This window comes from Bos javanicus, chromosome 7 (genome assembly GCF_032452875.1).
Source record: "Bos javanicus breed banteng chromosome 7, ARS-OSU_banteng_1.0, whole genome shotgun sequence".
NCBI classification, from domain to species: Eukaryota; Metazoa; Chordata; class Mammalia; order Artiodactyla; family Bovidae; genus Bos; species Bos javanicus.
Window position 1 is genome coordinate 29,969,186 of NC_083874.1, and position 144,179 is coordinate 30,113,364.

The 144,179-nt window shown below is 38.1% G+C and overlaps 2 protein-coding genes across 6 annotated transcripts; one reads left to right on the forward strand and one right to left on the reverse strand.

Annotated features, from left to right (window-relative positions):
- Nucleotides 1–22,836: 22,836 nt before the first annotated feature.
- On the forward strand, nucleotides 22,837–109,934 carry CEP120 (centrosomal protein 120). Of its 5 annotated transcripts, none has more exons than XM_061422934.1 (21): nucleotides 22,837–23,159; nucleotides 23,601–23,682; nucleotides 30,909–31,065; nucleotides 32,605–32,719; nucleotides 37,623–37,764; nucleotides 61,807–61,955; nucleotides 68,158–68,355; nucleotides 70,134–70,361; nucleotides 71,341–71,557; nucleotides 72,988–73,165; nucleotides 76,478–76,627; nucleotides 77,373–77,555; nucleotides 79,291–79,387; nucleotides 79,492–79,644; nucleotides 80,407–80,496; nucleotides 84,618–84,710; nucleotides 85,831–85,992; nucleotides 89,551–89,673; nucleotides 96,099–96,197; nucleotides 105,177–105,322; nucleotides 108,181–109,934. In XM_061422934.1, exons 2-21 carry the CDS (start codon nucleotides 23,634–23,636, stop codon nucleotides 108,413–108,415), a joined length of 2,964 nt encoding a protein of 987 aa, XP_061278918.1. In that variant the 5' UTR covers nucleotides 22,837–23,159; nucleotides 23,601–23,633; the 3' UTR covers nucleotides 108,416–109,934. The 5 variants fall into 5 exon arrangements, with proteins under 5 accessions (XP_061278918.1, XP_061278916.1, XP_061278917.1 ...); XM_061422932.1 differs by lacking the exon at nucleotides 22,837–23,159 and adding an exon at nucleotides 23,207–23,359 and having other exon boundaries at nucleotides 23,604–23,682; XM_061422933.1 differs by lacking the exon at nucleotides 22,837–23,159 and adding an exon at nucleotides 23,215–23,359.
- LOC133251007 (ER membrane protein complex subunit 5-like) lies at nucleotides 92,239–95,871 on the reverse strand. Its single transcript, XM_061422948.1, has one exon. The coding sequence runs from the start codon at nucleotides 93,559–93,561 to the stop codon at nucleotides 93,166–93,168; it is 396 nt and encodes a 131-aa protein (XP_061278932.1). The 5' UTR covers nucleotides 93,562–95,871; the 3' UTR covers nucleotides 92,239–93,165.
- Nucleotides 109,935–144,179: the final 34,245 nt, after the last annotated feature.

The following is a 144,179-nucleotide window of genomic DNA, read 5'->3' on the forward strand; positions in this document are numbered from 1 at the left end:
TGTGATAAAAACCACTGCAGATTTCAATACCTGGAAATAATCACTATTAATATTTTGGGTAACATACTTTCAGGTATCTTTCAACATATAGGCTTATAAAGTAAGGATATATGGCAAAACCAATACAATATTGTAAAGTTAAAAAATAAAATTAAATTAAAAAAAATAAAGTAAGGATAACATTATATATTATGCTTAATAATCTATTTTTTAAAATCTGTATTATGTACTATACTTCTTTCCAGGTAGATACAAATATAATTAATCATTGTTGTTTTTGAGGGCTGCTTAGTATTCCATTACATGGTTATATTGTTTATTTTATAGCTCTCTTATTGACTAACAATTAGCTTATTCTAATCTCTTGTTTTTATGTGCAAATATTATATACCTATAAAATATTTTTGAGGATTTATTATCTTCTTCCAATAAATTATTAGTACTGAAATTATCAGGTTAAACTTGTTTGTATGTTTTTTAATTAAGAAATTAATTTTGGCTGTGCTAGGTGTTCATTCCTGAGCGCAGACCTTCTCTAGTTGCAGTGAGCAGAGGCTGCTGTCTAGCTTGTGCCGGCTGCTCATTGTGATGGTTCTCTTGTTGAGGAGCACAGACTCGGGGCATGGGTTTCAGTACCGCTTGTGTCTGGGCTTACTTGCTCCACAGCACATGCAGTCTTCCTGGACCAGGTATTGAATGCATGTCCTCTGCACTGGCTGGTGGATTCTTAACCACAGAACCACCAGGGAAATCCTCTAAACTTGTATACTACTTTGAAGTTACTACATTTTGCCAAACTTCCCTCCAAAAGATTTGTACCCACCTAACTCTTACCCTACTCCAGTACTTTTGCCTGGAGAATCCCATGGATGGAAGAGCCTGGTGGGCTGCAGTCCATGGGGTCACTAGAGTCAGACACGACTGAGCGACTTCACTTTCACTTTTCAGTTTCATGCATTGAAGAAGGAAATGGCAACCCACTCCAGTGTTCTTGCCTGGAGAATCCCAGGGACGGGGGAGCCTGGTGGGCTGCCGTCTCTGGGGTCACACAGAGTCGGACACGACTAAAGCGACGCAGCAGCAGCAGCAGCAACTCTTACCAACATGAAAGAGTGGGCATTTTCTCACCAACTTAACCATGGGTATTTGATAAGTTAAAAAAGTACTTACAGGTAAAAAATTATATTTCAATGATATGCCTACTTATATTTGAAGCTGAACATATTTTCATTTGCCTGTTGATTATTTAATTTTGTCCTTTGCCCATATTTCTTCTATTAGATAATATTTTTCTGGTTGGCTGAAGATCTCAGCCTATATTAAACTAAGCAAAATGAGTTTACTGAATTTTTAGAGGAGCTGCTTTTCTTACGTTTTGGATTGGAAGCCTTAAATTTTAGATTTTATCCGTAATTATACAGGGAAATTACTTAAATTCTTCAAAGAAAAAAAATGCATATTGCTAGGATAAAATGATTTAAATGACTTTCATTTCTACTGCCTAAAGAGAGTCCAAATGACAGTTGTAAAAATATAATTTCTAATAGTCACTTTCTGATGGTTGTTCACTAGCAATAAAAATCAAGGCAAACCAAAGAACACAGAACTAATCTGTGTATGCGTGTGCACCACTTGTAGTGGATGGCCCTGTGAATTCTTTTTTGCCCTCTGAAATGATAGTATGTAAGGTCTACTCATTGTATCGCTTGCAGAAAAAAACCTGAACTCAGAAAGTAAATTAGCATAAAAGCATGCCCCCATTGTGAAAATCACAGAACCACGTGTATCCCCGATTGTTTTTAATTAGGCACTCCATGTCACCCCAGAGAGAAGCTATCCTAAATTAGTGTTTCTACACTGTTTCCTAAGGAACATGGTAAATTCAGACATTTACTCAACTAAGTCTCCAGGTTCTGCCTTATTCCAGGGTCCCTTAAGAATGGGATTTACTGGCAGATAAAAGCTTTTCTTTTTATCTCTGAGCCTAGAAAATAAATGGGTGTCTTCCTCTGAGGTCTCTAGAGAAGGGTCAGAAACAGACAGCAGAAGTATAACATGTGGGTTTGTTGCCACTGGATTGATTTTTTGGGGGAGTTAGTTTTTCAGCTCATCAAGGATATACTAAAATATATGTGGGTTTCCTGTGTAGAAATGTTGAGTAGAGACTTAGGCTTATAATCTAGGTCATCAAGAAACAGATCTACAACAAAATTTCTTAGTCTTTCTTAATTGTAAAAGAACACTTCTCAAAAGACAGCATCATATTTAATCGAGTTCTCTCTTTCATCCCTTTCTGTGGAAAGCATGAGCTCTTTACTCTGTGTGCAAGTCTATGACACAATATTCTGCTCTTGAAAAGCATAGGATGATTCATCTTGTTCAAGCCATAAGTAATACGAGATGAGAAAGAAAAGTGTGAGTTTCTTCTTCCTCTAGTTGTCTTTTAGAGAAAAGATATGTGGGAGAAGTGTCCAGTGTTTGTATAAAATCAGAAAAAGTGACTTTTGTGTTCATGTAAAAGCCTGTCTTATTCATATGTTCTCTATTGGTTTTATGAGAATATCTTAGTTCCTAATTAGATTGAAGACTAGTAATTTTCTTGTGTTCTCTCACAGTGTATGCAGTGAGTATTTACTTATATAATAGATTGCTTTGCATGCCTTTGGGAAAATGAGCTAAACATATCTACAATTATGTGACACAATTTATTTATAATAAAATAGTGCCTTGAAGATGATATGAATAACTCAAAGAATTCTGCAAAACAGGGTGTATCTCAAAATAATTTAAGAAGACATATTTAGTAGTTTTCATGGACTATAGTGAATCTCTTCTGAAAACAGGCCATTACTATATACTCTTTGTGTATGTGTGTGTGTGTGTGTTTGTCTGCACGCATTCTCTACCATGGTGTAAAATCAATTTTAATCCAAGATATGATAAATAATTTAGGATAGAAGCACACAGCATTTTATAAGTTTGATTCCTAGGTAAAAAAAATACATTATTAAAAGCTGTTATTTTATGCAAAAATAGCAATCAAATAGAAAACTGACCACTGGCTATTTGTTCTTGCATAAAAGACTGTCATTAGACATATTTCTAAAGCTAAACTGGAACTTCAGTTTTCATTAGCCTCTCTCTTTAACTACACCATCTATATTCAGAGGAGCAAAGAGCATTTATGTTCCTAAAATACACACCCACACTTGCTTCTAGATAACAGGTGATTAGATGATGTCTTACTACATGCATTTTTTAAAATAGAAGAGTTTCATTTAGATGCTTCTATAAATCAGTCAAAGGAAAGCAGAGACATTACTTAGCCAACAAAGGTCTGTCTAGTCAAAGCTATGGTTTTTCCAGTTGTCATGTATGGATGTGAGAGTTGGACTATAAAAAAGCTGAGCACCAAAGAATTGATGCTTTAGAACTGTGGTGTTGGAAAAGACTCTTGAGAGTCCCTTGGACTGCAAGGAGATCCAACCAGTCCATCCTAAAGGAAATTAGTCCTGAATATTCATTGGAAGGACTGATGCTGAAGTTGAAACTCCAATACTTTGGCCACCAGATGCAAAGAACTGACTTATTGGAAAAGACCCTGATGCTGGGAAAGAATGAAGGCGGGAGGAGAAGGGGAAGACAGAGGATGAGATGGTTGGATGGCATCACCAACTCAATGGACATGGGCTTGAATATACTCTGGGAGTTGGTGATGGACAGGGAAACCTGGCATGCTGCAGTCCACGGGGGCTCAAAGAGTTGGACATGACTGAGCAACTGAACTGAAATGATAAGTCAGTCATAATCTGGAGCTTTCATAATGATTTGCATTAATGTCAGTATCCTATATAGACAATTAATAATGGACAAAGATGTGGAATGCTCTGTTAAAAACATAATTTAAAAATATTTTAATACATTTTATGGTATAATCGACTATTTTTAGTAAATGTCTTCATTACCCTACATAATAAATTAATAGTTAATTTTGCATAAAATAGGTTAAGTAGATTTGAACACCAACATTCTAGAATAAAAATAATAGACTCTAACTCTTATAACTACTACAGTATAGTATCATGAGTGTTTCCAAAGACATGTTTTGGTAGTTAGGGTTTTTTAAATTGAAGTTTACAAGGCACACAGGAAAAAAATGTAGCAATGAGATCAATGATTTCCATGATCTACTTTTGCCGAAACAACCCATTCTTTGTCAATTACACAGATTCCATTTTTCTGTTATAATAATTATAATGATATTAATATTTACTTGGCACTTATGTGCCAGGTACTATGCTAGCTCTGCATAAGCTTAGTTGCTTAGTCACGTCCAACTCTTTGTGATCCTATGAATTATAGCCTTCCTCCTCTGTCCATGGGATTTTCCAGGCAAGAATACTGGAGTGGGTTGCCATTTCTCCTCCAGGGGATCTTCCTGACCCAGGGATCAAACCTGAATCTCCTGCATCTCCTGCATTGGCAGGCAGATTCTTTACCACTGAGCAACCTTGGAAGCCCTTATGCTAGCTCATTGAATACTTAACACTATGAAGTAGGTATTACTATAACCACAGGTGAAGAAATTAAGGCTTAGGAAAGTTAAATAACTTTCCCAAGGTCACAAGGGGACACCTAAGTATGAAGCCTATGCCCTTAGCTCTCATTTATTACTTCAAAAAATGCTTCTTGGGCATATACTATGTGTCAGGCACCCTACTGTATAATGAGGATAAGGTAATCAACCAGGAAATTCCTGATCTCAATGAAGCTAAGCAGGAGAGACAAAGAAAAAAATCTAAAAGACAAATGACTAAAATAACTACAGTTGTGAGAAGCAGTGTAGCACAAACATATATCTCCTGGGAACGGGGCATTGCTGAGTTAGGCCGTTCTCCCTGGCGGAACTGGGTCATCTGGTTCATGCAGTAACATCTGTTCGATATTCTGTGGTCCTGCACTGTTTTCATTCTCAAGGAAGCTGAAATAGAAAACAGAAAAGTCTTAGATGTGTGTTACAGACAAATCTGGGCTTCTCTGGTGGCTCAGTGGTAAATAATCTGCCTGTCAATGCAGGTGATGCAGGAGATGTGGGTTTGATCCCTGGGTCGGGAAGATTCTCCGGAGGAGGGCATGGCAACCCACTCCAGTATTCTTGCCTGGAAAATCCCAAGGACAGAGGAGCCTGGCGCACTACAGTTCAGGAGGTCGTAGAGAGTTGAACATAACTGAACTGACTTAGAACACACGCACGCAGGCACACTGAAAAATCTATCAGTGGGACTATTCCTCTAACCATAAAGGAAACTAGAGAGCTATATGCCTGGATGGATGATCCCATTCCATATCAGAAGCTTGCTGCCAGAGTCTATAGAGTCATGACACTCCTCAAAGTGGCCAGACTGGGTCTCAGATCTACCTGGTGGACAGAGTCAGACTTTTAAAATGTGTATACCAGAACAGATGGCTACTACCCAATGGAAACAACCCAATTACCATCCCATTTATGGCTTATTTTATGATTTTATGGGCTTCCCACATGGCACTAGTGGTAAAGCCAATGCAGGAGACATAAGAGATGCAGGTTGGGAAGATCCCTTGGAGTAAGGAAATGGCAACACATTCCAAGATTCTTGTCTAGAAAATCCCACTGACAGAGAGGCTCGGCAGGCTACAGTCCATGGGGTCACAGAGAGTCGGACACGACCGTGTGCACACACATGATTTTATGGGGCCTTATATTTCAATAAATTCCAGTTGCATCTTGAGGCAAGGGTTGCACCTCAAAAAATACTGTCAATCAGACTCACGGCTCCATTTTTACCTAAGACTGTTTCCTCATTTGAGGTACACATCTGATGACATAACAGTATACAGGCTTGCTTTTAATCTCGTGACTTGAACAGGTCCCTTATATATATTAGTGGAAGTCTCCTTATACTTACATTTCATCAATAACCTTAAAAATACCCATTACCACCCAAGGAAGCAAATCCAAACAGCTTCCACAGGAGGTCTGGACCTTATTACCTTTCTGATAGTCCAGGAAACAAGTCAAAGCAGTTGTACACCTGCTTGTGAATTTTGTACTGCTAGGAGAAGGCAATGGCACCCCACTCCAGTACTCTTGCCTGGAAAATCCCATGGATGGAGGAGCCTGGTAGGCTGCAGTCCACGGGGTCGCTAAGAGTTGGACACGACTGAGCAACTTCGCTTTCACTTTTCACTTTCATGCATTGGAGAAGGAAATGGCAACCCACTCCAGTGTTCTTGCCTGGAGAATCCCAGGGACGGGGGAGCCTGGTGGCTGCCGTCTATGGGGTCACACAGAGTCGGACACGACTGAAGTGACTTAGCATAGCATAGGAAGGTGTATTAATTTTCTAGGGCTGCCATAGCAAAGTACCATAGACCGGGTATGACGGAAATTTGTTTCCTCATAGTTCTGAGGCTAGAAATCTGAGATGAAGGAGTCGGCACAGTCGGTTCCTTCTGAGGCCTGTTTCCTGGTTTGTTGCTGGCTGTAATGCTTCCATGTCTTCCCATGGTTTTCCATGTATGCATGTATGGGTGTGTGTGTTGTTCAGTCACTGTCTTGTCTGCCTCTTTGAGACCCCACAGACTGCAGCACACCAGGCTCCTCTGTCCACTCTATCCCAGAGTTTGCTCAAACTCATGTCCGTTGAGTCAGCGATGTTATGTTTGTGTGTGTCCTAATCTCCTCTTCTTATAAAAACACCAGTTATACTGGATTAGGGGCCACCCTAATGACCTCATGGTAATTTAACTGCCTCTTTAAAGGCCCTGTTTCCAAATATAGGCACATTCTGAGGTACTGGGAGTTAGGATTTCAACATGTGAACTTGAGGGTGGAGAGGTGCACAATAGAGCTTGTAACAGGAGAGTTTATAAGAAATGAGAGGTACCCAGCCAAGGCTTTTCTTCACTTGCAGAGTATAGGGGTTTATGGTAACTCCTCAATTCCTGATAGCTCCTAAATATGGCCTAAGGGTGACACGGGGGTCTCCCCCCCACCCCTTTACAGACGGTGGCTTCCCCTGGCACAGTGCTTGCTACAGAGGTGTGTGCACCACTGGAAAGGAAGCTGGTGTGTATAGTGTTAGTTGTTCAGTCATGTCTGACTCTTTGCTACCCCATGAACTGTAGCCCTCGGGGCTCCTCCGTCCATGGATTCTCTAGGCAGGAATACTGGAGTGGGTTGCCACGCTCTCCTCCAGGTGATCTTCTCAACCCAGGGACTGAACCCAGGTCTCCCACATTGCAGGCAGATTCTTTACCGTCTGAGCCACCAGGAGGCTGAATCATTTCATGAAAGTGATGCCATTCCCTTGCAGTTCTTCTGAAGAAATCCATGGGCTGTCTGGGTATGCTGGCCATTTTTTTGTTTTTTGAATACTTGTTAATTCCTCCATACCCACTCCCTACCTTTTTTCCCCTAAACAAACAGAAATCAGGGCTTAGGCTCAAGAGCCTTTGTCAAGCACCAGCATCCAGCCCTAGGCATCTTGCCTATTTGTTTTCCTTGAATTCATGAGGTCACCCACATTTGCATTGGTGGCAAATGATTCTGTTTTCCATTTCAAATTGTTGACATGTGTTTTATTTAACATGAAGTATTTAAGTTAAAAAAGTGGATCAATTCAAAGAAAAATATTCATGATGGCACAGGTAGGAGGCAGATGTGAAAACATCGGGAAGGTGATCTGCAAGAGATCTGAAGTCTTAGAAATGCAGCTCTAACATGTAAATTGGACCATAAAGTTGAATCATAAAGAAGGCTAAGCACCAAAATATTGATGCTTTGGAATTGTGGTGCTGGAGAAGACTCTTGAGAGTCCCTTGGACAGCAAGGAGATCAAACCAGTCAATCCTAAAGGAAGTCAACCCTGAATATTCATTGTAAGGACTGATGCTGAAGCTCTAATACTTTGACCACCTGATGCGAAGAGCTGAATCATTGGAAAAGACTCTGATGCTGGGAAAGATTGAGGGCAGGAGGAGAAGGGGGTGACAGAGGATGAGATGGTTGGACAGCATCACTGACTCAATGGACGTGAGTTTGAGCAAACTCTGGGAGATAGTGAAAGACAGGGAAGTCTGGCAGCTACAGTCCATGGGGTCACAGAGAGACAGAACTTAGTAACTGAACAACAACAACAAGTAAGATAAGTAGAGACACTGGTCTTACTGACCCTTGAGTTGTTCACTAAGGGACACTCCTTAGAAAAATGGCACTTCTGTTTCCACCCTGAGCCTCCACTGCCAGAATTGTCATCAACCTTGGGGCCAAGGGCCTGGTTCACTTCCCAGAGTGATGTCTCTTCTCCACCAGCACCCAAGAGGAGATAGAGCGGGGCAGAGATGCCAGTCCCTTTTTTTTTCTGTTGACAACTGCTGTATCTAGTATCTAAACAGTCTCTATACCCAGGACAAAGGTTTACTCTCTAGATCCTCCCTCTTTTACTTTAGCTCCAACCTTGACATTTGTAAGGCCCTCATCTCAGTTAAGGAGCAGCTACTAAGAGAAGTTTAGTGCAGACACACGTAGACCAAGTATTTTTGACTTGAATCTGAGAACTTCCAGGAAATTCCAGTATGTATCTGATTCATAATTCTTTCCTATGCTTGTTTCCTCTGTCACGCTTTTGTTTTACAATTTGGAGTTTCATTCCTAGCTTCCGTTCTCGATTTCTGGTTTAATACTAACTTTGAGAGTCAGGTAGTTCAAATAGGAGGCCAGGCTTATGTTTGTGTTGGACATTTGAGCTTTGTAAACACTTGTAAAATGTTTTATTTGCAAGAATAAGCTATCTGCTCACTAGAGATTGGCTTAATAATGGTTTCAAAAGAGTTATTAATACATGGAGGAAGTGCTTATGGTATAATAAAGATTACAAATACAGATTACAAAACAGCATTTCTGGTAAAGCACTACTTTGAAAAGCATTACACACACACATGCACACACACACACACACACACACACACACATTACAGTTTATTCATATGTAATTGAAAGACTGCTGTAATGTTATCAAGGGTTCTTTAACTAGAGGGATTATGAGGATTTTAAATTTATTCTTCTTACTTTTCCATATGTTCTTGTTTTTTGTTTTTGTTTTGGACTATATCTTTTATTTGCAGTTTTAAAAATTGAGGAAGAGTTGATAGAATTATGCAAGTTTTAGGTGTGTAACAGTGATCCACAGTTTTTAAAGGTTATACTCCATTTACAGTTTTAATAAAATACCAGCTGTGCTCCCCATGTTATACAAGCTATCCTTGTAGCTTATTTATTTTGCACATAGTAGTTTGAACTCTTAATCCCCTACCCTATCTTGCCCATCCCTTCTTCCCTCTCCCTACTGGTAACCACTAGTTTGTTCTCTGAATCTATGAGTCTGATTCTTTTTTGTTATAATCACTGTTTTTATTTTTTGGATTCCACATGTAAGTGATCCTATACAGGATTTGTCTTTCTCTGACTTATTTCACTTAACTTAATACACTCCAAGTTCATCCTTGTAGCAAATAGTAAAATTTTATTCTTTTTTATGACTGAGTAGTAATCCATTTTGTGTGTGTGTATATCAGTATGTATTGATCCATCCATCTGTTGATCGACACTTGGCAATTGTAAATAATGCTGCTATAAACATTGGGATACCTGTATCTTTTCAAATTAGTGTTTTCGTTTTTTTCAGATATATACCCAGAGTAGGATTGTTGGATTATATGATGGTTCTGTTTTTAGTTTTTTGAGAAACCTCCATAATGTTTTACACAGTCGCTATACCAATTTCCATTCCCACAAGTGTATGAAGGTATCTTAATTTTCTGCACTGAATTTTTATTTTGTTTAAAATTTGAAGAAGAAACCATTAAATTAGCTTATGTAAAAAAAATTCTTTTATTCAATTGTTTCAAAGGTGAGTCTATACCGTGTAAAAATGTGACTACTGCTGGCCAGGATTTTTTAAGAAATCATGTCTGCATTTTTTTTTTTTTTTGAGAAAATGATAAAAGGATGGCAATGCTTAGTTTTGAACCTCTACCAAAGAGACATAGTCTTAGATGAGATACAGGGTCAATGAAACAATACAAGTTAGGCTGCTTTCCTTATAATCACTGCTGCTGCTGCTAAGTCGCTTCAGTGTCCAACTCTGTGCGACCCCATAGACGGCAGCCCACCAGGCTCCTGGGTCCCTGGGATTCTCCAGGCAAGAACACTAGAGTGGGTTGCCATTTCCTTCTCCAATGCATGAAAGTGAAAAGTGAAAGTTAAGTCTCTCAGTTGTGTCCGACTTATAGCGACCCCATGGACTGCAGCCTACCAGGCTCCTCTGCCCATGGGATTTTCCAGGCAAGAGTACTGGAGTGGGTTGCCATTGCCTTCTCCATATTATCACTTGGCTAGGTGAAATCTGTTTGTTTTTTTTTTTAAACAAAAACAAAAACAAACAGTCTTTATCACAGGACTTGTGGACTTGTGAAACCAAAACAGCAAGTGAAAAGAGGCTGACATCAGGATGAAATATGAATAACCAACTATATTATTTTATGCCTTTTCAAACATTTATTTTTGGCCCCTCACATTAAAAAGCTTTTTCTACAGCCATGTTTCTCAGTAATTTTGATGTGTTCATCCTTCAGATCCAACAAGGCTCCCAACAGTAACTAATTTTCAGTGTGACAAGTAAAAGCGCCTCATACAGGTACAGATCAGAATAGGGAGGGGAATGTAACTTTGATAAAAAAATATTTTTAGATGCTTCTGATATCCCCCACTTGGGTAATGACTGCTTTATGTTATTTTGTTATCTTTTATTGAATATTTAGTTCAACATCACAGGCAACTACCTGTTAAAAAAAAAAAAAAAGCTTTATTCTGCTAAACATTGTTGGTTTTATTGTTGTTTAGTTACTAAGTCATGTCCAATTCTTTTACGACCCCATGGACTCTAGCCCGCCAGGCTCCTCTGCCCATGGGATTTCCCAGGCAAGAATACTGGAATGGGCTGCCATTTCCTTCTCCAGGAGATCTTCCCTACTGAAGGATTGAACCACATCTGCTGCATTGGCAGGCAGATTCTTTACCACTAAGCTACCAGGGAAGTCCACGAACTTTGTTAATGCTAGTCCATTCTCCCTTCTCCTTTCCTAACTGTATCCTATCTTGCTGTCCTTTCTCCGCAGTTCGTGTGCTTCAGGGAAATGTGACTTCATCTCCAGCCTCAGGGTTAAGCCTGGCTGGTGTAAAGTGAATCTGAAACTCTTGCAACAGTGTCTGGTTTAGGCAAGTCAGCTGTGACATTCCCCTGGCCATAAGATTGTTCAGAAATGAGCCTGAGGGACAGTGTGAGACAATGGGACTCCAGCTGCTTAAAAAGGAATTTCCTCAGTGTTAGGAGAAAGCCCCTCTGATAGGTGCTGTTTCTCTGGAAATCATTCTGGGTTATTACAGTCTCTTCCCACTGAGTGATGCTGATTGAGGATGAAATAACTCAAAACAAAGGGCGCAAATGGCAGACCAGAAGGGACTGCATGAACCCTGAAGCTCTCCCTGCTTCCAAAGTACCAGGTACAAACATTATCTTATGCTATAAGCCAGTTGGGGTCAAGTTTTCCACCTCTTGAAGCTGAAAGCATACTGATACAATATATGTAATATAGAAGAATTCCTCAAAATATACTTTTATAATTTTAGTGTGAAGTGAGTTTCACTTCCCAGGCTGGAATAATAGGGAAAGAGAAGCTGCTTGACTCTCTGTAATTATTGATTTAAGTTAATCACTTTAAACAGCATCTTAAATATTCATTCTAAAAGTTTCCATTAAATACAGCATAAAATATGGTTGATTATAAGAGGTTTTTAGCAATCACAAAATGCCAAAGATCTTAAAGCAAATCTCAATAATAGGATTTGTGCTTAAACTATGTTTTACCTGTAACGTCCTTGAGATCTAATCTTAAAATATGAGTGCTGATAAGTGATTAAGATAAATTTTTTCTGAATAATTTATGTATCCCGTCATCAAGTTGAAGAATTACACTGAAGAGCATTCAATAACTATTTATAAAAATAATCCTTACATTTTTTTAGTGGTCCTTTTTCAAATAATTCATTCCTTTAAATTTATTGAAATGTTTAAAAATAACTAAGAACAAAAAAATAGAGGCAGGTAATTTTTTAAAAAATGAACTCAACTTTTTCTTTCTTTGGTGAAATTTCATATTTTGTTCCATAGCTTGTATGTCTAAGAAATCAGTACCTTTTAGGGGCATGAGAAGAGGAGGAGGTGATAAAAAACAAACGCAAGGTGACTCAAATGATTGTTTTCTAGCAGAAAGGTAACTGCACTAAAAGCATATGTTTTGAAAATTACTTAGATGCCAAAATAATTGTGGAAAACTTGTGTTATATTTTGATAGAAAATCTTCTTCCCTTCAAAGATGCTTATTTTGGGCATTTCCATTTTCCATTAAACTCAGCAGTAATTATTCTGCAGACTACAGATCCATAAGTACTTTGGCATCTATCCTTCATTATTACTTGCATTTAATCTGCTAGATTCATAATTCCTACATATTATAATAGCATGTAGCCACAGAAGAAATAAAGTATACAAGCTGGCTGAATATTGATCATCTAGATTTAAACTGACTTCTCTTTTGCTGACATAAGAAAGTAGGAAAAAGAGCTTCACTGAAAGAGAAAGTTCTTTAATTCAGGGAAATGTATTAAATTAACTCTATTTTTTGTGTTTTTGATTCACATATGAGATTTTTACAGAGAAAACAGTAGCTGATAAAGTCCAAATAACTAATATAAGTTGATTTATAGGTTCTGTTTCCAAAATTTTAATCCAATGAAACTTTGTTTTAGGGGGAAGATTTATAAACAAAATACTCCAATGAGTGAAGTTTTGACTAACATAAATAATGTATCTGGATATGTTACTATCTTTTAATATAACCATGGTTGATTTAGGGAGAAGGAGAGAGAAAAAAAAATGCACGGAATAGTTGCCTCATTATTGGATACCAGATTAAATTGTTTGATTTAAATGGATGTAAAGTTAATGAATACAGGGAACTGCTATGAGGTTCCACCTTTTCTTATCAAAATGATAACAGTAGGCACCCATACTCATGAGAACCAGGCTAGGTGGGGAGAAAGTTAATTGATCTAGGCAGAAACCCTTCAGGGGAAAGGACAAGAAGAAAAGAAACCTGGCCCCATGTGTAAAATGAGCGCTCCCTCAGCTCTAGTCTGAGAAGTGGTAAATTAACCATTTGGATGGACTGATAGTTGGGTTCCATTGCAATGCATTTGTTATACCATTTAATACTTTTTAAATGGAAACCAATTCAAGCTCTGGAATGTCTGCTCAGTTTTCCTAAAACTTAGAAGCTTACATTAATTAAAAAAAAAAAACAAAACACAGTTAACTTGATGGAACAGAGATATATGATAAATTTATATAATTGCCCTGATTAATTTCAGAGGTAAATTTTCCAGGATAGATAGCAGTGTGAAGTTGGGTATTTGAAATCTGAAGAAACTCTTGGGAATCTTATGGTTCTAATTTGGTCCACTTAAGAAATAAGAGAAAGTCCTTGAAAACTTAATTTCTACATTAAAAAAAAAATGAAGTGTAAAAGTTTGACAAAAGTAAGCTACTAGCCAAATATAACAAAATAGTATTATAGCATTTGATTTTGAAGAAGTAAATATTCCAAGAAAATGTTTAATATTTTGATGAATTTACTTTATAATGGAGGATATTAGTCAAATATGTCATATCATGTTAAGCTTAGAGTCCATCTGCTGGCTAAAATCCATTCTAGTTTTGTCAGTTCATTCAACAGATATTTATTAAATGCCTATTGTGTGCCAAACACTATTCTAGACCCTGGAGATAGAAAGTAAAACAAATAAGATCCTGTCCCATGGAACTTAATTTATAGATTGTCTTTTATTGGCACTTGTTCAACTAATATAATGACTTGTTAACTTAAAGATTTGGAATGAACTGTACCAAAGCTGTTACCATTTCCAATAAGAAAACAGTAACAAGTTATAAAATGTCCTTTTAACTTCACTCTGCTGATGTCTATTACATCATTTTGGTGTGTTCATATTGGTTAATAGACTTGATGGAAACCAGTTTGTTAATAAATACTGCTGGATGGTGGACAAAACTATAAAGAAGAAATATGCAGAAGTCTATTAAAATATTTCTTTTTCCTTATTTTAACTGTCCTTCTAACTCCCTGATGAAGTATTCCTTTTTCCTTCTCAGACCTCTTATGGCACTGTCAGTGAGGACACTAATGAAACACATTAGTTTAATATCTCCTTTTCCTTTTCTTCAATTTTTCTTTTTTTCTCTTTCTAACACATGTAGAATAATTATCCTTTTCAAGGGTAATTCACTCACTCTCATCTCTGACATCCTCGCAAAATCATTTCATTATTGTCATCTTAACCATTGAGACTTTCCCAAAGTACTACAGTAAATGCTTCCCAGGTGGCCCTGTGGTAAAGGATTCGCCCACCAATGCAGGGGACAGAAGAGATGTGGTTTCGATCCTTGGGTTGGGAAGATCCCCTGGAAGGAGGAAATGGCAACCCACTCCAGTGTTCTTGCCTGGAGAATCCCCACAGACAGAGGAGCCTGGTGGGCTATAGTCCATGGGGTTGAAGAGTCTGATATGACTGAGTGGGCATGTGTGCGCGCATGTGCTTGTGCACACACACACACACACACAGTTCAGTTCAATAAATTATTTCTTTTCATATTGTTAAAAGTTCCTGAGACCAAGTGGATTACAAAGTGTTTTTAATGTATTGGAGAATGGCTGTTGCAATCTGATCAGGAAAATTTCAAGACTACATTTCTTGAGCTGTACCAAATTATGTATTCACTTTAGTGCTCTACACTTGGATGAAGTACATCTCCATTACTCTCTATCACTGGTGTAGATATAATTCTATGATTGCTGTAAATTTGGCTTTATTTATTTAACAAGAATCTATTGAGCCTCTATTACAAATTGACTTGACACTCTTCCAAGCACTAGCAATAGGATAATGAACAAAATAGACATGCTTTCTAACCTACTGGGATTTACATTCACTGATATTTGGAAGATTATATATTTCTGGTTAATGTTAGGATAAGTCAATCAATGTTGACATTGCAGGTTTTAGCCACAAACTAAAAAAAAAAAAACACCCACTGATTTTTACCTTGTATTCAACTTTTATCTGGAACATTAGTCATTTGTATGATAAAAAACCAATTCACAATTGTAAAAATTTGCAGAGTACACTAACATTCTGTTATTACATTCAACAGTCCTAAGAGTACCTCTCAGCTAAATGTCCAACCATTTAAATCTAGCATGACTAGAATATCAAAGTCAACCATCCTCAGAACTTCATTTACTACATTGAAATAATAATGATTTCAATATATAATTAGTCTTTAATATTCTCTAACTTCCACTGGAGAAGGGATAGGCTATCCACTCCAGTATTCTTTCCTGGAGAATTCCATGGACAGAGGAGCTGGGTGGGTTATAGTCCATGGGATCACAAAGAGTTGGACACGACTGAGTGACTATCACTTTCACTTTTCAGGGCATTTGAATATCACTGGCTTAACAGAAGCACTAAGACACCCTGACATCTGATTGTTACCAAATTGTTCAAGTAATCCAACCTCAGATTTTCTCAGCTGTTAAAAAGTAGTAAAAACCCCTGGTTTACTCTCCAACCCCTGCTTTACTCTGTTGCTGGAAAGATCAGAAGAGTCAGTAGAATATTATTATTATTAAATAACTGATTTCTTCAACAATCAGTGCTTAGGTCAGTGTAGAAATATGAAATGGTTCCATTTTTCTCCAATTATTGCTTTCAACTATGCAACATTGAGTTTCCTTCTCCCATCCCTTCAAGACAGCTTAGTCAGACCCCACAGCTTTCTGATCATTCAGCTATTAAAATATCAGTTTAGTTCAACTTATTCCAGTTTAAAATTTCACCTTACACATATGTTTGAAATCTCATTGGCTTCCAACCTCCCCATTCCAGTGAAGCTTGCATTTAAGTAATTTAGACTGGGAAAGGAATGGGATCAGCTGTCTTACACCCTCACCTCTCTTTCTTTTGGGACCCCTTCTCCTCCAAAGAATTGGGATCAAAGATGGAGAAAGACTGCAAGTGTCAGATGTCAGTCTTCCCTTACCTGTCGTTCTTTTTCAGTTCAAGATCCATCTATCTCTGAGGCCTTCTGAGTAGCTCCCAGCTAAATGCTGAGTCTCTCCTGGGATATGTATGTGAGTTTTCCAGGGGCGATGTTGGTGGGAGTGATGTGGGGGGCTTTCCAGTGCACTATATTCTCTTCTGGGAGATCAGCCTGACTTGGTCACTTTTGACTCCTGCTCAAACGCTTCTGAGATTCTAGACCCCACAGCCTCTGGCGGTTGCAGTCTCTTCACCTTATGGCCTCTCTTCGTGGACACCAGATAGCCCCATCAAAGTGACCTACCACCATATTCAACTCAACCATGGGAATCTCCCTCTACATTGTTGCCACGACAAAATCTGAATCTGTCTTCCCTTTTTCTATCTCTCTCTCTCATAAACACACACAGTCTCTCTTTCTCCTTCCAACTCAAGTATCCGCAATGAGCTTTGACCAGCAAATCTGTCCAGGTCTCTGAGAAGTTCCTGTGGATTCACCACCTTTTACTTGTCTTGGGATGAGGCGGGCAGGGCTGTGTGTGTGTGGGTATTTCCACTCTCTACAATGGGAAGGATGTCAGGCTTATCACTCATTCCTCCTCAGCCCACCATCTTGAATATAGTGTCAGCTGGGAGCTGGACTGATGGTAGTGGGTAGCAAAGCTATTGTAGTCTCTTACAAAACCTGAGAGAGGGGTGTGGACCTGAGTTGTCCAAGGTGCTCTTCAGAAAGACGGACACATGACACCTCTTTGCCATCCTTTGGTTCATGGGTGTCAACTCCATGGCAACAAGTGAAATCCCCACGCGACATCCTGTTACCTTGTTATGCTCATTACTGCTTGAGAAAAATACTCATTTATGCACATACAAAGTATTACATCGGCAGCAGGAACACACGCAAAAATTCAGGAGGGACAGTACTGTGATTTATGTGGAATCACATGGGATAACAGTCTTGTTGTACCATTTGTGGTATGACAAAGTTTGCTAGGTGCTGGCTGGGGAAGCTGCTTGTGTTATGGGTTAGGGATGCATGTGAGAAGGAGGCTTCTGTTTTCTCTGAATCCAGGCCATGTGTTTAGAAACTTTCTCTTAATTCAAGGATGGGGGGCTGTAATTGGTATGTAATTTGTTGTTGGCTCACTATAACACAGTGAGGTCGAGAACAGTTTTATCCCCTTTAGGTATACTTGTAATAGCACCAAAAAATAGAACTCTTGTGCTGGGAATTTCTTGTAGCACAGAAGACTCTGTGTTACTATTTAGTGGAGTCAGACTTCTATGGGCCAATCACCCAGAAGCCTGGGGAATTTTGCCACCAGACAGCTGAGTAGGCTGGCACAAGCTCCTCCTCCAGTATTGGCTTCAGCGTTTCAAAAGGGAGCTTTTTAGAAGGAAAAAAATATCAGCACACATCAGACATTACATAATAGGTGAAGCAAAGTCCCAAAATGTCACGTACTGTTTCTCGATGTCACAGTGTTCCCGTGGCAGGCCTTTCATCCCAGTGTCTACCATCTGTTCTGTGCTCCAGTGTTAAAGGGACCCCTTAAAGTCAGCTGCCCCTAGTACGTGGGCACTCTACAGATAGCGTAGTCTTTCCCAAGCAAGACAGCAGCATTTTTGTTGGCCTGCAGCCCTTCCCCAGAGTTCCAGAAGTGTCTCCAACTCTTCTGGTCTCTCTGGAGTAGGGGGAAGGTTCCCACCCTTTACGCTTTGCTCCACAGAGAGCCGCTGTGACAACATACCATGACTCAGTGGCTCAAAGCTCATCCCAGCCTAAAGTAACCCCATGAAACTTACTCCACATAGGAGGGAGTTTCAGAAATATTCCCAGCTGGGGCTAGTGGTTAAGAACCCACCTGCCAATGCAGGAGATGCTAGAGATGAGGGTTCCACCCTGGGGTTGGAAAGATCCCCTGGAGGAGGGCATGGTAACCCACTCTAGTATTCTTGCCCGGAGAATCCCCTGGACAAAGGAACCTGGCGGGCTATGGTCCATGGGGTCACAAAATTGGACATGACTGGGGCAACTTAGCAAGCACGTACACAGGCCAGAAATATTGCTTTTCTTTAGACTCTTAACTTCAGTTCGAAGTTCCTTCCAACAGGCAGAAATTCAGTCTCAGTTATCATTGTAGCTCCCCTCACAGAGTGTTGTGCAGAGGTTCTAGGGTGCTAACACTGAGCAAAGACTGGCCTTGGAAGTTTTTGCCCTTGCTGGTCTCTGTTCAGCTGTCTATCAGCCCAACCTCCATGGTTCCTTGAATTCTAGTGAGTTTGCTGATTCTGTGTCAAATTAGGGGCATGAGAACCGGTGGCAAGTGTGATAAATTGGGGACTAAGTTCTCAGTCCCCTCCTGAAGGTTCTGTCATGAAATGGAATTTGGGTTCCTACCACACTCCCCTTCATCTTCTCCTTCCCAGTTGAAGGCAATCTCTTCTCCTTCCCTTACTACCTTCTTTCCTCTGCCCTTCAGGGGCAGCTATGATAACCACTTTAATGAATTTAGAACAGGGGGAGGGAGTAAGTGTGGGAGTGGGAGGGTGGGTGTTGTGTGTGCTCAGTCGCTCAGTCGTGTCCAACTCTTTTAAGACCCCATGAACTGTATCCCACCCCAGGCTCTTCTGTCCATGGAATTTCCCAGGCAAGAATACTGGAGTAGGTTGCCATTTCCTCCTCCAGTGAATCTTCCCAACCCAGGGATCGAACTCACATCTCTTGCATTGGCAGGCAGATTCTTTACCATTGTGCCTAGCATTTAAAAATGGAACGAGTTCACATAAATGTTAGCTGCTTATGGAAATTTGGAAACTCTGGCTTTTATTGCATGAAATACCCAGCAGGGGAAGAGAAGGGCTCTCCTTTCTTCTGCTCAGGCCAAGCCCAGCCCATTGCACTAGTTAACAGCACCTGCCGGACCTGAGGACTATCTGACTGTGGAAGCTTCTGCTGTGATCTTTCACAAAAGCCAAGCAGAAGGGCTAGAACATAAATACAGGCATAAGTGAGGGGGTATAGAAGATCTGGTTATCTTTAAAACACCAGAAGAGGAACAAACTACAAAATAATAGCAGAACAAATTATCCCTCCACATTCATAATAAAAATGGCAATCATATTCAGAGATTGCATCACATCCTAGGCCCTTAAAAGAGGCAATACCATTTAATCCTCACAAAAATCATGTGAGCTGAGGACTACTTAACCCGGGTTTACTGGTGGGAAAACCGAGTTTCAGGGCAAAATGATTTGGCTAAGCCACAAAGCTGCTAGGTTGAGAAACTTGGAATGAAGCCACGTGTGTCTCTCTACTGTGGGGCTATATTGTCTCCTGTCCTATAGACATTAGTGGTCCTTCTTTAAGGGATTAAAGGCAGGGACATTAGTTGCCAAGTTTAATGAGGTCAGACCCTAGATTGGAAGTCATCTTGACACTGAGTACTAGTTACTAAGTCTACTCCCGTTTCCTCTTCTAGAAGGAGGCTATTTCTAAGCACCACTTGAAGATCAGAGTGCCACCAGGCTCTTACTAATAGCAGTTACCAATAGATATGTTAATTTTATTAGTCCTTGACGCTTGCTTTAAATTTTACTAAGTGGGCATGTGTATGTGGGGAGGGGATCAGAAGTGGTAAGGGGCTGATGAAGGGGAACACAATTTATGATGCCTCCTGTGGTGGCCACAAAAGTGTTGAAAAGATAAAAAAAAATATATAGAGAGATATACTACCAGGAAAGTGGTTTGCCAAAATGTTAAGTAGCTACAGAAATGGAAAGGCTTGAAATGAGTCAAAATGCGTTGTTTCTGGGAAATCCCTAGAAATAGAAAGCTGCCTAACATAAACTTTTAGGTTGACAAACATGATTTTAGAATCAAGCATTTAATCACACTGGTTAGTTTGAATTTGCATGTTTAGAGTGTAATGAATCTCACAGTATGTAATGGACACAAATTTTACATTTTATTAGCATTTACTGATGTATTTTGAAACAGTAATTGATACTTTATAAACTTATAACAAGTTTTTTTCTCATGAATTTAAGTTGAAATATGATTTATGCAAGAACTGAAGTTGTTACTGCTAAATATCACATATGAGAGGAAATTAGATTGTAGAATAACAGATAAGGAGGAGGCTCTAGATGCTGATAGAATTATAATTCCATTTCTAGGTGGGATAAATGGGAAATTTTATGTCATTAGTTTTGTAGTTATAAAAAACAAACAAACAAAAACCAAATCATGCCAACTAAGTTGATGACTTTTCAGTAGCTATGAGGAGGTGATTTTAGAAGTAATAGTGTCATTTGGGGTAAAAATTTAGAGAAAGAGAATTTTGTGAAAATTTTACTATGTGAAAAAGTTTCTTAGTTAATTTCAATGATTTGTCAGATTTTTTTTCTGACCTGAGATTATTCTTTGGCATTCAGTGATGGTTTACAGTCCAGGTTTTCAGCCCTGGTAGATATACTAAAGCAAAACAATGAGGTATATTGATGGCAGTTCCTGGTTCTTTTGCAGTTATTAGGTAAGGTCTGAGATCGTTCATATAAAAAGGTAATAACTGAATGGCATTTACTACATTTAAGTTTGAACTAAGGAACCATTTGTGCTACCCTTGTACAGCTGAAACAGAGGCTAAAAGAAGTAAAATGACTTGTTTAAGGTCACCGGCATGCAAATGGCAGAGGCAGGTACCCAAACTCTTATCTCCTGGGTATTCTTTCCATTGGAGACCCTTAGTTTCAGTGCTTTGACTTCCCTTTTCCTAGAGTTTAATGCTAAGTAGTGTTTTACACTCTGATCACCTTGTATTTTGCTTGTTGTTGTTGATCTGTTTTGCTAATATTCTTTGAGTACTGTCAGTATGGACATATTTGTTAGACTGCTCAACAGAGGATATGTTAAATAACAACACTGGCATCATATCAAAAAATTTAGATTGTGGTAAAATCTGTAAAATTATGTGACCAGTTTCTTCAACAAAGAGTTTCAAGGGAAAAAAAAAAAATAAGTGGACATGAGTACCTACAGATTAAAAAAGGCAAGAGACAGATGAACCAAATACATTGTGTTTTGGGTCCTAATTTGAACAGACCAGCTGAAAAAAGTTATTAGACAACCAGGGAATTTGAACAGTGTATATTTAATTGTATTAGTGAATTATTGTTAAATTTAAGGTGTAACAGTACAATTGTGGTTAAGTATCTAATATTTTGTTGTTGTTGAGTTGCTCAGTCGTGTCTGACTCTTTGCGACCCCATGGACTGCAGTATACCAGGTTTCTCTGTCTTTCACCATCTCCCAGAGCTTGCTCAAACTCATGTCCATTAAGTCATTGATAGCATCCAACCATCTTGTCATCTTTAGTCCCCTTCTCCTCCTGCTTTCAATCTTTCCCATCATCAGGGTCTTTTCCAATGAGTTTTCTCTTCACATCAGGTGGCCAGAGTATTGGAGCTTCAGCATCAGTCCTTCAAATGAAATCTAATATTTAAGATATTTAAAAAACTTTATCTTTTAGAGGTACTTAGTGAAAGAGAGGAATGATATGACATTAGGAAAGTGAAGTGAAAGTGAAACTCCCCTCTGACTCTGTGCGACCCGGTGGACTATACAGTCCATGGAATTCTCCAGGCCAGAATACTGGAGTGGGTAGCCTTTCTCTTCTCCAGGGCATCTTCCCGACCCAGAGATCCAACCCCAGTCTCTCACTTTGCAGGTAGATTCTTTACCAGCTGAGCCACAGGGTAAGCCCAAGAACACTAAAGTGGGTAGCCTATTCCTTCTCCAGGGGATCTTCCCGACCCAGGAATTGAACTGGAGTCTCCTGCATTACAGGTGGATTCTTTACCAACTGAGTTATCAGGCATTTCCTTCAAATACCTGTTCCTCTGCAACGGATGAGGATGACTGGTCTTCAGTTATCAGTCAGATATTATTAGTCAGATAATTTCCCAAGCTGCGTTCTGGGTACCTGGGGGTTCTTATATGATTCGATCCACTTTTGAGTCTGACATTTTCTGCAGAAGAATGTATTGAACCCAAAGTAGATCATTACTTTGGTATTATTTTGCATAATGCCTTATTTCAGGGAGGCCTCTAAAGGGGCCTGAAAATGTTTTAGAAGTAGTCTAGTCCGGTCTCCACATCCTCCTTTTCTTTGGGGCACAAAGCGGAGATGGGGTGGTGGGGCGGAGTGAAGGAGTAGAAATTGTTCTCTCTTCCTCCTCCTCCCACCGATCCATCCCAAGAACTAGGTGCTTTCCAAAAGACTTCTAATCTTTCCTAAAATAAAGCCTGAAGTGTGTGGGGGAGAAGGCATGGAAAGGGGGAAATGTCATCTAAAATGAAGCTTTTAGATGCTTTTTAATTTCTGGTTTTGATTTCGCTAATTACTTTGTCGTTAGGGGGTAGAAGAACCTATACCTTTAATTTTCCTGCCCACGTGACAATGTTTTTGTTTTAGGGTAGTTTTTACTGTACAGGAAATTCTCAGCGAGCTTACGTCACTGCCAGCAGTTACAGCAGTTACCGTAATGACACTACTTTAGTTTACAAAGCGTGAAACCTGAGCTGCCGCCAGGACAATTTTAGTTGATTTTAGAGTTCAGACTTAAATCATTATTTTTCCAGGATTTAACTTTTAAGCAGTATTGACACTGGTGGCCTGAACAGAGCTAGGTTTTTTGGTTTTCTAAATCTATATTGATGTATTTCCCAGGTTTTGTCTAGGACGAAAAGCAGAGAATACAATACATTCACGTTCCATACTGGGGAAGTTCGGGAAGGGGTTACTGCAGTAGTGCGCCTGCGCAGTTGGTCTCCTCCAAGTCGCCCGCTTTCTCCGGTCCGGCTAGCAGGGGGCGCTGTGAGGTAACGGCTAGTCTTTTCTTCAGGGCTCTGGAACGTAGCGTAAAAGCGTAGGAGGTGAGGAGGGCTGAGGGGCGTTCTATCCTCGACAGCCCTGATCTCTATCACCCTTTGTCCTCCAGCCTTCCCGGGGCTCTAGGCCTGCGGGCCTGGTTGCTAGGCGGAAGCGGGGAACTGCGGCGGCCGCGGCGGCAGCAGTCCGGGTGTGTGAAAGGTTTTACCCAGGCGGCAAAAGGTCCTCTGGCGGCGGGCTCCTGTCTGCCTGCAGACAGGCCGGGCCGGGTGGACTGGCGGCCCCGGGCCGGGGAGCCTGGCGCGCTGCAGGCCGACCGCCGAGCGGGATCCTGGTGTCCGGGGCTGTGGGAGGGCGGCGGGAGCTTCGCCGGGAGTTCGGGCAGGGGTCGCCGGCTGCCCACCACTCACCCGGGCCCCTCTTCCTCCCAGCAGACCCCCGCCTACCGGCCGCCGACCGCGACCATGGTGTCCAAGTCCGACCAACTGCTCATCGTCGTGTCCATCCTAGAAGGTGAGCTACCGGGGACTTGGCGTTTGCAGCTGCTGCTGCTTAAATGTTAACGGAGTAGTGTGGGACCGAGGCTTTGTTAACCTGAAGAACCCTGTCATCGTCGCTGGTGCGGTCCCCAGAGACTTGTTTGAAGTTGTATGCCGTAAGGTCTGTTGGGCAGATGATTTAAAAGTCCCCCGAGGGAGTGGGAGTATGAGAGCTATTAAAGTGAAAGTGAAGTCGCTCAGTCGTGTCCGACTCATAGCGACCCCATGGACTGCAGCCTACCAGGCTCTTCCGTCCATGGGATTTTCCAGGCAAGAGTACTGGAGTGGGTGCCATTGCTATTAAGGGAGGTGATACTTATCGTGATTAGCCGTAGACCCAGTGAATGTTGGAGAAAGTTTCCATCAGAAGCAGCATATCGATGCTGCTTATAATAGCTGAAAAGCACCTGGAAAGCACGTTCTGTTCAGTGACCTCCTGGTATCAGTGTTGAGAACTTTGCTTTGACTCAAATACATATTTCTTGCATTTTTCAGAAGTGTTTATGTGTTCTTGCATTTTCAGATGTCTTTGTGGGGGGCCCTTCCATATATAGCACTCTACCGGGTGCTTAGAGGACTGCAGTTGTCAAGAGGGTCTGTTGCACATGCCCAGAAGTTGGGTTTGTTTGGAGACTCGCTGAGTGTCAGGCACTGTGCTGGGAATAAAAACACAACAGACCTGGTTCCAAAAGCTACTGGTGTAGCCTGAACAATAAATACTTATCAAGGTGTGGAAGAAAGAATGACCACCTCTGTCTGGGAAGCTGGGAACGTTTTTCCCAAAGGAGATGACTTTTTTTTTTTTTTTTGGTCATAAAGAATGATTAAAAATTTGTCAGGGGGAGAAAAAAGAAAGGAAGGGCATTCCAGGCAAAGGGAAGAGCCAGTGGTGTTTAAGGGATAGTAAAGCTAGACATGTTCTTTGATTGCTTGGATTCAGTGTGGTTGGAGAACAGGGAAGTGGAGGATATAGAAGTTGATGGCTAAATTGAGGTTAGGTTTTGAATAATATGACAAAAAGGAGTCATCTTGAATGGTGAGAGGAATGGCTGGGGACCCCTGCCCTTCAGGGGAGATACTTCACGGAGGCCTGGCACTCTTTGGGAGGTGAGAGGAAAGAAAACATTTGAAGGAGAAGATGGGCCGGAATCCATAGTGTTGGGGAAGATTTAACTGTTAGGTTACTGACTGTTTAAAGACATAGGACTAAAATCCCCTTGTAATTTGGTGAACAAAAAGCTTTTGGACTGTGGCCCATGCTATGAGGTAATAGAAATGTAAGGCACTCTCTTTCCCTTCAAGGTTGTAGGTTCTGTCTCCTTAGGGAGGTCAAATTAATGTGCAGGACATAATATGTTGGGATGTAATGTAAATAAATTAAAAATAAATGATACAGTCTGTAAACACAGGTTTGGGAGGTGGATTAGGTTGATGGCCGAAGTGCCTTGGTTGGTAGGTAATCAAGGATAGAAGAGTCCTTCTAGGTGATTAGACAACTCAGACCACTGTGGGATTGAGTGTGGTGGTTTCCAGAGAGCCTGGAATTGGGAAGGTCAGTTAGGTGTTGCTATAAACATATGCAGACCTCCAAGCCGTTCCTCCTTTTGTGTTTGTATTTCTATTCATTGTAACCACACTGTTGCTTCAAGCCAAGACGCTGGGAGTCAACGTCTTCCTGGGTTCCCTCTCCATCCCCAACATCCAGATGGTCACCAAGTGTTGATTTTATTTTAAAAATAATAGTAGGTACTTTATATAACTTTTTAAAAAATGTAAACTTTTAAATGAACGAGTTTCCATTATGGGTGCCTTGCTGTGGGGCTGTCATGATCCCCCTAATCTACTGTAGTAATCTCAGTGGTCTGTTTCATAAATGTTTTCAGAAAACACTGTCCGCCTTACTGTCAGGGGTAACTTCTGAAATGCCAATCTAATTTTCTTAAAGTCCTTTGATGTGCTGAGGGATAAGGTCCTGCTTAGAGTGGCATACATGGCCCTTTAGGGTAGACTTGTGACCTCCCTTTTCAGCCTTCTCTCTCCTGCTGTGTGTATTCATATGTTCCCGGTCCTTCAACTATTTGAACTGCTTGCAATTTCTTGGCTATGCTTCTAGAAGTGCTCTTTATTCAAAAGAACATCACTGGGCCTCTACCATGAGCAGACTTTGGGCTAAGTACTAGATTCCACGGATGAGAATGATAAGGGTTTCTGTTTTCAAGATCTTCTTTGTCTTTGGGACGAGGCAGGCACCTGTTGGTCCCATACTTATCCTCTGTTTTCAAGCTAATTGGAAGTTGTAGTTAGGATAGTCTGAAAATATAGGGGTGTTTTTGGACACATATGAAATTCATTTGTGAAGCTTAGTGATCGATTAGAGCAGCCAACAATGATGTCCTGTGAGAGGCCCCTGAGTTCTAATTGGGAGAGCCATGCCCAGTGCGGCAAGACTCTTCATAGGGAGTTTCAGATGAAAACTTTTGGTTGACACTACAGGTTTGCAATCAAGGTCTTTATGACCAGCCTAATTCCTTTTAAGCAGCTTGAACCAGGGTAAGTGGCAGGAGGGATGTACTCATTTAACTGTGGTTAAACGCCCCTCACGGAAACCCCCTCACCAGACCTGCAGACATGCTGGCTGTAAGATGCTTAGTGCTTATTTCTTTTTTAGTGTTGTTTTTTTTTTGCACTGTGTTAAGTCTGTTTCCACTAGACCCTCAACTCTTCAAGAACACATACTCTGTTTTCTTCCTTTTGCATCCCATTTTCTGGCATAAACCTAACCCTGAATATGTCTTCAGCAAACTGAAGGAATGAAGTCAGGCAGTACAGATGAACAGTAATGTGTATATTTTAATATTTCCTGATAGTGTATAGCATTGCCATTGAAAATAACATGAATGAATGAATGTGTTTATTTTCCTTTGGCTAATTTGTAAAGTATCCTTTACTCTGTTAGTTCAGTTCAGTCGCTCAGTTGTGTCCAACTCTTTGCGACCCCATGGACTGCAGCATGCCAGCCCTCCCTGTCCATTGCCAACTCCCAGAGTTGACTCAAACTCATGTTCATTGAGTCATGGATGGATGCCATCCAACCATCTCATCCTCTCTTGTCCCCTTCTCCTTCCGCCTTCAATCTTTCCTAGCATCAGGGTCTTTCAAATGAGTCAGTTCTTCGTATCACATGGACCAAGTACTGGAGTTTCAGCTTCAGCATCAGTCCTTCCAATGAACATTAAGGACTGATCTCCTTTGGGATGGACTGATGGGTCTCCTTGCAGTCCAACACCTTGTGGCTCTCCAGCACCACGGCTCAAAAGCATCAGTTCTTCAGCGCTCAGCTTTCCGTGTAGTCCCACTCTCACATCCATACATGACCACTGGAAGAACCACAGCCTTGACTAGACGGACCTTTGTTGGCAAAGTAAGGTCTCTGCTTTTGAATTTACTGTCTAGGTTGGTCATAACTTTTCTTCCAAGGAGTAAGCATCTTTTAATTTCATGGCTGCAGTCAGTCACCATCTGCAGTGATTTTGGAGCCCCCCAAAATAAAGTCTGACACTGTTTCCACTGTTTCCCCATCTATTTCCCATGAAGTGATGGGACCAGATGCCATGATCTTAGTTTTCTGAATGTTGAATTTTAAGCCAACTTTTTCACTTTCCTTTCACTTTCATCAAGAGGCTCTTTAGTTCTTCTTCGCTTTCTGCCATAAGGGTGGTGTCATCTGCATATCTGAGATAATTAATATTTCTCCCAGCAATCTTGATTCCAGCTTGTGCTTCTTCCAGCCCAGTGTTTCTCATGATGTACTGTGCATAAAAGTTAAATAAGCAGGGTGACAATATGCAGCCTTGACGTACTCCTTTTCCTATTTGGAACCAGTCTGTTGTTCCATGTCCAGTTCTAACTGTTGCTTCTTGACCTGCTTACAAATTTCTCAGGAGGCAGGTCAGGTGGTCTAGTATTCCCATCTCTTTCAGAATTTTCTACTTTTTTTGTGATCCACACAATCAAAGGCTTCGGCATAGTCAATAAAGCTGAAGTAGATGTTTTTCTGGAACACTCTTGCTTTTCTGATGATCCGATGGATGTTGGCAATTTGATCTCTGGTTCTTCTGCCTTTTCTAAATCCAGCTTGAACATCTGGAAGTTCATGGCTCACGTACTGTTGAAGCCTGGCTTGGAGAATTTTGAGCATTACTTTACTAGTGTGTGAGTCGAGTGTAATTGTGCTGTAGTTTGAGCATTCATTGGCATTGCCTTTCTTTGGGATTGGAATGAAAGGTGACCTTTTCCAGTCCTGTAGCCACTGCTGAGTTTTTCAAATTTGCTGGCATATTGAGTGCAGTACTTTCCCAAATTCATCTTTTAGAATTTGAAATAGCTCAACTGGAATTCCATCATCTCCACTAGCTTTGTTCATAGTGATGCTTCCTAAGGCCCACTTGACTTCACATTCCAGGATGTCTGGCTCTAGGTGAGTGATCACACCATCGTGATTATCTGGGTCGTGAAGATCTTTTTTGTATAGTTCTGTGTATTCTTGCCACTTCTTCTTAATATCTTCTGCTTCTGTTAGGTCCTACCATCTCCAGTTTTCTTGAAGAGATCTCTAGACTTTCCCATTCTATTGTTTTCCTCTATTTCTTTGCACTGATAGCTGAGGAAGGCTTTCTTATCTGTTCTTGCTATTCTTTGGAACTCTGCATTCATATGGGTATCTTTCCTTTTCTCCTTTGCCTTTCGCTTCTCTTCTATTCACAGCTATTTGTTAGGCCTCGTCAGACAACCATTTTGCCTTTTTCCATTTCTTTTCCTTGGGGATGGTCTTGATCCCTGCCTTCTGTATAATGCCATGAACCTCCATCCATAGTTCTTCAGGCACTCTGTCAGATCTAAAACCTTGAATCTATTTGTCACTTCCACTGTATAATTGTAAGGGATTTGGTCATAATTAGGTCATACCTGAATGGTCTAGTGGTTTTCCCTACTTTCTTCAATTTAAGTCTGAATTTGGCAATAAGGAGTTCATGGTCTGTGCCACAGTCTTGTTTTTGCTGACTGTATGGAACTTCTCCATCTTTGGCTGTAGAGAATTTAATCAATCTGATTTTGGTATTGAACATCTGGTAATGTCCACGTGTAGAGCCTTCCCTTGTGTTGTTGGAAGAGGGTGTTTGCTATGACCAGTGTGTTCTCTTGGCAAAACTCTGTTAGTCTTTGCCCTGCTTCATTCTGTACTCCAAGGCCAAATTTGCCTGTTACTCCAGATATTTCTTGACTTCCTACTTTTGCATTCCAGTCCCCTATAATGAAAAAGACATCTTTTTTGGGTGTTAGTTGTAGAAGGTCTTGTAGGTCTTCATAGAACTGTTCAGCTTCTTTAGCATTACTGGTCAGGGCATAGACTTGGATTACTGTGATATTGAATGGTTTGCTTTGGAAATGAACAGAGATCATTCTGTCATTTTTGAGATTGTATCCAAGTACTGCATTTCAGACTCTTTCTGACAATGATGGTTACTCCATTTCTTCTAAGGGATTCTTGCCCACAGTAATAGATGTAATTGTCTTCTGAGTTAAATTGTCGTCTGAGTTAAATTCACCCATTCCAGTCCATTTTAATTCTCTTGATTCCTAAAATGTGGATGTTCACTCTTGCCATCTCCTGTTTGACCACCTCCAGTTTGCCTTGATTCATGGACCTAACATTCCAGGTTCCTATGCATTATTGCTCTTTACAGCATCGGACTTTACTTCCATCACCAATCACATCCACAACTGGGTGTTGTTTGTGCTTTGGCTCTGTCTCTTCATTCTTTCTGGAGTTATTTCTCCACTGATCTCCAGTAGCATATTGGGCACCTACTGACCTGGGTAGTTCATCTTTCGGCGTCCTATCTTTTTGCCTTTTCATACTCTTCATGGGGTTCTCAAGGCAAGAATACTGAAATGGTTTACCATTCCCTTCTCCAGTGGACCATGCTTTGTCAGAACTCTCCACCATGACCTGTTTGTCTTGGGTGGCCCTACACAGCATGGCGCTCATGGTTTCACTGAGTTAGACAAGGCTGTGGTCCATGTGGTCACATTGATCCTGTTACTGTGTTAACAGGAAAATTAAGATTCAGGTAAATTTGTTTTTGCTAATTTGATTATTTCTTAACTCTCCAGATAACCTGTTCTATATTAAATACTGGTATTAGTTGTTGTTCAGTTGCTCTGTCCTGTCTGACTCTTTGCGACCCCATGGAGTCAGCATGACAAGCTTCCGTGTCCTTCACTATCTCTCAGAATTTGCTCAAACTCATTACCATTGAGTCAGTGATGCCATCCAACCATCTTGTCCTCTGTTGCCCCCTATGCCTCCTGTCCTCAATCTTTGCCAGCATCAGGGAGTCACCTCTTCGTTTCAGGTGGCAAAGGTATTGGAGCTTCAGCTTCAGCATCAATCCTTCTAATGAATATTTAGGGTTGATTTCCTCTAGGATTGACTGCTTTGATCTCATTGCTATCCAAGGGACTCTCAAGAGTCTTCTCCAGCACCACAGTTTGAAAGCATCAGTTCTTCAGTGCTCAGACTTCTTTATGGTCCAGCTCTCACATCCATACTTGACTACTGGAAAAACCATAGCTTTGACTAGATGGACCTTTGTTGGCAAAGTGATGTTTCTGCTTTTTAATATGCTGTCTAGGTTGGTCATCGGTTTTCTTCCAAGGAATAAGCATCTTTTAATTTTGTGGCTGCAGTCACTGTCTGCAGTGATTTTAGTAATATCTAAAATTGGTATAATTACATTTTTAACACTTTAATTCTGAATGTTATTGAGATCATTGCTGCTCAAAGTGTGAACCAAGAACAACACCGTTGACATCTCCTGGGATCTTGTTAGAAATGCAGAATCCTGGGCCCATCCCAGACCAGTTGAACCAGAATCTACATTTTACAGGACCTTGGCTGATTCATTGCACATTAGTGTTAGAGAAGCACTAATTTATTAATTACAGCTTCCAATTTGACTAATGTTTTTATGAATCATGAATTTGAGTATATATGTGAGTATGTGCTAGTGAGTTAGTTTATGGAATACATGATAAGTTAACCACTGTTAACATGTCAGTTTTTAAAACTTACATGCCAAGGGACCGTATTTGATTTTTGTACACTTCCAGTTAACCTGTACAGTCTTCTTTTTCTAGGTCGCCATTTCCCCAAACGTCCAAAACATATGCTTATAGTAGAAGCAAAGTTTGATGGAGAGCAGTTGGCTACTGATCCTGTGGACCATACAGACCAGCCGGAATTTGCTACTGAGTTAGCCTGGGAAATTGACAGGAAAGCACTTCATCAGCACAGGTGATTGTTATTTTCAATCTGTTCAGCTGTTGTTTCAATTTGTGATGTGTGTGTGTGCACGCACATGTGTGCATGCTTGAAGGTACTGTGCTGTGCTTAGTTGCTCAGTCATGTCCAACTCTTTGTGGTCTATGGACCACCAGGCTCCTCTGCCATGGGGATTCTCCAGGCAAGAATACTGGAGTGGGTTGCCATGCCCTCTAGGGGATCTTCCCAACCCAGGGATTGAACTGGGGTTTCCTGCATTGCAGGTGGATTCTTTACCATCTGAGCCACCAGGGAAGCCCAAGAATACTGGAGTGGGTAGCCTATCCCTTCTCCAAGGGAACTTCCTGACCCAGGAATGGAACTGGGGTCTCGTGCATTGCAGGTGGGTTCTTTACCAGCAGAGCTACTGTATATGTGTGTGTGTGTGTGTGTGTATATATCTAGGTAGGCTTCCCTGGTAGCTCAGGTGGTAAAGAATCCGCCTGCAGTGCAGGAAACCTGGGTTTGATTGGGAAGATCCCCTGGATTAGTCCATGAGTTTCTTTGAAATGGTATTAAATTCCTAGAGGAGACTAAAATTTTGCATTTAATCTTAGTGACTTCTGGAATATCTGCTCAGACAATGTCTTCATATTGAGATACTAGTGCCTGCATTGGTGTTTGTGTATATGATTGTGTTGTTATAAAGTGGCACCACTCTGTATTTAGTAGACTGAGAAAATAACACAGATAAATACATAAATGATGACTTTTGTGCCCAGTCATTCCATTAGATAATGGCAGTGATGGCAAAATCCAGTCAGCTTACTATGTATGTAGGGGTTCCAGACTCAAAAGAAGCCATGTTGCATAAGTCAAGCTCATGCTTACATGACCTTATCATGTATTACACTGAATTGTTTTTAACTTAATTTTAATGATCTACAATGTTATGACATTTAATTCTTAAGTTTCTTTCATTTTTTTTTTAGCAACAAAAAGAGTTATAAGCATATAAATAGGGACTTCCCTTCCAGTGCAGGGGTGCAGGTTTCATCCCTAGTCTGGGAGCTAAGATCCATGCCTCAGGGCCATAAAACTAAAACGTTAAACAGAAGCAATATTGTAACAGATTCAATAAAGATTTCTTTCATCTACATAAAAAAAACCTAAAAAAAAGGCATATATATGTGTTTTTGAAGCTTTATGTAAGTCTAAGAAAAACAATTTAAAATCAGTCTTGAGGATTAACGGTAATTTTTGACTTTGAAAACATTCTGTGTGTCACAGAAGCTTGAGAAACATTGACCTAGATGTTAGCTTCTTGGATGAGAGAGACTTAAATTTTTTTTTTTTACATGTTTTGTGTATAGTTGGTATATAGATAAGTAGACATAATTAATAGTTCATGGAAGTTGAAGAGTTTTTTAGAAAGCACAGAACAGGTATAGGTTATCCAACAAAATAATAGTTGTCTTGAATAGTAGTAGTAAGTAGGTTTTTCAAAGCAAATAGAAAGTTCAGTATTAAGCAAAAGTGATTTTATTTATCACATGAATTGTTATGTTACAGGCTACAGCGTACTCCTATCAAACTGCAGTGTTTTGCCTTGGATCCTTCAACTTCAGCCAGAGAAACTATTGGTTACGTTGTTCTAGACTTAAGAACTGCTCAAGAAACAAAGCAGGTACTGAGCTTTTGATGTTTTGTTATGGACTCTGCCAAACAGTTGGTTATTTTCAGTAGATAAGACATTGATGGAAAGGACATGGACTGTTAGACCTAATAGATCATGGGCTCGTACCATGGTATATGGTATGGTAGTTCTTAGTTCTTAAGCTGAATTTGGTTTAGAAAATCCTGACCTTTTGATCCTTCCTTTGACCTAGACGTATCTCTCAAAGAAACTTCTGAGTTCACATCTGTGTTCAAGTTGCTATTACCTTTACGTTTAATGTGTTCAGCTCCTGCACTTCACCTTCAAAGTGCTCCTCTTTTAGAGTTCCTTGCTTCAGTGATGGTCACTGCTCTCCTTCCAGACGTCTTCCTTGACACGTCCCTTTCCTGGCCTCCAGAGCCAACCCTTTCCAGTTGGTTTTCCCTCCTGATCCATCTAATATCCTGCATTTCATGCTGCCATCTCAAACTTAAGGCACTTACCGAGGCTGTCATGTTGTTCAGTCACTAAGTCATGTCCAACTCTTTGTGACCCCCATGGACTACATCACACCAGGCTTCCCTGTCCTTCATTATTTCCCAATTTTGCTCAGATTCATGTCCATTGAGTCGGTGATGCTATCTAACCATTTCGTCAGTGGTGCTGTCTAACCATTTCATCCTCTGCTGTGCTCTTCTCTTTTTGCCTTCAATTGTTCCCAGCATCAGGGTCTTTTCCAGTGAGTCATCTCTTCACATCACATGGCCACAGTATTGGAGCTTCAGTTTCAGCACAGTCCTTCTAGTGAATATTCAGGGTTGATTTCCTTTAGGATTGACTGGTTTGATCTCCTTGCAGTCCAACAACGGAATCTCAAGAGTCTTCTCCAGCACCATAATTCAAAGGCATCAATTTTTTGGCACTCAGCCTTCTTTATGGCCCAACTCCCTCTTCCATACATGACAACTGGAAAAATCATCGCTTTGGCTATATGGACCTTTATTGTCAAAGTGATGTCTCTGCTTTTTAATACACTGTCAAGGTTTGTCATTCCTTTCCTTCCAAGGAGCAAGCATCTTTTAATTTCATGGCTGCAGTCCCCTTCTTCAGTGATTTTGTAGCCCAAGAAAATAAAGTCTGGCACTGCTTCCATTTTTTCCCCCTTCTATTTGCCATGAAGTGGTGGGACCAGATACTATGATTTTTGCTTTTTGAATGTTGAGAGTTAAGCCAGCTTTTTCACCCTCATCAAGAGGCTCTTTAGTTCTTCTCTTTCTGCCTTTAGAGTGGTATCGTCTGCATGTCTGAGGTTGTTGATATTTCTCATGGCAGTCTTGATTCCAGCTTGTGATCCATCCAGTCTGGCAGTTCACATAATGTACTCTGCATATAAGTTAAATAAACAGGGTGACAATTTACAGCCTTATTGTACTCCTTTCCCAGTTTTGAATCAGTCAGTTGTTCCCTGTAAGGTTCTGACTGTTGCATCTGAACCCGCATACAGGTTTCTCAGGAGACAGGTAAGGTAGTCTAGTATTTCCATCTCTTTAAGAATTTTCCACAGTTTGTTATGATCCATGCAGTCAAAGACTTTAGCCTGGTTAATGAAGCAGAGGTAGATTTTTTCTTGAATTCCCTTGCTTTGTCTACGTTCCAACAAATGTTGGCAATTTAATCTCTGGTTCCTTTGCCTTTTCTAAACCCAGCTTGTATGTCTGGAAGTTCTTGGTTCACATACTGCAGAAGCCTTGCTTGAAGGATTTTGAGCATAACCTTACTAGCATGCTAAATGAATGCAATTATACCCTAATTTGTACATTCTTTGGCACTGCCTTTCTTTGGGATTGTAATGAAAACTGACCTTTCCCAGTCCTGTGGCCATTGCTGAGTTTTCCAAATTTGCTGACATATTGCGTGCAGCACTTTAACAACATCATCTTTTAGGATTTGAAATACTCAGCTGGAATTCCATCACCTCCACTAGCCTTGTTTGTAGTGTTGCTTCCTAAGGCCCACTTAACTTCAGACTCCAGCATGTCAGGCTCTAGGTGAGTGACCACACCATTGTGGTTATCTGGGTCATTAAGAATTTTTTGTATTGTTCTTCTGTGTATTCTTGTCACTTCTTTTAAATCTCTTCTGCCTCTGTTAGGTCCTAACTGTTTTGTCTTTTATCGTGCCCATCCTTGCATGAAATATTCCCTTGGTATCTCTGATTTTCTTGAAGAGATCCCTAGTCTTTCCCATTCTGTTGTTTTCCTCTACTTCTTTGCATGGTTCATTTAAGAAGCCCTTCTTATCTCTCCTTGCTATTCTCTGGGAACTCTGCATTCAGTTGGGTGTATCTTTCCCATTCTTGCTTTTTGCTTCTCTTCTTTCCTCAGCTATGTGTAAAGCCTCCTCAGACAACCACTTTGCCTTCTTGCATTTCTTTTTCTTTGAGATAATTTTGGTCACTAACTCCTGTACAATGTTACGAACCTCTGTCCATAGTTCTCCAGGCACTCTGTCAGATCTAATCCCTTGAGTCTCTTCATCGCCTCCACTGAATAATCATAAGGGATTTGAATTAGGTCATACCTGAATGGCCTAGTGGTTTTCCCTACTTCTTTCCGTTTAAACCTGAATTTTGCCGGCTTTCCTAGCATCCATCTAATTGGCGTTCCGGCTTCCTGCTGCTTGCATGCCTTTTGTATTAAGAGTAAGGGAACTTCGTGAAACACATTTGTTATGTAAATAGTATTCCCTTGGCAAGATGGTAAAACGACTCAGGGTCTTGATTATGCTTTTGTTATTGCAAGTCTTTTAAAGAATCTTACAACTTTTTTTGTATGTTATTGACTTTAGAAGTTCTTAGTTTCAGTTTTTCTTAATGACATTTTTTGGTCCTACTTTCTCCACAAAATAAAGTAAAAAAATATTCTCTCTTATTTTAAAGTCCTTGATGGATTTGGATCTTAAATGAGGATTCTGTGAAGAAAAATTTATCTGTTACTGACATTTCTGCTCCTGGTAGAAAAATAAAGGCATACTTCATTTTTATTGCACTTCAGTTTATTGTGCTTCACAGATATGCTTTTTTTTTTAAACCAGTTGTGACAACTGGTTGTCAAGGAGATCTGTTGGAGCCGTTTTCCAGCAGCATTTGCTCACATTTTGGTAACTGGAATATTTCAAACATTTTCATCATTAAAATGATCTGTGATCAGTGATCTCTGATGTTACTATTGTAAGAAGATTATGACTCACTGAAGGCTTAGCTGATAGTTAGCATTTTTTAGCAATAAAGTATTTTTTAAATAAGGTATGTACATTTTTTTTAGGCATAATGCTGCTGCACACTTAAACTACAATATAGTGTAAACAGAACTTCTGTATGCACTGGGAGACCCCAAAACTTGTACGACTCCCTTTATTACAATAGTCAGTTTATTGTGGTCATCTGGGACCCACCTTGCAGTATCTCCAAAAGTATGTGTGTAATTGCAAATAAGGCCGTCAGTCTGGCCCAAATTTGGAACTATTCAAAAGAAACTGAAATGCTTTATAAAAAGGACTTGTTTCTCCTCCATCCTTGGGTCACCTCTCTTCCCACCAAGTCCTAAGAACGGTTTTCCTTCTAGGCTTAGACCCAGAATACTTGTGTAGTTTCTTTGGTTAAAGAGAAGGTAACTCCTCTGAGGAGAAGGATGTCCGAGCCAAACTCTTGCCTCTAAATGCTCTTGGCGTGGCTTTTACCTGGTTAGTCCTTTAGGGCAGTTAGTCTTCATATTGGTGAACAGAGTTAAAAAGGAATGTTTCAAAGTTAGTTTTGGGAAAACTAAATATTGTCTTGCTTAATGTTTTTTGTTTGCCAGCAGAAATATTTGAAGTTGGATAGTAGAATATTTTAATTGCGAGGTAAATTGATTCTCTGTAAATAAACACAAACAGAAGAAACCAGATTTGTTTTCCTGAGTTAATACTAGAAAAATAAAATATATCATAAATTCTGTGAGCAAATAAAAGTCTTTTTTTTTAGGCTAATGCTTAAAGTTAGAAAATATCTGTTACAAATACAACAACAAACTATGAGTTTTTGCCTTAAAAAAAACTTGGTTATGGATTAAAAAAAATACGTATGGTTTATTTCATCCTATTTTACCTATAAACATAGTTTGAATATGAAGCTGCGGTTTTTGGTTTTGATCCCCAGTTCCTTTGCCTTTCTATTACAGTGTTCAGAGTAAGAATGCTGTTTATAGGCACTGAAACGGTGCCCCTGCGGCTACTGGTACATGTGAGCATGGGCCATGAGATTTTGCAGGCTGATTGGGGTGTTAGGATTCTTGAGGTTACTCTTGGGTTTGAGGGGACGGGGTGGCTATTCAGGTATTTTAGGATTCCTCATTCTGTGAGAAAGCTTTTATATTTTGATATCAGTCAAATACATGGCTCATAACCCAGAGCTCTACCACCGGACCTTACTTTAGTATTTTGTTTGTGCTTTTATTAACACTAAGCTTTTCTTTTCCTGATTTGATATAAACAGAACAAAGCAGAAATGTGGCAGGCAGAAAAGGTATAACAGAAGAAGTGAAAAATGAGCGGTTAGAAACTGGAAAACTGATAGTCTTTGTTGTTGTTATAAGGGATGAAGTAAGACCGATGATATGAGTGAGGATAGAAATACACATACCTGTTGAAGCATAGGAATAAAAACAAGCAAGGCAATCTAAACTTTAGCTTGTTTTTTTTTTCCAACAGGAAACTAATCTTGTTTCCTAAGCAAGATTCATTTCTTTTGAGGAAAATGTGGGGGAAAAATACTTTAAAAGAGGAGGAAGTTCTGAGAAGCTACAGGAAATATATTTACAACCTTATAGAACATTTCCCACGACTGTTTATTTCCTATTAACTATTAAGGAGTTTTGCTTTCTTTGTTACTCTCTAGGCACCAAAATGGTACCAGTTGCTGAGTAATAAATACACCAAGTTCAAGTCTGAGATACAGATAAGCATTGCTTTGGAAACAGACACGAAGGCACCAGTGGACAGTTTTAAAGCAAAGGGAGCCCCTCCTCGTGATGGAAAAGGTTTGTGCATCATCTCTAAGGTTATTCTCTGAGCCGTACACCTGTGGACTAGAATGTCAGGAAGGGAGGGGTGGCGGTATTATAGGGAGACAAATGCTGTGACATGGTTACACATGAACGCTTGTTTCTCTTTGCTGTTGTCTTCAAAAATTAGCAATAAGGAAAGATTGTGTTTTCATTGTTTGATATACAGCAGAATAAAGCAGAATTTTGTATGGTTTATAAAAATTGCTTCTTAGGAAAATTTTCTTCCTTGGATGAGTGCAGGGAAACCAAAAATGTCTTTATTGGTCTTTATTAACTCAGCTGTAGTTTAAGAAAACCTTCATTTTTTTTCTTTATTTTGTATTTAATAAACTTTTGTTGTTTTAGAGCTTTTTTAGGTTCACAGCAAAATCAAGTGGGAAGTACTGAGTGTTCCCAAATACTACCCCCCTCCCCACAGCCCTCCTCACCACTGTCAGCATCTCTCACCAGAGTGGTACATTTATACAGTTGATGACCCACACTGACACATCATCATCACTCAGTGTCCATAATTTATATTAGGGTCTTGGTATTGGACATCCTATAGGTTTTGACAAGTGTGTAATGACACATATCGATGGTTGGAGGATCCTACAGAACCGTTTCACTGCCCTGAAGATCTGTTTTCTGTTTGTTCTTCTCTCCTCCCCCTCTCACCCTTGGCCACTACTGATCTTTTTACTGTCTCTGTAGTTTTGCTTTTTCTCGAATGTTGTATTGTTGGTATCATGAAGCATGTGGCTTTTTCAGATTGGCTTCTTTCACTCAGTTGTATGCATTTAGGCTTCTTCCGTGTCATTTTGTGGCTTGATAGGTCATTTCTTTTTAGAGCTGAATAATATGCAATTGTTTGGACGTACCAGTATTTATTTATCCACTCAGGCTATTGAAGAATATCTTAGTTGCTTCCAAGTTGGGGCTCTTAGATATAGAACTATTACAAACATCAAAAGCCTTGTGCAGGCTTTTGAGTTGACCTGAGTTTTCAGTTCATTTGGGCAAATACCAGACAGCATGATTATTGGATCGTATGGTAACAGCATGCCAAGGTTTATTAACATAAGAAACTGCCATGTAACAGTGTATGGTAAGCATGTTTAATTTTGTAAGAAACCAACAAACTTGCCTTCCAAAGTGGGTGTACATTTTCCGTTTCCACCATCAGTGAGTGAGAGTTTCTGTTGCTTCACGTCCCTGACAGCATTTAGTGTTGTCTGTGTTTTGGATTTTGTTCATTTTAGTAGGTATGTAGTGGTGTCTCATTGTTTTATTTGCACTTCTCTAGTGATAAATGATGTTAACATCTTTTCATGTGCTTATTTGCCGTCTGTATATCTTCTTAAGTGAGGTGGCTGTTTAGGTTGTTTGCCCATTTTTAATTTTTTTTTTTTTTTTTTTTGCATTTTAAGTGTTCTTTGTATATTTTGGATAATAGGCCTTTATCAAATGTCTTTTGCAAATATTTTTTCCATTCTGTGGCTTGTCTTCTTATTTGTTTGACATTGTCTTTAGCAGAGCAGAAGTTTTAAAATTTTAATGAAATCCTGCTCATCAATTCTTTCACAGATTGTACCTACAGTGTTGTATCTAAAAAATCATTCCATAACTATGGGCATCCAGGTTTTTCCTAGAATGTAATAGGGTTTGGTCTTTTAGGATTTAATAAAGGTTTGTATTTTACACTTAGATCTATGAACCATTTTGAGTTAACTTTTGTGAAGGTTTTGAGGTCATACAGACCTTAAAATAAGTTTGTGTTCATTTTTTTACACGTGGCTGTCCCGTTGTTCTAGGCACCACTTGTTGAAAGACTGTCTGCTCCATTGTGTTGTCTTTGCTACTTTGTCAAACACCTGTTGACAGTGTTTATGTCAGTCTATTTCTGGGCTCTCTGCTTCACTGATCTTTGTGTGTTTCACTAGTACCACACTGTCTTAATTACTGTAGCTTTGTAGTAAGTGTGTAGGTTGAGTGGTATCAGTTGAGCGACTTTGTTCTTCAATATTGAGGTGCCTATTCTGGGTCCTTTGCTTCTCTGTTGAAACTTTAGAATCATTTTGTCCTTATGTCCACAAAAAAACTCGTTGGAATTTTGATTGGGATTGTACTGATTGTGTAGATCAAGCTGGAAGGACTGACCTCTTGACAATATTGAATTGTTCTACTCATAAGCATAGAATTTAGCTTAATTTATTTAGTTCTTTGTTGTTATTTATCACAGCTTTATAGTTTATCTTGTATAGATCTTCTGCATGTTTTGTTAGACTTATTTCTAAGTATATAATTGTTTTGGGTGCTGATGTAAATGATATCTTATTTTGATGGTACATTGAAAAATTTTATTTGATGTTGGAGTATATAGTTGATTTAAAGTTTTGTGTAACTTTCAGGTGTTAGAGCAAAGTGGTTCAGTTATATGTATGCATATATCTGTTTTGCAAATTATTTTCCCATTTAGGTTATTACAGAATATTGAGTAGAGTTCCCTGTGCTATACAGTAGTTCCTTGTTGATCATCTGTTTTAATTATAGTGTGTTTATTTAAAATTTGGGATTTTAAATAAATCCACCTTATCCCCAATTCCCAGTTTCTCTCCCTCCCACCTTTCCCCTGGTAAGCATGAGTCAATTTTTCTATGTTTGTGAGTGTTAAGTTCAATTGTATAATTTTTTTCAGTTTCTGCAATAAGGGGAATTGTATAATATTAGTCTTTGTCTGACTTCACTTAGGATGGTAATCTCTATAAATAGCATTATTTCATTCTTCTTAATGGCTGATCTACTGCATGTACATACTCTGTCTTTATCCATTCCTCTGTCAGTGGACCTTGGGTTGCTTCCATGTCTTGACTCTTGTAAATAGTGCTGCAGTGAACATGGGGTGCATGTATCTTCTCAAATTATGGTTTTCTCTGAATATATATATATGCCCAGGAGTGGCTTCCCCCGTGGTGCTAGTGGTAAAGAACCCGCCCGCCTGTTTAAGAGACGTAGAGACAGGGGTTTGATCTCTGGGTTGGAAAGGTTCCCTGGAGGAGGGCATGGCAACCCACTTCAGTATTCTTGCCTGGAGGATCTCATGGACAGCGGAGGCTGGCAGGCTGCAGTCCATGGGGTTGCAAAGAGATGGACACGACTGAGCGGCTTCATATGCACATAGGCACACACGTGCCCAGGAGTGGGACTGCTGGGTCATGTGGTAGCTCTATCTTAGTTTTTTAAGGGATCTCCATACTGTTCTCCATAGTGGCTGTATTACTTAATATTCCTAGGAAAACACTGTAGAAGGGTTCCCTTTTCTCTAAACCCTCTCCAGCATTTATTGTTTATAGACTTTTTTTAATTAATTTTTTTATTGAAGGATAATTTCTTTACAGATTTTTGTTGTTTTCTGTCAAACCTCAACATGAATCAGCAATAGGTATACATATATCGCCTCCCTTTTGAACCTCTCTCCCATCTCCCTCCCTATCCCAGCCCTCTAAGTTGATGCAGAGCCCCTGTTTGAGTTTCCATTGGCTGTCTATTTTATGTATGGTAATGTAAGTTTCCCTGTTACTCTTTCCATACATCTCACCCTCTCCTTCCTCTCCCCATGTCCATAAATCTATTCTCTATGTCTGCTTCTCCATTGCTGCCCTGAAAATAAGTCCTTCAGTATCATTCTTCTAGATTCTGTATATATGTGTTCAGTTCACTTCACTCACTCAGTCGTGTCTGACTCTTTGTGACCCCGTGGACTGCAGCACGCCAGGCTTCCCTGTCTATCACCAATTCCCAGAGCTTACTCAAACTCATGTCAGTCGAGTTGGTGATGCCATCCAACCATCTCATCCTTTGTCATCCCCTTCTCCTCCTGCCTTCAGTCTTTCCCAGCATCAAGGTCTTTTCAAATGAGTCAATTCTTCGCATCAGGTGGCAAAAATATTGGAGTTTCAGCTTCAGCGTCAGTCCTTCCAATGAATATTCAGGGCTGATTTCCTTTAGGATTGACTGGTTGGATCTCCTTGCAGTCCAAGGGACTCTCAAGAGTCTTCTGCAGCACTACAGTTTAAAAGCTTCAGTTCTTCAGCACACAGCTTTGTTTATAGTCCAACTCTCACATCCATACATGACTATTGGAAAAACCATAGCTGTGACTAGATGGACCTTTGTGGCAAAGTAATGTCTCTGCTTTTTAATATGCCATCTAGGTTGGTTATAACTTTCCTTCCAAGGAGTGTCTTTTAATTTCATGGCTGCAGTCACCATATGTGGTCATTTTAGCTCCCCAAAATAAAGTCTCTCACTGTTTCCACTGTTTCCCCATCTATTTGCCATGAAGTGATGGGATCAGATGCTGTGATCTTAGTTTTCTGAATGTTGAGTTTTAAGCCAACTTTTTAAAAGAGGCTCTTTAGTTCTTCATTTTCTGCCTTAAGGGTGGTGTCATCTGCACATCTGAGGTTATTGATATTTCTCCTGGCAATCTTGATTCCAGCTTGTGCTTCATCCAGCCCAGCGTTTCTCTTGATGTACTCTGCATAGAAGTTAAATAAGCAGGGTGACAATATACAGCCTTGCTGCTAAGTCAGTTCAGTCGTGTCCGACTCCGTGTGACCCCATAGACGGCAGCCCACCAGGCTCCCCCATTCCTGGGATTCTCCAGGCAAGAACACTGGAGTGGGTTGCCATTTCCTTCTCCAATGCATGCAAGTGAAAAGTGAAAGTGAAGTCACTCAGTCGTGTCTGACTTATAGCGACCCCATGGACTACAGCCTACCAGGCTCCTCCATCCATGGGATTTTCCAGGCAAGAGTACTGGAGTGGGGTGTCATTGCCTTCTCTGTATACAGCCTTGAGGTACTCCTTTTCCTATTTGGAACTAGTCTGTTGTTCCATGTCCAGTTCTAACTGTTATATATGCACTAGAATATGATATTTATCTTTCTGTTTTTGACTCATTTCACTCTGTATAATAGATTCTAGGATCATCCATCTCATCAGAACTGACTCAAATGCATTCCTTTTTATGGCTGCATAATATTCCATTGTGTATATGTACCACAACTTCTTTATCCATCCATCTGTTGATGGACATCTACATTGCTTCAGTGTTCTAGCTATTGTAAATAGTGCTGCAATGGAACAATGGGATACATGTGTTTTTTCAGTTTTGGTCTCCTCAGGGTATACACCTAGGAGTGGAATTGGTGGGTCATATGGTGGTTTTATTCCTAGTGTTTTAAGGAATTGCCATACCGTCTTCCATAGTGGCTGTATCAATTTACGTACCCACCAACAGTGCAAGAGTGTTCCCTTTTCTCCACACCCTCTCCAGCATTTATTGTTTGTAGACTTGTTGATGATGGCCATTCTGACCAGTGTGAGGTGATATCTCATTGTGGTTTTGATTTGCTTTTCTCTAATAATGAGCGATGTTGAGCATCTTTTCATGTGTTTTTTAGCCATCTGTATGTCTTCTTTGTAGAAATGTCTGTTTAGGTCTTTTCCCCACTTTTTGATTGGGTGGGTTGTTTTCCTGGCTTTGAGTTGTGTGAGCTGCTTGTATATTTTGGAAATTAATTTTTTCAGTTGTTTCATTTGCTATTTTTATCTCCCATTCTGAGGGTTGTCTTTTCGTTTTGCTTACAGTTTCCTTTGCTGTGCAAAAGCTTTTAAGTTTAATCAGGTCCCACTTGTTTACTTTTGTTTTTATTTCTGTTACTCTAGGAGCTGGGTCACAGAGGATCTTGCTTTATGTCCTCGAGTGATCTGCCTGTGTTTTCCTCTAAGAGTTTTATAGTTTCTGGTCTTATATTTAGGTCTTTAATACATTTTGAGTTTATCTTTGTGTGGTGTTAGGAAGTGTTCTAATTTCATTCTTTTACATGTAGCTATCCAGTTTTCCCAGCACCATTTATTGAAGAGGCTATCTTTGCCCCATTGTATATCTTGTTTGTAAAAAATAAGGTCCCCATAGGTGCATGGGTTTATTTCTTGGCTTTCTATCTTGTTTCATTGGTCTATATTTCTGTTTTTGTGCCAGTACCATACAGTCTTGATGACTGTAGCTTTGAAGTATAATACTGTAGCTTTGAAGTCAGGAAGGTTGATTCCTTCAGCTCCATTCTTCCTTCTTAAGACTGCTTTGGCCATTTGGAGTCTTTGTGTTTCTATATGAATTGTGAAATTTTTTGTTCTACTTCTGTGAAAAATGCCGTTGGTAATTTGCTGGGAACGCACTGAATCTGTAGATTGCATTTGGTAGTATAGTCATTTCCACAATATTGATTCTTCCTACCCAGGAATATGGAATTTGTTTATGTTGTCTTTGATTTCTTTTATTAATGTCTTATAATTTTCTGTGTACAGTTTTTTTGTCTCCCTAGGTAAGTTTATTCCTAGATATTTAACTCTTTTTGTTGCAGTGGTGAATAGGATTGATTCCTTAATTCCTTTCTGATTTTTTATTGTTAGTATATAGAAATGCAAGTGAATTCTGTGTATTGATTTTGTATCCTGCAACTTTGGTAAATTCACTGATTAGCTCTAGTAATTTTCTGTTACTATCTTTAGGGTTTTCTATGTATAATATCATGTCATGTGCAAACAGTGAGAGCTTTACTTCTTTTCTGATCTGGATTCCTTTTATTTCTTTTTCTTTGATTGCTGTAGCTAGGACATCCAGAAGCATGTTGAATAATAGTGGTGAAAGTGGACACCCTTGTCTTGTTCCTGATGTTAGGGGGAATGCTTTCAGTTTTTCACCATTGAGAATAATGTTTGCTGTAGGCTTATCATATATTTTCCCTTTACTATGTTGAGGTAGGTTCCTTCTGTGCCCTTTTTTTTGAAAAGTTTTCATCATAAATGGGGTGCTGAATTTTGTCAAAGGCTTTTTCTGCATCTATTGAGATGATCATATGGTTTTTATCTTTCAATTTGTTAGTATGGTGTATCACATGGATTGATTTGTGTATATTGAAGAATCCTTGCATGCCTGGAATAAACCCAACTTGATCATGGTGTATGAGCATTTTGATGTGTTGCTGAATTCTGTTTGCTAAAATTTTCCCAAGGATTTTTGCATATATGTTCATCAGTGATACTGGCCTGCAGTTTTCTTTTTTTTGTGTTGTCTTTGCCTGGTTTTGGTATCAGGGTGGTGGCCTCGTAGAACGAGTGTGGAACTGTTCCTTCCTCTGCAATGTTTTGAAAAAGTTTTAGAAGGATAGGCATTAGCTCTTCTCTAAATGACAGAATTCTCTTGTGAAAATACCTGGTCCTGGGCTTTTGTTTTTTGGGAGATTTTTGATCACAGCTTCAGTGTCAGTGCTTGTAATTGAGTTGCTCATAATTTCTATTTCTTGTTTGTTCAGTGTTGGAAGATTGATCTTTTCTAAGAATCTGTCCATTTCTTCCAGGTTATCCATTTTATTGCCATATAGTTGTTCATAATACTCTCTTAAAGTCCTTTGTATTTCTTCATTGCTATTGTAACCTGTCCTTTTTCATTTCTGATTTTGTTGATTTGATTCTTCTCTCTCTTGCTCTTGATGAGTCTGGTTAAAGGTATCTCAATTTTGTTTATCTTCTCAAACAACCAGCTTTTAGTTTTATTAATCTTTACTATTGTTTCTTTTATTTCTTTTTCATTTATTTCTGCTCGGATCTTTATGATTTCTTTCCTTCTACTAATTTTGGGGTTTTTTTGTTCTTCTTTTTCCAGTTGTTTTAGGTGTAAAGTTAGGTTGTCCATTTGATGTTATTCTTGTTTCTTGAGGTAGGATTGTATTGCTATAAACTTCCCTCTTAGAACTGCTTTTGCTGCACCCCATAGGTTTTGAGTTGTCATGTTTTCATTGTCATTTGTTTCTAGAATTTTTTTTATTTCCTTTTTGATTTCTTCAGTAACCTGTGGGTTATTTAGAAATGTGTTGTTTAATCGCCATGTGTTTGCATTTCTTACAGTTTTTTTTTCCTGTAATTGATATCCAGTCTCATAGCGTCGTGGTTGGAAAATGCTTGATACGATTTCAATTTTCTTAAATTTACTGAGGTTTGATTTGTGACCCAAGATATGGTCTTTCTTGGAGAATGTTCCATGTGCACTTGAGAAGAAGGTGTATTCTTCTGCATTTTGTTGCAATGTCCTGAAGATACAATCTATGAGATCCATTTCATCTAATGTATCATTTAAGACTTGTGCTTCCTTATTAATTTTCTGTTTTGATGATGTGTCCATTGGTGTGAGTGGGGTGTTAAAGTCTCCTAGTATTATGGTGTTACTGTCAATTTCTCCTTTTATGTCTGTTAGTGTTTGTCTTATGTATTGAGGTGCTCCTATGCTGGGTGCATACATGTTTACAGTTGTTAAGTCTTCTTAAGTTGATCCCTCGATTATTATGTAGTGTCCTTCCTTATCTCTTGTAATATTCTTTAAGATCTGTTTTGTCTGATAGGAGGATTGCTACACCAGCTTTCTTTTGCTTCCCATTTGCGTGGAATATATTTTTCCATCCTCTCACTTTCAGTCTATACGTGTCTTTAGGTCTGAAGTGGGTTTCTGGTAGACAGCATATATATGTGTCTTGTTTTTGTATCCATTCAGCCAGTCTGTGTCTTTTGGTTGGAGCATTTAATCTGTTTACATTTAAAGTAATTATTGATATATTTGTTCCTGTTGCCATTTTCTTAATGATTTGGGTTTGACTTTGTAGATCTTTTTTCTTTTCTTGTATTTCTTGACTATATAAGTCCCTTTAACATTTGTGGTAAAGCTGATTGGTGGTACTGAATTGTCTTTAACTTTTGCTTGTCTGAAAAGCTTTTTATTTTTCCATCAATTTTGAATGAGATTCTTGATGGGTACAGTAATCTTGGTTGTACTTTTTCCCTTTCAGTACTTTAAATATATCCTACCATTCCCTTCTGGCCTGCAGAGTTTCTGCTGAAAGATCAGCTATTAAACGTAAGGGGTTTCCCTTGTATGTTGCTTGTTGCTTCTCCCTTGCTGCTTTTAATATTCTTTCTTTGTGTTTAGTCTTTGTTAGTTTGATTAATATGTGTCTTGGTGTGTTTCTCCTTGGGTTTATCCTGTATAGGAGTCTTTGTGCCTCTTGGACTTGATTGACTATTTCTTTTTCCATGTTTGGGAAATTTTCAAGTAAAATCTCTTCAAAAATTTTCTCATACCCTTTCTTTTTCTCTTCTTCTTCTGGCACCCCTATAATTTGAATATTGGTGTGTTTGATATTGTTCCAGAGGTCTCTGAGAATATCCTCAGCTCTTTTCATTCTTTTTACTTTATCTGCTCTTCAAAAGTTATTTCCACCATTTTATCTTCCAGCTCACTGATTCGTTCTTCTGCTTCAGATATTCTGCTATTGATTCATTCTAGAGTATTTTTAATTTCAGTAGTTGTGTTGTTTGTCTCTGTATGTTTATTCTTTAATTCTTCTAGGTCTTGGTTAATTGATTCTTACATTTTCTCCATATTATTTTCAAGGTGTTTGATCATACTTACTATCATTATTCTGAATTCTTTTTCAGGTAGTTTGCCTGTTTCCTCTTCATTTATTTGGACTTCTCTGTTTCTAGTGTGTTCCTTTATTTGTGTAGTATTTCTCTGCTTTTTCTTTTTTTTTTTAACTTATAGTGTTTGAGGTCTCCTTTTCCCAGGCTTCAGGGTTGAATTCTTTCTTCCTTTTAGTTTCTACCCTCTTTAGGTTGGTCCAGTGGTTTTTGTAAGCTTTGGGTAGGGTATAATTTTTGTTTGTTTTTCCTCTGATGGGGAAGGCTGAGTGAGGTGGTAATCCTGTCTGCTGATGATTGGGTTTATATTTTTGTTTGTTGTTTAGATGAGGCATCCTGCACAGGGTGCTACTGGGAGTTGGGTGATGCTGGGTTGGGTCTTGTATTCTAGTGATTTCCTTTGTGTTTGTTCTCACTGTTTGATCCTAAGGTTCGTTCTCTGGTAGTCTAGGGTCTTGGAGTCAGTGCTCCCACTTCAAAGGCTCAGGGCTTGATCTCTGGTCAGGAATGAAGATTCCACAAGTGGTTTGTTATGGCATTAAGTGAGATTAAAACAAATAATCCAAAAATGAGAAACCAAAGATAAACCCCAGACAAATGGCAGTGACAAAATCAGGCAAATAATAATTAAAATATTGGAATATACACATATACATATACACCCATGAGAAAAGTCAAAACAGTCCCACAAAAATATAGTATAGTAGATTGACCAGATGAACAAAGGAAATCAGAAACTGTATTTACCAGTTAAGAACAAAACGAACTAAAGCACAAACTGGAAAACAAAACTAAAGCTAGGTGCCAAGTGGGTAATAAAGCAATGAAAATAGAGCTAACAAATATGTTGAGAGGAAGGGAAAGAAAGAAAAGATATAGAAAGTTAAATAGAGGTTGATGAAGAAGATTTATATACATTAAAGTTTAACTGCAAGGGGAAAAGAGCAGTAGGGAAGGCAAACAAAGGAATAAATGTAGAAAAAAATATAGGTTTAAAAAAATTAAAAACTAAAATTATAAAAAAGAATAGAAGGAGAAAAAGAAATGGAAGCAGAAAGAAAAAAGGAAAAAAAAAAGGAAACTCCATAGACCTGCAAAAGCCCAATTTAGAGGCAGAGGTTTATATCAGCAATAAAAAGTGTGACTGAATATACACATATACATATTCACCCAATAGCAAAATCAAAACAGTCCAACAAAAATAAAGTACAATAGATTGACCCAGCAAACAAGGAAACCAAAAATTATATCTACCAGAGCAAAACTAACTAAAGCACAAACTGGAAATCAAAACTAAAGCAAGGTGCCAATTGGGGAATAAAGCAATGAAAATAAAACTAACCAATATTTTAAGATGAAAGAAAGAAAAGAAAAAATAGATACACAAAGTTAAATAGAGATAGATAAAAAGATTTATATACATTAAAGATTAACTGCAAGGGGAAAAGAACAGTAGGAAAAGCAAACAAAGGAATAAATGTAGAAAAAATAACAATAGGTTTAAAAAATTAGAAATTAAAATTAAAAAAGAAAAATAAAAGGAAAACTCCACAGAATTGCACAAGCCCAGTGTAGAGGCAGAGGTTTATAACAACCATAAAAAATGTGAATGAGAGGGGAAAAAAAAAAGCTCAAAAGCTTAATTAGATTTCATAGTGTCAATAAAATCGACAACTACAACGGTGGGGGGGGTGGCGGGTAGAAAAAAATCCAAAAGTATCTACAGAACAAGTCAAAACATAAGAATAATTAATGTTTTTCTTAAGTCACTGCTGTCGGAGTCTTTTCTCTTGCTGGGAGTCACAGTCTACCTCCCCTCCCTAGGATGCCCTCCAACACTGTGCTGACTGATCTCTGAACCTGCTGTGGGCACAACTCAGATTGTAATCTGGTCCTACTCCTGTGTGTTCTTGCCTCCAATGTCCCCAGCTATCAGAACTAGTGTGTTTTCTTTTGTGGGAGCTCTCAATGACCTTTTATATATTCCATAGACACATAGTCTTCCTAGTTGATCGTGTGGATTTAATTTGCAGCTTGTATAGCTAGCTGGTGGGAAGGTTTTGGGTCTTCTTCTTTAGCCTCACTGCCCCTGGGTTTCTTTTTTTTTTTTTTTTTAGAATTTGCTTCCTTTTTATTTTATTTTATTTTATTTTTTATGTTAATAAACTTCTGTTTGATTTTGTCCTGCTATTCTGTCATTTCTTACAGAGATCCTCAGCTAAGAACTCAGAAGGGTAAAGGGAAATAAGCCTCTATGTCACCCTAAGTCAGCTTCAATAATTGCCATAGTGAGCAGTCTCTTTTTTTTTTGGGGGGGGGGGGGATGAAATGTCCTATAGCTATCAATTAGGTCTGACTGGTTTATTGTATCGTTTAAAGTTTGTGTTTCCTTGTTAATTTTCTGTTTAGTTGATCTATCCATAGGTGTGAGTGGGGTATTAAAGTCTCCCACTATTATTGTGTTATTGTTAATTTCTCCTTTCATACTTGTTAGGATTTGTCTTACATACTGCGGTGCTCCCATGTTGGGTGCATATATATTTATAATTGTTATATCTTCTTCTTGGATTGATCCTTTGATCATTATGTAGTGACCTTCTTTGTCTCTTTTCACAGCCTTTGTTTTAAAGTCTAATTTATCTGATACGAGTATTGTGACTCCTGCTTTCTTTTGGTCCCTATTTGCATGGAAAATCTTTTTCCAGCCCTTCACTTTCAGTCTGTATGTGTCCCCTGTTTTGAGGTGGGTCTCTTGTAGACAACATATGTAGGGGTCTTGTTTTTGTATCCATTCAGCCAGTCTATGTCTTTTGGTTGGGGCATTCAACCCATTTACGTTTAAGGTAATTACTGATAAGTATGATCCCGTTGCCATTTACTTTATTGTTTTGGGTTCGAGTTTATACACCATTTTTGTGTTTCCTGTCTAGAGAATATCCTTTAGTATTTGTTGGAGAGCTGGTTTGGTGGTGCAGAATTCTCTCAGCTTTTGCTTGTCTGAAAAGCTTTTGATTTCTCCTTCATACTTGAATGAGATCCTTGCTGGGTACAATAATCTGGGCTGTAGGTTATTTTCTTTCATCATTTTAAGTATGTCTTGCCATTCCCTCCTGGCTTGAAGAGTTTCTATTGAAAGATCAGCTGTTATCCTTATGGGAATTCCCTTGTGTGTTATTTGTTGTTTTTCCCTTGCTGCTTTTAATATTTGTTCTTTGTGTTTGATCTTTGTTAATTTGATTAATATGTGTCTTGGGGTGTTTCGCCTTGGGTTTATCCTGTTTGGGACTCTCTGGGTTTCTTGGACTTGGGTGATTATTTCCTTCCCCATTTTAGGGAAGTTTTCAACTATTATCTCCTCAAGTATTTTCTCATGGTCTTTCTTTTTGTCTTCTTCTTCTGGAACCCCTATGATTCGAATGTTGTAGCGTTTAATATTGTCCTGGAGGTCTCTGAGATTGTCCTCATTTCTTTTAATTCGTTTTTCTTTTATCCTCTCTGATTCATTTATTTCTACCATTCTATCTTCTAATTCACTAATCCTATCTTCTGCCTCTGTTATTCTACTATTTGTTGCCTCCAGAGTGTTTTTAATTTCATTTATTGCATTATTCATTATATATTGACTCTTTTTTATTTCTTCTAGGTCCTTGTTAAACCTTTCTTGCATCTTCTCAATCCTTGTCTCCAGGCTATTTATCTGTGATTCCATTTTGATTTCAAGATTTTGGATCAATTTCACTATCATTATTTGGAATTCTTTATCAGGTCGATTCCCTATCTCTTCCTCTTTTGTTTGGTTTGGTGGGCATTTATCCTGTTCCTTTATCTGCTGGGTATTCCTCTGTCTCTTCATCTTGTTTAAATTGCTGAGTTTGGGAGTCCTTTCTGTATTCTGGCAGTTTGTGGAGTTCTCTTTATTGTGGCGTTTCCTCGCTGTGTGTGGGTTTGTACAGGTGGCTTGTCAAGGTTTCCTGGTTAGGGAAGCTTGTGTCGGTGTTCTGGTGGGTGGAGCTGTATTTCTTCTCTTTGTTCAGTCACGCTGTGGGGAGGGAGGGTGGGAGGGATGCTGCAAACAAATGACACTGGCGTGCGCTCGCAGTGCCTCAGCCACCCTGGGTCTGCCCCCGCTCACGGCGCGTGTAGCCTCCCTGCCCACACTGCTCGGGCTCTAGGTTGTTGCACCGGGAACAATCCGAGGCTGGCCCTGGGTTGCATGCACCTCCCAGGTCCAAGCCGCTCAGGTTCAGGCACTCAGGTAGTCCTCAGAGGCGCAGACTCAGTTGGGCCTGCGTTTTGTGCTCTTCCCAGGTCCGAGCAGCTCAGGTGATGAGGTGTTTGGCGAGCGCCAATGCTGCGACTTATCGCCTCCCCGCCACTCGGTTATCTGGGTGTAAAACCGGCGCACCTTCTCAGGCAGATGTTGACCGTCCAGACCCCCAATAAGTTTTAGTTAGCAAAGAAGCCAGTTTTATAGATAATGTCTCTCTGGGGCTGCGATTGCCCCCTTCCGGCTCTGGCTGCCTGTCACCGGAGGGGGAAGGTCTGCAGCCGGCTATCTCTGTTTAGTCCTTTGTTCCGTGCGCAGGCTGGTGGTGTCTTAGGTTAGGGCTGGCTTTTCGCATGGTAGATATCCCACAGTCTGGTTTGCTAGCCCAAATTATTTCGCTCAGATAGTGCTCAGGGTATTCAGGCCAGATTCTTACTCTCAGCGATGCAGCCCGCGCCGCGCCTCCCTGCCCAGCCCCCGCTTGCTAATGGCGGATGCAGGCGTCTGCGCTGCTTCTCCGCTGGAGGAGTTACCGTAGGGCTCGCAATCTGCGAGTTTTAATTGTTTATTTATTTTTTCTCCCTGTTATGTTGCCCTCTGTGCTTCCAAAGCTCGGCACGGATTCGGCAGTGAGAAGGTTTCCTGGTGTTTGGAAACTTCTCTCTTTTAAGACTCCCTTCCGGGACGGAACTCCGTCCCTCCCTCTTTTGTCTCTTTTATTGTCTTTAATATTTTTTCCTACCTCCTTTCGAAGAGTTGGGTTGCTTTTCTGGGTGCCTGATGTCCTCTGCCGGCATTCAGAAGCTGTTTTGTGGAATTTACTCGATGTTTAAATGCTCTTTTAATGAATTTGTGGGGGAGAAAGTGTTTTCCCCGTCCTACTCCTCTGCCATCTTGGCGCCTCCCTGCCCCTGGGTTTCAATTGTGATTTTATTTCCAGCTCTGCATGTGGGTTGTCCACTGGGGCTGTTGTCCACTGTTGCTCCTGAGGCTGCCCTGGAGGACTTGGGTTTGCCCCTGTGAGGGCCAGGTGTAGAGGTGGTGCAGCTGCTTGGGTCGCAGGGGTTCTGGCAGCACCAGGTACTCAGGGGAGTTGGTGGCTAGGGCAGCAGGAAATATAGTGCTCTAGAAGGGTATGGCAACCAGTATTGGCCCACATGCTCTAGTATTCTTGCCTGGAGAACCTGCCTCCCTGGCAGAGAAACCTGGCAGGCCACGGTCTACAAGGTCTCAAAGAGTCAGACACTACCAAAGTGACCCTGCGCGCATAGATGCAAGATATTTTTAGCCTGTGGCAGCTCTGCCCCAGTTAGAGTTAAGTGTGAAGGTGGTGCGGCTGCTTGGCTTATGGGGATCCTGGTGGCACCAAGTGTGCAGGGACAGGGACTGCCTCTGCCTTAGGAGTTATGGCCCTACCAGAGTCTTTTTTCCCAGCCTCTTGTAGCTGGCGATCAGAAGGCCTCTTTGACCTGTTTTTCTCCGTAGCTCCGCCTATTCAGGCAGTTAGAGGGCTCCCTTGCCTGGGATCCTTCTCTGTTGTTCAGTGCCACAGGCACTTAGAAGGGGCCCCCCTGGCTGGGGTCATACTCTGTAGATCAGTGCATCAGGCACTTAAAGGGGCACCCTGGGTGGGGTCCTACTCTGTAGTTCAGTGCATCAGGCATTTGATGGGCCAGCCTTTCTGTTGTTCAGCTGCCAATGCTGGTGTGTGGGGAAAGAGAGGCTCTGGTGATGGTCCACCCCTTACTCTTGACTCAGCAGTATCGCCTTGCTTCTGTGGCTTTTATGCTTTTACGGCAGCTTTCCTCTACAGGCATTTCCCACCACAGTCTCCTCCCTCATATCCCCTTGATCTGTCTCTCCACAGTCAACAGCAATCCTCGCCCTGGGATTGCTCCACAATCCCTAAACTCCACCTCCCAGCTGCTGCACTTTCCAGGGGACTTGTGTCCCTGTTCAGGGTATGTATTGCTGCAGCGAGGACTGTCTGATTCTCATTCCATTTAGCCTGCCACAATCAGCTGTTTCAGTCAGCCTTAAATGTTCCTCCTCTGACTCAGACAGTTGCCCCAGTGTGGGGATTGGACTCCTGCTTCAGTTCCCCCACCTGCCGAGGGCAGGTCCAGTCCTACTGATACTCCTGTTTTCCCCCTAGCTCCTTCCTCCTCCTGAGTTTTGTATGGTTCTATATATTCTTTTCCACAGGTCAGGTACTCCTGTCCACTCTCAGCTGGTGTTCTGCGTGCACATCTGTGTCTGAAGGTGTATTCCTGATGTATCTGTGGAGAGAAATGGATTCCATGTCCACTTACTCCTTCACCATCTTGTTCTTTCCTTTATAGACTTTTTGATGATGGCCATTCTGACTGCTGTGAGGTGATACTACATTGTAGTTTTGATTTGAATTTCTTTAACAATTCATGATGCTGAGCATCTTTTCATGTGCCTCTTGGCCATCTGTATGTCTTCTTTGGAGAAATGTCTATATAGGTCCTCTATATAATGCCTATGTAGGCCCATTTTTTAAAAAAGATTCATTTATTCATTTAGTTTTGGCTACACTGGTCTTCTTTGCTGTGTGTGTGCTTTCTCTAGTTGTGGCAAGCAGGGACTACTCTTCGTTGCAGTGCATGAGCTTCTCATTGCAATTGCTTCTCTTATTAGGAGCACAGGCTCTAGACTTGTGGACTTCAGTATTTGTGGTGTGTGGACTCAGAAGTTGTGTTACATGAGTTTATTTGTTCCATGGCATGTGGGCTCTTCCTAGACGAGGGATCGAACCTGTGTCCCCTGTGTTGGCAGGTGGATTCTTAACCACTAGATCACCAGGAAAGCCCCTGCTGACCATTTTTTTATGGGGTTGTTTGTTTTCTTGATATTGAGCTGCATAAGCTGTTTGTAAATTTTGGAGACTAATCCCTTTTTGGTCACATCGTTTGCAAATATTTTCTGTCATTTTGTGGGTTGTCTTTATGTTTTGTTCATGGTTTCTTTTGCTGTGTAAAAGCTTCTGTGTTGAATTAGGTCCCTTTTTAATTTTTTTAAGTTACTTTTTATTGGAGTATGGTAGATATAATGTGTTAATTTCTGCTGTATGGCAAAATGAATCAGTTATACACATATGTAGATCCTCTTTTTTTAAGGTGCTGTTCCCATATAGGTCATTACACAATATGGAGTAGAGTGCTCAGTGCTACGTAGTAGGACCTTATGTTATATATAGTAGTATGTATATATCAATCACAATCTCCTAATTTATCCTTCCCTGCTTCCCCCTTGGTAACTATAAATTTGTTTTCTACATCTGTGATACCATTTTTGTTCTGTGAATGGATGCGTTTGTACCATGTTTTAAAATTCCACATATAAGCAATATCATATTTGTCTTTCTCTGACTTACTTCACTTAGTGTTACAATCTTTGGGTCCATCCATGTTGTTACAAATGGCATTATTTTGATCTTTTTATGACTGAGCAATATTCCATTGTATATATGCACCACATTTTTTTAAAACCATTCCTCTGTCAATGGACATTTAGGTTGCTTCCATGTGCTGGCTATTGTAAATAGTGCTGCAGTGAACATTGGGATGCATGTGTCTTTTCAAATTATGGTTTTTCTCTGGACATTTGACCAGGAATAGGATTGCCGGATCATATGGTAGCTCTTTTTAGTCCATTGGTTTATTTGTGTTTTTATTTCCGTTACTCTAAGAGACAGATTGAAAAAGATATTTCTGAAATTTCTGTTAAAGAGTGTTTTTCCTATGATTTCCTCTGAACGGTTTTATAGTTTCTGGTCTTATATTTAGGTCCTTAACCCATTTTGAGTTTATTTTTGTGTCAATGTTAGAGAATGTTCTTATTTCATTCTCTTACAGATAGCTATCCAGTTTTCCCAACACCACTTACTGAAGGGACTTCTCTCCATTGTATATTCTTGTCTCTTTTGTTATAGATTAATTGACTTTAGGTGTGTGGGTTTATTTCTGGGTGTTCTCTCCTGTTCCATTGATCAGTATTTCTGTTTCTGTGCCAGTGCCATACTGTTTTGATTGCTATAGCTTTGTAGTATGGTCTGAAGTTGGAGCGCTTGATTCCTCCAGCTCCGTTTTTATTTCTCACAATTGTTTTGGCTCTTTGGGGTCTTTTGTGTCTCCATACAAATTAAAAAAATTTTTGTTCTACATCTGCAGTAAATGCCTTTGGTAATTTGATGGGGATTGCATTGAATCTGTAGTTTGCCTTGAGTGGTATAGTCATTTTGAGAATATTGATTCTTGCAATCCAAGAATTTGATATCTGTTTTATGTTATCTTTAATTTCTTTCATAAGTATTTTATGGTTTTCTGAGTACAAGTCTTCTGCCTCCTTAGGTGGATTATTCTAGGTATTTTATTACTTTTGATATCATGGTAAGTAGAATTATTTCATTAATTTCTCTCTGATCTTTCATTGTTAATATATTGAAATGCAAGAGGTTCCTGTGCATTAATTTTGTATCTTGCAACTTTACTGAATCCATTGTTGTAGTTTTCTGGTTGCATCTTTAGGATTTTCTATATATAGTGTCATGTCATCTTCTAACAGTGATAGTTTTACTTCTTTTCCTATCTGGATTCCTTTTGTTCCTTTATCTTCTCTGACTGCCATGGCTAGGACTTCCAAAACTATGTTGAATAAAAGTGGTGATAGTGGATGTTCTTAACTTGTTCCTGATCTTGAGGGAATGCTTTCAGCTTTTCACTTTTATGAATGATGTTAGCTGTGGGTTTGTCATATATAGCTTATTATGTTGAGGTAAGTTCCCTCTTTGCCCACTTTCCAGAGAGTTTTCAATCATTAATGGGTGTTGAATTTTGTGAAAAGGGTTTTTTGTATCCCCTAATAGCATATGATTTTATAATAGTTATTTATTCTTATTTTGGGCTTTGCTGTGTCTTCATTGCTTCATGAGCTTTCTCTAGTGGTGAGCAGTACTGAAGAATCCTTGCATCTCTGCAATAAACTCCACTTGATCGAGCTGTGTGATCCTTTTAATATATTGTTGGATATAGTTCGCTAGTATTTTGTTATTTGTATCTGTGTTCATCAGTGATATTTGCCTGTATTCCTCCTTGGGTTTATCCTGCCTGGGACTCTCTGAGCTTCCTGGTCTTGAGTGAGTGTTTTCTTTCTCATGTTAGGGAAGTTTTCAGGTATAATCTCTTCAGATATTTTCTTGGACCCTTTCTCTCTCTTCTCCTCTGAGACCCTATAATGTGAATGAAAGTCGCTCAGTCATGTTCATCTCTTTGCGACCCCATGGACTCTACAGTCTATGGGATTCTCCAGGCCAGAATACTGCTGTGGGTAGCCTTTCCGGTCTCCAGGGGATCTTCCCAACCCAGGGATCAAACCCTGGTCTTTTGCATTGCAGGCAGATTCTTTACCAGCTGAGCCAAACGGGAAGCCCAAGAATCCTGCAGTGGGTAGCCTATCCCTTCTCCACCAGATCTTCCTGACCCAGGAATTGAACCAGAGTCTCCTTCATTGCAGGCAGATTCTTTACCAACTGAGCTACCAGGGAAAAAAATGTGAACATTGCTTTTAATGTACCATGAGTCTCTTTGACTGTCCTTATTTGTTTTCCTTTTTTTCCCTTTATTCTGCTCTGCAGCAGTATATCCACCATATGTCTTCCAGCTCAGTTATCTGTTCTTCTGCCTCATTTAACTTGCCATTGATTCCTGTAGTATATTTTTCTTTTCAGTTCTTGTAATGTTGATCTCTGTTTGTTCTTTAGGTCTTCTAGCTCTTTATTAAACATTTCTTGTATCTTCTCATTCTCTGCCTTCATTCTGTTTTTGAGGTCTTGGATCATCTTAACTGTCATTACTCTAAATTCTTTTTTGTGTAGATTGTGTATCTCCACTTTGTTGTTGTTCTTCTGGGGTTTTATATTTTTACTTGATCTGGGAGTTACTCCTCTGATGTCTCATTTTGTCTACTTTCTGTGATTGTGGTTTTTGTTCCACAGACTGCAGGGTTGTGAAAGTGAAGTAGTCATCATCGAATAGTCTTCTTGCTTCTGCTTTTTGACCCCTGGTGGATGAGGCCTAAGAGGCTTGTACAGGCTTCCTTGTGAGAGAGACTGGTTCCTGCTCACTTATGGGTGGGTTCCTGCTCACTTATGGGTGGACCTGGTTCTTGACCATCTGGTGGGCAGAGCCGTGTCAAGGGGTGCGTTTAGTGGGCAGCTGTGGGCTCAGAAAGACTTTAGGCAGCCTATTTGCTGATTGGTGGGGCTGTGTTCCTGCTATTGGTTTGACTTCAGGTATCCCAGCACTGGAGTCTACAGGCTATTGGTTGGGACCAGATCTTGGGGAGAAAATAGCACCCTCCAAGAGAGCTCATGCCAATGAGTATTCCCCAGAATTACTGCCACCAGTGTTTTTGTCCCTGCAGTGAGCCATACCCAAGCCCTGCTTCTGCCAGAGACACTCTGATTCCAGCAGGTAGGTCTGGCCCAGGCTTTTATTAGATCACTGTTTGTTTGCTTTTTACCCTGGTTGTGGTATACAGGAGACTCTGTGTGCATTCTCTGAGAGTGGAGTTTTGTTCCCTTCAGTACTGTGAATTTCCTGCAATCAAACCCTGCTTGCTGAGTTCAAAGTCAGTTTGCTCTGAGGGCTCTTCCTGATATTGGACCTTCAGGCTGGGGAGCCTGACGTGGGGCTCAGAACTACCTCAGCAATATAATTATTTTCCAGTTTGTGAGTTGCCCATCTAGTGGGACTGGCATTTTGATTTTATTGCATTTGTGCCTCTCCTACCCTCTTGTGGCTTCTTTGTCTTTGGATGTAGGATATCTTTTTTGGTAGGTTCCAGTGTTGTTGTTTTTTGTTTGTTTGTTTTGCTTGTTTTTTGGTTAATGATTGTTCATCATTTAGTTGCAATTTTGATTTTTTTTGAAAAGTGACCTTATGTACAATATTACTCTACCATCTTGTCTCCATGATGGTTAATTCTCTGTAAATGGTGTTTTAAATTTAAAATTCGACTTGTTTATTCTTGATCTGTAGGAAAGCAATTGGCTTTTGCATGTTTACCTTGTCTCCTGCACTATAGTTATTTATTATTAGTTCCAAGATTAGGGTTTTTTGGTTCCGGTTTTGGTTTTCCATAGATGGACATTCTACACTTACCTGCAAACAAAGGCAGTTTAGTGTCTTTCTTCCCAACCTGCATGACTTTGTTTCCTTTTCTTGTTTTACAGCAACAGCTAGGATTTCCAGAGTACTATTGAAAAGCAGAGTGAAAGGGGACATCCTTGCCTTGCTCTTGATTTTAGTGGGAAAGCCTCTCACCAATAAGTATGATGTTAGCTGTAGATTTTTATAGATGCTCTTTATCAAGGTAAGGAGGTTACTCCCTATTTCTAGCTTACAGATAGTGTTTTATCATGAGTAAGTGTTGGATTTTGTCAGATGGTTTTTCTGCATGTATTGATAAGATCACGTGAGTTTTCATCTTTAGTCTGTTGACATAGTGGGTTATATTCATGGCTTTTTGAATGTTGAACCAGCTTTGTTTTCCTTGAATAAATCTCATTTCGTTGTGGTATGTAGTTCTTTTTATGTGTTCAGTTTGATTGTCTAATACTTGGTTGATAATTTTTATATCTTTGATCATGAAAGATGTAGGTCTGTTGTTTTCTTGTAATGTCTTTGCCTAGATTTCATATTAGGACAATGCTAGCCCCATATAATGAGTTAGAAAGTATTCTCTCTGCTTCTGACTTGTGAAAAAAAATTGTAGAGGATTGGTATAATTTCTTCCAGAAATTATGGTGAATGTTAGGTAGAATTCACTAGTGAACCCATCTGGATCTAGTACTTTCTGTTTTCTGAAGTTATTGATTCAGTTTCATTATATAGGCCTATTCAGGTTGTTTCTTCCTATGTGTGTTTTGGCAGATTGTTTTTAAAAAGAATTTTCTGTTTCATCTAGGTTATCAAATTTGTGGACATAGAGTTGTTTATAGTATTCTTTCATTAAACTGCTAATGTACATGAAATCTATAGTGATATCCCCTCTTTCATTTTTGATGATATTAAATTGTGTCCCCCACCCCCAGGCTGGCTACATACTTACTGATCTTTTTCAAAGAGCCAGCTTGCTTTTGATTTTGTTAATTTTTTCCCCATTGATTCCTTGGTTTCAATTTCATTGATTTTGGTTCTAGTTTTTATTTCTCTTCTGCTCACTTTTAATTTTATTTGCTCCTATTTTCTTAAGATGAAAGCATAGGTTATGGATTTTTTTTTTTTTGGGTCTTTTAGTATGCATTATAATTTTTTATTGAAAGATGGACCTGATATACTTCTAATGCAGTGAGTGGTAAGGGGGAGGAGAGCATTCTATTCAGAAGATCAGTTTCAGTCTTTTGGTGAAGATGTGTCCCCTGTACATTTTGGGCTTGTCTGACACTGGATTTTGGTTAGGCATCTTTGGCAGGAGTATCAAGATGCTCTCTTCTCATTGCATCTTATTGGTTGGTGCACTATTTGATTTAGTCTCATTACTGATGATGTTCACTTGATTATTTGATTAACGTGGTGTGTGTCTGTGTTTTCCTTTGTAATTAATAAACATTTTGTGCGGAAGAGTTAGAAATTTAGAAAAATATTTATTCTTCCTGATACCTTCAATTTATTCACTTATTTATATTATCTAAATATGGACTTATAGTTTTCTCTTAGTTTAGTGGGTTATAATCTTTAACCATCATTATTTGTCAGAGATTTGAGCATTAAGAACTCTTTTAATCATCTGTTTTTTAGTACATCAGTAATTCTTTGAGCTTTTTTTTTTTTTTTTTTTTTTTGCTGTAAGAAGATAGTCTAAGTTCATCCTATACTTTCCCTATCTCAGTCCTGGATTCAGCTATTTCTATAAGGAGCTCTGCTTTTTTTTAGAAAAGAATGATGTTTAGAAGTCTGGATTCGGCTGCTAGGTGTGCTAGTTGCTGTTGGGCTGTTGCCATTCCCATGTATGTATACACGTGGATATATGTACTCAAACACATGTACATATACATATATACTTCTGTATATTTATTTGTCCATATATATATCTAACAACATATACTCACATTGACGTGTTCAGTCTTTTTACTCCTTCACAAGATTTATCCTAGTGTTTTCCATTTCTGATAATGAGACCCATCATAGTTAGTATTTTGACTTTAAGTACTTTATTAAAGTACTTGTCAGGCACTATGCTAAGTGCTGTATTTTATCTAATGTGATCTTCTCAACAGCAGTGTAAAAGATTTTCAGAAGAAAAGCTGGAGACTAAAGGACTGGTATAATTTCCCCATACAACCCACTGAATAGCAGAACTTGGGTTGGAACTTTGGTCTGTGTGACTGTGGTGGTTGTGCTCTTAACCATTCAGCTACTTTTAGCCAGTGCTGCCATAAGCATATTTCTTCAGGATTAATTCCTGAAGGTGTCAGGGTTTGCTGGTAAATAGGGTATGCATGTATAAAGTTTTGGTAAGCTCTGATGTGTTACCCTTTAAAAGGTTGAACTGGTCTGTGCCTACCAACATGGAGAGTGCTGACTTGCTGGCAGTCTCCCTAACACTGAATATTGTCTGTTACTTTAGTTTTATGTAGTTTCATTTTTCAACTTAATCAGTTGCAAAAACCCCTATCCCTCTGCCATCTCTTCATAGCGAAGCCTGTTTGCTTATATCTGTTCTTCTCAAAATTGTTTACTGTTTTCTGTTATTCTTAGAACACTGTCCAAATGTTTCAGCATGGTCTTCAAGAAGACTCTTTATGATGTGGCCTCTCTCCTCTTTCTGTACCTAAGTCCTTGTATTATGGTCCAGCATGCCACACCTGTTTCAGTTCTCTAACCACATCCTTTCTCTTGCCTCTTGAGTTTTTGTATATATTGTTCCTTCTCCCTAGAATACCTTTTCCTCTATGTAGTCACTTTGCTCTTTTCAGCCAGGTTTTGCTTATTTTTCAGTTCACAGTTTAGATTCATTTCCTTCAGGCAACCTGTGATGCCTTTCTTATGAGGTTTATTAAACTGAAGTCAAAGGAGACCTTACTGAGATATTAACTGTGTCTGTGAAAATGGCCAAGTAAATGAAAAAGTATAACCAGCTTACAAAATCTTATACTAGTTTATGGCAAACTACAATGTAGTTAATTGTGGTTTTTTTCCATAAAGTACCTGCCAGCCTGTCTGGACTTGACCCAAAGGACATCGTGGCAGTGCTGAATGAGGAGGGAGGCTACCATCAGATCGGACCAGCAGGGTACTGTACTGACTTCTTCATCATGTCAGTGACCATAGCATTCGCCACCCAGTTGGAGCAGGTGAGATTAGTGATTCACGAAGAATCTGAAAACATTTTATTTTTAAAATCTGTTTTTTTAGGTATTGAAAAGACTTGTAAGTAGACTTAAAAAATAATTTAGAATAATGTTTTCTTTCACGTCAGAAAACATTTTTGTTTCAGGAAAAGAATGATGATCTTGGGATTATCAAGGGATGATCTTGGTAGTAAGAGAATAAATTAAATCTCTTAGAATTTAGAAGAAAGACCATGAGTAAACATTGTTTTACATTGTATTGTGTGACTGGTATGAAATGATTCCCCTCCCTCACCCCCACCCTCCCTCACCACCAAAAATTAAATTATTTACTTTTTGGAGAAATGTATAATGTTGGGAATATTGTCTCAATCATACCTTAATAGCTATCAGGTCTGGGATTAGATTTTACCCAATTTACAGACTAAGAAATTATTCCAAATGCTGCCAGAAGATAGTAGATTCTTAGAGATAAAGGAGTGTATTACTCTCAGCCCAGCAAATATGACTATCAGTGTATTTCTTTACAGTTTCTTCTACCCCAAGTGGTGGTTTCTTCACACTCATTGGGTATGTCACAGTTTAGGAACAGAGTTTAGGGAATGTACCACTTTTAGCATAAGCAGTCCTGGTCTTTGTCTGGGAAGATATGTTACAAGGTTATGAGTTGCACAGTAGTCAGGGCCTCAGAGTCTTGGTACACAGTAAGAATGTACCAACCAGGATGAATTCTGGCAGCGTTCAGGCTAATTTGTTAGTTTGTAAACAAAGTAATATCTAATCCCAGATATGTGGGGATGCTTAAGGCCCATGGCTGATTATCTCTTCCCATCAATGGCTCAGCCCAACAGTAGCTGTTATTTCCTGCCCTTTTCAGGATCAAGTGCAGTTTTTTTGACATTATGTTGATCTATAGTGTGTGAAATAAATTAATATTTAAAAAAAATAGAGACTATAACTTATGACTTTACATTTTTATCATACTATTCATTTTCTTAGAGGTATACATTTTCCAGATAATCCACATTCATAAGTGAAATATGAGTTAGTGACCACACTAAATCTTTGTAAGGTTTATCAGGTAAAGATTTTTCTTAGGAAATAATATTTAGCTTTGTCACACTGAATGCATGCCCACTGCAAAAAGTACTTTTATATATGCATATTCTTTGAGCATTACTCTTTCTCTCCCAATTTGGTCCTGTCATTTTCTCATTAATACTTTGTATGTGCTTTTGTCTTTCTCCATCAATTTCCTTATTTTTTTTCTTCTCTTCATAAAACTCTGCTTGTTGATTGCCCTGTTTAATATACCTCACTGGTTGAGGAGAAAGCTAGCTACCTATTGTCTGTTCTTTAATCACATCAGAACACACATTAGATAATGAGCCTACTGTATTTTTATTATGTTATTAAACACTTGCAAAGTATTTAAAATTGCTACTTTGTTTTTAAAAATATTTTTTCAACTTCCCTGGGAAGGCATAATTGTTAATATTTATCATTCACTTACTTTTGTTATGTTTTGTGAAATACTTTGCTAATGTTGGGTTTAATCATACCACAACTTTAGGAGGTTATTAGTTTTACTTTTGAGATAAGGAAACTAACTCTTGAGAAAGTTCTATAACTAGTAAATATACTTAGGAATTTCCAGCCATAGGGTCACTTTTCCACATTCTATTGTTGCCATATTTTCTCCCTCTGAAGGAGTTTTGGAGTAAGATCAATTTGAGCTGGAGTCTCATTTTCATACTTACTAGCTTCTTTAATTTAGGGAACTTACTTAACCTTTCTCAGGCTTGAATTTTCTTGGTTGTATGGTATTGATACTACCAGCTTTGTGGGTGTATGTGAGGAGTGAAATAAAACTAATATGCTTAACATGTAGTTTGTATGTGTGAAGCTATACATACATACATGTGCCATATGGTGAGAGCTAATCGACCTATTTGAATCTACCACTAAAACTAATTCAGTTCTTCGTAATACAAAGGAACTGATTAGGACAAATCACTCAGCTTAGTTAAAAATATAAAACAACCTTGTCTGGCAAGCTATTTGATATCTCTGATAAAAATTAAGCCAAATATGTACCTCCAAAGATTAAACAGAAAATTACCATAGAACTCTACAATTGCACTACTGGGTATATACCAAAAGAATTGAAAACAAGGTATTCAAATAAAAAATATTTGAATATTCATAGCAGCATTATTCACAATCCCAGAATATCACAGAAATAACACAGTGTCCATCATGGATGAATGGATTAATTATACGCACACATACACAATGGAATATTAATGGAATATTATTTAACTGTAAAGCAAATGAGGTACTGATACATGCTAGAACAAGGGTGAATGTTGGAGGCATGCTGAGCAACATAAGCCACATATAAAAGGCCACATACTGTATGATTCCATTTATAGAAAAGTGTCCAGAATAGGCAAACTCATGGAGACAAAAAGCAGATTTGTGATTTCCAGGGCGTGGAATGGGAGTGGCTGCTTAATGGTTCTGGTGTTTCTGTTTGGGGTGATGGAAAAGTTCTGGAACAAGGTAGTGGTGGTGGTTGCACAATATTGTGAATGTACCTAATGTTACTGAAAGGCACAGTATTTAATGGTTAAAATGTTAAATTTTCTGTTACATGTATTTTACAATAATTTTTTAAAACACACAAAAAATTAAGCACAGTAATTTATTCATACCCTGATATTGCTTAGTATTACTTGTTTGCTTTTTTTTTTTTTTTGGACTAGCCCAAGGATTTTTAAAAATAGCATTTTAGCTTTTTTCTTCTCAAGCTAGTCAAAGGCCATGTGATAAAACATCTAGCAATAAAGAAAGAAACATTTTTCAGATGCAGATAAGGGACTTAGAATACTGATACTGTAAAGTAGTAGAATGGAGGAGTGAGATTAAAGTAAGAATACTGGATGATAATAATCTTACCTCCTTTTTAAATAGTAAAATTAAGGGTGAAAAAAACAAAACAAAACTGTTTGTAAATCCAAGGGTGATAAAGGATTTTTAAAAGCATCTCTTCCCTTAATGGGAATTACTTAGAAGTAAGTGTACTATGAAATATAAAGGGGCTCTCTTTATTTCTTAAAAATTTTTGTTGCTTCCTGATTACAGAAGAAAGTAAAAGAAAATGAAAGTTTCTTTTAAGTAAACTCAGAAATAATCACCCATAAGGACAGGATATTTTTTCCTCAGATATTTTCCCATTCATGTAACAGTTGACTGTGTGCTAGGTAGAATTGTAGAAATGAACATGTATTATTTCTTTTAATCCTTCAAATAACCATAAGAGAAGTGGAGCTGCAGAGTGATTAAGTACTTGTCTAGTCTCAAGGCAAGCCATTGGTGGAACCAAGGTTGAGGAGAGAACTCTAGAATTTGTTCTTTATAACTACAATATTAGTAGTTTTTGATTATGATTTTAGATTTGATTAATGATTAAAATCTAATCAATTAAACAAATACATTTAAAAGTAAGGGATTAAAGTAATAACATATATAATAATACAAAGGTTCGTGACATTGTACAAGAGGCAGTGATCAAAACCATCCCCAAGAAAAAGAAATGGAAAAAGGCAAAATGGTTGTCTGAGGAGGACTTACAAATAGCTATGAAAAGAAGAGAAGCGAAAGGCAAAGAAGAAAAGGAAAGATACCCCCATTTAAATGCAGAGTTCCAAAGAATTGCAAGGAGAGCTAAGAAAGCCTTCCTCAGTGATCGCAGTGCAAAGAAATACAGGAAAACAGTAGAATGGGAAAGGTTAGAGATCTCGTCAAGAAAATTAGAGATACCAAGGGAACTTTTTGTGCAAAGATGGGCACAAAAAAGGACAGAAATGGTATGGGCCTAACAGAAGCAGAAGATATTAAGAGGTGGCAAGAATACACAGAACTATACAAAAAGATCTTCACGACCCAGAAGTAGCAGAAGTAGATGTTCTTCTGGAATTCCCTTGCTTTCTCTATGATCCAGCAGATACTGGGCAATTTGATCTCTGGTTCCTTTTACCTTTTCTAAGTCCAGCTTGTACATCTGGTAGTTCTTGGGTCATGTACTGTTGAAGCCTAGCTTGAAGAATTTTGAGTACTACCTTGCTTCATGTGAAATGAATGCAGTTGTACGGTAGTTTGAACATTCCTTGGCATTGCTCTTCTTTGGGATTGGAATGAAAACTGACCTTTTCCAGTCCTGTGGCCACTGCTGAGTTTTCCAAATTGGTTGGCATGTAGAGTGCAGTACTTTCACAGTATTATCTTTTAGGATTTGAAATAGCTCAACTGGATTTCAATCACCTCCACTTGCTTGGTTTGTAGTAATGCTTCCTAAGGTCTACTTGACTTCACACCCCAGGATGTCTGGCTCTAGGTGAGTGAGCACGCCATCATGGTTATATGGGCCATTAGGACCATTTTTATCTTCTGTTAATTCTTGCCATCTCTTCTTAATCTCTTTTACTTCTGTTAGGTCCTTGCTGTTTCTGTCCTTTATTGTGCCCATCTTTGAATGAAATGTCCCCTTAGTTATCTTCCAGATTTTCAATCTGTACCTCCATTGTTTTTCCAAGATCTTGGATCATCTTTAGTATCATTACTCTAAATTCTTTTTCACATAGATTGGCCATCTTCACTTCACTTAGTTACTGTTCTGGGGTCTTCTCTTGTTCCTTTGTCTGGGACAAGTTCTTCTGGTATATCATTTTTTCTTTCTGTGATTTCAGTTTCTCTTCCACAGGCTGTAGGATTGTAGTTCTTTTTTGCTTCTGCTTTCTGCCTGTGGTGGATGAAGCCAGCCCAAGGGGCTTGTGCAGGCCTCCTGGTAGGAAGGACTGGTCCCTGCCTATTGGCTGGTGGACCTGGGAGTCATCCTTTGGTGGGCAGGGCCATATTAAAGGCTGTGTTTAGTGGGCAGCTGTGGGCTCAGAAAGCCTTTATGCAGCCTATCTGCTAATTGGTGGGGCTGTGTCTTGCCCTGTTCATTGCTTGACTTGTTGCGTCCCAGCACTAGAGCCTACAGGCTGTTGGGTGGGGCCAGGTCTTGGTTAAAAAATGTGGCCACCAGGAGGGCTCACGCCAGTGGGTACTCCCCAGAAACACCACCACGAGTGTCTGTCCCTGCAGTGAGCCACGTCCTCCCCACCTGTCACACCTTCACAGGGCACTGCAACATCAGCAGCTAGGTCTGGCCCCGGATCTTGTGAGGTCCCTGCTTTTTCCTGTGTTCCTGGTGTGCATCCTCCAAGAGGGGAGTTCCTGTTTTCCCTCGTCTGTGGCTTTCCTGTGAGCAGACTTTGCTGGCCTTCAAAGCCAGATGCTCTGGGGGCTTCTCGCAAGACCAGCCCTCCACACTGCTGAGCCTGATGTGGGGCTCAGAACTTTCACTCCTGTGGGAGAACTTTTGTGATATAATTGTTTTGTGGTTTGTGGGTTGCCCACCCAGGGGTATGGACTTTGATTTTATCGTGATTGTCCCTGTCCTACCCCCGTGTCGTGGCTTCTTTGTCTTTGGATGTAGGATATCTTTTTTTGGTATATTCCAGTGGTTTTTCTTCCTTTCTTTCCCCCCAGTGGTTGTTTAGCAGTTGTGATTTTGGTGGTTATTTTTTGAGAAGCGGTGAGCTCACATCCTTCTACTCCACCATCTCGTTCCACCCTCAGTAAACATTTCATTGGTGAAGGGCTCCATTTTCCCCCTGCAGTAGCTCTTTATAATGGGTGGAAGATAGCCTTTTGTAGCTATTAATTTATTATAAGTTTCCAAGTTTTGTAGGAATAACTAAAAAACCATTTTTTTTTTCTTTCATCAAAAGCCCTGGACTGAGAATTCATAAGGAAAAGTTCAGTGTCAAATATTTTACTACTTCTTCTAAAATAGTATTTATGGACTTTTCATGGACTAATTAAATGTGAACTCTAAAACAACATAAGTGTTATGTTATACAATATAAATGTATAAAAATATTTTAGTTTCATTTTGCTTGTCTAAGTAAACCTTTAAAAATTAAAACTAGTAACTTAGTAGCAGTTTGGCAGAGATTTAGAAATTTTGAGTTACTAATTTAAGGCCTGAAATAAAAATCATTTTAGCAAATGTTTTTGGAGTTTATCAGACATTTATAAGCATGGTTAGTGGTTTATAAAGTAATAATCTTTTTTTTCCCCCTTAAATGTTTAGTTAATTCCATGTACCATGAAACTTCCAGAAAGACAGCCTGAGTTTTTCTTTTATTATTCTTTACTGGGAAATGATGTTACAAATGAACCCTTCAGTGATTTGATCAACCCAAACTTTGAGCCAGAGAGAGCATCTGTTCGTATACGGAGCAGTATAGAAATTCTTCGTGTTTACCTGACTCTTCATTCTAAACTACAGGTAAGTATAGCAGAAAATTGTTTCCAATTAAAGTCTTTTTTTTATGCATTAAAGAGGTGCCTAAACTCTCTTGTTGCTGAAGTACATGCCATCTTTCTACCATATCTCTTATTTTTTTAGGAATTATCCTGACTTGTAAGTCATAAGATGACAGTTATTTCAGAATGTTAGGAGATGTAACACTTTAGTTATTTTGAAAAGAGGTAGGTCAGTTATCAATCATTTATCGTATTCAATAACAAACAGTACCTGGAACTCAGACCTGTGAACATCAGACACGTTTCATTATTGTTACTGGAGATTAGCTGTTACCATACAGATCACAGTCTAGAGTTCAGAATTTATAAACCTTTTTGCTATTAAAGCAGAGAGATAATAAAACAACTTTTTAAACCTGCCCTTGAATTAAGTAATTTTGTAAACCAATTTTAAATAGGACTTTATTTCTTAGAAAAGTTTGTCTAATCTGAAATTACTTCTCTGTTCATTATGATTAACTTTAATTAGACTGAAATGGGTGGTGAAGTAGGGTGGAGTAGTCCTTTTTATATGCTAAAGTGTTTCAGTAGACTTTGCTTGTACTTTGGGTGGATAGTACAAAAAGCATAAAGAAATTTTAGTGGAACTAAATTTTAGAGGTGGTTGCTAAATCCAAGGTATTTAGAATGTTGAAGATTATATAAAATGATGAAATGAAGGACAAAAGTAGTTTGATCTTATATCTAACATATTATTTATTCCTCACCAAACTATTGACTTACGTATCAGTTTGATTCTTATGGACTTCTAAGTCATAGAAATCCTTTCTTTCCAGCCCATTAAAAATATCACACTAAATAACATTAAGAATGTTATTGGTCATTATTGACACGAGAATTAAAAATATTTTTATGTAATGATTGCATATTGTTCATGTGAATAGTAGGTTTGCTGAGGCTTCAATGTCGTAAGGGAAAAAAATAGTTATGTAACACATACCTGGATCAGCTGTGTTTTTTTTTGTTTTTTTTTTTTTTGGTAGTTTCCAAAGGTGGTAATGTCCAAGTTTTTTTTATTAGCTAGCAGTGATTCACAGTACATTCCATCTCAGTGGTATTCTCTTTTATCTTTTACTGTTAAGCACTGTTTTATATATAGAGTTTGAAAAGCAAGATAAAAGAAAGATTCATAGTGTTTTATGATATTGTTTTCAAATAAAACAATTATTTGAAGTTCTTTAGTTCAAACAGGGCTGGATCCACTCACTTATTTTTTAAGAACTGTGCTTAAATTAATGTTATAATGAAAAGAGAAAAGAATAGTGGATGTATTTTTCTGTTTAAATTCGTGTACTCATTATACAATTTGCATAGTACAATAAGATAGTATAGTAAAATATTGAAGTAACCATAGCTCACCAAAGAGACAGAAAAGAGAACAAGAAGTAACACATAATGCCTATGGATGATTCATGTTGAAGTTTGACTGAAAACAACAAAATTCTGTAAAGCAATTATCCTTCAATTAAAAAATAAATTTTTTAAAAAGTAACACATAGAGTGTACAATACTGAAAGGAAAAGTGAAAAGAATTAATAACTATTATTGAGTTCTGGGTAACTGTGCTTTATCAACAGTTTTAGCAATCAGGTGTGAGAATCTTAGTCACTGGCAGTCAGTAAGATAACCTGCATTCTATTTTCCTTCTCTGGATCATTTTATAACTTTGTTGTTAAGTTTGTGTGTTTAGGATAAAGGAGAAAGTGTAAATCCTGGTTTTGACTTTCCCTTTCATATTAGATCCATCTCTGCTGTGGAGATCAGTCACTTGGAAGTACAGAAATACCCTTAACAGGACTACTGAAAAAGGGTAGTACAGAAATCAACCATCGCCCAGTCACAGTTGAGGGTGCTTTTACCCTTGACCCTCCAAACCGAGCCAAACAAAAGCTTGCACCTATTCCTGTGGAGCTGGCCCCCACTGTGGGAGTGTCTGTGGCTCTGCAGAGAGAAGGCATGGACGCCCAGGCAAGTAGCAATGCGCCTTCCCCTCCTCCAGCTTCTCTGATATGTCAGTTATGATTAGTTACAAAAGTCTAATTTCAGGTGCATTATCTCACATAAGAGAGTATTTATCACTCTTAATTAGTGGTCTTCATTATATTGATAACTCCTTCTTTAAAAAGACCCTTCTGAAAAGTGCTGTGGCTTCTGCCATGGTTCATAAGTGACTCTGCCCAGAGTCTTTCAGTCCAGTTTTCTCACGTAGTGGAAACCATTTCCCACACCCCAACTCACAGTCAGTGACTATGGGACTCTGGTACAAGAGACTGATTGTAGACCTGGTTTTTGGGGATCTGCATTAATAAATCTTTTTTAGTTGACTCAACCTTAGCTAAGGTTCTCGGTTCATTAGTGCTTCACAGTCCTCATGCTGTTTCCAGGCAATAGAAACATTTATTTGAATGTAGATGTTTTTTGATTACATATAGCCCTCGGGTCAACTTTAGTGTCCTGTTCTTTTAAAGAACTGATTTTTATGCAGACTGTGAACTAAAGTAAGAGTTTAAAAAGACACATATGGAAAAAAAAAAAAGGACACATATGCATGTATTTTTGGAGGATAGTGGAGCAAAGGAAGAAAATCATACTAGACTTCTGGGTTTTGGTTTTTGTTATCTAGTAATGTGGCCCTCCTTTGCATTGCTTTGGTAGGAATAACCATTCTCGGGGACACCTATGCCTGACTTCTTTTATTGAATATCCCTTCTTAGGCATTAGGATGCATTTTGATACTGAGCTCTGGATATCATATTTCCTTCCTGTTCATCTCCCTTTTTCTGGTCCTAGATGCTATAAGAAAATATGCAAATTATGAAGAAAAATAGACTAGGAATATCCAAACTGGGAAAGGAAGCTAATTTTTTTTAAAAAAACATCACATTTTTTGCTTAATTATGAAGGAAAGTTCTTTGCAAATTATACTTTATTTAAAAATTGTTTTTAGTCTTTAATTGAATTAAAGACCCAGAATGAACATGAGCCACACCATTCAAAGAAGAGAGTTTTAACCCCCATAAAGGAGAACACACATACTGGGCCACAGTCGCCAAGCGAGTCCCCTGTTCCACCCCACAACCAGTCACCTCCAACAAAAGATGATGCCACAGAAAGTGAAGTGGAAAGCTTACTGTATGATAAGGACACAAAACTCAATCCAAAGGGTAAGATGTTCTTTTCACAGATCTTTTAGGTATAGATTTTCTGGTCTGATACATGACTGTGAGAGTTTTCATGGGTGCTAAAAACTGTAAGTTTTTTTAAAGAGCCGGTAATGTGTGGTGATGTTTAAATAAAAAATCAGTTTGAAGTAATTGCAACTTACTTAACTTCATAATAGAATTTGTTAACAGAGAATTTTTCATTGACTTTCATACTAGAAATAGTATCTTATTCAAAGGAAATTAAAGAATATAGTTCTTTGAAGTAGATTTTTAGCAATCTCAAATTCATTGTCTCAAATTCATTAGAATTTTAGAGAAAAGAGATACTAACTGCCTCTTACAGTAAACTTAAAGTAATCATTTTTGATCCTAAAGTTGAGACAGTTTGAGAATACATATTTATCTGTCTTACACAATTTTTTTATCTGTTACATAAGAATCTGTAGTTAAATTTAGTAGTATAAATTGTAAGAGCAGTGGTGAATTAGGAATTAGAAGTTTGGGTGCAAGTTATAGGTGTTTCCGTAAGTAGCTATAGGACTTGAGCCATTCACTAAGCACCTGTGATATATAATAGGATTGGAATAGATAGCTCTGTCTTTTCAATTAAAAATATTTTTATTGGAGTATAGTTGATTTACAATGTTGTTTTAGTGTCAGGTGTACAGCACAGTGAATCAACTATACATATATCTGCTCTTTCTGAGATTCTTTTCCCAAGGCCATTACAGAGTATTGAGTTCCCTGTGCTATACAGTAGGTCCTTATTAGTCACCTGTTTTGTGTAGAGTAGTGTGTGTATGTCAGCCCGTATCCCAATTTATCCCTCCCCCTGCTTTAACCCCTGGTGACCGTAAGTTTGTTTTTTACGTCCGTGACTGTATTTTCTGTTAGATAAGACCATTTGTACCACTCTCTGTGGATTCCACATACAAGTGTTATCATTGATACTTGTCTTTGTCAAGTTTTATTTTGTTAGACTATGTCATATGTGTCTAAGATAACCAAGCTACTTTTTAAAAAAACCAGATGTAATTATTTACATAATTACTGTAAAATACTGATGTATACATGCAGTAAGTCTCAAATACAATCTTTGCAATACTAAGTTATATGCATCTGCTTCTTAAAAATAAGTTAGCACCAGGCTACTGTCAGACACTGCTGCATCAGTACTATATGCTTTTTAAGTTTTGTACTACATCTTGAGAATGAGAGTAAGGTTCCCCCCCCCCGCTACAGTTCTATGATGGGAATTAAAGCCTACATAATTTTGGACAAATCACTTGGAAGTTTATGCTTCAGTTCATATGTTTATTTAATCAAATAGTTGAGTCTTTGAGATTATATCTTTAAGTTATCTGAGTAACTTAAGAGAAATTGTTTACAAATGGATTTTTTTTTTTTTTTAATTTTTACGTTCACTTTAGCTATCAGTTCTTCTGTACCTGCATTACTGGCCAAGCCAGTGACAACATCTATTGCTTCAGAAGCAGCCTCAGGACAGAAGATTGCTGTTCCTGCAACTTCACATCATTTTTGCTTTTCAATAGACTTGAGGAGTATCCATGATTTGGAGGTTGGCTTTCCAATCAACTGTATACTAAGGTATGATTTGGTTTCAGAGTGTTGTTTTCTGAGAAGAAATGCCTTTTCTGTATTTGGGGTGTTGCAGACAATGTCACCAAAGAAATTATAACATTTGTTAAATCAGTGGACTAGAAGGATTAAAGCTGTTGTATCCTAATGACTTTGAAGATAATGGAGGGTGGCATTGATGGTATGAAGGGTAGTAATCTTGCCTATTCTGATATAGTAATTATAGGCATTTTACAATATTTGTTAATGCTCTGTTTCAGAATATATTGACTCTTGAACTTAAAATGTCTTATTTCTGGAAAAGTTGCCACAGTTCAAAATACTTGGATGTATAGTAACTGATTTTTCTATAAAATTGCATTATAATGGAAGGTTATATTACTGATATCTACCTTTTATGCGTATGAATCTAAAAACCATATCTAATGAACTGGAAGTGGAATGTGTCCACACTGTTTAGAGAATTGAAATTCAGTCTGTTAAATGGCTTTATGCAGTGGCTTATTTTTAATATTACATTTTCATAGACTTTTCAGCTGATAAATATATTAAATGTAATATTGTGTGTTTTAGTTTGGAGTCTTTAGGTTCTTATAAATTACTTTGGAGCAAGCATTAGGATTTATAATAAAATTTTTGGTCTTTATGTGACTAACATGCAAAAAATTAGAAAATTTTTCTTTTGTCTTGGATTACCATTCCCAAGAACTTCATCAGCTTTTTGTTGCTTCCTGCTGTTGTTTGAGGCACATCTGCCTTTCAGATGCCTAAGTCAACTCCGTGTGTGTGTATGCTCAGTTGTGTCCAACTCTTTGTGATCCTGTGGACTGTAGCCCTCCAGGCTACTCTGTCCGTGGACTTCTCCAGGCAAGAACACTCGAGTGGGTTGCCATTTCCTTCTTCAGGAGATCTTTCCTATCCAGGGATCAAACCCAGGTCTCCATCATTGGCAGGTGGATTCTTTACCACTGAGTCACCCAGGAAGCCTTAAGTCCACTCCTATTGTATCTAATTTTACAGTTTTTTTGATTGTTTATCAAATTGTTTCCAAAGTCCTCTGAGCTTTGGTGTGAATAAAGGACAGAATCAAAGGGACCCAGCACTGAATGTGACAGTGAAGTCGTAGAATGGAAGTCTAGACTCACAGCTTAAGCTCTGCCTTTTACTTCATGTTAAAGTCTGAGAATCATGGCTGAAAGACTGTTTTTATTTAAAAATTGAAAGCCCAGAAAGGGTTTTCTCTTATAGACATAGCTTTTCTAACAGGGTTTATATAATTTAAAACTGTTCCTTTTTCTCTTTTGCTGCTACTGGAGAAACTGGTCTTAGAGCTGATGTTGGCCAGAAGTACAGGGATGATCTAAAATTGGATGAAGGATTTCCCTGGTGATGCAGTGGTTAAGACTGTGCACTTCCACTGCAGGGGCATGGGTTCAGTCCCTGGTCAGGGTGCTAAGATCCCACATGCTTATGGTACAGCCAGAAAATAAAATGAACAGATGTTTTGAGGGAAAGTCTTGAACAAGCTCACTTAGAAAGCACATATTAGTTTTTGTGTTTCCTGATTGCCACAGGGCCATTTGTTTAATCATCAAGTGACTACAGTAAGCCAGCAGTTTGCCCAGTATTAGGGCAGGGGGCATACAGACAAAGAGCTCAGCCTAGTGAAGAAGACAGATTCAGAGATATGTTAATATATGAGGGAGGCCAGACACTTGACAAAGAAAAGTAGAAAGAGTATTCTGCCCCAAGGACATAGTTAGAATCCACTTAATACTCTGTAGAAAGTACTTGATCATAAGGACTACTACTTCTCTTTGATTCATTTTAAGGCTTTAAAAAAAAATGTTGGGCATTTTACATTTGATAGATTTTATGTTATCATGCTCTGCATTGATATGAAATTGTGTCCAATTACCTAATGGAATTTGTGAGATAACACTTATATTAGAAAAAAGTTTAATGTGTTTCCCTTTTTTTTTTTTTAATCACTACATCTGTAGTAGGGGGTTAAATTTCTAGAGGATGAACTCTGTGAGATGACCGAAATTCAGTTTATGTAATTGTTTAGGAGTTGAATGTATGCACAGGATTCTTCTTGTATTAATAGAAAAAGTAGTTTTCACTAGTAGAGTTTAAATCCTAGTTTTGTCAATAAACAACAAATTATAAGATGAAATTTAAGTGAGCATTACAAAATCTTTATATTTGACTTTAAATACAAAATAAGTTGTATAGGCCAGGCATTCAGCAGCAATAGGCCGGGCATTCTTCTGTTTAATCTGGTGTGACTTATGTTGAAAGAAATAATGTTATGCCACTCTTTGATTCTTTTATAGTATATTCTCAGTTCAGAGACAAAATACTATGAATGCATCCTTTAGGAGTTGACTAAGGGTTTTTTTCGGGGGAGCCTGGTGGGCTGCCATCCATGGGGTCGCACAGAGTCAGACACGACTGAAGTGACTTAGCATAGCATAGCAAGGGTTTTTTTAGCTCATAAAAAAATCAGGACATTATTATATAAAGGAAAATAAGTTTAGAAATTAAACTTAGCAAGTGTTTCTTGATAGTATACTATGTCATAAAAGCTGTTCCTTGGAGTGCAAAGATGAAAATGATAAAAACAGTGCGGAATTTTTTCCCCCACATTTTAGTTTTATTATTTCTTCATAAGAATATTTTTGACATACAACATTGTGTGAATTTAATGTGGTCAGTTCAGTTCAGTTCAGTCGTGTCCGACTCTTTGCGACCCATGAATCACAGCATGCCAGGCCTCCCTGTCCATCACCAACTCCCGCAGTTCACTCAGACTCACGTCCATCGAGTCAGTGATGCCATCCAGCCATCTCATCCTCTGTCTGTAATGTGTACAGCAGGCTAATTTGCTACATTTATACACCTCAAAGGTACCAGCACTGTCTTTGTTTAAGGGAGTCATTTTCACTTCTAAATCTTTGTCTTATTGGGAATTTATCAAAGTGACTCTTTCTTCCTTACTCAGTATATTGCCTTCAAATTACAGTATTCTTCTTCTTCCCCAGAGCATCATTTGAAGATGACTTGTAAAGCACCTTTGGAAGCCAGTGCTGGACAAATAATGCATTTTTTCCCTGTAATTTCTGTGATTTTTTTTTATGTTAATACTGAAAATATTTATATAATTTTAAAGTTGGTGATAGTAAAACCATAATGTATTTGTATCATTTATCTATTAAAATTTATATGCTCATAATATTCATATTATACTCTCTTTTTCATAGGTTATAAGTCTCATCTGTACACTGCTTTAGGATTTTTGTTTTTCTTAAATTCTAGGTACTCATATCCTTTCTTTGGAAGTGCAGCTCCTATTATGACTAATCCTCCTGTAGAAGTTCGGAAAAACATGGAGGTTTTTCTTCCCCAGTCTTACTGTGCATTCGATTTTGCAACTTTGCCTCATCAGCTCCAGGATACCTTCCTAAGGTAATGTGTACGTGGTATGTATGATAGTATTTTTTCAAATCAGCTCTCGAAAATTTGTATCTTATTGACAAGAGGAATTCCTTTACATAGCTAAATCCACAGCAGCTTATGCATTTGAGAATCTAGGAGCAAACTTAACAGCTGTGACACTTGTGCTTCCACTGTAAGGTTTTATCAGTATGTGTTTATGAAGGCTCTTTTCAGATTTTCATATCTTGTTTGCCTGAGTTGGGATATTAGAACTTTATTAAAACAATAATGAAGGCTCTTTGAAAAGTAATCTTGCTTTTTCCTAATACAATGTGAAGATAAATACAGACTGTTTAATTCTTATTGATTCATTTAATGACTGTAATGCATTATTTTTCTGTTTTTTTTTTCATCTGTATAAAATAGAGATGTTGATCCAGCTATCTGAAATGGATTTGTAAAGAAAAATGAAATCTTTGAAATATCTTTTTACTTTCTCAGAGTATCACAATTCAAAAAGAATTTTAAAAGAGAAAAAATAAACATTATGTGACCATTTGCGGGAATAGTGTTTGAAGGGTTTTCTTTATTGCATAGCAAGAGGTGTAAAAAAACAAAAATGTAATAATATTTTCTATTTATTTGTGGAATCGAGCCTTTACATTCCAGGTAACAAAAACATGCTTGACTACATTAAAGGACTTCAAAAGTTTTAGTCCAGAAAAGCCTTAGTTCACAGTTGATAAGTATGAACACATGTTTCTCTTTTCCTTAGGATTCCATTGCTGGTTGAATTATGGCACAAGGATAAAATGAGTAAAGATTTACTTCTGGGAATCGCCAGAATCCAACTTTCTAACATCTTGTCTTCAGAAAAAACTCGCTTTTTAGGCTCTAATGGTGAACAGTGTTGGCGACAAACTTTCAGTGAAAGCGTGCCTATTGTTGCAACACAAGGGTAATGCACTTCCTGTATTTAGTCTTTGCTTTTTATTCTCTTTAGCTAGTTATAATCTTATTCTTTAATGTCATTTTTTCATATCTTTTTTCTTTGACCCATGGGGGCTATATCCTAGTTTGCTCGTTAGCTTTCTGATACCTAGTATACCCTCACAGAGTGAATCTGGTACCATAATACCTAAGAGTGTTGAGTGTGTATTTCTCTCCCCTCTCTGTAGACTCATAATTTTAAGTTCAGGATCAGGCTTTTTTTTAAATTTAGTAATTCAAGTCAAATTTATAATGTATTTTTACATTATTTTGAATTTTTCTACTTGAAAAATATGTAAACTTTTGCCTTAAATATAGTTGGCGAATTTTACAGATGTTTGACTTAAAAAACTGATTTTTGTTTTTTTGCTCTGAAATTCACTACCACAGTGAAAAACTGGAGTTCGTATATTTTAAATGAAATCATTCAACAGTTATCTCTTTATATATCACCTGCCTTTATTTTTAAAGTGCAGTAAGAATGTGGAAGAAAAGCAGGCCCGGTGAAAAGCTGAGATGTCTTAAGTATTATTGGAATTTCTTCCCTCACTCTTCCTTCTCCATGCCACTTCCAGAGACTGAAGGGTTTAGTAAAGTTTCTTATTTACTTGGAGATCTGGAACAATTTTTTTTTAGAAAATCAGTTGTTCTGGTTAATTGAAAATTCTTTTAAAACTTAGCATTCTTTTCTGTTAGGTCAAGTAGAATATAATGAAAACAATCATTACTTGTTGGAAGTTATTTTAATGATGATTGCTTTGAATATTTATTGACCTGCTGTGTAGACAAGTTTCAGGAGGTTTACTTAAGTGAAAACTTCAGAGATGATACTGCTTCATTTTACTTTACTCATTTCTTCTAAAATCTGAGATGAGAAGAAAGAAATGTAAAAGTTGATTAATTAAGAGTTCTAATTGTGTGAATCTAATCCTTAAAGTTTTGATTTAAACAAAGCCACATATTTTTGTTGCCAAAATTTTATTTTCCTTTAACATTTTGTCTTTTATTTAATGCCCCATGCAGTTCTGTGATACAGAGAGGTATTCATTATGATAAACATATTATTATCCTACTTCCAGGATTTAATCCTGAAGCAGTGCTCATATCCAGCAAAAGATTTATGAACGAGTATGTACAGTCTAAGAAAAGCAGAAAAAAGAGTTCAGAATAATCTGTATATAACTGAGGAGGGGAATTGTTATGTGTTTAAAATTTTACTACATAAATTCATTAGTATGTTTTACAGGCTTTAAAAGTTACATTTTTGAATTAGTGTTTGTCATTACACTGGAGAAAATATTCCTGTATAAATGGAAAAATGGACACAACTGTATGAATTTTAATATGCATGAGTACTTGCATATCTACATAATCTAAAAAAGAGACAAGAAAATGAAATTTTAGCACTATTTGTGGGGAGTGAGATTTTAAATTTCTCTTTTATACTTTTGAAGTTTTTCAAATAACCTACTACTGTTATAGGTAATTTTGTAGTGAACATAGGTATGTACTTAATACTGTGTTTGTTTCCAAATAAAATGATATATATAGAAGGTCTTGAAGTCTATAGAAGCTGCTGCACTTTGAGCAACAAGTGTCAGGAGCAAGGCATGTTGCCCACTCAGTGCTCTAGTGTTGGGGAAGTAAAAGGAAACATAAAAGTGTTTCCATGAGGTTTTAAATATTTCTGATTTCATTTGTAGGTCAAATAACAGGATAGTAGATCTTTCTTACACAGTGACTTTAGAGGATTACGGACTAGTGAAAATGCGTGAGATTTTTGTCTCTGATTCATCTCAGGTATGTGTCATTGAATGTTATGAAATTATTCTTTAAAATGGACCTAATGTGTGTATGTATGTGTGTTTGTTTCAATATGCTATTTTTTAAAATTCATATCGTAGGGTTTATCTGCTGTACAACAAAAGCCATCTTCTGTTCCTCCAGCACCCTGTCCTTCAGAAATCCAGACAGAGCCTCGTGAAACCTTAGAATACAAAGCAGCTCTTGAGCTAGAAATGTGGAAAGAGATGCAAGAAGACATTTTTGAAAATCAGGTTAACTTTTAAATGTTATTTTAAGAGTATTTTTGTCCAGTTTAGTGTATCTTTCCTTCTGCAAAGTAGGCTTTTCTCTCTTCTCCATGGGTACCTTATTTAGTCCCTTTGAATTCAAGAATTGCCTTACTCTTTAAAAAAAAAAAAAAAACCTAACAATTAAAAAATATTCAAGGGACTTCCTTGTTGGTCAGGTGGCTAAGACTTCCCGCTCCCAATGCAGAGGGCCCAGGTTCAATCCCTGGTCAGGGAGCTAGATTACCACATGTCACATTTTAAGAGTTCACATGCCTCAACTAAAAAGATCCCACGTGCTGCAACTAAGACCTGGCAGAGCCAAATAAGTAAGTATAAATATTTTAAAAGATGAACTATCAAAAAATACTCAAAATGTGACCACTTTGCAAAAGCCATTCAGAAGGAGTCTTCTAAACTTTCTCCAAGTCAGAATTTAAGGACTTGAAGGTTTCCTGTAATTGCAGGATCTGATTTAGCATACCCTCCTGGAAGCTGGACTCATCTGTTATTAAATAAGAGAGGTACAAAACAACTTCCTGTTAGCTTGATACTGTCCTGAATTACCCTCAGATGGGTATAACTCACATCAGGCATCTTCTGTTGTGTTTTAAATAGAACAGAATGTCTGAAAGAAATATCAGTGGTCAGTATTATTTAACTGAGAACAACTGTTATTTGAAATATTTATTTATTTGAAATGTTTTTCTTAACTTTCTTTTTCTTCCTTTTTTCTTCCTTTGGCAGCTAAAGCAGAAAGAACTGGCTCATATGCAAGCTCTTGCTGAGGAATGGAAGAAAAGGGACCGAGAGAGAGAGTCACTAGTAAAGAAAAAGGTAATGACTGTATAAAAACTGGAGGAGGAAAGAAAGAGTATTAATGATAGTATGTTTTATAGACATACAAATCTCTGGAATGAATAACGAAGTATAGTGGTTATATATTGGCCTGGATAAAGTGAATGAATGGGTCAGGGGTAGAAAGAAGAGTTTTCACTATAAAGTGTTTTGTACTTCTTAGATTTTGAACCTTGTAAATATGTTGCCTGTTCAAAAAGTGAATAAATATAAAAAACCTACTGTACAGAGAACTCTATACAGTGCTCTGTGGTGACCTAAATGGGAAGGAAATCCAAAGAAGAGGGTATATATGTATACGTATAGCTGATTCACTTTGCTCTACAGCACAGACATTGTGAAGCAACTATATATCAATAAAAATTAATAAAATTAAGCTAATATATTCAAAACCAAAAAAAGTGAACACTCTAGAGAAAGAGCCTATCTCTGTATTTAAAAAGAAAATGAAACGTTTAAGTGTATATAAATATTACATTATAATCTATTAGTTAATGAAAAGTATGCCAAACTTTTAAGCTGTTTTAAAAGACTGAATCATGAAATAAATCACATCTTTAAAAATGATAACATAAGACCATCTGATCTTATTCCAGAAAGCCAAAATTTAATATTTATCTATTCATACTCAAGTTACTGAGTAAAACAACCTTGAAAATTAGGCCTGTCTCAGATATTCCAAATTTAAGTCTCTAAAAATACTCTTATATTAGTGGTTTGTGAATGTCTATAAACGGGAGAAGACAAACTGTGGCAGGGGAGTTTGCTACACTAGGACCAAGACACTGCCCAGTATGTGGATTAGAAAATTCTTTAAAGTTGTTTCAGGTCTCTTCTCTGACTTTCAGCCATTTACATTTAATTTAGTTATTGATATGCTTGGGTTTAATTCTACTATCTTGCTCTCAGTTTTCAATTTGTTGCACACATTTCTTGTTCCTTTTTTGCTCTTCTCCTGTTTTCTTTTGCAATTCGTTGGATTTTTTTTTTAATGATTCCATTTTTACAGTTGCTTTATTAGTAACATCTCTTTTGTTGTATTTTTTTAGTGATTGCTCTAGAGCTTATAGTATGTATCCTTGTTGTTTAGTTGCTCCGTCATGTCCGATGCTTTTGCAACCCCATGGGCTGTAGCCTGCCAGGCTCCTCTGTCCATGGGATTTCCCAGGCAAGAATACTGGAGGGGGTTGCCATTTCCTTCTCCAGGAGATGTTCCCAGCCCAGGGATCGAACCCATGTGTCCTGTCTTGGCAGGTGTATTCTTTGAGCCACCAGGAAAGCCAATACATTTTTGTTTATCATAGTTTATCTTCAGATGATATAGCACATTTAGTTTTAAACACAATTTAATCTTTGAGCCATTTTTCTAATGTGATTGATGAGTTTTTCATTGTTGATGTTTGTAACGTATGTAGAAGCAAAATAGTTGATGCTAACACAAAGTGTGGAAGTGCGGATATGGACATACACTGTTGTAAAGTTCTCATTCTACTTTGTGAGTTTAAGCAACCATCATCTCTTTTCCAGATTATTGTGTTTACTTCTTAACTTGGTACCTTGTCCTCTTTTCCTGGCCCCTGTAGTTTTTTAATACTCATATCAGCCAAGAGTAGAGGAAGTCAGATTATGTACTCCTCTGCTTAAAATCCATCCAATTCATCACATTTAGAATAAAACTCAGGAGTTCTTACCAGACCTACAAGGCCTTATGTGACCCATCCCCTCGCTTCCTCTGTGACCTCATCTTCTGCCAGCCTTCAGTTCACAGAGTCTGTTCTAACCATGTTGACCTCCTTGTATTTCGTCAGACATGCTGAGCCACCTCTCACCTCAGGATCTACAGGCTGCTTTTCTTTTAGAGATACTTTCTGGTTTCTGCTCAGAGTAATCTGATCACTATATCCAAAATAGTGTCCTCTTCACCTGCCACCAGGCACTAGCCATCCCCTCATTCTGGTTTGTTTCCTTCATAGCATTTCCCTACTATTACATTAAAGATTTCACTTCTTTGATTATAGTTTGTTTTCCCTCATAGTATAGGTTCCACATGACTTTGTTTTGCCTGTTGTCTGTGAGGTGTACAATGAACGTTTGTTTAAATTAAAAGGATAATGATTTCGGGTTTTGCATAGTTTTGTGTTTGAGATTTATGGGGAATGTTGGCATGTTCAGCAGGTATTTGGATTTACAGGTCTATATCTGTGGAGCGAGGTTTGACTTTGCGATACAAACTTAGGATTTGTTTGTATATGTGATGGTATGTAGATAAGGTCACCCCAGGAAGTCACATAGTTTGAGAGGAGAAGACATCCTGAGGCAGAATTCTGGGAACACAGATATTTGGGTTGTCAGAGGAAATACACGTGGTTTGAACACTCTTACCTGTCTTCCTATAAGGCGTTTTTACATGTGGCACTCAGAATTTTTTTATATAGTTTTAAATTAGTTTTTATTGGAGTACCGTTGCTTTACAATATTGTTAGTTTCTACTATACAGCACAATGAATCAGCCATACTTTACATATATTGCCTCCCTTTTGGACTTCTTTCCCATTCTGATCACCACAGTGCATTATAGAGTTCTCTGTGCTCTACAGTATGTTCTCATTAGTTATCTGTTTTATATATACTATCAATAGTATATATGTGTCAATCCCAATCTCCCACCTCCTCCTAACCCCCTTCCCCCTTGGTATCCATATATTTGTTCTCTAGGTCTGTGTCTCTATTTTTGCTTTTGCAAAGTGGCACACAGAATTTGACACATTTATGTTAGTGATTTGCCTAAGATTTAAAGCTAAACCAAAAGTCCGTGGTAGAGTTAACAGAATTAATAAATAAATGATCTTGGTTGATTAGTATGTTGGGCTAAATAAAATACAGTTTAACAAGGACAGATGTCAAATTCTGTCATCAGAGTAAAACATTAATTTGGACAGTGGATATAGTTATTCCAGGTTTATAAATAAAAACCCTGGGGATTTTCTTTGACATAACAAATGGTGTGATTAGGATCCTCAGATAGCAAGTGCAGTTTTAGATGAAATTCATAGACATGTGTTGACCTGGTCTCTGAGTGAGTGCACATTCTTTAGTTTCTGAAAGAGTGAGATCACATGTGGGTGCCATATTTGTGAAAGGACTTAGTTTAGAATATAGACTCCAGATTAAGTCCAACATACTAGAGGATGTGGAAATAATAACATGTGGATAATAGTTGAAACTTGTGTTTATCTTGGAGAAGAAAAAAAGACTAGGAGGATATATGATGGCTATCGCTAGAGTCAAATATATGAAGGTACTTTTTTTCTTCTTCCCAAGGGAGAGAAACATGAATAAAGGGTGGGCTTCTAAGGAGCATCAGACCAGAGCTTTATTGGCAGTAGTAAAGAGAAAACCAGGTTGGGGCCTGGGACCTGGTAAGGAGGACAGAAAATTTAGTTCAGGAAGTCCTAGTAAACATGATCAGTCTGAACTGAACCATGAGAGAGGATCCTGTGGAGACCAAGCACCCATCATGGACTCACATCTTTAAAGACAGAGTGGAGCAGGACTTTAGGCATTGGGGTAGAATTTGGCATACTATGTACGGGCCCATGCAGCAACTCTAACTTTAGAAACAACTAAGAACTCAGTTATTTGAACTGTAATAAAAGACCAGGTCTGAACAATAGGAGGACTGACTTGAAACTGATTAGTTGGTCTATCAACAATATTAGTTCCAGGGAGAGAGCTATATAAATAAATGAATAAGAAGGCTTCAAAAGAAAAGTGGACTGTTGAACAAGGTAGATTTTTAAGGGGCTAGTTTTTTTTTTTTTTTTTTAACTGAACACAAGATTTTACTGGCAGTCTACCTTAGCACCCCATGGGCGAAGGGCTTCCTCCGGAGACTGAAAATTACTGCAGATACCCAAGCAGAAGCTAGGTCAGCTTCTTTCCTTAAAGCATAGTAGAATGAATTTCTGCTTTGAATTGGTGCATATAATTCATGATTTTCCTATTCTCAGATCCTTTGTTTCAGTAAAATAATATACACACTTTTGAATTTGTGTTTTGAATTTGGGGAAAAGATAAAAGTAATTTTTATTATATTTTAGGTGGCTGAATATACTATTCTTGAAGGAAAACTTCAAAAAACCCTAATTGACTTGGAGAAGCGAGAGCAGCAGCTTGCCATTGCAGAATCAGAGGTATTGTATTCATCTATCATGAGTCTTTATTTCACAGAATCCATTTATTAAATAGATATTCATGAATTCATACTATTCGTTTGTTTTTCCTTTGTATAAAATATATTTCATGGGCATTGTCTTTTAGGCATTATGGGGGAAACTGCTATTCAACTGGGTAAAGCATATTTTTATATATTAGAAGGTGAGGAATAGGTAGAAAACTTGTTTAAAATGGTTAATTATTATTCAGTCAGCTTTGGCTGACTTCTGCAATAGTAGAGACTTTTGGTTATCTTTGCAATGATGTGGCAGGAATGGATAGTTGCACTACCTACAGAAAAGCATCAGGGGCCTAGAATTATACTTTTGATTTCAGTAAGAAGGGAATATCCCTTTTTCTTGCCCATTAAAGATTATATCCCAAGAAAGGATAAACATGTTAGTATTGATTGGCCAAAAAGCTTGTTTGGGTTTTCCTGTAATGTCTTGTAAAAAATTTGAATGAACTTTTTAACCAACCCAATACTGTGCCGTTAGTATTTTTGTTAGGTTTTATTGAATTTTACCTGATATACTTTTTTGCATTACTATAAAGGTCACTTCAAATTATTAGAATTTCTTCCACGTGAAATTTATATGCCCATTCCTTACCCAAATATTTCTTAAAATTTTCTCAGTATATCACTCTAAACTTATCTTTACACATTTTCTGGGATTTCTAAATTGATTTACATAGTTAAACCTAAATATAATATAATATGTATTTGTTTCTAATACTAAGGCTCTGTTATCTTCTATATGATTAGGTAAAAAAATAAGTTTCTAAAGAAGAAAAGAAACTTGGGCATATTTGCTTGTATAATAAAATAGGTTTTTTAGATCAGGATCTTAAACAGTTAAGCCCTTTTCAGTTGAATTTATGCATCATGTATGGATTTGGGGATATACCTTGTATTTTAGTAGTAAATGATTGAAAATTTTAATTTTAATATACCTAAACATCAACTCTCTAATACCTGAAAATATGAAAATCAGTTTGTAAAGTATTCTGAACACTTGACCGTATATATAAGGATAATATTGAGCAATATAATGCAACTAGTAGTGAATCACTCTCTAAAAGATGTACCTTTTTAAGCTTCAACGAGAAAGAAGAGAACTGAAATCAGAGCGTGAACGGAACCTGCAAGAACTCCAGGATTCTATCCGGAGGGCCAAGGAAGATTGTGTGCACCAAGTAGAACTGGAAAGGTTGAAGATGAAGCAACTAGAAGAGGATAAACACCGACTTCAGCAGCAAGTAGGGTTAAAATATGTGTTACCTCTTTAAACTGAGAATTTATTTGCATTCTAGAAATAATAGAAATGGTTCACTAAAGAGTTATAAAAATTCTCAGTAATTTGGACTATTAATCGTATTTATTGCACTGAGATTCAAATGTAAATTGAATCTTCTTTTCCTGAGTCAAAGCTAAGGACTATATTGGAATAATCTCTTATAATTATTTGCATGAGTCTGTGTTATATTTAAGTTAAATCTCAAATTAGAATTTTTTTCAGATAAATCTCTTAGCAGACATCCTCTTCGTATATGAATGAACCAAATTTCATGAGAGAATTGTCTGTGCTCCTTCCCATTTTTCACCTCTCACCACTTCTCCTCAGCTTTCCATCCCCATTGCCCCAGGCAGTTGTCAGAAACCACCAGTGGCTCAGCAGTTAAGTTCCCTGGGCGTTTTTCATTTCTCATCTAAATCACACTTATCACCAGCATCAACACTGTTGTCCTTGTTTTTGTATATTCTCTTCTCTGAGCGCCACTCTCCTTGTTTTTCTCTATTTTCTGGCCATGCCTCAGGCTCTCTGCAGGCTTATTTTCCTTCATCTAGCCATTAAGTGTTGGACTACCTCCCAGCTCTAGACTTATATGGTGCTAAGCAACCTTATTCATGCCTGTAGTTTGAGACAGTCTGTATCTCTGGGACTTGCACATTTGTATCCCAGACCTTTCCTTTGCACCCTGGACCCACTTATCTCATCGCCTTTTAGACAGCTCTACTTGGGTGTTTTAGGCATTTAAAACTCAACACGGGCCTCCTATCCATACTTGACCTTGCTGTAAGTGTTCTTTACTTCAGTGAGCGACCTCTGTAACCTGTTCTTCTGTTGCAGCCTAAGTGATATTTTTGAAGTTTGGGAATCATGACACTCTCTTCTAAAACCATTTGAGGTTGTCTTAATGCTCATAGAATAAAGATCAGAATTACTACCTTGCCCTACCAATCTTTGCATAGTTTGCACCCAGCCTCCCTGTCTCACCTCGTCTCTTGCTTTTGCTGTACGGTCCTCTTCAGGTCCTCAGGCACACCACGCATGCTTCACCCTTTAGAATCTTGTGTATGCTGCCTTTTCTTGGCCCAGTGAACTATACTAATCTCTGTTTCCAGCTGAGGCATCACTTTCCCAGAGAAATCTTCCCTGACCCCTGCTGTCCAAGTCTAGGTCAAGTTTTTGTTATATGTTTTCCTGGTGTATTCTTCTCTTACTCAGTTTCTTTATGATATGTTATAACAGTTTGTTTTTATTTTCATTAGCGTGATAATTTGATCAGTGTCAGATTGTTAGTTCAATAAAACTATTTTGGTTTCTATCCGTATGCCTGGAGCGCGGCCAGTCTTCAGCACATAATATGGGCTTAAAAAATATTTGCTGGGGGGAAAAAAAAAAGGCTCAAGCTGTTAAAAATGAAGCTTATCTATCTTGAAAAATTTCAGTGTAGATTAGATATGTATGATGAATGCCTCTGAAGTCTTTAGTAAATTCTGGCATGAAGAATAGTTTCCATAGCAGTTCAGGGTCAAGTAAGACCATATTATTTAGGTGGTTATAAAGATAAATTCGATTGTTATTATGGCAGTCTCATGTAGATTTATGAAAGATAAAGTTGTAAAAGTGGGCAATTGTGATGAGATTCTCCAGGATTGCTTATGATTTATCAGGAAGATTGAGCCATCTAGAAAAAAAAAATGCTTCTAAGATGTGTTAGAATCCCTAGGGGAGCTCTTGAAAAAAACCAAAACAAAACATGGGCATTGCTACCCTGTCCCTACCCTACCTGAGGTATAATTAGCTTACATCTTTGTGGGAAGAATTAGTATTTTGGAAAAATTCTCCAGAGCACTCCTAAAATATAAGCTAAAACCTGCGGGAAGAACTGTGGTAGAAAGCAGAAGTTTTGGGGATGCCCAAATACTAAGTCCACGACTGTAAACATTTCCCCTCTTATATATTAGAAAACTTGTAGGCTCTTACTCTGAACCAGGTTACATGTGCTGTACACACAGTTCTAACAAGACAGGTAGAAGGGACAGATACACTATCAGTGCACAGTGATGAAGTATATACATTCAAATATGTAAAAGCATTTATTAGAACTGAAAAAAGCCAATGTAAATTATGATCCACTTAGCAAAGGAAAAAGACCCCTGTATGCCTCATAGTAGATTGATAATGTGCCTGTCAAAAAATGCCAAACACTAAGTTTATTAGCTTTTGTTTTAAACAAAAATGTGACAGATTCTTTAGAGAAGTTTCTGTTCAAATTTAAAAGTTTGCATGTTCAAAGAGGTATCTTCAGTTATATGGAAAACTTCCACGTATGGAATACTTATTACCTTAAGATGCTAGATAAATCCTGATTAGAATTATTGATAATTACTTGCATAAAATAAGAATTTATTATTGGTAATTTAAGTCCCATTTTTGCTACCAATTTTCTCAGTATTTCACATTTAGTTAAGTCTTAGTTTTAGAGAAGTAAATAATTGGTTTATCTAATGATGACTAGTCATATTGGTATGTTTTTGGAAAGCTTCTTTATAGTACTTGAAAGTGAAGGGAAAGTGTTTAGTCACTCAGTCGTGTCCGACTCTCTGTGACCCCAGCGACTGTAGCCCGCCAGGTTCCTCTGTCCGTCGGATTTCCCAGACAAGAGTATTGGAGTGGGTTGCCATTTCCTTCTCCAGGGGATCTTCCTGACCCAGAGATCAAACCCGGGTCTCCTGCATTGCAGATGGATTCTGTACCATCTGAGCCACCAGGGAATCCCTGTGCTTGCTTCCATTTGATTTAAAAAAAAAAAAAAAATCCCAGATTTTGAAAGAACACTTTTATCTTTTTTTCTTGATAGTTTTGAAACTGTTTTAAGGGAAATTACAGTATTTAGTCAAGACAGTCTTTTTTTTTTTTTTTTAAGGAATTATTGCCTGCTTTCATTAGAGGATCATTCTAGGAGATGAAAATATCTGAGTTCTGTTTGTATGTCTGCCACTTACTAGATCTATGGCACTGCCTCAGTAATCCAGTTCTCTGACCCTCAGTTTTGTTACCTATAAATATGAAGGGACTGAGCCAAATCTTTAAGTTGTAATCATATTGGAATTATGAAATTCATAGATATCAAATTATAAGAACAATAAACACTGCATTAAAATTAAACTTAGTTTCATCAATAATCAGGTATACCTATAATGTTCAATCATTCATGACACATTTTAAAAAATTATTTCTAGTATTTTTATAATATTACTTTTCTATTTGTCACCTAAAATTTAACAACAATGTTCTCAAGATACTGGTTTTATAAGAAATTTCATACTCCTAAAAAGTTTTTGTATATTGTTAATCAGTTGACTTACTGAATTAAGATTACTAGAGCAATTAATTTTCCTCTTTATGTATTTTCTAAATTTTCTAAATATGAACATGCCTTAAAGAAAAAATGACACTGTCGAATTCTGTAATACTATACTTTGCATACCTCTGTTTTAAAACAGCTATAATCTTTTTTTAAATACAGCTCAATGATGCTGAAAATAAGTATAAGACTTTAGAAAAAGAGTTCCATCAGTTCAAAGATCAGCAAAGCAGCAAACCAGAAATTCGACTACAGTCTGAAATAAATCTTCTCACTTTGGAAAAGGTACCTGTGTTCGTTTATGGAATCTTAACTAACCCTAATGATCATTATAAATAATTATAAGATCAGTAAATGATATTTGCATATTCAGTATAATAACATTTAACTGTAGTATTCTGATATCAAATAATATATCACATCAAAGAATTTGATGCACATGACACTGTCACTTGAATTTCATCGCTTTTTTTTCAGTTATAGCCTATACTGGAGTCATTGGTTGAAAACAGCAGAACTGAGTAACTCTTGGACTAAAGGAATTCACAAACCTGTCAGGAAAGCTATAACAGCAAGGAGAAACTGAAGCTTTAAAAAAGGAGAGGATGGTTGGACCATAGAAATAAAATTTAGTCCTTGATAGAACTATTCAAGAGGCAAAAAGGGTGTATATAGAAAATTTGAAGAGAAGAATAAGAATGTGGTTTAAAAAACTGAGTTGAAAAAGGGTCTTAACTGATTTCTTCTAGCATTTCTGAATTCACTAAATGTTTCTGGAGCTTGTCAAATGCCATGCTATTTTTGGTTCCTCTTCTTACCTCATATGTATTTAATTGCAAAGTTCTGCTTCTTAAATATCTAGATAATCTCCTCACTCTCAGCCTTCTCCTCATTTCTTTACCAGTGACCTTGAATTTGAATCAAGCTGGACATTTCCCACCCTTTTTGATTAATCCAAGTATTTAAAGTACTTCTGTTTTTGTATTATGAATTCTGTGGCCTAACAGAGTTCTTTGAAGCATTCAGACAATATCTCATAAATTCTCCCAAGCTCTATTAAGTAGGTGTCAAAAGTATTTCCATTTTTACCTTGGGGAAATTCAGGACCAAATATCTCAAAATTGGAACAGAAATATTATCTTATTCATCTTTTCTGAATATAAATTAGATAATATCCACCACAGAAATAAATGGTAAAAAGTGATTTTTAAAATTCCTTCTTCCAACTGCATTTCTACCAATAGAATAAAAATCACCAAACATATTACAAGTATAAATAGTACCATGAACTTGTTGAGGGAAAAAAAAAGTGTAATTGAAGTGCCTTTATATCAGACCTAATGAGTTCATCCACTGTTTTTAAATACCTAGTAAATAAGACTTCTCAGCTCTTTTGAAAATTCTTTGTAAGTGTTTTTGGAGCCAGAAGAGGGCAGAATCTTATTTCTTAAGTAGTAAAGACATAAAAGCACAAAAAAGGAAGACTTAAGTGAAGAAGTCCCTGATTTAGTCTGCAACTTCTAGTTATGTCTGATTGAGAGCTTTTTCTTTTCTGTTTACTCATCTCTTCAGTGTAACACAAATATTCCCATTTTTCACTGAAATGGTCTACAAATAAGTTAACATTAAGATTTTAAGTTAACATTAACAGTTTTACTAAATTCACTTCTTGATTCCCTTTATAAGAGGTCACAAATAGTTTGATTTGCTTTAAGCTAGGAAATGATTTTATATGGCTTAAAAATTGGACTTTTAAAAAATACGATAGGGAAAGCATTATAATTTAGTAGGGCACAAAGAAGACAGAAGTTCTACAGAAACTAAAATTGGTGTATTTAAGAACATTTGGTGAGTTCTTATTGTGTGCCCACCCCTGACTTAAGACAGAGGGAAAAATGAGAGAAAAGAAAAGAGGAAAAGTATGTTATCCTTTTGAAAGGGACCTCACTTTTAAAGAGTTTGTAACCTAATTGGGGAGATAACCCAGAGAGGCTTAAATGATTGTATATAATTAAATACCAGGGAATGTGATAGAAACTCTTTGCAACTCAGAAAAAAGAAATCATTTGATGTTCAGAATATAGTAGTTTTAAGGCATCTCCATGTAGAGGTAGAATTTGAGCTGGACCTTAAGTTTTAAGTAAGCAATGAAGCAAAAAAAAATGATAGGTTCAGGAAGTAACTTGGACTAGGAGATGGAGGGGGACAAAACTGGTGGTTGGTATTTCATATTGAACACCAAGGATGTTGAACAAGTAGGATGGAAATTGTGTTTTGGTGTTTAACACCTAGGCAGAGGAGTTTAGGTTCAATACTTGCCAGTAGGCAAGTATTTAGTAGTTATTGTAGATTCTTTAGTAGAGAGTAAATTGATGTAATAGTGGCTTGCAGGATTTGTAGATAGAATACATTAAAGGCTGAGGAGAGAAGAGAAGATGAGATGAGCCTGAACTTAGGAAATGGTAGTAAGAATACAAAAGAATAAAACTGGAAAATATTTCAAGGGAGAAATCTGTAGTTTCTTATGACAGATGGGAACTGGAGAATAGAAGATTAGAACCAAAGACAATGCCATGCCAACAATAGAGAATTAGGAGTTGGGGATATATCAAGGATAGAAATAGGGACATTAAAATCAGTGAAAGTCTGCTTGGTCTTCACTAGGCCCTGAATTGATGCTAGGTTCCGAGCTGAATTTTATTTTCAGTCTGTAACTTGGCTTATAATTTAAGTGCAAAAAAAGGTTTCCTCAAGTCTCATAGTGAAAAGTGAGTGAAGTCGCTCCGTCATGTCTGACTCTTAGCGACCCCATGGACTACAGCCTACTAGGCTCCTCCGTCCATGGGATTTTCCAGGCAAGAGTACTGGAATGGGGTGCTAATGCCTTCTCCAACTAATTCACTAGTTTAGTATGCAATAAAATAACAGAGGCTTTGAATAAGTTAAACTGGCTAGTAACAACTAATCAGTTTTCTTCAGTGATTGCTGTTCTTCTACATAGGCAGGATAATTAACTCACAGATGGTCTTTCTGGTCTATCTTCAACTATTCTTACACTACATAATCAATCAGGGACATCTTTTTACAGATATATGAAGAGAACACAGGTAGCTTTATATAAGTTTTGAGTTTGTTAAATCTATTTGTTATGACAGGGGATTTCTGACACAAAAATTGCTCACTGCACACTGAACCCCAGAGAAGTGATGAAACAAGACAGCTGATGTTAGGAGGTATATGGGAGTGGGGTAGGGTGAGAAGTCATGGATAAATTAAAAACTGGCAAGTATCTGCTGAAGCAGAGCCACTTTTTAGGGGGCATAAGAAAAACTGATAAGTCACCATTCTGGTCTTTTTAGAGAAATCCATTTGTTGTTATAGAACTTAAGACCATTTGGTACCATTCATGCTGCAAAATGCATTAGTCACACTATTTCCAAAAGGATCCTAAAACTGTAGTGCAAAAGAAATCTAAGAAAATAAATAATTACAAAACCATCAACATTTTTCAAAGAAGTGTGCTCAAAACAGTGACTTTTACAAAATTGTGAATTTGTTTTAAATGAAAAAAGAATTCTATGAAAGATCAAAGACTCATTTCACAGATAACTTATATTGCATTAATGACTTGATTAACAGTGTACAAATAAGGGTCATAGACCCTTTTTTATTTAGGTCTGAGCGATCAATATAAATACTGATGGGGGAGTGTTTTGTATCCCAGACTCCAATATTCCAGCTTTGTGTCCTGTCCTGTTATTATAATTTGTAAAAATCTTAACGACGCAGTGATTCAAGTTTTCGTAACTTCAGTGATGTGTTAGAGGACAATACATCTTGGTTTGAAGAATTTGTTGTATCCGAAGGCCGGAACAGTACTCGACCACGATGATTAAATACATAAAATGATGGGTGATTCCTTAGTGTGTCAAATGTCTTATTTTTTAGTTCTGAAGTGGCATCCATGTCTTTAAACTCCCCTGCAATATGAACTATACCATAACAGGTAACTGCAAAGGCCAGAAGTGTCTGAAGAACTGTATCTATTGGCAGTGATTCATCTTCCTTTTCTGTTAATCGCATATAAGAACGATGCTGCGCAGCGGAAAAGGCTGCGTGGGTTAGGGCAAAGAGGCCGATGCCCACCAACCCCTTCCATAGCGACGGCGCCATTACTCCGAAAGAGCAGCCCAACAAAAGAAGCGAAGGGCGGCAGAGCCGTTCCTTCCTCCACCGGCAGGTGTCCACGCAGCGCAGGAAGATGACGTCAGGCCTCTTCAGATCAGATCAGTAGCTCAGTCGTGTCCGACTCTTTGCGACCTCATGAATCGCAGCACACCAGGCCTCCCTGTCCATCACCAACTCCCGGAGTTCACTGAGACTCACGTCCATCAAGTCAGTGATGCCATCCAGCCATCTCATCCTCTATCGTCCCCTTCTCCTCCTGCCCCTAATCCCTCCCAGCATCAGAGTCTTTTCCAATGAGTCAACTCTTCGCATGAGGTAGCCAAAGTACTGGAGTTTCAGCTTTGGCATCATTCCTTCCAAAGAAATCCCAGGGCTGATCTCCTTCAGAATGGACTGGTTGGATCTCCTTGCAGTCCAAGGGACTCTCAAGAGTCTTCTCCAACACCACGGTTCAAAAGCATCAATTCTTCGGCACTCAGCCTCCTTCACAGTCCAACTCGCACATCCATACATGACCACAGGAAAAACCATAGCCTTGACTAGACGAACCTTTGTTGGCAAAGTAATGTCTCTGCTTTTGAATATGCTGTCTAGGTTGGTCATAACTTTCCTTCCAAGGAGTAAGCGTCTTTTAATTTCATGGCTGCAGTCACCATCTGTAGTGATTTTGGAGCCCAGAAAAATAAAGTCTGACACTGTTTCCACTGTTTCCCCATCTATTTCCCATGAAGTGGTGGGACCGGATGCCATGATCTTCGTTTACCCACAAAAAGGGCTCAAGGTCTTTGAATGTCCTGAAATTGTGTCAAAACTTTGGTTGTGTACATTTTTCTGGGAATTGGGTGTGTGTATTACATTAGAATCACAGAGGCATTTGTATCATTTAAAAAAGTTAGAAATCACTGATTAGATAGTTTGGGATGAATTAGGAAAATGATGTTTACGTCTAAGTGTTAGCTATATGTTTTGATTATGTGTTTTAAGTTAGTGTGAATAACAATGCAAATGTGAATTATTTTGATAATCATGGCAAAACGGATGTAACCTACCCAGCTTTTTCTGATAGAGTCAGTTTAGTGGGTACAAACGATCTTTGTAGTTGTCCTAACCCTCATCCTGGGGCTTGTCCAGGACACTATACCTTCTCCAAGACCTAGGGACATGATCACTTTTATAATTGAATACTATTCTTGTATCTCACAGTTATAAACAGATTTTTGCTTTTCCTCTGACATATGTCCAGTTGTTAAATTACCAATTGTTACATAATTATACTGGACAGTTGTTTTATGTCCAGTTAAGTAATAGGAATAAATCTTTGGGGCATAAGTGGAAGAGATCATATTTGATAATCTCAGAATATTATTCAGCTTAAGACATATGAGTCTAGTTGTGAAATGTCAACACATTTAAATCCAAGCTCTAGGGATTTGTAAAGCAGCAAAAACCTTGACTCCGTGTAGTTATATATTACTGCAGAGAACGTTCTGGTCTTTTGTGAAGGGGTTTTGGCAATCTACTTTTCCTTTCATTTTATTTCCCCCTGAGTTTTCTGAAGTTTGAATATTTGGATAGTGTCTTCGATTTTATTTTTCTGCAAAACATTAGGAGTTGTGTGTATGGGAAACACTAGAATTGATATTCAAAAACTGCACCAGTTTAGATGAACAGTATGTTACTGTAATTCAGCCATATTATCACCTTATCACTTCAATAGTAAAACTGTCTGTTGGCTGCATGAATTTGTTTGGTACTTGGTTTGAAACTTTGAGAGAGTACATTCCAAGACCTAGCCAAGTTGGCTTCAGTTCATGCACAACAGATTGCCTGCTGCAAGTATAAATAACTGTATTTTAAAAATTGAATCTCTTTCGTGTTTCTCTTCATGTGTTTGAGGAAAAATAGAAAATAAAAGTTAGATGAGTGTTTTTAGGAGCATTGTTTTTCTTACTTGGGTTTAACATTCTTAAAATATTTTTGACTTTGTACTCTTACTAAACTGCTTTCTGATAAAACAGTTCACTGTTCTCAGAATTCTGTGATTTTTGCCAAAATGAGTTATAAAAGTATCTCTACAAGCTCTCTTCACTGTAAGACAAAATTCCACATAATGATAGGTCTCCAAAAGGAGTAATCTGGTTTCAAGGTCAAGAGTGTCAGCTAAATTGGAATGCTAACAACTGCTTTTTGTAAAAAACAACCAAAAAAAAAAAAATGTGTTTTTTTACTCTATGATCTTTGTTATATGTTTTAAATACATTTATAGTAACTGTCTGGAGGTTAAGACTGATTTGGTTCCTTTTAGTATAGGCTGTTAGGCAGTAAAAATACGACTATATTTTAAACAAGAAAATGTTCACGTGCCATAATATTTATAGTAAATTATATAACAGTTTTAGATGATGTCGTATGTTACGCTATATAAACTCTTTTCTTAGGCCAGACTTCTTGTATATATTATCTTTCAGTGATTGTACACAGTGGTATAGTGTTTCACTTGATATGATTTTAATCACTGTTAGGTTGAACTTGAAAGAAAGTTGGAATCTGCAACCAAGTCTAAACTGCATTACAAGCAGCAGTGGGGACGAGCTTTGAAAGAACTTGCCAGACTTAAACAGGTATGTAGTTTATAGCTGATGATGAATTATTCTTTTTATGTCACTTTCCCTTGATTCTTTACAAGTTTGCATATGTGGCAATATCTGTTAGGTTCATATTTGAGTCTCCAGTTCTATATTTGAGATTAGGGCCTTTTTTTTTTTTTTTTAATGTATTATATATAAGATCTTCCTTTCCTTAATTAAAAACTGAAACTTCTAGGTCTTTTTTTTTTTTTTTCTCCTTAATTGCAACTATCCTCTAGCCCACAGAAAACTGGGAATAATTTCTTCTACTTATGAAACTACCATCCTTTTTTCCCTAGTATTAATTTCTTTCTATTGGGAGTGCCTTTTGGAGGGAGAACTTTAAGAACATATTTTTAAATGTTACCTCCTAGGAAGACATAGTAATTTCTTCATCAAGAAAAGGAATCACAGGGTAGTTCTGCCTAATTTTGTAAGAATTTAAAAGTGATAGTACTTTCCTGAATTCTTTGTTACTTTTTTTCCCCTTCCTGGTACTGGGTGACAAATGCTGTTAGCTTTATGAAAAATTAATTTTAACTTTGGGTTTAATTTCTTCAAATTATTAAGATCAAATAAAATATGAACAAGATTTTCATTTTTATATTAGTAGTTAGTTTATTCTAAGCTTTGCTTCTGTTAAATGTGTCCATTTAAATTCTGAATGAAATTTGGTACATAGGGTCTCTTAGATTTGTTTTTTTGTTTTCTTTAACGTGTCTCTCAAACCATCAAATGTTATTAAAGATCTTTATGGTATTGTTCCAAATGCATACCGGTGTCATAGAAGAGTATTTACTAGACTGCCTGAGAACAGCACAGTTTGCCTTAACATAGCTTGTAGATGAATTGAGATTGTAAGCATAAAATAATATTACACACAGTGAATATGTTTTATAAATGCTCACAAGACTAAGGATAATCATATATAGTATCAGGGCCTCCTGTGTTCAAGGCACTGCCCTAGATTTATAGATACAAGTTAAACATAGGTCTTTGTCTCTCAGGGAGCTTGCCATTTAGTAATAGGGAAGAAAACCATGACATTTACTGCCTAATAGTAAGAGCTCTGGAAAGAACCGCACAGAGTGCTCAAGAGGGGAAGTGCGTTTATTTAATAGAACTTAGAAAAGGCGTCATAGAAGATAAGGTATTTGAGATGGACCTCTGGAGAATTGCTTGTGGTTTAGAGAAGTTGTTGGGCGGGGGGAGAAGTGTTGTAAATACAATGAATAGAATGATTATAGTGAAGAGGCAAAAAGTCAGAAAGCATAGACTTCATGGAAAACAGAGGAGGTCCCATTTTAAAGGTCATTTCAGGAAATAAGGACTAGAACTTAAGTGGTAGCAGTGAGAACGTGACAAAGAGGTTATTTTAAAAGATGTGATTTTGGTAGATTCTGTACAGGACACTGTACCTAATCGGATGCAGAGTGGAAAGTCAAAGATGATGTCAAGTGTTCAAGCCTTAGTGTCCAGAAAGTTTTTCAATAGTGGAATTATGGTTATTAAGACAAGAAGCTGATTGAGGCATGGGAAGAAGATAGGACATGCAAATTTGAACGTTTTAATTTTTACGGAAAGAAATTCAGTAATCAGAAATATGGACTGATACCTGGAGGATGTTTGAGATTAAGGACAGATGAAGGAATCCTTTGCCGAGATGATAACTGAAGATGTGGTAGATAGAACTTAGAATGCTTATGTTTAAGGAGGAGGAAGGAAAGCTGATAAGTCTCAGGTACTGTGCTAAGCCCTTCATATCTTTTCATTTCATCCGAAACAAGATCCTATATGGCCTTCCTTAGTGGCTCAGTGGTAAAGAATCCTGCCTGCCAATGCAGGAGATGTGGGTTCAATCCCTGGGTCAGGAAGATCACCGGGAGAAGGAAATGGCAACCCACTCCAGTGGGAAATCCCTCGAATAAGAGGAGCCTGGCAGTCTGCAGTCCATGGGGGCACAAGAGTCCGACACAACTTAGTGACTAAACAAGAAGACCCCCCCTGTATAGCAGGTACTATTTCCATTTTATAGATGAAAGAAACAGAGAAGTTAAGTTGCATCTGAGAAGTTAAGTGATCACACAGATACTAAGTGGTAAGAGTGAGGATAGAATCATATAACTGAGCATACACTCACGCTCTTTCCCCTTTCCATTGAGTGTTATGGCTTAATTCCATAGAACCCACATAATGAAAGCATTTCAGAGTGAGCCGTGGAAGACATTAGGGATCTCTGCCTGAGTACTGAAGCAGAAGAAGTAATGATTTGGCCTATGATAAGCAAGGAAAATGCCATCGTTGACTGTTAGATAGACCAGCTCTGGAAATCAGAAATTAAAGTGACTTTGAAAGAGAAGAAGCTAATATAAAGGCATGGTGCCAAGACATTGAAGTTCCCTTTAGTTCCACAGGGAAGAATCCCCATGGAACTGGGAGTAAGGAAATAATGTGATGAGAGTGGCTATTAAAAATAACAGAACACAACTTCTATCAGAGGCAGCGTACATAGTAGTTTAGAACATGGCCTTGGTGTCAAGAGAGCCAAATTGAATCTTGGCTGTTAATAACTCTGCAAATTGGGGAATTTGATTTCTCTGATTAGTCTCCTCATTTGTACACCGAAAAAATCTTTCCTCAGGGTTGTCTGAGAATTACTGAGTGGTCTGTAAAGCATTATTAGCGTTTGATACTTTGTATATGCTCAATAAATTGTAACTTGTTAAAAGAACATGAGCCATAATGCTGCTGTGTCACTACACAGTAATGTAGTGTTCTTGGTTTCAGTGGGTGGGGACCTAGTGAGATGGTAGCTTCGTATATTGATGAACAGAACAAATATTCAAAGATTAGAAAGATTTGTGACTGACTAGCTGAAAGATAATGGCAGCAACAAAAATTTGAAAATTTTTAAGTCTAGAAAATAAGATGTTGCTGTATATAATAGCTGTAGGGAAGTGGGGTTCGATATAGTTTGAGTAAGAATAGTACTTTGGATGGTAGTTGTAAGGTAGATATTCTGTAGAAACTGACAGAAGGGACAAAAACCTACATAAGGGCTAATTGTGCAGATATGCAGTAGTGTCAGGCAGCAGGTGCAAAGAGCTGAGAGTGCGTGAAGTCTGGAGAAACATCTAGAGTTGCTTTATGTGTTCATTCTTTCATTAGCACGTACTTATCAGGAGCCTACTGTGTGCCTTGAACAGTGGAGGATGCTCAGTTCTGGAAGGGATAGCAGTTCTCATCCACAGGAAAGTTTAGCTGGGAGGGCTGGTACTTAACAAGAATATGGCAGGGTTGTAAGAAATGCAAATGAAGTTAGCAAAACTAAGTATTAGACAAGAGGACCGTGGGGTTCTCATTTTGTCATTCAAAGCTAAAGGAGAAATGGTTCAAAACCAATGTTTCTAATATCAGTATTAGAAAAAGAAATCCAAATTGGAAAAGAAGAGAGACTGTCACTGTGCAGTTGACATGATATGACACACAGAAAATCCTAAGGGTGCTACCAGAAAACTACTAGAGCTCATCATTTTAAAAATAGTTAGAAATTGGTAAGAATAAAAAATAGCAGATAAAGAGCAGGTAGGAAAGAAGTGGAAGACAATGCCTACCCCTGAAGTTTATGCAACTATGAAGGATAAGAGACTAATGCAGTGGTGAATACTTACAAGGCATTACCAAAATCAGTAATGAAGAGACGGAAACCTGTTAGCTGTTGATTAGGGTGTTTCTTCTGGAGAAACTAGGAATTAATTATCAGAGCATAATTATAATTGTCACGTTTCTTACTAAGAAATACCCGTGCAAGAACAATAAGTAAATTGATTTTTAAGTTATATTCATATGTGTATATTGATGGATGATATTGTTTTCACATTGTTTGAGGTAGTTTTTTAAATGTAAAAAATAATGTTTTGAATATAAACATGAACTGAAACTGACTCTTAAAAAAAGGTTCAATTAAGAATGCTCCCACCCAAGCACCCCCTTCTTCTAACATATACATTCTCATATACTTTTGCTATCTTCTGGGTTTGTCCTTTAATTTCTTGTTTTCTGTTTACCCTTTTTTCCTATGCTTTTTCTACCCTCTTGCTTAAAAACCCTTAGCATCGTAGTTTTAGCTATTTGTACCTCATAACAGAAGACATCACAAAAGTTCAGATGCGTTTTTTAAGTTTCCATAAGTGAATTAAGGAGAAAACTGTGTTAAATTACTGATTCAACTCCAGACGTCTGCTTCATGAAGCTTCATGGCAGACCACTTCTATTCCTTATCCCACAGACTTTGTGCTTTAGAAACAACACTGTAAACTAATTTCAGGGTCACTGGGAACTGCTGATGTTCTACAGGCCACATTGTAGAGATGCAGCACTTTACAGATGTAATAGACCTCGGGATTGCCATAGTGAATTGTGCTCTGCCACTAACCATTTTTGGAAGATTAAAATTGATTACTTCATCAAATAGGCACAATTTATATGTGTGAAAATTACTTTAGTTTTTTTCCTAAAACTTTTTATTAAAAACACATTGTGTTTGAATATAAAATTGGAATCCTCTATCTGCTTTTGTTCAGAGGATTGTTTGTGCAACTTCTTGTTTAAATTGGATTAGTACCATGTTAATTTTACATTGCCTCTGGTGAATAGCCACGGGGCTATAATCTCTGCCAGTAATTTGTCACAGCAAAATCCTCTGGAGGGCAGTACAAAACATTTGTGTAGTGCGGATTAGACGGCGAAAGCTGTATCTTAGATTGTTAATAAATGTTAATGACAAAACCCAGCTGGTAAAGCTTGGAAATAAGACCTAATGCTCGGTGCCTATTGCCAAAAGAATGTTTAAACAGAGATTTCCATTACTCAAAGGTGACCTCGTATAGTCAATTGGTGAATTTAAAAAATCATAATCTTCCAGTTATTTAGGAAAAAAATCTTTTCTTCTGATTCATAAGTATAAAAGCCTGTGTTTTTTCATGTTGTAAACTTTTTTGTTCTTGGGTAACTGGGTAGGCAACAGCTGTAAAATATAAATAAGTGTAACATGAAATGGGTCCTAACTTAGAAGACAAGGAAATGATACCCCCACATTCTGGATTTGCTATCTGTGGTATGATGTATAACACTGATTTTGAAGAGTTCTAGTTGTCAGACACTTAAGGGGTAATTTAGGGTTTTTTTCCCCCCCAATTCTAAGTTAAGATTATTACTTTACTGTGTCCTAAGTACCATATTTACTTAAAAACATTTCTTGACACATTAGAATATAGTTATGGAGGAAGAATAATAGCCACTACTTTTTAAAAAGAAATGAATCATCGTTAAGAGATATGAATTTGTTGTTCTGGGCAATTTAACATTTTCATCATGTCTGATACATTTAAACTAGGTATGTTTGTTCGCAGGACAGGAAACAGAACTAAGATTTGGGTAGGACGTGGGCCCCTTACCATATTTGTGCACAGTAGATCTGTTTAAAACTGAGCTGATATATTTAGTTAAAACAACACAGACTTCATTGGCTGACATCAGCACTATCTTGTCCAGCCTCCTGCTTATCCACTCAGAGTAATTAATTTGATTAATTTATAAGTAATTTAGCCAAGGATGGGATGTAAATCTTTGTTTAAGAAAACAGTTGGAGGTCCAAGTCTTGGTTAAAAACTGTGTCTTGAAACCATCCAGGCCCTCCTACTGACTTGTCAGCTCTGGGTTATTTTCAGAAAACTTGACTTGAGTTCCTTAGTTTAGTTGTAAGTTTTTTCCCACAGACTTACATGGTATGTGTGAGTGGGAGAGTAAGTAGTGGCCGCGTTTTAGCCGCTGTTTAGTCTAGTGTATGTGTGTTTACATCTCCTCTCTGGATTTATAGGCAGCCAAGGCAAAATAAAGCTTATACTCACTTGATTGAGGAGCCTTTAACCCAGAGCACCTGGCGGCAGAGGAGCTGTCCTCGGACCCCTAGCTTTTGTGCATGTGGGGTTATTGCTGATGCTGCACACTGGATTAAAAATTCAGGGCCTGTAAAGGCTTTCCTTATGGTTTAGAATTAAAGTGTGTCAAGCTTCATAATGTTACAGTTTTACAAAGTAACCTAAAATTAAATCATTGACCTTTCCCCCACTGTTTACAATTATATCTGCTCACTGTAAAAGAAAAAAAGTCCAAATTTTTTGCAGCATAACATACAAGATGAAAGTCACTAGTAACCTTATCACCTCTTCAGCCAGATACAACAATCCAGTGTGTTTTTTGTCTGGATTTCTTTTCCTTTATTTTCTTAATAATTACTTTTGAAATGAAACATGTTATATGTTCCAAAAAGGGAATCAAAGAAGATTCTTACGCTCCTCAACCCCCACCTTCTAGTTTAAGCAGCAGCATTATCAGTGCTGTGTGCCTTTTCTCACCTGCATCCCCTTCACAGGTAACTGCTTTGCTGACTTTGGTATTTATTATTCCTTTGCTCTTTTTTTTAATAAGATTATAAAGACATTAAAAATATCAGTAAATAATACTATTTACTTTTGCATGTCTTTAAACTTTATATACATGGAAATACTCTGAATCATTCTGTGACTGCCTAGCGTGATTCAAAATCGTTTTTGTGATTTAACTCTTTTGATGTGGTAGCCTAATTTTATTTTTATGGTTCACACAACTTAAACATATAGTAAGACAACACTGAAAAATTTTTTACATGTGAGCATTTCTGTTTCTGTCTAAAAGTAGAACTTCTGGGTAGTAGAGTTTGCTCATTTCTGCTTCACTAAATGTTGCCAAATTACTTTCTGAAGAGGTTGTGCAAACCTGCAGTTCCCAAGAGGGGTGTGTAATTGTTATTCTTCACACCATGTCGAACACTTGGCTGTTATCAGATGTATACATTTTTTCCAGTTTGGTGGGCGTGAAGTGGTCTCACTCTGTGGTTTACTTATTTATTTCCCTGATTATTGACTTTGAGCATCTTTTGTTTACTCCACTTGCATACATGCAATGTCTTTTTGTTTTTTGCTCAGTAGAAATCTACAGATTTTGGAATCACCAGACAGAAAGTTAGAAATAACTACTAGAAAATAAGCGATATGATAGAGAAATGTATTAGAGAAGTGGAACCTTTTCAATCATGTAGACATCCTGGAACTGAAAAGTTTTACAACGGAATTGTAAGTTCAGTAGATGAATTAATAGCAGAACCAAGGATATGTGAGCTGAAGATAAACCAATAAAAATATCCAAACTGGAAGAGAAAAAAGGATAGAAAATGCAGCATAGAACATGTGACACACAGGATTGGTATATGGAACTGGTTACCTTTTGTGTAACCGCTAGTCTGTGTGGGCTGCTGTAACAAAACAGCACAGACTGGATGGCTTATAAACGACAGAAGTTTGTTTCTTACATTTCTGGAGGCTGAAGTCTGAGATCAAAGTGTACACACAGTCAGTTTCTCTGTCTGGAAAGGATCCACTTCCTAGTTTATAAATAGCCATCTTTCCACTGAGGTTCTTTTTTAAATTAAAATAGTCAAACAACTAGAACTCATCAGTGAATTTGGTAAAGTTGCAGGCTACAAAATTAATACACATAAATCTGTTGCATTCCTATACACTAACAATGAAAGATAAGAAAAAGAAATCAAGGAAACAGTCCCGTGTAGCACTGCATTAGAAAGAATAAAATGCCTAGAAATAAACCTACTTCTGAGTGACTTCACTTTCACGCATTGGAGAAGGAAATGGCAACCCACTCCAGTGTTCTTGCCTGGAGAATCCCAGGGACGGGGGAGCCTGGTGGGCTGTTGTCTATGGGGTCGCACAGAGTCGGACACGACTGAAGTGACTTAGCAGCAGCAGCAGCAAGGAGGCAAAAGACCTATACTCTGAAAATTATGAGTACTTTTCATCACTGTAAAAGAATGAAAGAAATCAAAGATGACACAAACAGATGGAAAGATGTACCATGTTCTTGGATTGGAAGAAACATACTGTGAAAATGACTATACTACCCAAAGCAAGCTACAGATTCAGTGCTGTTCCTATTACATTGCACAAACTGTTTCAGAAACTAGGAAGAGAGAATAATTCTCACTTAAAAACAATGAGACCACCATTATCTTCATTCTAAAATCTGACAAGGATGTTACAATAATATTAATTGGTCAGTCAATCTCATGAACATACACATAAAGCTTGTAAGTAGCACAACTAAATTTATTTATTAAACAAAGGGGACGTTGACTGTCACCTTAAAAAATGAAGAAATCAAATGTTCTTTTCAAAAATGCAGAAAGGCAGTACCCGTTCATAGTAACAGTGTAGAAAGGTTCGTGAGATCACTGTGTTAGACGGCAGGATGTCTTACTGTAGCATTCCAAAATGTCTGTTACTAAATCATGGAATATCCATTCTGTGGAAAGTTACACATTTATATAAAAGAAATTTTATGTGCATAGATTTTTTGTGAGTCTGAAGAGTGGAAAGGCATATTATTTCTTGAGATAGAAGTGGAATTAATTACTAGTTCAGGGGCAGTTATTGAATTTTTCTTGGTAACTCTGTATAATTTGTATTTTATATAATTTGTATACTTTATCATTCCTTTATAATTGTAATTTCTTATATAATTTTGATAATTAACCATTTCTTAGATGCTACTCTTACCATTGCTCTTGTGTCAACTTACTGTATTGATAGCAGACTCTCTCTTGCCCTTAACTTCTGTTATCTTATATTTAGCTAACCTCAATCACTGATTGGAACATGAGTGGTTATGGCTTATAACAGGAAGGGTTTGTCATGGAAAAGTTTGTAAAGAGAACATGGACATTTCTAGATAATATGTGTCTGCAGAATCTGCAGTGTATGGCTATATCATGAGTACAGTCAAGGAGGGTTATAATCACAAATCAAAGTCATAAAAGTATATGTATTCCTAACATGAGAGATCTGGCTTGTTTCTTTCAAGCGAGAGCAAGAAAGTCAAATGGCTCGTCTTAAAAAACAGCAGGAAGAATTGGAACAGATGAGACTGCGTTACCTGGCCGCTGAGGAAAAAGATACAGTAAAAACCGAGAGACAAGAATTGTTGGATATAAGAAATGAACTGAACAGGTATAATGACTAAAAAATTACTTTCTTTTCCATACAAAAACTCAAGTTCAAATAGTACAACTTTTTATTTATTCATTGGTCCAGGGAGAGTACAACATCAAGTCCAATAAGGGACATCATTTCTAAAATGTAGCTAAGTTATATAATAGAAAGTCTTTGCCAAAGACCATTACTCGCACATTTTTTTTGGCCACGAATGTAGCTCTGTTTAGCTTTTTTGTTTCCATAGCATTAGTACTTTAAATTTTATTCCTGTGTGACTATTTCAGATTTATTGCAACGATTTCAAGATAATTAATGATGATGAATTTAATTATATAAAGTATAACAAATTTCAAACATTGTTATATTATTTATATAAATAATAGATTAGCTCTTAATTATTGCCCTTACTGTGTATCAGCAGCTATTTTAAATATCTCATATGCCTATCTCCACTGTTTGTTTTTTTTTTTTTAACTCTGCAAAGCAACTTTTTGAGGAAAATAATTAATCCCATTTGGAGATGAGGAAACTGAGTTTTAAAGAGGTTTAAGTACCCCTTCCAAGGTCACACAGCTAGTAGGTCAGGGGGCTAGAGTTTAGATCTGATGCCGCAGGTTGTGTTTGTAACTGCTCTGCAACACTGGGCTTCTCTGTAGTGTCATGGTGCTCTTAGTTACTATTTTAAGTATTTCGTGTTAGAAAAGTAATCGTTAGGAAGCAATATTAAAACAAACTAGTGTCTTTTTGGAGGAGAATGTAGGGGAAGACTTTTAATGTTTATCAGGAGACTGGTAATTTGTTGCAGCGAAGCATACTGTCTTAGCTTGGCTGGCATAACAAAATTTCATAGGTTGGCTTAAACAACAGAAATTTAGGAGGCTAAAAATTCCAGATTAAAGCACCAACACAGTTTCTGGTGAGGACTCTCTTCCTGGCTTTTAGACAGCTGCCTGACCACTTGTCCTCACAAGCTCTCCCATGTCTCCTGTAGGAAGTGCACAAATTGCATCATGACAGCCCCTGGCTCACGCGCTCCTCTAAGCCTAATTCTCTTTCAAAGGCTCCATCACCAGACACCATCGCACTGGGGGTTGCATCATATTCATTCAACATATGAATGTGGGGAAGACACAGTTCAGGATATAGGACATGCATTTGACAGACTACCCCGTGATATATCCCTACACAAACTGGGGAAACTCAGTCACTGTATCCGGTGGATTTGGAGCTGAATTACACAAATGCATTTAGAATATTAATGTATAAATATCAGTCAGAAAAAGGTCAAGGTCTTTAGTACATGCTACAGGGCTCAGTTCACTCTGTTAGTCTCTTAATTCAGCAAATACTTACTTGGTGTCAACTGTGTCACAGATCTGGAAGATGTTACGAATTAATTTTAAAATGCCGCTTGCTTCCAAAGTTTTGCTATTGTATATAGTAGTTTAGCAAATGCATATTAAGCCGCTACTCTTTGCCCAGCACTGTTTTGGTGGTTCAGATGAAGATAGCCATGTGCCTGTCATATGTGTAGGTCATACGAAATTAAGTCTTATTATTAATCATCCCCATGTATTGCTCCATTTTACCAGTGTCCCATTAATCACTTGATTTCCTCCTGAGTCCCAAAGCACAGGGCCCTATTTTTTATTTTCTTTCTTAGAACAGATGGAGGTATGTGGTGTCCTGTTTGGACTGTACACCTCAGTTTCTCATTCTTTTGTGAGGGATCTTAGGAGTCAGTTCAGGTTTCAGAGTCATATGAACAAACAAAACTGCGCTGCCCCTGACCCTGCACCCTTTCTGGGGTCCGGCAGCACTCTCCCTGGCTCTTCCTCTCCTCCACACCATCGTAATTTCAGAGCTGGTTCTCACTGGCTTGCTTACTGTGAAGGCTATCTAGAAGCAGGGACTTAGATCCAACTGTTTTTTATCTTTTTTATAAAGACAAAAGTCAGGAATAGTTGCAAATTAAAAATATCTTTGTAGCTAGTTACTTAGAGAAGTATAAAGTTGTATCTTAGTTGTAGATTCCAAATCAAATTAAAACCTACTCCATGTCCAAACACTTAGTATACTAAGTAATGCCAGGTATACTCCCCATTTTCAAGGTAATGTGATTGATAATATTCCATTGGAAATACCCAGATCCCAGGCTGGCACCTGCTCCCCTTTCTTCATCTTTTAGATAAGATCATCATAAACATAACTTGAAGCTATCCATACAAACTCTTAAAAGGTGCACACCCTAGATTCAAGCATTCACATCTATAGAATATCACTTTCTACAAATAATATTCATATAAGCTCCATAATAACAGAAACTTTTCTTCTTGATTTGACACAGTATCCCCCAAACCTAGCACCTTTTGGTATGAGTAAATGCTTGTGGGATAAAGTTAGAAGAAAATTATGTTCAAGAAACAATAACAAGGGCTTAATAACAACCTAAATATCAATAATATAGGAAAATATTCTTTATATTAATAATAGTGAAAATATATTGATAATTGTACAGAATTACATATATTCAATTGCTTTTTAGAAAACTGTTTAAAATGCATGCATTTTTTAATTGAGAAGAGATATAGAAAATTACTTAGATTGCTTATCTCTGATTAAGATGATTTTTTTCCTGCATATTCCCAAAATTTCTACAATTTTCATGTCTTTTATGCAAGTATTGGTTTTTTAAACTGTCTTTTATAAGTGTGCTAACTTTGGCTAGCCAAGTAGGTTTTTGTTTGCTTCCTGAAAATATTACTGAAAATGTATTTACCATTGAGTCACGCTGTTGTTGAGTGGCGGTATTAACTGAAAACCAGAACAGCGTGTGTTGCCTGCTCGAGTGGCCTGTGTTCTTGACTTCTCAGGTTAAGGCAACAAGAACAAAAACAGTACCCAGATTCCAGAGAGATTGCGAGTGGAAAAATGGATGGGCCCCATGGCAGTGCATTGGAAGAAGGTTTGGATGATTATTTGACTCGCCTAATAGAAGAAAGGGATACTTTGATGAGGACGGGTGTGTATAATCACGAGGACCGAATAATAAGTGAACTCGACCGACAGATCAGAGAGGTTTTGGCAAAAAACAATGCCAGTAACTAGTAACAGTTTGAAAAACTTTGCCTGAGACGCCGGGTCTAAATTTTAATTGTAAAGCCCTCAAAAGAAGGGAAATGGCTGTTTTAAAATGCAATTTTCAATTTTTTATAAGCAGAATTTTGTACGTTATTGTATAGTATTTATTTGGTTTTATTTGCTGTGTGCTACCTCTCCCACCCTGGTTTATGTGTAATTGTATTATATATACTCATTTTTTTAAAGACGTCAGTGTTTATCATTTCATGGCTAACTTTCAAAACAGCTTTTCTCTAAATTTGTCCTCAGAGAAATGACTATACTAATTTCCAGTTACATAATTTTTTATGTTGAGCCAAAAGAGTGTATGTTGCACTTTAAAAATGCTGTTCATTTGAAGAGATATCTTAAAAGTTGATACCACTTAAAATCCAACTAGTTTTATTTAATTCATTTTAGATTACCTTTTTTTTAACTTGAAACATTTGCAGAGAAGTCATATGTCATCTCTTGAGTGACAGATTAGTCATTTATTTAAAATAAAGTTATTACAGATTAAACTTGTTTCAACAGCTATTAAAGTTTCAAACTTTTAAGAATATGAAGTAATAGCTTAATAAGTCTGCTCTGTCAGTCTCCTGCTCAAGATTGCATTGTTTTCTTTTGTTGAAAAGAGATTTCATTGTCCAGTAATAGTAATACTAGTTGTTAACATAAACCCTCTGTAATAAAACAAGAAAGCAGACACACAAACGCTTCAGCTAAGAAAGTAGAGTGGAAACCTATTTTTGATTTTCCCTAGTTTTAATCAATCTTTTACAAAAGTACATGAGACTAAGTCATTGTATCGATGTAGTGCCATGTCAATGTAAATTTTTAAGGACTCCTTTATGTAAAATTGTTCAGAGCAAACATTTGCCCTCAGAGCAACACTTTCCACTTCCTTTTACCAGGTACTGAAAAGGTTTAATTAGCAAATTCACTGATTAGGTCAGCTTTACAATAGATGTAGTTTAAAATTTCTTATTCCCAAATATAATAAATTTAAGTATATACTTTAGGAAGTATATACTATTTACTGATAACGTCCACAAAAGCAGAATAGGCTATTTTCTGTTGTTTTCAAGGAGGTGTATTTCTTGTTTGGGAAATTAAAGTCCCTCCATGCTTTATATTTTCTTTTTTTCCCTTATTACCAAGTGTTAATCCAGAAACAACCCAACAGTAAATACAGAAATTACTGAATGAGAGAATAATGAATATGAGAATTATAGAAAGAATGTGAAATATTAATTATGGCTAAACATTTTCTCTCATTGATTTTTGTGCCACATGAAAAGAAGTATTCTTTTTGTTTGGGAAGGTCTCGGGTAAAACATTGCGACTGTGCCTTCAGCTGCCTGTGTGCTGCATGTGATGTTTTCAAACACTAGAGGGGGCCTTAGATTTAAAGAAACAAAAGGGACAGTTCTAAATGGGTGTGTGGTTTGCCTTCTCTAATCTTTTGGCTATGTATTTTATCAAATAAAAATCATAATTGTATACATCTTTGAGTTTCCGAGCAGTCTGTTACTTTTTTGTTAAATACATTGGGCTAGTGCTTGTCTACTTCCTGTGTCAAGTAACTAACTTTGTATTTTTGGTTTTTAAATGTTTACATTGCAGATACCTTTATATGTTCTAAAATTGATTGGGAGAGTGAAATTTTAACACCTTTTTGTGGTCCTTCAGCAACAGACATTTCATTTGTCGGTGACATTTAATGTGTTTATACTGATTGCTCTGCTAGATTGTCATCAGTGCCTGGGATTTGAGTATGACCACAGTAGACAGATAAATGAATGAGAAAAGGAGTAGGTGAGTGAATAAGAAGTTTCCTCAGTACTATACGTAATAGCAGACCTTTCATCAGATACTTTCATATGAAACAAAATTTACCTTTAAAATGTTTGTGATTCCTTTTCATGAAGAAAGCCTAGTTTCCGTGCCTAAGGCCAGCACATACTGCAGGGGAGGTGAATCGCATCTTCCGGGTACGTGTGGTGGTGCCATGTCTGTGTAAGTTGGAAGAGTTCCTTTACAGGTATAACCAACCCAGTGATTTCTAGATAGACCTGGGATCCTCTTGCTTTCAGCAGTGGTGGGAGTTTGGGCGGGACTTAAGGATGTATAAAGGCACTGCATGAACAGCTTAAGAGTACAGCAAGTGAGTCTGACCAGATGACTTCCTCATCCACATACCTGTCCAGTTACTTCCCAGCCTAAATCCTCAGATCACCTCAGTACATACTGCTTGTCCTCAGCCACCTCAGAATGGACCTCCTGACCTGGTTCTTACAGCCTATAAAAGAGAGTCCTCTCCTCTGGTAGCTATGTATAGACTTTTAAAATTTGGCCTCTCACTACCCTTGTGTCTGGCTTGACTGAACAGCTAACCTGACGTTTTTATTGATAGAATTCACATACCATAGGATTCACAATTTTGATGCACGTCAGTGGTTTTTAGTACATTCACCTGGTCACACAGTCATCACTACTAGCTAACATCTTCCCCCAAAGCAGCAGCATACGCATTAGTAATCATCACCCCTTTACATCTCCCCCCAGCGCTTGGCAGCCACCAATCTACTTCTGTCTCTCCGGATTTGCCTATTCTGGATATTTCATTTAAATGAAATTCTAAACTTGATACTAAAATTGGAAGCCTGAAATATTTTTCATGTGCCCAGTTTCTATGGTAGATCATTTTTGTTGTTGTTCAGTTACTAAGGCATGTCCAACTCTTTGCGACCCCATGAATTACAGCATGCCAGGCTTCCCTGTCCTTTACTATCTCCCAGAGTTTGCTCAAACTCATGTCCATTGAGTCAGTGATGTTATATATACATACATACATATATATATAATAACGTTATTTGGGCCTTCTGCATCTCCTTATCATTTAAGATCTGATAAAATGCTATATATATATATATATATATATATAGCAGCGAAGGGACTCTGTGTATATATAGAGTTGCTCTGCTCAATGTATTTTTTATATATATATATATGTGTGTGTGTGTGTGTATATATATGTTTAATAGAGATGCAGAAGGCCCAAATAAGGGTATAACATTTATCAATCAGTTAATATAGCTGAGCTGTGCTGTTATCCATTCCTTAGTAAAGCAGTCATCAGAAATAGTGAAAGGGAGATAATGTTCTGCTGTGACACCTCTGAGCAGTTCCATGGTGCTGGAAATGCATTATGATACAAGGCATATGAGATGCCACTGATATCCTATCCAAACTGCACACTTTCCAAATTAGCACAGCCACTATGGAGAGCAGCATGGAGGTTCCTTAAAAACTGAAGGTAGAGCTACCATATGACCCTTCAATCCCACTCCTGGGCATATATCCAGAAAAAAACATGATCCAAAAGGATACATGCACCCATATGTTCATTGCAGCCCTGTTTACAATAGCCAAGACATGGAAGCAACGTTAGGGCCATCGACAGTGGAATGGATGAAGAAGATGTAGTACACGGGTATACATATATAATAGAGTATTTCTCCGCCATTAAAAAGAATGAAATGCCATTTGGAGAAACATGGATGGACCTAGAAAGTATCTATTGAGTGAAGTCAGTCAGACAGAGAAGGAGAAATACCATATGACACCCCACATACATGGAATCTAAAAAGAAATGACACAAATGAAGACAAAACAGAAACTCAGAAAGTGAACTTACGGTTGCTGGGGGAAAGAGGTAGTTAGGGAGTTTGGGATGGTCATGTGTACACTGCTGTATTTAAAATGGACCTCCTGTATAGTACATGGAACTCTGCTCGGTGTTACATGTCAGCCTGGATGGGAGGGGTGTTTGGGGGAGAATGGATACATGAGTATGTATGGCTGAGTCCCTTTGCTGTTCATCTGAAACTATCACAATATTGTTAATTGGGTATATCCTAATAAAAAATAAAAAAAATTCAAAAGAAAAATTGCACACTTTCCTACATGATTTCTAGAGTGTGAATAAGGAGAAGTATGCATAACTAGAATACAGGGTCCATGAAGACAGAGGTTAGGTCTGTCTGCCATTTGCCTGCCCCATGCAGGCACTCAGGAGTTGCTGCATTCATGAAGAAATACATGAAGAAACAAATTGTTTATGGTCTGCCAGTCAAAATAGACATAAAAATGAACGATGACTGAGGCACATGGAGAATAGGCTTTCCTGGCCTCATTGCCCAGCCCCTGCTGAAACTGAGGGGTTTGTTTGTTGGATTGTTGGGCTTTTGAAAAGGATGCTTCAACCACACAGACAAAATGTAGAACAGAGGTTACCTGAGGGCTGGGGTGCAGGGATGGGGGAGCTATATGTTGAGTAGGTACAGAGTTTCTGCTTAGGATAATGACTGTAGAAATCACTGCATGGCATTGTAAACATATTGCTATGTAATACCAGTGAATTCCACACTTAAAACTGTTAAATTTTTGTTTCATGTATTAATATATTTACAGTTGAAAAATGTTTGCTTCCAAATCTGCCTGCTGCTGCTGCTGCTAAGTTGCTTCAGTCGTGTCCAACTCTGTGCGACCCCACAGACAGCAGCCCACCAGGCCCCACCGTCCGTGGGATTCTCTAGGCAAGAACACTGGAGTGGGTTGCCATTTCCTCCTCCCAATGCATGAAAGTGAAAAGTGAAAGTGAAGTCGCTCAGTCGTGTCCAACTCTTAGCGACCCCATGGACTGCAGCCTACCAGGCTCCTCCATCCATGGGATTTTCCAGGCAAGACTACTGGAGTGGATTGCCATTGCCTTCTCCCCCAAATCTGCCTACCCAGTGTTTAAATGCTAAAAGGTTTTTGCACAAGAGTCTCCCACAAGCCATTGTTAAAGACACTTATCTTCTCATTCCTAGGAATGCATCAGATACTTCATTATATATTTATAGTACCTCTGTTAGCAAAATCTGAAATTTGTGAAAATTAATGGCTACTTTTTCATCCCAACTTCTAAAAGTAAAATTGGAGCATCCTTGAAACTTGGAATTATAATGCCTTCACGTATTATAAAATTAAAGTTTTATCCTTTTAAGAAAGAAAAATGACAAAATCAAAACAATACTGGTTATGTAATTTAGCAGATAGTCCAGACCATGGACATAAATTTGAGTGGTAATTTTTCACAATGAATTACTAGTTTCTTAAATTGGGCTTAATATCTTTTTGTTTGAGGCAGTCTGATTGTTGGTTGGTTGTCTTATTAACTGACAAAATGGTTTGCATGGGAGTAAGTGCCGAATAAAGTCTGGGTGGATAATTTTTAACATAAATTGAAATGTTAATTCAATTTGAAATTGAAATGAAACTTGAAAATGAAAATCCATCTTTGATATTTGGGACAGAGGCCTGGGAACCCAGGCTTTTCAGCCTGCGGTGCTTTTCTCCCCTGCCCTAGAGCATCGTCATTCTGCTTCTTCCTATCCACTGGGCTCTCTGCTTCTGGGACTTGGCAGACAAGGATGCAACTCCTCCATTCTGGGGTAAATGTGGAAATACCGACAGAATTGTTTAAGCACCTACATTTTTCACTGAAACCAAAAGAATTAGAGTGGTCACTGATTTTGTTATATAACCTCTATTTGGCATCAAATTAGAATCCACTATTGTTAGGAATGTAACTGTAGAAAGGCTGCTATATACTTAAATCTCATTTTATTTGCTTCTCTGGGGGTTGTCTTCATGTTTTCATTAGGAATGTTTTTACAGATGTAGGCTCTTCAGATATAAAGTTGCTGAAATAGAGACTCAGAAGTTTAGCTTTCAAATTGAAGGGGGGTGGAAATCTGTTTAGAAAGATTAATTTATAGATAAATAATTTACTGACTCTGATACGTTAATGTACAATAATCCCGAGAGGCTTTTAAAGATGTAGTCATTATATTCTTAGGGTTTCTAGGAATGTTAAACCTGTCATTCATAATAGGAGAGAACTAAAATAGGGCCCATTTATAATTTCTTCTTGGAAACATTTCATCCACAAATTCATAGACAAATATTTTTTCTTTTCCAAATAGCTTATCTAATACTTGGACAGCATAACCCTTTTCTCGATTAACATGTTAACTAGTCAAAAGCCTGCAGACACATTGGATGAGTGCTGAATTTTCCTCAATATTGCAGATTAAAACTTGGCCAGAACAAATAAAATATTACCACAAGAATCCTACTTTGACATTATTGTAAATTTTTGTGAATGCCAGCCCGATAGTGAGAGGGTCTGTGCCTAGTAGGTTTGCCCAGTTTTTTAGCAGATTCTCATATTAATGAATAGATGGAGCAAGACTAAAAGCCTTAAAGAACTGGCTTCATGTCTATGACTTCTTTCTGTAGTCTGAAAAACTGAGAAAGATTTGGTCACTAAAATTTCCATCTGTATTCTGGAGAGAAATACTGAATTTCAAGCAAGGCTATTATTGAGTTACTTGAGTTCAGTTCAGATTGTGTGCAAAGATGCCCTGAAGATGGGATGTCAGATCAGGAACTCGAGGCATTAATATTCAGCATGTATCTTGAGTCATTCTATTTAGATTGGATGAGATAGGAAAAAAGAAAGATAGCGCTAAGTCGTGTCCAACTCTTGTGATCCCATGAACTGTAGCCTGCCAGGCTCCTCTGTCCATGGGATTCTCCAGGCAAGAATACTGGAGTGGGTTGCCATTTCCTTCTCCAGGGGAACTTCCTGACCCAGGAATTAAACCCAGGTCTCCCTCATTGCAAGCAGATGCTTTACCAACTGAACTACGCAGGAAAGCAGACTGGTTTAGTGGCCTGGTTGTTGCCTCAAGGAAAGAACTTTGAATTTCTGACTTAGCTTCATTGTTGGCAGATGAGAGTAATGGTCTTCTCTTGGTTTCTGGCAGAAGTTTATTTAGGTAACCAACCAAAATTTATAAAATTTGCACAAAAGAAACAAAGGTACCAAATAGGGAAGTTTTATAGTCTTCAGAAGTGATTTAGGCCAACAGATTTTTTTCACCAATAAAAGGTGAAATAGCCAGCCCATATTTGATCACTTCTTTCCCTGTTATCAGTCCACACTTATTTCTTATCTCCCTATAAATGTGTGTTTATCAGGAGCAAATGACACCCAAAATTTGCCTCTAAAATATTCCTTATAAACTCCTCAGAAAAGAAAAGGAAGAAAGGAAAAAAGGAAAGAGTGAATAGAAGAGCTCACACCTCAATTTTCTTTTGGTCTACCTTTTGTTTTTCTAGCCAAGGTCTATAATATAGGTGGTTTCAGGGGTTCGATTATTCTTTACTCCTTTTCACTTGAACCTCAGTGTTACTTCCAGATCTGAATCCAGCAGTATACATATGTTTGAGAAACAACTGTCAACCTAGTATATTCTGGCATGAATCCAAACTTAAAATTTGGAACATATATGAGATAGTCTTTAATGCTCCCTTCCACGTGTGTACTTATTTGGCAATTGCCAGTGGCATGCCAGTCTACCAAAGGAGAGAATAATCTGCCTGTCCCACTGAAAAAAAAAAAATTACACAATTTAATATATACTTATATATAAGATTATATATATAATTTTATATAAAATTTGATATGATTATATATATAATTTAATATATACAAGTGCTTTATGTAGTATACAATTCTACAGATGACCCTTGAACAATGCATGTGTTAAGAGTGCCAACACTGGCAGTGAAAATTCCACCTGTAACTTTACAGTTGTCTCTCCTATCTGTGGTTCTACATGTGCAGATTTAACCACAGATCACATAGCTCTACAGTACATATTTATATACGTAGACCCATATAGTTCCCACTCCAGTACTCTTGCCTGGAAAATCCCATGGATGGAGGAGCCTGATCCATGGGGTCGCTAAGAGTCGGACACGGCTGAGCGACTTCACTTTCACTTTTCACTTTCACGCATTGGAGAAGGAAATGGCAACCCACTCCAGTGTTCTTGCCTGGAGAATCCCAGGGACGGGGGAGCCTGGTGGGCTGCCATCTATGGGGTCACACAGAGTTGGACACGACTGAAGTGACTTAGCAGCAGCAGCAGTAGCAGCATATAGTTCAAGTCCGTGTTGTTCAATGGTCAACCTATGGTTATATATGAAGTATACCTATTCATATGAAGTATACCTATTCATAGCTCAATGAAGCTATGAGCCGTGCCATGCAGGCCACCCAAGATGAATGGGTCATAGTGAAGAGGTCTGACAAAACATGGTCCACTGGGGACAGAAATGGCAACCCACTCCAGTATTCTTGCCTAAAGAACCCCATGGACAGTAATGAAAATGCAAAAAGATGTGACATGACACCAGAAGATAAAAGTGTCCCCAGATCAGAAAGTGTGCAAGATGCTACTGGGGAAGAACGGAGGGCAATTATTAACATCTCCAGTAAGAATGAAGTGGCTGGGCCAAAGCAGGGACAACACTTAGCTGTGAATCTGTCTGGTGCTGAAAGTAAAGTCTGATGCTGTAAAGAACAATATTGCATAGGAATCTGGAATGTCAGGTCCATGAATCAAGGTAAATTAGACATGATCAAGCAGGAGATGGCAAGAGTGAACTGACATTTTAGGAATCAGTGAACTAAAATGGATGGAAATTGGTGAATTTAACTCAGATGACCATTATATCTACTACTATGGGCAAGAATCCCTTAGAAGAAATGGAGTAGCCATCATAGTCAACAGAGTCTGAAGTGCAGAACCCGGGCACAATCTGAAACATGAGCCATTCAGCATCACAGCAATCCAAGTGTATGCCAACCACTGACGCCAAAGAAGCTGGAGTTGACCAGTTCTGTGAAGAACTACAAGGCTTCCTAGAACTAACAACAATGAAATGTCCTTTTTATCACAGGGGACTAGAATGCAAAAGTAGGAAGTCAAGAGATACTTGGAGTAATAGGCAAGTTTGGCCTTGGAGTACAAAATGAAGCAGGGTGAAGGCTAACAGAGCTTTATCAAGAGAACACACTGGTCATAGCAAACGCCATATCCAATGCAAGAGATGTTGGATGGACATCACCACGTGGTCAATACCAAAATCAGATTATGTTCTTTGTAGTCAAAGATGGAGAAGCTCTATACAGTCAGTGAAAACAATACCTGGAACTGACTGTGGCTCAGATTCTGAGCTCCTTATTACAAAATTTAGGCTTAAATAAAGTAGGGAAAACCACTAGGCCATTCAGGTATGACCTAAATCAAATCCCTTACAATTATTTAGTGGAAGTGACAAATAAATTCAAGAGATTAAATCTGGTAGACAGAGTACCCGAAGAACTATGGACAGTGATTCATAACATTGTACAGGAAATAGTGACCAAAACCATCTCCAAGAGAAAGAAATGCAAGAAGGCAAATTGGTTGTCTGAGGAGGCCTTACAAATAGCTGAGGAAAGAAGCAAAAGGCAACAGAGAAAGCGAAAGTGAATGCAGAGTTCCAGAGAATAGTAAGGCGTGATAAGAAGGCCTTCTTAAATGAGCAGTGCTAAGAAACAGGACAATAGAATGAGTAAGACTAGAGATCTCTTTAAGAAAATTGGGGGAAAGGGAACATTTCCTGCAAGGATGGGCAAGACATCCTGGAGTGTGAGGTCAAGTGGGCCTTAGAAAGCATTTCTGTAAATAAAGCTAGTGGAGGTGATTGAATTCCAGCTGAGCTATTTAAAATCCTAAAAGATGATGCTGTTAAAATGCTGCATTCAATGCTCACACAACTCAATACCAGAAAAACAACCCAGTCAAAAAGTGGGCAAAAACCTAAACAGACATCTCTCCAAAGACGACATGTAGATGGCTAACACATGAAGAGATACTCAACATCATTCATTATTAGAGAACTGCAAATCAAAACTACAGTGAGATATCACCTCACACCAGACAGAATGGTCATAATCAAAATATCCACAAACAACAAATGCTGGAGAGGGTGTGCAGAAAGGGGAACCCTCCTACACTGCTGGTGGGAATGTAAATTGATGCAGCCACTATGGAAGACAGTATGGAGATACTTTAAAAAACTACGAATAAAACCACCATCAGTTCTGTTCAGTTCAGTTGCTCAGTCATGTCCAACTCTTTGCGACCCCATGAACTGTAGCACACCAGGCTTCCCGGTCCATCACCTACTCCTGGAGTTTACTCAAACTCATGTCCATTGAGTCAGTGATGCCATTCAACCATCTCATCCTCTGTCTTCCCCTTCTCCTCTCACCTTCAATCTTTCCCAGCATCAGGGTATTTTCAAATAAGTCAGTTCTTCACATCAGGTGGCCAAAGTATTGGCGTTTCAGCTTCAGCATCAGTCCTTCCAATGAAGATTCAGGACTGATCTCCTTTAGGATGGACTGGTTGGATCTCCTTGCAGTCCAGGGGACTCTCAAGAGTCTTCTCCAACACCACAGTTCAAAAGCATCAATTCTTTAGCGCTCAGCTTTCTTTATAGTCCAACTCTCACATCCACACATGACTACTGGAAAAACCATAGCCTTGACTAGACAGACCTTTGTTGGCAAAGTAATGTCTCTGCTTTTTAATATGCTGTCTAGGTTGATGACCCAGCAATACCACTTCTAGGCGTATACCCTGAGGAAACCAAAATTGAAAAAGACACATGTACCCCAATGTTCAGTGCAGCACTATTTACAACAGCTAGGACATGGAAGGAACCTAGAGGTCCAACAACAGATGAATGGATAAAGAAGCTGTGGTATATATACAGTGGAAACTACTCAGCCATAAAAAGGAACACTGAGTCCGTTTTAATGAGATGGATAAACCTAGAGCCTATTATACAGAGTGAAGTAAGTCAGAAAGAGAAAAACAAATATCGTATATTAACACATATATATGGAATCTAGAAGGATGGTACCGATGAACCTGTTTGCAGAGCAGCAGTAGAGATGCAGACATAGAGAACAGACCTATGGACAAGGGTCGGGGAGAAGAGGGAGAGGGTGAGATGAATGGAGAGAGTAGCATGGATGCATATACACCAACATATGTAAATAGATAGCCTATGGGAATTTGCTGTATGACTCAGGGAACTCAAACTGGGGCTCTGTAACAACGGAGGATTGGGAATGGGCAGGTGGTGGGAGGGAGTTTCAAGAGGGAGGGTGCACATGTATACCCATAGTTATTTCAATTGATGTATGACAGAAATCAAACCAATATTGTAAACCAATCAATTAAAAATAAATATTAAAAAATTTTTTGTAAAGTACTGCACTCAAAATGTCAGCAAATTTGGAAAACTCAGCAGTGGCCATGGCACTAGAAAAGATCAGTTTTCATTCCAATTCCAAAGAAAGGCAATGCCAAAGAATGTGCAAACTACCATACAATTATGTTCATTTTACATGTAGTAAGGTTATGCTCAAAATCCTTCAAGCTAGGCTCCAGCAGTATGTGAACCAAGAACTTCAAGATGTACATGCTGGGTTTAGAAAAGTCAGGGGAACCCAAGATCAAATTGCCAACATTCTTTCGATCATGGAAGAAGCAAGGGAGTTCCAGACAAACATCTACTTCTGCTTCATTGACTATGCTAAAGCCTTTGTGTGGAGCACAACAAACTGTGGAAAACTCTTAAAGAGATGGGAGTACCAGTCCACATTACCTGTCTCCTGAGAAACCTGTATGCAGGTCAAGAAGCAATAGTTATAACCTTACATGGAACAACTGACTGGCTTAAAATTGGGAAAGGAGTATGACAAGGCTGTATATTGCCCTCTGCTTATTTAACTTGTATGCAGAGTACATCATGTGAAATGCCAGGCTGGATGAATCACAAGCTGGAATCAAGATTGCCAGAAGAAATATCAACATCCTCAGATATGCAGACGATACCATTCTAATGGCAGAAAGTGAAGAGGAACTAGAGAGCCTCTTGATGAGGGTGAAAGAGGGGAGTGAAAAAACTGGCTTAAAACTCAACATTTAAAAAACAAAGACCATGGCATCTGGTCCCATCACCTCATAGCAAATAGATGGGGAAAAAGTGGAAGCAGTGACACATTTTCTTGGGCTCCAAAATCACTGCAGATGGTGACTGCAGCCCTGAAATTAAAAGACACCTGGCAGGAAGGAAAGCTATGACGAAACTAGACAGCATGTTAAAAAGCAGAGACATTGCTTTGCCGACAAAGGTCTGCATAGTCAAAGCTGGTTTTTCCAATAGTCATGTACAGATGAGAGAAAGTGAAAGGGAAGTAGCTCAATCGTGTCCGACTCTTTGCGACCCCGTAGACTGTAGCCTACCAGGTTCCTCCGTCCATGGGATTCTCCAGGCAAGGATACTGGAGTGGGTTGCCATTTCCTTCTCCAGCGATCTTCCCAACCCAGGGATCGAACCCGGGTCTCCTGCATTGCAGGCAGACTCTTTACCGTCTGAGCCACCAAGGAAGTTAGATGACAGAGTTGGACCATAAAAATGACTGTGCTCTGAAGAACTGATGCTTTTGAATTGTGGTGCTAGAGAAGACTCCTGAGAGTCTCTTGGACAGCAAGGAGATCAACCCCGAATATTCATTGGAAAGACTGATGCTGAAGCTCCAATACTTTGGCCACCTAATGTGAAGAGCCAACTCATTGGAAAAAATCCTGATGCTGGCAAAGATTGAAGGCAAAGGAGAAGGGGGTGGCAAAAGATGAGATAGCTAGATAGCATCACTGATTCAATGGACATGACTTAACAACAACACTGTTCTTCCTATTGTGTTATAATACATATACTATACTGTTCATGGTGATCAGTAGAAACTATCGGTGACAGTGGACCTCTAATCCCCTGATGGAATCACCAGCAAAGAATGACCAAAATAGCATTTCTGCATTTTCCTTCTCCTCATCATTTATCTGCACTTCTCTGGTGGCTCAGCAGTAAAGAATCTGCCTGCCAATGCAGAAGATGCAAGTCAATCCCTGGGTTGGGAAGATCTCTGGTGAAGGAAATGGCAACCCACTCCAGTATTCTTCCCTGGGAAATCCCAGGGACAAAGGAGCCTGGTGGGCTATAGTCCATGTGGTCCCAAGGAGCAGACACAACTTAGCTACTAAACAACAACATCCTTTATCCATACTCATTGTTCTATCATTTCTATGACAGAATCTGTTACTATAAAGTAGAGTGAACAAAAGTTTCCAAGCTCAGCTTTATTTAAAAAAAGCTCTCCTCAAGCATGTTAATTATTTTATCTCACAAAACTTTTCCTCAAAGTTCACATGAGTATTTGGATATTAAATTTGATACTAAAGGAGCATCAAATTTGTTTGAACCAGAGGAACAATTTACATCAAAGTAGCTACTAGTCACACTAAAATTTCAGAGGTAGGTATAGGGGGAGAATGAAAAAATTAAAACAATATGTTTAGAAGCCCGTGCTCCCAAAAATTAGCTTGCAAACGGGGTGAATATGTAGGCAACCACAGCTGGAATCTAAGGTGGCCTTAAAATCCTTCAGTTCAGTCGCTCAGTCGTGTCTGAATCTTTGCGACCCCATGAATCGCAGCACACCAGGCCTCCCTGTCCATCACCAACTTCCGGAGTTTACTCAAACTCATGTCCATAGAGTTGGTGATGCCATCCAGCCATCTCATCCTCTGTCGTCCCCTTCTCCTCCTGCCTCCAATCCCTCCCAGCATCAGAGTCTTTTCCAATGAGTCAACTCTTCGCATGAGGTGGCCAAAGTACTGGAGTTTCAGCTTTAGCATTATTACTTCCAAAGAACAAATCCTTAGGGTTCAAAGTATTTCCATAAAATGTGGCAATAGACATTTTGGGGTACAGGTGATAGTAGTGGTCAAGTGAGAAAAAGCATTTGTCAAAATCCAGCGTCCATTCCTAATAAACACTACTAGAAAACCAAGAATATAAGGGAACTTCTTCAACCTGATAAAGGGCATCTACAAAGCCTTAGAGCTAACATGCATGCATGCATGCTAAGTTGCTTCAGTCATGTCCAACTCTTTGGATCCTATGGACTGTAGCCTGCCAAGGTCCTCTGTCCATAGGATTCTCAAGGCAAGAATACTGGAGTGGGTTACCGCGCCCTCCTCCAGGGGATCTTCCTGACCCAGGGGTTGAACCTGCGTCTACTGTGGCTCCTGCATTGCAGGTGGATTCTTTACTGCTAAGCCACCTGGGAAGCCCAGGGCTAACATACTTAAATGATAAAAGAGTGAGTACTTTCCAAAAAGATCAAGAACTAAAAAAGCATCTCCTCTCACTATCTCTGTTCAATACTGTATGGTAGGTTCAAATACCCCTATATGGTATACCCATTGAAGTAAGGCAAAAAAGAACAAAATAGAGTTGCAGATAAACAGCCTCAAGAACATATAACAAGTATGCAGCTATTCGTGAACGAGAACAGCCCTATAGGATTCAAGAGTCCAATAAAAGCCTATAGCAAGACAGTGCAACCAAACTGGAGAATAAGAACAAAAATGACTCCTTGTGAGATTAGCATAGTTCCTGTCTCAACAGATGCACCTACTTTCCAGATCCCAGCTACCATGGTTGCTGGACTTGTATGCACATCTCAGACAGCAGAGCAACCACCACTGTGGAAGCCAGTGCCCCAAACCCTGGAGCCACTGTTGCTCTGTGATCATTCACACTCCAGAGCCCAATTTCACTGCTGTTCCATGGTACCTATATATGAGACACCAGTGTCAACTTAAACACGAGGGCACTCATGAACTGGACATGGATCCATATCTCCCATGATATACCCAGAGCAGAAGAGAAAAGATCAGAGTTCCCCAGATGCCTTTACCACCAAAGACCCCATCAGACCCCACCACTGCTTCAGATAGCCACAATCCTGGGCCAATGAAGATGGCCCAGCAATCTTTGGGAACAGTGACCTCAGCTGGTGGACCTCCATGGAGCAGCACTATGAGGACCTAACTGGAACCAAGGACTACCACATCCCACTCAGCCACTGCCCTTAGACCACCTGCTGATAATCTTCTCCCACTAAAATCTGTCCATAAAGTCTGAAAGAGGTGACTGATCCATCAAATGCAGAGACATCAACAAAACACTACAAGAAAAGGTGAAAAATCAAGGTAAAATGACATGGCCAAAGAAACAATAATTTTCCAGTAATCAACTCCAAAGAAATAAAAACTATGAGTTGACGGAAAATTCAAAATATTTGGCTTAAGCAAGACCAATGAGCTATAAGAGACTACATATAGACAATAAAACTATGAAAATACATAAGCTAAGCAAGAAGATCAACAGAGAGAGAAATCATAAAATAGAACCAAACATTCTGGAGCTAAAGATTATAATAAATGGAATTTAAAAAATGCAAGTACATCTACAGACTTAACCATGCAGAAGAAAGAATTTGTGAACTTGAGAACAGGTCATTTGATATTATCCAGTCAGAGGAGAAGAAAGAATGAAAAGCAAAGAAAGCCCACGTGAATTATGGGATCGCATTATGCAAAATAATATTTGCACTATGAGAGGACCAAAAGCAAAGAGAGAAAGGGGCAGAAAGCTTAAAGAAATAATGACTGGAGAGATAGAGATGATGGAGTAGGAGGATGCTAAGCTTGTCTCCCTCAGTGAACACATCAAAAATACATCTACATGTGGAGCAATTCTCACCAAAAACAAACTGGAGACTGGCAGAAAAATTATAAAGGCTATAAATAAAGATCCACAAAGAGTGTCAGGTAGGAATAAAAGAGAAGTGATCATGTCAGGACCTGCACCCCTGGGAGGGGACACAGAAGGGGGATATTACACCTGGAGGTATTTCCTAGGGAGCAAGTGGTTCAAAGCACATATTGGATATACCAGACTTTGCATCCCATACCAGGAGGATGAGTCCTGTTGTAGGCTTGAAGTCGTTATTGGCTTGAAGACCAATAGGACTGGGTGGGGCTGGGGGGCACTATGAGAAACTTGAACTCCACTTGTGAAGTTCATATACATGTTCCCTTGTTCCCCAATCAAGGCTGAGTAAGCAGATTGAGACTTCCCAGGACTCTGGCCAGTTTTCCATGACCACCCAACCATGTACCTTGGCCCATAATGAGGGCCCACTTTGGCCCCTCTTGCTCTGTAGGGGAGCACCCCTCTAGGATGAAGGCTGCTGCTGCCAGCAGAAATGTGCTGTTATGGGGGATAGAGCTGGCTTATACTTGGTACTACCTCTGAATGGGGCAAGGGCAGCCCTTGCTGGCACTCTTAGAGGCAGCAGATCAGAGTGGTCCAAAACTCTGACTGGGTATATGGGACCACCACAGTACATGCCCTGGCCTGCACTCGGTGCCTGATCTGGCCTCTCCTGCTCCAACTCTGCTTCCATCTAGAGTGAAGCTTTCAATGCTGGGGACAATACAGAGCACACACTTAGAACAGAACCAGCTTGGATCTGAGCCTCAAGCCATCTCCTCTAGCACCTTGGGAACTGAACCCACCCCCAATGGGGTGGTGTCAAGCACTGAACATATGGCTGAACATGTGAACATAAGCTCACATGTGGCTCTGGCTCCAGCTCTGCCATCCCTGCTCCCCACTTCAGTGACAGCTGCCAGCATACCCTGGGAGGAGACATGACTCATGTTCTCCACCAAAAGCCACTAGATACACACACAGACTGTGGGTGGACACAGCCACACAAAGACACCCTTCAAGACCAGGATGGGTAACTGCTTTACCCAACTTCAGGGAGACAGAGAAACTTATGGAAAATGAGAAGACAAAGGAGTTTGTTTAGAATGCAAGAACAAGGGGAAAGCCTCTGCATACATCACGAGGTGACACATCTGTTTCTCACCAGGAATTGTGCTTGAATCAGCAGGTAAGAGGCCTCTCAACTCTGTCCAAGAACGCTGGGAACAAGTAAAACTAGACAGAGCAGAGAAAAACAAGAGCTTTATAAGGTCTGAGGACAATAAGGCAGAGTAGAAGGACCTGAGTTTACCTCCTCTCAAGGAAACATCAAAATCACAACTACTTGCTTCACAACCATCAAAAAAAAAAAAAAAAAAGACTGGAACCTACAAAAGAGATATTCTACTTCCAAAGACAAAGAAGAAGCCACAACAAGCTGGGGGCAGACACCCAAAACAGGAGGAACTAAAATCCTGCAGCCTGTGGAACCACAAACACAGCATTTTACACAAAATGAGACAGCAGAGGAAGATGTTCCAGATGAAGGAATGAGATAAAACATCAGAATAACAAGTGAAATGGAGACAGGCAATCTATCTAAAAAGGAATTCAGAGACCTTTTTAGGTATTCATAAAATGATAGTGAAGATGATCCAAGATCTCAGAAAAAGAATGGAGGCACAGACTGAGAAGATACAAGAAATTCTTAACAAAGAGCTAGATGATATAAAAAACAATCAGTTGAACAATGGAATAATGAAAATGAAAAATGCACCCGAAGGAATAGGAGAATAAATGAGGCAGTAGAATAGATGAGTGGGAAAAAAGAATGGTGGAAATCACTGCCACAGAACAAATAAAAAAGAATGAAAAGAAATGAGGAGTCTCAGAGACCTCTGGGACAATACAAACACATCAACATTTGTATTATAGGGTTCCCAGAGGAGCAGAGAGACAGAGAAAGGACATGAGAAAATATTTGAAGAGATAATAGCTGAAAACTTCCCTAATATGGGAAAGGAAATAGTCACCCAAGTCCAGGAAATGCAGTGAATCCCAGGCAGGATAAATCCAGGGAGAAATGCACCAAGACACACAGTAATTAAAGTGACAAAAATTAAAGACAAAGAGAAAATATTATAAGCAACAAGATTAAAGCAACAAACAGTATACAAAGGAATTCCCATAAGGTTATCAGCAGATTTTTCATCAGAAACCCTTCAGGCCAAAAGTGGCATGATATATTTAAAGTGATGAAAGGGAAAAACCTACAAACAAGAATTTTCTAGTCAGCAAGGCTCTCATACAGATTTGACAGAGAAATCAAAGGCTTTACAGACAAGAAAAAGCTAAGAGAATTCAGCACTACCAAACCAGTTTTGTAAGAAATCCTAAAGGAACTTCTCTAGACAGAAAAGAAAAGGCCACAACTAGAAACAAGAAAATTCTGAATGGGAAAGCTCACCAGTAACAACAAACATAAATATAATACCAAAACAAGCAAGAGTACATATGCAAGATATTGGAAATGAAGACCAGCAACTTAAGACGATCTTGTACATATACAGACTACTATATCAAAATTTACCTCATGATAACCACAAACCAATAGATATAAATCCACAAATCCATAAGAGATATACACACAAAAAAGAAAAAGCAACCCAACACAACACTAAAAATAGTCATCAAAAATATTAGAGCACAAGAGAAAAAGAAGAAAAAATCTACAAAACAAATCCAAAACAATTAATAAAATGGTGGTAAGAGAAATTTCCTTAAACATAAACAGATTAAATGCTCCAACCAAAAACACAAACTGACTTAATGGATACAAAAACAGTATCCATGTATATGCTGTCAAAAAGAGACCCATTTAGAGCTAGGGACATACAGTCTGAAAGTGAGGGGATGGAAAAAGTATTCCACGCAAATGGAAATTAAAAGACAACTGGAGTAGCAATACTCATATTAGACAAAATAGACTTGAACATAGACTGCTGCAAAAGACAAAGAAGGACAATTATAAATATATACGCACCCAGCACAGAAGTACCTCAACATGCAAGGCAAATGTTATTAGCCATAAAAGGGGAAACTGATAGTAACACAATGAAACTGGGGGGTTTTAATACCCCGTTTATGCCAACAAGACTATCCAGGCAGAAAATCAATAAGGAAACACAAGCCTTAAATGACACATTGGACAAGACAAGCTTAATTGGTCTTTATAGAGCATTATATTCAAAAGCAGCAGAATACACATTATTAAGTTCTCCAGGGCAGAACACATGCTGTGCCATAAAGCAAATCTCAATACATTGAAAACACTGAAATCATATCAAACATCTTTTCTGACCACAATGCTATGAGATTAGAAATCAGCTATAACTAAAAGATTAACTACAAGCAAAAAAAACAACAACAACTATAAAAACCACAAACACTGGAGGCTAAACAATATGTTACTAAACCAAAGACTCACAGAATAAATCAAACAGGAGATAAAAAAAAAATACTTAGAGAAAAATGAAAACACAATGATCCAAAAACTATGAGATGCATCAAAAGCAGTTCTAAGAGGGAAGTTTATGGCAATACAATCTTACCTCAAGAAACAAGAAAAATACCAAATAAACAACCTAACCTTATACCTAAAGCAACTAGAGAAAGAAAGCAAACAAAACCCAAAATTAGTAGAAGAAAAGAAATCATAAGATTCAGAGCAGCAATAAATGAAATAGAAATTAAGAAAACAATAGAAAAGATCAATGAAACTAAAGGCTGGTTGTTTGAAAAGATAAACAAAATTGTTAGACTTTTAGATAAACTCATCAATAAAAAACAAAGGGAGAGGGTTCAAATCAACACAATTAGAAATGAAAAGGGAGAAGTTATAATAGACACCACAGAAACACAGAGAATCATAAGAGACTACTACAAGCAACTATATGCCAATAAAAAACCCAGAAGAAACAAATTCTTTGAAAAGTACAATCTCCCAAATCTGAATCAGGACAAAGTAGAAAGTATGAATAGACCAATCACAAGCTCTGATATTAAAACTGATTAAAACACTCCTTGCAGACAAGAATCCAGGACCAGAAGGCTTCAAGGTGAATTCTATGAAATATTTAGTGAGGCGTTAAAACATCCTTCTGAAATTATTTTTAAAAATTGCTGAAGAAGGAACACTCTTTAACTCATTCTTCATGGCCACTATAACCCTGATACCAAAAACAAGACAAAAATACCAAAAAAAAAAAAAAGAAAAGACTTACAGTCCAACATCACTGATAAACATAGATGCAAAAATCCTCAACAAAATACTAGTAAATCAGGACTTCCCTGGTCATCAGTAATTAAGAATCCTCCTTGCAATGCAGGGGACATAGGTTCAATCCCTGATCAGAAAACTGGGATCTCACATGATGTGGGGCAACTAAGCCCATGTGCCACAATGAAGACCCAACACAGTCAAATAAATAAATATTAAAAAAAAAAAAAAGACTAACAAATTGAACAACTTGAGTAAAAACCATATGATCACTTTGGTAGCACAAGGATGACATGCAAATTCATCAGGTGTTTCACATTTTTTTAAAACAGATATAAAGGGGGAAATTGATAGCAATACAGTAATAGAAGATTTTAACATCCTGTTCACATCAATGGACAGATCTTCCAGACAGAGAAATCAATAAGCCAACAGAGACACTGAATGATACAATAGAACAGTTAGATTTAATTGAGATTTTCAAGATATTATATCCAAAAAAAAAAAAAAACCCAAAACAACCCAGAATACATATTCACCTTGGTCTCTAGGCTCCCAACAACATAAGAGGGCACAATACAATGTAAACAAATTTAAAACATAGAAATCACCTCAAGCATTTTTTCTGACCACAGTGACATGAAACTAGAAATTAACCACAGAAAAAGAAATGAGGAAAAATAATTACATGGAGACTAAAAAACATGCTACAAAGAAATCAATGGGTCTATGATAAAATCAAACAGGAAAGCAAAATATAGATGACAATGAAAATATACCTGTACAAAATCTATGGGATATAGCAAAAGCAATTCTTAGAGAAAATTCATAGCAATTCAGGTATTCCTCAAAAAAACAAGAAAAATCTCAAAGAAGTCAGAAGGAAAAAGGAAATAATAAAGATCAGACAGGAAATAGAGATTTAAAAAATAGAAAAAAATCAATAAAACCAAGAGCTGGCTCTTTCAAAGTATAAGCAAGATTGACAAGCCTCTGGCCAAGCTCCCAGAGAAGAAAAGAGAGAGAATCCTAATAAACAAAAATAAGAAATGAAAAGGGAAACATAACAATTGGTACTGCAGAAAAACAAAAAAACCATAAGGGAATACTATAAGCAATTTTATACCCCCAAATTTGACTACTGAGAAGAAATGGACAATATTCTAGAAATAGACAGCCCACCAAAACTGAATCAAGAAGAAATTAGATAATTTGAAATGACTAATCACTAGAAGTGATATAGAATCTGTAATTTAAGAACTCCCTACATACAAAAGTACAGGATCAGATGGCTTCATAGGTGAATTCTACCAAACTTGCAAAGAATTTATACTAACTCTTCTCATACTCGTTCAAAAAACTGAAGAGGAGGGAGCACTCCCAAAGACATTCTATGAAGCCACCCTCACTCTGATACTAACACCAGACAAAGACACCACCAAAAATAGAAAATTACAGGCCAATATATTTGAATATAGGTGCAAAAATTCTCAACAAAATATCACCAAACCAATCCAACAACACAAAAAGATCATATACCACAACCAAGTGAGATTCATCCTAGTTCAAAAGGATGGTTCAACATATGTAAACTAATGTGGATCACCACATCTAAAAAAGAAAAGACAAAAAACACATAATCATCTCAATAGATACACAAAAGCATTTGACAAAATTCAAAATCCATTTATGATAAAAACTCTTACCAAAGTGGGTACTGAAGGAACATATCACAAAATAGTAAAAGCTATTTACGACAAATACACAGTCAATATAATACTCAATGGTTAAAATTGAAAGCTTTCCCAAGAAATTCAGAACAGGACAAGAATGCCCACTCTTACCACTTCTATTCAACATAGTATTGGAAGTCCTAGCCACAGCAATCACATGAGAAAAGGAAATAAAATGTATCCAAATTGGAAGGAAAGAGGTAAAATTGTCATAAGCAGATGAGATGATACTGTATATAGGAAACTCTAAATATTCCACACAAAAACTACTATAACTGATAAACTCAGCAAGGTAGCAGGATACAAGATTAACATACAGAAATCAGTTACATTTCTTTGCATCAACAAAGAAATATCAGAAATGGAATGTGAAAATATCACTTTTAAAATCACAGCCCCCAAAATAAAATAGTTAGGAATGAACCTCACCAAGGAGGTGAAAGTCTTATCCACTGAGAACTATAAAATGAAGACAATTCAAAAAAAAGGAAAGATATCCCTTGCTTTTGGATTGGAAGAATTAATACTATTAAAATGACCATGTCACCCAAAGCAATTTACAGATTTAACATGATCCCTATCAAATTACCCATGATATTTTTCATGGAACTAAAACAAACTATCCTAAAATTCATATAGAACCATAAAAGACCCAGAATTGCCAAAGAAATCCTGAAGAAAAAGAACAAAGCTGGAGGTAAAACCCTTCTAGACTTCAGACAATACTAAAAATCTGTAAATACAAAACAGCAAGATATTGGTACACAGATATGTGGATCAAGGGAACAGAATAGAGAGCTCAGAAATAAACACATCTATGATCGATTAATCTTTGACAAAGAAGGCAAGAATATACAAGGGAAAAAAGACAGTCCCTTCAGCAAGTAGTGTTGGGAAAGTTGAAAAGCCACATGTAAATCGATGAAGTTAAATCCTCTCACCATACACAGAAATAAACTCAAAATGCTTGAAGATTTAAATGCAAGAGATGAGACTGTATAATTCCTAGAAAAGAACACAGGCAAACATTCTCTGATATAAATTGTGCCAATTTATGCCAATTTATTTCTTAGGTCAGTCTCACAAGGCAATAGAAATTTTTAAAAAAGGGGGTGGGGGAGCTAATCAAACTTAAAGGCTTTTGCATAGCAAAGGAAACAATAAACAAAAAGAAAAGACAGCCTATAAAATGGGAGAAAGTATTTGCAGAAGATGTGACAAACAAGTGCTTAATTTCCAAAATTTACAAACAGCTCATATAACTCAAAAACCAAGAAGCAAACAACCAAATCGAAAAATGGATAGAAGACCAAATAGACATTTCTCCAAAGAAGACAAGCAGATGGCCAACAGGCACATGAAAAGATGCTCAACATCACTCATTATTAGAGAAATGCAAACCAAAACTACAATGAGTTACCATCTCACAACAGTCAGAATGGCCATCGTTACAAACAACAAATGCTAGAGAGGGTATGAAAAAAAAGAGAACTCTTCTACACTGTTGTTACAATAAATTGGTACAGCCACCATACAAAAGAGTATAGATGTTCTTCAGAAAAGTAAAAAGAGAGCTACCAAATGATCCAGTAATCCCACTCCTGGGCATATATCTGAAGAAACCCACACTTTGAAAATATGTGCATATCAACATTCATAGAAGCACTGTTTACAGTAGTCAAGACATGGATGCAATCTAAATGTTCATCAACAGCTGAATGGATAAAGTAGATGTGGTACATATATACAATGGAATACTACTTTGCCATAAATAAGAATGAAATAATGCCATTTGCAGCAACATGGATGCAACTAGAGATTATCATACTAACTGAAGTAAGTCAGAAAGGAAAGGCAAACACTATGAGATATCACTTATATGTGGAGTCTAAAATATGACAATGAACCTATCAAACAGAAACAGGATATAGAGAATAGACTGGATGCACTGGGACTTTGGGATTACAAGGTTTTCCTGTCTAGCATAATGATATCTAATCCCCTGTGATAAACCATAATGGAAAAGAATATGAAAAAGAATGTGCTTATTTGTATAACTGAGTCACTTTGCTGTAGAGCAGAAACTAATGCACCAATGTAAATCAACTACACTTTAATTTTTTTTTAATAAAATACCTATATGATCATGTCAATAGATGCAGAAAAAGGAAATTTAACACTTGTTTATGATAAAAGCTCTCCAGAAAGTGGGCATAGAAGGAACATGTCTCAGTACAATAAAGGCCATATATGGTATAAAGGCCATATACCCACTGCTAACATCACACTCAATGTGAAAAGCTGGAAGTATTTCCTCTAAGATCTGGAACAAGACAGGTATGTCCATTCTCACTCCTTTTATTCAACATAGTTCTGGAAGTCCTAGCCATGGCAATCAGAGAAGAAAAGGAAATAAAAGGAATCCAAATTCAAAAGGAAGAAGTAAAACTGTCACCGTTTGCAGATGAAATGATCCTATACGTAGAAAATCTTAAAGATTCTACCAGAAAACTATTAGAGCTCATTAATGAGTTTGGTAAACTTGCAGGACACAAAATTAATACAGAAATCTGTTTCATTTCTATACATTAATAACAAAAAATCAGAAGGAGAAATTAAAGACACAATCTCATTTAGAATCACATCAAAAAGAATAAAACACCTAGAAATAAACCTACCTAGGAAGGCAAAAAACTTGAATTTCAAAAACTGTAAGATGCTGATAAAAGAAACTGGAGATTACACAGATGGAAAGATGTAAAATGTTCTTGGAACGGAAAAACCAATATTGTCAAAATGACCATATTACCCAAGGCAATCTATAGATTCAGTTCAATCCCTATCAAATTACCAATGCCTTTTTAATTTTTTTGCAGATCTAGAATTAAAAAACTTAAAATTTGTATGGAAACACAAAAGACCTGAATAGTCAAACTACTCTTTTGTAAGAAAAATAGAACTGAAGGAATCAGACTCCCTGATCTCAGACTATATTAAAAAGCTTCAGTAATCAAAACAGTATGATATTGGCACAATGACAGACTTACAGACCAATGAAACAGGACAGAAAGTCCAGAAATAAAGCTATGCACCTAAGGTCAACTAATCTATGACAAAAGAAGCAACAATATACAATGGAGAAGAGATTGTCTCTTCAATAAGTGGTGCTGGGCAAACTGGAGAACTACATGTAAAAAAAAGAAATTAGAACAGTCTCTAATATGATACACAAAAATAAACTCAAAATGTATTAAAGACATAAATATAAGGCCAGATACTATAAAACTGTCAGAGGAAATCACAGGAAAAACACTTATTTTTAAAAAAGGGGCGGGGGGGGGGGGGCAGTCCTAAGATGGCAGAGGAATAGGACGGGGAAACCACTTTCTCCCCCACAAATTCATCAAAAGAACATTTAAACACTGAGTAAATTCTACAAAACAACTTCTGAATGCTGGCAGAGGACATCAGGCACCCAGAAAAGCAGCCCATTGTCTTCGAAGGGAGGTAGGAAAAAATATAAAAGACAAAAAAAGAGACAAAAGAGGTAGGGACAGAGCTCCGTCCTGGGAAGGGAGTCTTAAAAAGAGAGGTTTCCAAACACTAGGAAACACTCTCACTGCCGAGTCTGTGGCAAGCCTTGCAAGCACAGAGGGCAACATAACAGGGAGGAAAAATAAATAAATAATCAAAACCCACAGATTAGGAGCCCAATGGTAACTCCCCCAGCGGAGAAGCAGCACAGACGCCTGCCACCCGCCACTAGCAAGCGGGGGCTGGGCAGGAAGGCCCAGGCTGCATTGCTTAGAGTAAGGATTGGGCCTGAATGCCCCGAGGGCAATCTGAGGGAACTAACTTGGGCTAGCAAACCAGACTGCAGGATAGCTTCCATGTGCAAAGCCAGCCCTAACCTAAGACACTGCCAGGCCTGCGCACAGAACAAAGGACTGAACAGAACTAGGCGGATGCAGACCATCCCCCTCCTGTGACACGCAGCCAGAGCTGGAAGGGGGCAATCACAGCCCCAGAGAGACATTATCTACCAAACTGCAAGCAGCCTTCTTTGCTAACTAAGACTTCTTGGGGTTCTGGACAGTCAACATCTGCCTGAGAAGGTGTGCCGGTTGTACATCCAGAAAACTGAGCGGCAGGGACAGGGGAGACGATAAGTCGCAGCGACTGCACTCGCCAAACACCTCATCACCTGAGCTGCTCAGACCTGGGAAGGGCACAAAATGCAGGCCCAACCGAGTCTGTGCCTCTGAGGACTACCCGAGTGCCTGAACCTGAGCGGCTTAGACCTGGGAGGTGCATGCAGCTCAGGGCAGGCCTCTGACGGTTCCTGGCGGAGCAACCTAGAGCCTGAGCAGTGTGGGCAGGGAGGGCACAAGCTCAGTGAGTGCGGGCAGGCCCAGTGTGGCTGAGACACTGCGAGCACACGCCAGTGCTATTTGTTTGCAGAGTCCCTCCCTCCCCACGGTGTGACTGAACAAGTGAATCTAAAAAAAGTGTTCACCACTGCCCCCTTGTGTCAGGGCAGAAATCAAACTGAAGAGACCAGCAAACAGAAGAAGCTAAAACAGAGGGAACCGCCTTGGAAGTGACAGATGCAATAGGTTAAAACCCTGTAGTGAGTACCGACTACATAGGAAGGGCCTACAGATCTTGAGAAATATAAATCGGAACAAGGAACTATCCGAACATGAACTGACCCCACACTGCCCACAATAACACCAGAGAAAGACCTAGATATAGTCTTAATATTTTTACAATCATTCTTTTTTTTTTTTTAATTTTAAGTCCTCTATTACTCCTTTTTCATTTTTATAAACTACTATTACTTTGCAAAAAAAAAAAGATCCTATTTTTTAAAGCAAATTTCATATACATATTTTTAAAATAATTTTTGTGACTTTTTTTCTTCTTCTTCTTCTTTAATATTGTATTTTGAAAATCCAACCTCTACTCTAGATTTTTTATCTTCGCTTTTTGGTATTTGTTATCAATTTTGTACCTTTAAGAACCCAATCTTCAGTACCCATTTGTACTTGGAAGTGAGATTACTGGCTTGACTGCTATTTCCCCCTTTGGGCTCTCTTTTTTCTACACCAGGTCACCTCTGTCTCCTCCCTCCCCCTTCTCTTCTCTACCCAACTCTGTGAATCTCTGTGTGTTCCAGACGGTGGAGAACACTTAGGGAACTGATTACTGGCTAGATCTGTCTCTCTTCTTTTGATTCCCCCCTTTTATCCTCCTGGCCACCTCTGTCTCCTTCCTCCCTCTTCTCTTCTCTGTATAACTCCTTGAACATCTCTGAGTGGTCCAGACTGTGGAGCGCACATAACGAAGTGATAACTGGCTAGCTTGCTCTCTCCTCTTTTGATTCCACCTCATCTCCTTCGGGTCACCTCTAACTCCTTCCTCCCTCTTCTCTTCTCCACGTAACTCTGTGAACCTCCCTGGGTGTCCCTCACTGTGGAGAAACTTTTCATCTTTAACCTAGATGTTTTATCAATGGTGCTGTATAGAAGGAGTAGTCTTGAGACTACTGTAAAAATAAGACTGAAAACCAAAAGCAGGAGGCTTAAATCCAAATCCTGAGAACACCAGAGAACTCCTGACTCCAGGGAATATTAATCGACAGGAGCTCATCAAACGCCTCTATACCTACACTGAAACCAAGCACCAACAAAGGACCAACAAGTTCCAGAGCAAGACATATCACGCAAAGTCTCCAGCAACACAGGAACACAGCTCTGAGCTTCAATATACAGGCTACCCAAAGTTACTCCAAACCCACTGACATCTCATAATTCATTACTGGACACTTCATTGCATTCCAGAGAGAAGAAATCCAGCTCCACCCACCAGAACACAGACACAAGCTACCCTAACCAAGAAACCTTGACAAGCCTCCCATACAACCTCACCCACAGTAAGGAAACTCCACAATAAAGAAAACTCCACAAACTGCCAGAATACAGAAAGGCCACCCCACACTCAGCAATATAAACAAGATGAAGAGACAGAGGAATGCCCATCAGGTAAAGGAACAGGATAAATGTCCACCAAACCAAACAAAAGAGGGAGAGATAGGGAATCTACCTGATAAAGAATTCCGAATAATGATAGTGAAAATGATCCAAAACCTTGAAATCAAAATGGAATCACAGATAAATGGCCCAGAGACAAGGATTGAGAAGATGCAAGAAAGGTTTAACAAGGACCTAGAAGAAATAGAAAAGAGTCAATATATAATGAATAATGCAATAAATGAGATAAAAAACACTCTGGAGGCAACAAATAGTAGAATAATGGAGGCAGAAGATAGGATTAGTGAAGTAGAAGATAGAATGGTAGAAATTAATGAATCAGAGAGGAAAAAAGAAAAACGAATTAGGAGAAATGAGGATAATCTCAGAGACCTCCAGGACAATATTAAATGCCATAACATTCGAATCATAGGAGTCCCAGAAAAAGAAGACAAAAAGAAAGACCATGAGAAAATACTTGAGGAGGTAATAGTTGAAAACGTCCCTAAAATGGGGAAGGAAATAATCACCCAAGTCCAAGAAACCCAGAGAGTCCCAAACAGGATAAACCCAAGTGAAACACCCCAAGACACATATTAATCAAATTAACAAAGATCAAACACAAAGAACAAATATTAAAAGCAGCAAGGGAAAAACAACAAATAACACACAAAGGTATTCCCATAAGGATAACAGCTGATCTTTCAATAGAAACTCTTCAGGCCAGGAGGGAATGGCAAGACATACTTAAAGTGATGAAAGAAAATAACCTACAGCCCAGATTCCTGTACCCAGCAAAGATCTCATTCAAATGTGAAGGAGAAATCAAAAGCTTTACAGACAAGCAAAAGCTCAGAGAATTCAGTGCCACCAAACCAGCTCTCCAACAAATGCTAAATGATCTTCTCTAGAAAGGAAACACAAAAAACGTGTATAAACTCGAACCCAAAACAATAAAGTAAATGGCAATGGGATCATACTTATCAATAATTACCTTAAATGTAAATAGGTTGAATGCCCCAACTAAAAGACAAAGATTGGCTGAATGGATACAAAAACAAGACCCCTACATATGTTGTCTACAAGAGCCCCACCTCAAAACAGGGGACACATACAGACTGAAAGTGAAGGGCTGGAAAAAGATATTCTACGCAAATAGAGACCAAAAGAAAGCAGGAGTAGCAATACTCATATCAGATAAAATAGACCTTAAAACAAAGGCTGTGAAAAGAGACAAAGAAGGACACTACATAATGATCAAAGGATCAATCCAAGAAGAAGAGATAACAATTATAAATATATATGCACCTAACATAGGAGCACCACAATATGTAAGACAAATGCTAACAAGTATGAAAGGGGAAATTAACAACAACACAATAATAGTGGGAGACGTTAATACCCCACTCACACCTATGGATAGATCAACTAAACAGAAAATTAACAAGGAAACACAAACTTTAAATGATACAATAAACCAGTTAGACCTAAATGATATCTATAGGACATCTCACCCTAAAACAATGAATTTCACCTTTTTTCTCAAGTGCACACGGAATCTTCTCCAGGATAGATCACATCCTGGGCCATAAATCTAGCCTTGGTAAATTCAAAAAATTGAAATCATTCCAAGCATCTTTTCTGACCACAATGCAGTAAGATTAGATCTCAATTACAGGATAAAAACTATTAAAAATTCCAACATATGGAGGCTGAACAACACGCAGCTGAATAACCAAGAAATCAAAAGAGAAATCAAAATATGCATAGAAATGAATGAAAATGAAAACATAACAACCCCAAACCTGTGGAATACTGTAAAAGCAGTGCTACGGGAAAGTTCATAGCAATACAGGCATACCTCAAGAAACAAGAAAAAAGTCAAATAAATAACCTAACTCTACACCTAAAGCAACTAGAAAAGGAAGAAATGAAGAGCCCCAGTGTTAGCAGAAGGAAAGAAATCTTAAAAATTAGGGCAGAAATAAATGCAAAAGAAACAAAAGAGACCATAGCAAAAATCAACAAAGCCAAAAGCTGGCTCTTTGAAAGGATAAATAAAATTGACAAACCAGTAGCCAGACTCATCAAGAAACAAAGGGAGAAAAATCAAATCAATAAAATTAGAAATGAAAATGGAGAGATCACAAAAGACAACACAGAAATACAAAGGATCATAAGAGACTACTATCAGCAATTATATGCCAATAAAATGGACAAGGTGGAAGAAATGGACAAATTCTTAGAAAAGTACAACTTTCCAAAACTGGACCAGGAAGAAATAGAAAATCTTAACAGACCCATCACAAGCACAGAAATTGAAACTGTAATCAGAAAACTTCCAGCAAACAAAAGCCCAGGTCCAGACGGCTTCACAGCTGAATTCTACCAAGAATTTAGAGAAGCGCTAACACCTATCCTACTCAAACTCTTCCAGAAAATTGCAGAGGAGGGTAAACTTCCAAACTCATTCTATGAGGCCACCATCACCCTAATACCAAAACCTGACAAAGATGCCACAAAAAAAGAAAACTACAGGCCAATATCACTGATGAACATAGATGCAAAAATCCTTAACAAAATTCTAGCAAACAGAATCCAACAACACATTAAAAAGATCATACACCATGACCAAGTGGGCTTTATCCCAGGGATGCAAGGATTCTTCAATATCCGCAAATCAATGTAATACACCACATTAACAAATTGAAAAATAAAAGCCATATGATTATCTTAATAGATGCAGAGAAAGCCTTTGACAACATTCAACACCCATTTATGATAAAAACTCTCCAGAAAGCAGGAATAGAAGGAACATACCTCAACATAATAAAAACTATATATGACACACCCACAGCAAACATTATCCTCAATGGTGAAAAATTGAAAGCGTTTCCCCTAAAGTCAGGAACAAGACAAGGGTGCCCACTTTCACCACTACTATTCAACATAGTTTTGGAAGTTTTGGCCACAGCAATCAGAGCAGAAAAAGAAATAAAAGGAATCCAAATTGGTAAAGAAGAAGTAAAACTCTCACTGTTTGCAGATGACATGATCCTCTACATAGAAAACCCTAAAGACTCCACCAGAAAAGTACTAGAGCCAACAAATGAATATAATAAAGTTGCAGGATACAAAATCAACACACAGAAGTCCCTTGCATTCCTATACACTAGTAATGAGAAAATAGAAAGAGAAATTAATTCTTTTGTTTCCTTTAGAAAGGAAACAATTCCATTCACCATTGCAATGAAAAGAATAAAATACTTAGGAATATGTCTACCTAAAGAAACTAAAGACCTATATATAGAAAACTATAAAGCACTGGTGAAAGAAATCAAAGAGGACACTAATAGATGGAGAAATATACCATGTTCATGGATTGGAAGAATCAATATAGTGAAAATGAGTATACTACACAAAGCAATCTAGATTCAATGCAATCCCTATCAAGCTACCAATGGTATTTTTCACAGAGCTAGAACAAATAATTTCACAATTTGTATGGAAATACAAAAACCCTCAAATAGCCAAAGCAACCTTGAGAAAAAAGAATGGAACTGGAAGAATCAACCTGCCTGACTTCAAGCTCTACTACAAAGCCACAGTCATCAAGACAGTATGGTACTGGCACAAAGACAGAAATATAGATCAGTGGAACAAAATAGAAAGCCCAGAGATAAATCTACGCACCTATGGACACCTTATCTTTGACAAAGGAGGCAAGAATATACAATGGATTAAAGACAATCTCTTTAACAAGTGGTGCTGGGAAAACTGGTCAACCACTTGCAAAAGAATGAAACTAGAACACTTGTAACACCATACACAAAAATAAACTCAAAATGGATTAAAGATCTAAACGTAAGACCAGAAACTATAAAACTCCTAGAGGAGAACATAGGCAAAACACTCTCTGACATACATCACAGCAGGATCCTCTATGACCCACCTCCCACAATATTGGAAATAAAAGCAAAAGTCAACAAATGGGACCTAATTAAACTTAAAAGCTTCTGCACAACAAAGGAAACTATAAGCAAGGTGAAAAGACAGCCTTCAGAATGGGAGAAAATAATAGCAAATGAAGCAACTGACAAACAACTAATCTCAAAAACATACAAGCAACTCCTGCAGCTGAATTACAGAAAAATAAACGACCCAATCAAAAAATGGGCCAAAGAACTAAATAGATATTTCTCCAGAGAAGACATACAGATGGCTAACAAACACATGAAAAGATGCTCAACATCACTCATTATCAGAGAAACGCAAATCAAAACCACAATAAGGTACCATTTCACACCAGTCAGAATGGCTGTGATCCAAATGTCTACAAGCAATAAATGCTGGAGAGGGTGTGGAGAAAAGGGAACCCTCTTACACTGTTGGTGGGAATGCAAACCAGTACAGCCACTATGGAGAACAGTGCAGAGATTCCTTAAAAAACTGGAAATAGAACTGCCTTATGACCCAGCAATCCCACTGCTGGGCATACACACTGAGGAAACCAGAACTGAAAGACATACATGTACCCCAATGTTCATCGCAGCACTGTTTATAATAGCCAGGACATGGAAGCAACCTAGATGTCCATCAGCAGATGAATGGATAAGAAAGCTGTGGTACATATACACAATGGAGTATTACTCAGCCATTAAAAAGAATACATTTGAATCAGTTCTAATGAGGTGGATGAAACTGGAGCCTATTATACAAAGTGAAGTAAGCCAGAAAGAAAAACACCAATACAGTATCAGTTCAGATGCTCAGTCATGTCCAACTCTTTGCCACCCCATGAATCACAGCACGCCAGGCCTCCCTGTCCATCACCAACTCCCAGAGTTCACTCAGACTCACGTCCATCGAGTCGGTGATGCCATCAAGCCATCTCATCCTCTGTCGTCCCCTTCTCCTCCTGCCCCCAATCCCTCCCAGCATCAGAGTCTTTTCCAAAGAGTCAACTCTTCACGTGAGGTGGCCAAAGTACTGGAGTTTCAGCTTTAGCATCATTCCTTCCAAAGAAATCCCAGGGCTGATCTCCTTCAGAATGGACTGGTTGGATCTCCTTGCAGTCCAAGGGACTCTCAGGAGTCTTCTCCAACACCACAGTTCAAAAGCATCAATTCTTCGGTGCTCAGCTTTCTTCACAGTCCAACTCTCACATCCATATATAACCACAGGAAAAACCATAGCCTTGACTAGACAGACCTTTGTTGGCAAAGTAATGTCTCTGCTTTTGAGTATGCTATCTAGGTTGGTCATAACTTTTCTTCCAAGGAGTAAGTGTCTTTTAATTTCATGGCTGCAGTCACCATCTGCAGTGATTTTGGAGCCCCCAAAAATAAAGTCTGACACTGTTTCCACTGTTTCCCCATCCATTTCCCATGAAGTGATGGGACCAGATGCCATGATCTTCATTTTCTGAATTTTGAGCTTTAAGCCAACTTTTTCACTCTCCACTTTCACTTTCATCAAGAGGCTTTTTAGTTCCTCTTCAATTTCTGCCATAAGTGTGGTATCATCTGCATATCTGAGGTTACTGATATTTCTCCAAGCAATCTTGATTCCAGCTTGTACTTCTTCCAGCCCAGTGTTTCTCATGATGTACTCTGCATAGAAGTTAATTAAGCAGGGTGACAATATACAGACTTGACGTACTCCTTTTCTTATTTGGAACCAATACAGTACACTAACACATATATATGGAATTTAGAAAGATGGTAACAATAACCCTGTATGCGAGACAGCAAAAGAGACACAGATGTATAGAACAGTCTTTTGGACTCTGTGGGACAGGGAGAGGGTGGGATGATTTGGGAGAATGGCATTGAAACATGTATAATATCATATAAGAAATGAATCGCCAGCCAGGTTCGATGAAGGATATGGGATGCTTGGGCTGGTGCACTGGGATGACCCAGAGGGATGGTACGGGGAGGGACGTGGGAGGCGGGGTTCAGGATGGGAAGCATGTGTATACCCGTGGCAGATTCATGTTGATTTATGGCAAAACCAATACAATATTGTAAAGTAATTAACCTCCAATTAAAATAAATAAATTTAATTTTTTAAAAAAGTAAAAAAAAAAAATTACATCTCAGCAGTATCTTTTTGGATCTACCTCCTAGAGAAATGAAAATAAAAACAAACAAATGAGACTTAACAAAACTTTAAAGCTTTTGCACAGCAAACAAAACTATAAACAAAGAGACAATTTACAGAATGAGAAAAAATATTGGCAAATTATGTGACCTAAAACGGATTAATGTTTAAAATATACAAATAGTTCATGCAGTTCTATATAAAAGAACAACAACAACAAAAAAACAATAAAAAAAGGGGGTCAGAAAATCTATATGGGTACTTCTCCAAAGAAAACACACAGATAGCCAAAAAGCACATAATAATTAGCTCAATATTGCTAATTATTAGAGAAATGCAAACCAGAACTACAGTGAGGTATCACCTCACACCAGTCAGTACAGCCAACATCTACAAACAATAAATTATGGAGATGGTATGGAGAAAAGGGAACTCACCTACAGTGTTGATGGGAATGTAAATTGGTGCAGCCACTATGGAGAACAGTATGGAGAGTTCTTTAAAAACTAAAAATAGAGCTATAGCAATCCCAGTCTTGGCCATATATCCAGAAAAAAATGTACTTCAAAAAGATACATGCACCCCAATGTTCACTGCAGCACGATTTACAATAGCAATGACACTAAAGCAACCTAAAGTCCATCAACACAAGAATGAATAAAGATGTGGTATATACATACAATGGAACACCACTCAGCCATAAAAAAGAACAAAATAATGCCATTTGCAGCAACGAACCTAGAGATTCTCAAACTAAGCGAAGTAATTCAGAGAACGACAAACATATTATATCACTCATAAGAAGTTTCTAAAAAATTATACAAATGAACCTATTTAGCAAACAAAAACAAACTCACAAACTTAGACATAAACTTCTGTTAAAGCAAAGGAGAAAAGGAAAGATATAAACATCTGAATGCAGAGTTCCAAAGAATAGCAAGAAGAATAAGAAAGCCTTCTTCAGCGATCAATGCAAAGAAATAGAGGAGAACAACGGAATGGGAAAGACTAGAGATCTCCTCAAGAAAATCAGAGATACCAAAGGAACATTTCATGCAAAGATGGGCTCGAAAAAGGACAGAAATAGTATGGACCTAACAGAAGCAGAAGATATTAAGAAGAGATGGAAAGAATACACAGAAGAACTGTACAAAAAGATCTTCACGACCCAGATAATCACGATGGTGTGATCACTGACCTAGAACCAGACATCCTGGAATGTGAAGTTAAGTGGGCCTTAGAAAGCGTCACTATGAACAAAGCTAGTGGAGGTGATAGAATTCCAGTTGAGCTATTGCAAATCCTGAAAGATGATGCTGTGAAAGTGCTGCACTCAATATGCCAGCAAATTTGGAAAACTCAGCAGTGGCCACAGGACTGGAAAAGGTCAGTTTTCATTCCAATCCCAAAGAAAGGCAATGCCAGAGAATGCTCAAACTACCACACAATTGCACTCATCTCACACGCTAGTAAAGTAATGCTCAAGACTCTCCAAGCCAGGCTTCAGCAATACGTGAACTGTGAACTTCCAGATGTTCAGGCTGGTTTTAGAAAAGGCAGAGGAACCAGAGATCAAATTGCCAACATCCGCTGGATCATGGAAAAAGCAAAAGAATTCTGGGAAAACATCTATTTCTGCTTTATTGACTATGCTAAAGCCTCTGACTGTGTGGATCACAATAAACTGTGGAAAATTCTGAAAGAGATGGAAATACCAGACCACCTGTATGCCTCTTGAGAAATGTATATGCAGGTCAGGAAGCAACAGTTAGAACTGGACATGGAACAACAGACTGGTTCCAAATAGGAAAAGGAGTATGTCAAGGCTGTATATTGTCACCCTGCTTATTTAACTTATATGCAGAGTACATCATGAGAAATGCTGGGCTGGAAGAAGCACAAGCTGGAATCAAGATTGCTGGGAGAAATCTCAATAACCTCAGATATGCAGA

Bases quoted from the DNA above. Each gene is read 5' to 3' on its own strand.
- CEP120 (XM_061422934.1), top strand. From the start codon at position 23,634: ATGGTGTCCAAGTCCGACCAACTGCTCATCGTCGTGTCCATCCTAGAA. The intron at 37,765-61,806 runs GTTTGTGCATCA...TTTTCCATAAAG, and splicing joins CCCTCCTCGTGATGGAAAAG to TACCTGCCAGCCTGTCTGGA. The intron at 71,558-72,987 runs GTAAGATGTTCT...CGTTCACTTTAG, and splicing joins CACAAAACTCAATCCAAAGG to CTATCAGTTCTTCTGTACCT.
- LOC133251007 (XM_061422948.1), bottom strand. From the start codon at position 93,561: ATGGCGCCGTCGCTATGGAAGGGGTTGGTGGGCATCGGCCTCTTTGCC.